At 40.4% G+C, this 144,179-nt stretch overlaps 2 protein-coding genes across 4 annotated transcripts; one reads left to right on the top strand and one right to left on the bottom strand.

The window, feature by feature from the left end:
* The first annotated feature begins 5,292 nt into the window (after positions 1-5,292).
* On the top strand, positions 5,293-46,819 carry ISM1 (isthmin 1). Its single transcript, XM_070738137.1, has 6 exons — positions 5,293-5,588; positions 34,197-34,436; positions 38,441-38,714; positions 39,325-39,468; positions 42,388-42,477; positions 44,718-46,819. Exons 1-6 carry the CDS (start codon positions 5,466-5,468, stop codon positions 45,233-45,235), a joined length of 1,389 nt encoding a protein of 462 aa, XP_070594238.1. The 5' UTR covers positions 5,293-5,465; the 3' UTR covers positions 45,236-46,819.
* A 32,107-nt stretch (positions 46,820-78,926) lies between these two features.
* On the bottom strand, positions 78,927-143,852 carry TASP1 (taspase 1). Of its 3 annotated transcripts, none has more exons than XM_070732629.1 (14): positions 143,766-143,852; positions 141,874-142,087; positions 139,387-139,454; positions 136,567-136,635; positions 128,121-128,241; positions 127,354-127,438; positions 125,445-125,524; positions 117,505-117,611; positions 110,804-110,923; positions 108,724-108,802; positions 103,653-103,763; positions 89,917-90,027; positions 88,890-88,963; positions 78,927-82,113 (listed from the first exon to the last, which is right to left on the bottom strand). In XM_070732629.1, exons 2-14 carry the CDS (start codon positions 142,013-142,015, stop codon positions 82,021-82,023), a joined length of 1,260 nt encoding a protein of 419 aa, XP_070588730.1. In that variant the 5' UTR covers positions 142,016-142,087; positions 143,766-143,852; the 3' UTR covers positions 78,927-82,020. The 3 variants fall into 3 exon arrangements, with proteins under 3 accessions (XP_070588730.1, XP_070588732.1, XP_070588731.1); XM_070732631.1 differs by lacking the exon at positions 143,766-143,852 and adding an exon at positions 143,473-143,681; XM_070732630.1 differs by lacking the exon at positions 143,766-143,852 and adding an exon at positions 143,095-143,260.
* Positions 143,853-144,179: the final 327 nt, after the last annotated feature.

The raw sequence follows: 144,179 nt of genomic DNA, 5'->3' as shown, positions 1-144,179 counted from the left end.
TTTAAGATATTTTACGTTAAAAATTGTAAAATTTGACAATCATAAATTTGGATAGCTCACAAATGCACTCAGTATGTAAGTCTGACTTTTTACACAAATATTTCTTGGAGAAGTTGAGGGTTGACTGATTTCCCAGAAACAAAAACAGAAGGAATATCTTGTAACATTCCAGAGAGCATAGAAAGATTTCATCTGATTCAGTTATAAAGTGTATCCTGTTCTGCTTGACTGTAGTTCATCGTCAACAATACTCACTATTGCTAGTTCACAAACACACATCTGTGGTGTTACATTACATATTAGCCATGAAGTAGATTTTTTAAAAATTATCCATATCACAGCTCTCAAAAGCATTTGTATATGCTGTGATCAGCATGGTTTATAGATTTTAAGCAGCATGGCACATTATACTGTATTTTACTGCTGGGGTAGGATCTTGTTCATATTTTCTCAGAATTAAAATCTGCTGATTTAAATGGTATTTATTTTCAGATAGGTAGGTAGCCTACCCCCATTTCTCAGCAGTACAGCAGGGAAAAATGCAGGGAGATAAACCAGGCAATACTGTAATAAAATTTCCCGGACTCCTTGGTTTTTACATAAATGAATACAACAGGCAGGCAATTAGCACAACACTGCCTATTGCACTAAGACTCCAATTTGGAAATGCAAATATTAGGAGGTCTTTAATTCATGCATACTTCAGCCCCCCAAATGATGTTCAATTCAATTCAATTTATTAGATTTGTATGCCGCCCCTCTCTGAAGACTCGGTGCGGCTCACAACGATAAAAACAATATTACAATGGCACAAATCTAATATTAAAAATAACTAAAAACCCCATCATAATTTATGTATTTATTTATTTATTATTTGGATTTGTATGCCGCCCCTCTCCGAAGACTCGGGGCAGCTCACAACAAGTGTAAAACAAATCATAAATAATTCAATTAATTAAAATATTTAAAGATTTAAAAAACCCCATATACTAACAGACACACACACAGGCATACCATGTATAAATTAAATGTGCCCAGGGGGAGATGTTTAGTTCCCCCATGCCTGACGGCAAAGGTGGGTTTTGAGGAGTTTACGGAAGGCAGGAAGAGTAGGGGCAGTTCTGATCTCCGGGGGGAGTTGGTTCCAGAGAGTCGGTGCCGCCACAGAGAAGGCTCTCCCCCTGGGGCCCGCCAACCGACATTGTTTAGTTGACGGGACCCGGAGGAGGCCCACTCTGTGGGACCTAATCGGTCGCTGGGATTCGTGCGGCAGAAGGCGGTCTCGGAGATATTCTGGTCCGATGCCATGAAGGGCTTTAAAGGTCATAACCAACACTTTGAATTGTGACCGGAAACTGATCGGCAGCCAATGCAGACTGCGGAGTGATGGTAAAACATGGGCATACCTGGGTAAGCCCATGACTGCTCTCGCAGCTGCATTCTGCACGATCTGAGGTTTCCGAACACTTTTCAAAGGTAGCCCCATGTAGAGAGCATTACAGTAGTCGAACCTCGAGGTGATGAGGGCATGAGTGACTGTGAGCAATGAGTCCCGGTCCAAATAGGGCCGCAACTGGTGCACCAGGCGAACCTGGGCAAACGCCCCCCTCGCCACAGCTGAGAGATGGTTTTCTAATGTGAGCTGTGGATCGAGGAGGACGCCCAAGTTGCGGACCCTCTCTGAGGGGGTCAGTAATTCCCCCCCCCCAGGGTAATGGACAGACAGATGGAATTGTCCTTGGGAGGCAGAACCCACAGCCACTCCGTCTTATCCGGGTTGAGTTTGAGTCTGTTGACACCCATCCAGGCCCCAACAGCCTCCAGGCACCGGCACATCACTTCCACCGCTTCGTTGACTGGGCATGGGGTGGAGATGTAAAGCTGGGTATCATCGGCATATTGATGATACCTCACCCCATGTCCTTGGATGATCTCACCCAACGGTTTCATGTAGATGTTAAATAGCAAGGGGGAGAGGACCGACCCCTGAGGCACTCCACAAGGGAGAGACCTTGGAGCCGACCTCTGACCCCCCACTAACACCGACTGCGACTGGCCAGAGAGGTAGGAGGAGAACCATTGAAGCACAGTGCCTCCCACCCCCAACCCCTCCAACCGGTGCAGAAGGATACCATGGTCGATGGTATCGAAAGCCGCTGAGAGATCGAGGAGCACCAGGACAGTGGATAAACCCCTGTCCCGGGCCCGCCAGAGATCATCCATCAACGTGACCAAAGCGGTTTCCGTGCTGTAACCGGGCCTGAAACCCGACTGCTGGGGACCTAGATAATCGGCTTCTTCCAAGGACCGCTGGAGCTGGAGTGCCACCACCTTCTCAACAACCTTCCCCATAAAGGGAAGGTTGGAGACTGGACGATAGTTGTTAAGTACGGCTGGGTCCAGGGAAGGCTTCTTGAGGAGGGGGCGCACAAGCGCTTCTTTATAGAGTGTTGGAAAAACTCCCCTCCCCAAGGAAGCGTTGGTGATCTCCTGGGCCCAGCTCCGTGTCACCTCCCTGCTGGCCGAGACCAACCAGGAGGGACACGGATCCAGTAGACAGGTGGCGGAACTCACAGCTCCAATGACCTTGTCCACTTCATCAGGTGTCACCAGATCAAACTCTTCCCAGACAGGTGGACAAGTACGTGCCCCAATTAAATAATTAAAACCAAACAGCACATACATACCAAACATAAATAATAATGAGCCTGGGGGAAGATGTCTCAAATCCCCCATGCCTGGTGGTATAGGTGGGTCTTAAGTAGTTTACGAAAGGCAAGGAGGGTGGGGGCAGTTCTAATCTCCGGAGGGAGTTGATTCCAGAGGGCCGGGGCCGCCACAGAGAAGGCTCTTCCCCTGGGGCCCGCCAGACGACATTGTTTAGTTGATGGGACCCGGAGAAGGCCAACTCAGTGGGACCTTGTCAGCCGCTGGGATTCGTGCGGTAGCAGGCCGTTCCGGAGGTACTCTGGTCCAATGCCATGTAGGGCTTTAAAGGTAATGACCAACACTTTGAATTGTGACCGGAAACTGATCGGCAGCCAATGCAGGCCACGGAGTGTTGAAGGTACGTGGGCGAATCTGGGAAGCCCCATGATGGCTCTCGCGGCCACATTCTGCACGATCTGGAGTTTCCGAACACTTCAGTATCTAGTGTAGCAGTGGTCAACTATGGTCCATGTACAACTTGTGGATTTCAACTCCCAGAATTCCTGAACCAGCAGTGGGGGGGGAGGCTTAAGAATTCTGGAAGTTGAAGTCCATATGTCAAAAGGGGGGCATAGTTGCCCAGCCCTGATCTAGGGGTTTCAGTTAAAGGTGTGGGAGAAGATCTGGAGAATCAATCCAAGTACCGGTTTTACTTCATAAAGTAACTTTACTGTCTTTGTAATCTACTCATTTCCCAAAAATCTTGTATTATGAAATGAACAGAAAATATAAAAAGCTAAATCAGATGAAAGGTCTATTTAGTTCAAACCTTCTGTTTTCACCAGAAGCCGTTCAGGTGGGAATAAGAAACCTACAGGCAGATTATGGACCCCTGGTTCTTTCACAGAATCTACATACATTGTGTACCTCCTGAATTGTATTTTAAACAATGGACTTTCTGCTGATAATATCATCCATATATAAGATGGAAAGAAACGGTATGGGATGTAGAGTCTGTCTCCAACAGTACTGGGTAAAGTGGATGGAACGCTCAACTAAAGGATTAACTTTGGGGGAAGGAATTGTCTTTTCCTTTGGAGTAGGAAGACGTTGCTTCCCTTATGGAGGAAAAATCTGTTGAGTGTCTAATGGGGAATGTTGGCTGCATTCAAGAGGGACTGCAGGGGCCACAAGTGACTATATTTTAAAAAACTCAAGGGAGGGCTCCTGCTGATCTCCTGGCTTGTAACTCTCCAGGTTGGCAGCGAGGGGCAAACAAGGAGTTAGCCACAGGGAATAAAACGCGAGGGGAGGGGAGAAAAGAGCTGCTGTGATGAGATCAGAAGAAAGGAAACTTTAAAAGGAGGGGAGGGAGAAGGGGGAGACAACAGCTCAGCAGAGAAGGGAAAGGGCCTCGTATAAAAGCATGAGACACACGCAAGAAAGCCAGGCTGGACGGAGAAGAGGAGCCTGCCTTTCAGCGCGGGCACCAACGCTGCCTCCTCTCTTCGTCATCCCAGCACCAGCGGGTCAGGGAATTGGCTGGGCTCGAGTCCCCGTCCCCTCCCAGGCTTCCAGCCAAAGACTTCGACCGTCCCTTCAGGCTGGATATCCCTACTCGGCGGCGGGGGAACGAAGCGGCTGAGAGGAACCGTGGCAGCTCTGCGTGGGAAATAATAGCCGCCTCGGACCGGCCGCGGTCGTAAGAAGAAGCAAGGAAGGGAAGACTCGAGAAGAGACCCGAAGGGGTGAAAGTTGGTCCGGGAGAAAATTAAAAGGAGGCTCGGGATTCGCCCTCGAACACAGGAGCCGAGGCAAGGGCGGGAAAACTTCGCGCGGGGCTTCCAAAACTGACACACGAGCCGAGCCCGCGCTGACAGTCAGCCGCCCTCAGGGCTTTAATGGGCTGAGGAGAAAAGTGCCCTGCGAGACTGCAAGTGCCCCTCTCCTCGCGAGTTTAAGGGCAGCGCCGAGGCTTCCGAAGCCCGCTGTGGGGACGTAGGTCTCCGAAGGACCCGAGCGGCGGGTCTCCTGGGAGACATTGGGGCAAAAGCAATCCTGAGGCGCGGAGAGCGAGCGCTAGGATAGACGTCGCGGGAGGGGGGGGGACCGACTCCTACAAGTGGGGCTCTCCCGCTCGCCGCCAGCAGGGGCGGACGCCGCGGTGCCTCTGTAGACAGGCCGGGCATCTACAACACCAGCGCCCCGAATTCTCCCGAGGCGCCAGCCCATCGGTTTTCTCTCTCTCTCCTGCATATCTCAACACCCCCCCACTTCCAACCCGGGGGCTGCCCGACCACGTCTCTTGGGTCGAGCGGGGCGCGCTCGGAGGCTGGGAGGGGAGCGGGGAAGAGAGACAGAAGTCCGCGGCATTCCCCCACTACCTCCCCCTCCGCGGCGTGCGGCCGCTTTCCACAAGGCGGGCAAAGACCCCCCATGCGAGCGTCGGGCTGCGAGCGCAGCAGCAGCGACCCCTGCAGCCCTCGCCGTCGGACGAGCGCCCCCAGTCGTCCTTCGCCGCCGCCGCCGCCTCCTCCCATCCCGAAGTGGCTCCGTCGTGGTGGTGGCGGTGGCGCGGCGGCGGCGGCTGCAGCAGCGACGGCGCTGCCTGCGACGACGCGTCCTCTCCTGCTGGGCCGGACGACCCCGAGAGCGGCGCTGCTGGCGCGGGAACTCCTGCTCACGACTCCTTAGCGGCAGAGCAAGCGGCGGCGGCGGCGGCTGCTATTCCTTCTTCTCCTCCTCCTCCTGCCGCTGCTGCTCAGTCGCCGCCACCGCCGCCGCCGCGGAGCCCTAAAGCCGTCCTCTGCAGGAGGATGGTGCGTCTGGCGGCCGAGCTGCTGCTGCTGCTGGGGCTCCTCCTGCTTACCTTGCACATCACGGTGCTGCGAAGCAGCGATCCCGAAGCGCCGCCGGGCAACCACAGCCAGCGTCAGCAGGTGAGAGCGAGCGCGAACAAGGCTGTGCTGCGCGCGTAAAAGCCAAAAGGCTCTTTCGGAATAACCCCCCTCTCCCATCCCCCACCGGTCCCTCTTTTCCCATTGGAGCCATTCCCGCCCTTGGCAGAAAACTCCGGGCATCCAGCTGACGGTGTGTGTGTGTGTGTGTGTGTAAACCCAAACATTTGTAAAGCGCGCCTTCTGAGGGAGGAAGCTGCCTTCGACCCGCTCCGTTGCAGTTCCTCAGGCGAGCGCGCCTCGGGAGCGGCTGTCTCGCTTCTGGAAGAGCCTTTTCTCAGCTTGGGCACCTCAGAATTCCCTAAGCAACAAGGGCCGTGTGGGTTGGGAAACTTGGAAGCTTAGACCCAACTGTCTCTCTTTAAGAGGTGTTGTGTTTTTTTACCCGCATTCCCACGTATGGCTCTGTTGAACTGAGGTGTCAAGAATTGAAGGGAAGTCGTCCCCCCCAAAAAAGTTTGTGCTGGTTAGAAAGAATTGTGGTTGAAGTCTTAAGCTAGCTCCCCAGAAATTCCTCTAGAATCTTTTCCCGTCTTTTTTTCTGCCATTTAAACTGCGTTTCTTAAGGATTGTTCCTTACTATTTTTTGTGTGCAAAGCATAGAGGGTGGTCCACCTCTGAATTTCTACGCCAGCCCTGTGCACAAAGACTGAACAATTTTTGCTCCTGTAAGACTTCCCTTTTCTTACATTAATTTGTCACTTATATTTGAGTTGGTTCACCCTAGCATTGGATGCTCGTCGTTCCTTGGTCCTGTATCTGACCTCCACATGCTCATTCCTAAGTCAGGATATGGACCTTTCTTGGGGTAGAGAATTGGCACCTCTGACATGCTGTTGGCCCATATAGAGTGACTAAAAGAGAAATTCTGGGATATTTTGTCTGGCAACAAAACCATCATTTTCTTATTACTGTTCTTGTTGCTGCTGCGTGCTTTGGCTGTCTATGTATACTCTTGCCTCCTTCAAATTTTCCTGATTTTAAAACCTATTTGCCTGAGATTTCTTTTGCCCTTTGAAGGTTCTGTTCACAACTTCTTGAAATCTTCTTGAATGCTTTCACTGTCCTGCTGCCCCATAACCCATCACTGAATGAATGAAAGGGACTGACTGGGTCCGACAGGGTCCTTTTCATTCATTCAGTGACAGGATATTGGGCAGCAGGACAGGGAAAGCATTTACTTCAAGAAGACTAGGAAAGTTGTGAACAGAGCCTTCAGTGGGTGAAAGAAATCTCAGGCAAATAGGTTTCTAAATCAGGAAAATATATATAAAGCCCCTTTTGATTAATGCTTTTTACTCTTTGCAGTATAAACAAATTGCATTCTTTATGAATAGCTGGCATTAGTAATCCAATATAGACCCAAATGACCTAATGAAATAATAGCCAAATTCATATTTAACAATAAGCCAAAAAGAGTATTTATATTAGAACACGAATGAGCATGGAGATTATTTTCACCATCCTTTGTACCATCAGATGAGGAAAGCAGCAGGCAAAACTTTGCTTAATGCACAAACATGAGGTCATGATTTATTATGGTTAGCTATGCTACTATTACTGTATCAAGAATATTCCCTGGTATGAAGCTATGATTGGGGGTTGTTTGGACACATAAGAAACTATAAATTTAGATGTCCTATCATGACATGTCCTACTAATATGTTTACTTGCTCCCTTGTTTATATTAGTGTTCTCAAAGCTTCCAGGTTGTTGGGGTTAAAGGTCACAGAATTCCCAGGAGACCTGTTTTGACCCCTTCTAGTTGGGAATTCTGGCAATTGTAGTTGCAGTCAACCATTCTATTTATTTTATTTTTATGATTGTAAACCACCCAGAGTTATCTTGAGGTGAGATGGGTGGCCAATACATTAAACAAACAAACAAGCAAACAAACAAATAGCAAGCAAACACACACACTCACACACATATATACATACATGCTCAAACAAATCTTGTGGCATCTGGTTGGGGAAAAGTGGGTCTGCAAATTAATTTAATAACATAGAAGTCATGTCATGTCATTATATGTAACTGATGCCAATAAATCCACAAGGTTAAAAGAGAAAATGAACATAAGGTTTTTATTCTATATTATATATATTATTCAAATATCCTCTGCTGTCTTCTGCACTTAGAAGCATTTGAAGAAGTATTAACTAAGAAGAATACATTTTTTATTGCAAAAATATTTCTTCTGAAAGGAATCAACTTCCAATTAGGAATCTGAAGGGAATTAAGTTCAGATACTTTCTGTGTTAGGAACCACTTCCTCTCAAAAATACAATCCCTGGACAAATAACTTTCTATATTCTTTCATCGACTTTTACCCTTGTTATCTCTGCTAAGCAGAGAGCAGGTAGATAGTTGGTATCGGCCTTTTCTCCTAGTTATAACACACTCAAAAAGTTATAACACACTCATTTAATCTGATGATATTAAAAAATTATTTGAGAAGAGAAAAGGTTCTTTTCCAGATTTCATATTGCAGTAGTTCTATGCTTTTGACTTATGGCCAAGAAATGAACCCAGGAGACAATGTCCAAGTTGAGCTATAATATAAAATTAAGAAAAGGAAAAGTGCTAGAAACTCTCCACTGTGCACAGAACATGAGTTCCATCTTAGCTTCTTTAATATCTTTTAGAGCTGTACAGCACTTTGGATTTAAAGTCCAATAGCTACTTCAGAGCATGCAGGAGTTCAGAGGGCAGCTACACAATCAAGGGAAAAGACATAACTCTTGAAAGAGTTGCAAATATGTCAGAATGTCAAGCACTCTGGAACATCTTTGTGCCTTTGACAACAAAGCACAGCATTGCTGGAACATCCATGGATGATAGATGGGCAACAAGCAGTGGAATCGGTGGGTGGGACAAAGTTGAGGGTGTCAAAAAGTCTATAGTTATGACCATTAAATGGTTGATCTCTAGACTAGAGCCTTGTAGATGTGTGTGATGATGATGATGCATATACAAAATGGATGAGGGTTTGGTTATATAGGGGGACCACTAAATTGACTTTTTAAAACCTGTTCCCCGATGCATAGGGCACTGAATGCTTATGGAGTTGACATATCTTCAACCTTCCTGCGTTCATTAGGACATCCATTGAATGCTCTTATGAACATGTTAACAAAACACTTTTTCCCTTGACACGCATTACTTTCTCATTAAGTACTGAAAATTCAACAAGTAATCATCTTTTGTAAATGCAAAAAATATTGTACCAATGTAGCTCAAATTGCATTCTGCGTCAGATTCTCTGGATAGCTGATATTATTAGTGGATAAAATGTATGAGAAACCCATGAGAGTAACTGGGGAACTGAGCTTCAGGAGCCCAACCAACACTTAGAAAATTCCTAGGCTATTGTTGCCTGCCATAATTCAAGCCACGAAAACAAGCTTGCTGGCCTTCATGGAGATTTTAATTTTTATGATGTAAAAGGAATATATGGATGCAGAACTTCTTTCCTCTGTGTAAACTAAGTAGCCAGAAAATGTTATCTGCACATTGAAGACAGATCTTTGGTTATTGAAACACAGAGACAAATTTAGAGCTGCAAATTAACATGAATAAAAATTAGTTACTTTTTTCCCTAGCTTGTTCCAGATAATCTTACAGTATGTTTCCATAACAGAAACAAGGAACAGGTAATGGGAACTGAAAGTGGGGTGCGGTGAGAGTTTATAAGCAAGAGATCCATCTTTTTATTAGCAGGGTTTTTCAACCTGTGACTTTCCAGGTTTAGTGGTTGAAAGCTTCCATAATTTCAAACCACTGACCATGATGGATGAGTGTGTGAAATTGGTAAACCCAAAATTCTAAACAAAAAAACCCCAAAACCAAGATTGAAGAACAAACTCTTTGTTGTGTATAGAAGATAATGGGCAGAGAAAAGGGAATCTAGCAAACAGGTGCATTCATAGAAGGAAAAGAAATATATAAAAATACACTCCCAACAAATTGTTTAGGCAGACTGAAGAAATGTCTATGACGATTCTCAATCATCCAGGTCCCAAAGATGCATTTTCAAGAGACAAATGGACTTTCAGTTTCTTCAGCTCTGGATGAGAAAGAAAATCCAGAAAGTCCAGTTGCCTCTTGAAAATGTATCTTTGGGACAGACTGAAGAAAGTTGCTAGAAAGTTTTTAATTGTTAAATATATTTATATGCACACAAATCAAAAATCTCTCTTAATGACTCATGTTGAAAAATACAATATAAAACAAACCCCATATAAAATAAAAAATAATGGCGAGTATTCTGAGACGAGACAGGTTACAAGCGGTGTGCCACAAGGGTCTGTTCTGGGTCCTATTCTTTTTAATATGTTTGTGAGTGACATAGGGGAAGGTTTGGTAGGGAAGGTTTGCCTATTTACCGATGACTCTAAAGTGTGCAATAGGGTTGATATTCCTGGAGGGGTCTGTAATATGGTAAATGATTTAGCTTTACTAGATAAATGGTCAAAGCAATGGAAACTGCAGTTTAATGTTTCCAAATGTAAAATAATGTACTTGGGGAAAAGGAATCCTCAATCTGAGTATTGCATTGCCAGTTCTGTGTTAGCAAAAACTTCAGAAGAGAAGGATTTAGGGGTAGAGATTTCTGACAGTCTCAAAATGGGTGAGCAGTGCGGTCGGGCGGTAGGAAAAGCAAGTAGGATGCTTGGCTGCATAGCTAGAGGTATAACAAGCAGGAAGAGGGAGATTGTGATCCCCTTATATAGAGCGCTGGTGAGACCACATTTGGAATACTGTGTTCAGTTCTGGAGACCTCGCCTACAAAAAGATATTGACAAAATTGAACGGGTCCAAAGACGGGCTACAAAAATGGTGGAAGGTCTTAAATATAAAACGTATCAGAAAAGACTTAATGAACACAATCTGTATAGTCTGGAGGACAGAAGGAAAAGGGGGACATGATCGAAACATTTAAATATGTTAAAGGGTTAAATAAGGTTCAGGAGGGAAGTGTTTTTAATAGGAAAGTGAACACAAGAACAAGGGGACACAATCTGAAGTTAGTTGGGGGAAAGATCAAAGGCAACATGAGAAAATATTATTTTACTGAAAGAGTAGTAGATCCTTGGAACAAACTTCCAGCAGACGTGGTTGGTAAATCCACAGTAACTGAATTTAAACATGCCTGGGATAAACATATATCCATTGTAAGATAAAATACAAGAAATAGTATAAGGGCAGACTAGATGGACCATGAGGTCTTTTTCTGCCATCAGTCTTCTATGTTTCTATGTTTCTTATTTTTTATTGATTTAAGGGAAATTTTTAATAATACATATATAATTACTGTAATTTTCTTTATGGAGACTAGGCTATTGAACAAAGTTCATTATATTTTTAACACACAAGGTATTTGATTCATATATTATATAAAGAAAGGGCAATTATGGAGAACATCTGCTTTATTTAGTGTGACTTTTTCAGATTTACTTATGGCAAAATCTGGAACTGCCCCATTATGCATGATCTTCTAATTCAGAAATAGAGGATTCTGGCCTCTTAGTATCATTTGCTTTATCCCATGATTGAATTTTAAGATGTATTTACTTCAGGGATAGGAGTTTTGATCAACAACCATTTGAAGGACTTCTTGCCATTATGTAGCACTGTATCATCATTCCCGATTTAAGAATTTTCTATCATTCATTCATTCATTCATTCATTCATTCATTCATTCATTCATTCATTCACTAATCCATTCATTCATATTTATGAATGTTTATAAAAGAGTGAATTAAATATGATTGTGCATTGTTTTAATAAAGCATTTGGGATATTTCTGAAATATTTCTTAAATAGTATTTCTTTCTTACTGGAGAGAAACAGTTGAGCTAATGGAAAGTCCGAGTGAAGTTACTTCCTGAAAAAAATTGCTTATAACTATTAATGAGAAGCTTAGAAAAACAGATTATCTAGTTCTAAAGGCAGATTCTGTATATATACGCAGATTTCTGATTTCATGAAATCACTCCACTTTCTCATAACAGTTTCTATTAAATTGACCTCCTACCCTTAAATAGCTTTGAACATCTGATCCAGCATATATATTTCATATATTCTGCCATGTGTAGCAATTCAGAGTTACAGGCTTCCTAACTTAATTGATTTTACAGCTCTGAATTTTGGAAAAGCTGAAACTTAACGGCAAAAAATAAACATATCATAATAAGCAGTTAAACAGCAGTTAAAGAGGTGGAAATTTAAAATATTTGGTCTATATTTTACAACATAAAATAAATTAACAAGTTTTGGAAACTTTTGTTAGTTTAATTGTTCAGATACAGCCCTAGTGGGTTTTATACTTTCTTAAACCTTTCCTTTTACCTTGTTATTCCATGCCACAACAGTGTGCTCATCTGGAATGTTTCTTTAAAAATGTCTGTAGAAAGAAACATTTTTGATCTTGCAGACAATAAATCAAATGAGTAATGGTTTTAGCTGGCTGGCAAATGTTCTCCACCTGAGATGGTACTCAATTTGATTTACATAGTATTGGGAAATGCAAGTCTCTTGCGGCCTTTACTCAACATGGAGCAAGTATTGGAAAAATGGTAGACTTTTCTCTCCCTTCCTTTTTTAAGTAGATGCATTTGAATGAAGCAGTTTGGGCTTTAATAAAACTTAAAATAAAATTAAAGGATTGTCTAATTCTCAGTACGTATAATTAAAGGAGAAGTTCCAGTGATTGTAATTATAATAGTATCTTCCTGCAGGAATGAGCAAATTTCAAAGGTTATACAGTTACCATTGAAGGTACAATTAGTAATTAGTCAATTACAGTTGAGGCTGTAGATCTCAACCATGTGCTCCCCATTCTATGATTATTTTATTACTATGTTCCAGAAATAATAGATTTTAAATTTGGAGTCCTGGAATGGCTAAATGCTAAAAAATCAGCACTCATTTATTTAATTCAGGAGATAGTAATTATGTTAATATCTATTATTTTCCTCAGATCTTCCAAAATGTATCATTTATGTCGCTATCTGATAAAATATGAATGTCTCCTTCCCTCCCCCTTCTCTCTTTGTAAATATGAGAGAGAAGGAGAGCGAAAGAGAGGAAGAGAGAGAGAGAGAGAGAGAGAGAGAGAGATAAAGACAGATACCATATTTTTCGGAGTATGAGACACACCGGAATATAAGACACACTTTAGTTTTGGGGGAGGAAAATAGGGGGGAAATCTGCCTACCAGCTTAGTCTGGTCAGCTTCAGCACATTATTTTATCCCCTGGTTAAGGCTTAAAAAAAAAACATTATTCAAAGAGAGTAACAATGAAAGAGCTTGCAAGCAGGTAAGACGATCGGTAGCACCTGGTTAGAGCTGGAAAGAAATATTCAGAGCAAGTAAAGCAATGAAAAAAAGCCTGCAAAGATTTAGGGTTTGGAAAACATTATTTGGAGAGAGTAACAATGAAAAGCCTGCAGGGTAAGAGCTAGAAAGATTGTTGGCACCTAGTTAGGGCTGGAAAAAAAGCTTCGAAAAAAGCTACATTCAGAGTATAAGAGGCACTCAAATTTTCAGCCTCTTTTAGGAAGGACAAAGGTCCATCTTACACTCTGAAAAATACGATAGATAGGTAGGCAGGTAGGCAGGTAGGCAGGCAGGCAGGCAGGCAGATAGATAGATAGATAGATAGATAGATAGATAGATAGATAGATAGATAGATAGATAGATAGATAGATTGATTTTGGTGATTGACTGGTCAAGGCACCAGTCTAGAAACACAAAAGGCCACGAGTTCTATCCAACCTGAATCACAAAGGCAGTTGTCTGACCTTGGACCAGTCACTCTCCGTCATTGTCTCCCTCAGGGAGACAATGGCAAGCCACTTCTGAAAAAACTTGCCAAGAAAAATGTAGAAACTTTTCTAGGTCAGGATTCAATACTGATTGAAAGGTACAGGGGGGAAAATAGAAACACAAAATTAGCATTCTTCAAATATTCAAGATACTAGGAAGTTTCTGCCTCTAAGAGGAAAAGAGGAATTCATTTACTAAATTGTCATCACTTTTTCATTACACTGGTTATCTGAGAATACCTGTGCCAACATTCCTATTATTAACCATCTTTGCTAAACACTTGGGAGTTATAATTTGGAAAACACAAGTTCCTGCAATGCTGTATATTCCTTCTATTTTTTCCCCACAGTCACTATTCAACTGTTTTTATTAAAAGGTTTACAATAATCTTAAGATTTATGCTACCCTAAGTCAGTTACATACATCTTTTCCTCAGACAGTACTGAATTTCTCCAGTTCTTATACATTATGTGGAACTTAATGTTAGAATTACCCAGCTGAAATATACTGTATTTAAAGGGTATTTCTGAACAACTTGCATATCTTGATTCTAAACCTAGGTTCTGACCCTTAGTAATAAACTAGGGAAGTAAATATCAACTTTGACCTAGTTCAGTTTGCACCAATAGCCATCAATCTTGAGTGTCTCATCCCATTAGCATTAATTAAGGAAGAGTCATTGAGAGTGGCCATTAAAAATTCATTCATTCATTCATTCATTCATTCATTCATTCATTCATTCATAAATAAATAAATAAATAGATAAATAGATAAATAAATAAATAAATAAATAAGCAAGCTCTTTTAAAAAAATACCTGGTAGACTTCATTTGCATTGGCATAAATTGCAATGAATTGAGTGCATGGTATGCATACATACATGCAGTGAAAGGCTACCAAAAGTTTTACTACCACACTGCGGGTGTGGCTTATGCAGGATGCCCTGCATTTTCTTTCAACATCTTTCAGTGCAAATTGGCTGCTCTGGGATGGAGCTCCATTTTTGCTACCCCACTGAATTCCCCCCCCCGGTCCAGGCAGTAGCCCACCCCTGCATACATGTGCAAGTAAATAGTCTTTTTGGAATTTCTTTTTTTAAAAAACCCTAAAGCTTATATTTTAATCATAGAAGAATTAGGTAGTATGGAGCCTTTTTATTCCTTCTTTTAAAAAAAAAAAATCATTTCACAAGTATAGAGATACAGTAGAACAATTCCAAGTCAAGAATAGACTTTTTCATCTCAATAGAATTCTGATGACATCAATATATATTTAGATACCTAACTGCTTTAGCTTTCCTGAAAATATATAGTAATGGGTCCTTGGTGCTCTCTGAGCTTCGTTGTCATTGTTATTGTTTTTTGCAGATGTTTTATTACACAAACTAAATAACCAATAACATGCTGCCTTTTTTTTGTCACTCCAAACCACCTGCTTGAGATATTTGCCTTATACTCTACTTACACTAATACAGGGGTCGACAAAGTTGTTCAGAATCTAGGAGCCAGCCAAAAAATTTAGGAGCCAGAATTTTTTTTAAGCAAACTTGGTTTTTTGCAGAGTCTCCACCTGACATCGCTTTCACCCCCTCTGTCTCCTCCTTCCTCTCTCATCTCTTTCCTTCCTCTCCCTCCCTTTCTCTCTTTCCTTTCTCTCCCTTTCTGTCTATCCTTTCTATCTCTCACCCCTTCTCCCTCTTTCATTCCCTTTCTCTCCCTCCCTTTCTCTCTCATTCCTTTCTCTCCCTCTTTCCTTCCTATCTCTCTTTCTTTTTCTCCCTCCTTCATATCTTCTTTCTCTCCCCCTTCCTCCCTCTTTCCTTTCTCCCCCTCCCTTTCTCTTACTTTTTCTCTATCCTTTCTACTTCTTACTCTTTCTTTCTCTCCCTCCTTCATTCAATTTTCTCTCCCTCCCTTTCTCTCCCTTTCTCTCTCTTTCCTTTCTCTCCCTCCCTTTCTCTTCCTTTTTCTCTATCCTTTCTACTTCTTACTCTTTCTTTCTCTCCCTCCTTCATTCAATTTTCTCTCCCCCCCTTCCTCCCTCTTTCCTTTCTCCCCCTCCCTTTCTCTTCCTTTTTCTCTATCCTTTCTGCTTCTTACTCTTTCTTTCTCTCCCTCCTTCATTCAATTTTCTCTCCCTCCCTTACTCTCTCTTTCCTTTCTCTCCCTCCCTTGTTCTCCCCTGGGGCTGCCTGTGCCTGCCCTGCACCACCCAACACGGACGGACAGCCCCCGGTCGTCGGTTCGTCGCCCCCCACCCCCCCACGGAGGGAGATCAGGCTGGCGAGGGCGGTAGAACTACGTCACCAGCCACTGGAGGGAGATCGGGCTGGCGGGGGCGGCGAATCCACCTCCCCAGCCGCGCGGAGGGAAATCCGGTAGGCGGGCGGGTGGCCGCGGCTCCCTGCGCGCCCCTGGAAAAGCGTACAGGGAACGGTGCCCGGGGCCGCTTTAGCCGCCCCCCCTCCCCCCGCCATCTCCCCGCGACTGCCTGTGCCGCTGCAGCCGCGGCCCCCCCCCCCGCTCCCACCGCCAGTGCCCTCCCGCCGGGCAACCAAAGGACACTTGCCGATGACGACAGGGAACCTTCAGCTGGGCGGGCGCTGCCGTGCCGGTGCCTCCGACCTCCCGGTTCCTGCTCGATGCCGCGGTTTCTGGCGCTCTCCTGCTGGGCCCCAAAGAAGGAAGGCGGGAAAAAGGCGCGAAGAATGGAGGTCTCCTTCCTGCCTGCCTTCTTTGGGACCCAGCAGGAGAGCGCCAGAAACCGCGGCATCGGGCAGGAGCGGAGAGGTCAGAGGCACCGCAGCGCCCTTCTAGGCGCCAGACAACATTTTCTAGGCGCCACTGGCGACCAGGCGCCTGGGTTTGTCGAACCTTGCACTAATAAAGGGGATAATGATAAGAATTATATTTTTAATCTGTTTGTACAGAGTTGACCATATTAAGAAGTAATAAATATAAACAAAACTATAGCCAGGCTGTGGGATTGTTGGCACTCTCTGTGTTTAGTTTTTCCTGCAAATGTTTCATTACCAAACTAGGCAACACACACACACAAATATATATATACAGTGGTACCTCTACCTAAGAATGCCTCTACTTAAGAACTTTTCTAGATAAGAACCGGGTGCTCAAGATTTTTTGCTTCTTCTTAAGAACCATTTTCTACTTAAGAACCCGAGCCCGGAAAAATTTCCCAGGAAATTTGAGAGAGGCACGAAGGCCCAGCCAATTTCCTGCCATCCCCCCTTTAATCCCGGCCATCTCGGGCTTTTCTGGGCTGCCAGAGGAGCCTTTCGGTGGCGCTTAAGGATGCTTTGGCAGTCCAGAGTGAACAAAGCATTTTCCTTTCTCTGGGTGCTTGGAGAGGGAATAAATCTCTGCCAGTGCCCAGAGAAAAGAAACGCTCCCTTCGCTCTGGGAAGTGACTGTCCTCCTCCTCTTCCTCCTCCTCCTCCCACCCAAATTTCGAGCTTTTATTTATTTCCTAATGGGTTTGCACGCATTATTTGCTTTTACATTGATTCCTATGGGAAAAATTGCTTCTTCTTACAAACTTTTCTACTTAAGAACCTGGTCACGGAATGAATTAATTTCTTAAGTAGAGGCACCACTGTAAAAGGATGTATGTATATATCAGAGGTGGATTCCTCCCAGTTTGGATCTATTCTATGGAACCAATAGTAACTTGGCAGCCTGGGTCGCTAGAACTGGCAGCAACCCAGGCCTACAATGCCCCCAAACTGGCTCTCTTGGCAGCGGCATAGGTACTACCATCTTATTTTTCGCTTCTGCACCCGTGCCCGTGCAGCACATCCAGGAGCAAACTGGCAGTGAAGAAAACCAGAACCCACCCCTGGTATGTATGTTCCAGCATAACTCTGGAATGGCTCAAGCAATTTCAACCAAACTGGATACACAGATGACTTACCCTCTGGAAACTAATACTTTGGGGGTAAGACACCCCTAGCACCCCTCAGTGTGTGTGTGTGTGTCTTTGTGTCTCTGTGTGTGTTCCAGCATAACTCCAGAAGGCCTGGGCTGTTAAGGAGAGCGAGTGCAGCATCCTAGTGCACATGGGAGGGGGAAGGGAAAGGACCGGGATGATGGGTTAGGGTTAGGGTTAGAATAGAATAGAATAGAATAGAATAGAATACCACATCGCAGACATCAACACACTTGAAAATGTCCAAAGATATTTCACCAGAAGAGCCCTTCACTCCTCCACTCGAAACAGAATATCCTATGAAAATAGACTAACAATCCTAGGCCTAGAAAGCCTAGAACTACGACGCCTAAAACATGATCTGAGTATTGCCCACAAGATCATGTCTTACCAGTCAATGACTACTTCAGCTTCAACCGCAATAACACAAGAGCACGCAACAGATTCAAACTTAATACGAACCGCGCCAAACTTGACTGTAAAAAATATGATTTCAACAATTGAGTAATCGAAGCTTGGAACTCACTACCGGACTCAATTGTGTCAACCCCTAACCCCCAACACTTCTCCCTTAGACTCTCCACGATTGACCTCTCCAGGTTCCTAAGAGGCCAGTAAGGGGCGTACATAAGTGCATTGGTGTGCCTTTCATCCCCTGTCCAATTGTCTTTCCTTTCTTTCACCTATCTTATATATTCTCTTCCTTTCATATATCCTCTCCTCTAAGTTCACCTTCACCCTTATTTATATTATCACATGTCTATTTTCTTCCTATGTATTTATGTATTGGACAAATGAATAAATAAATAAATAAATAAATAAATAAAAAATAAGACTAGAATAGAATAGAATAGAATTTTATTGGCCAAGTGTGATTGCACACAAAAGGAATTTGTCTTGGTGCATATGCTTTCAGCGTATGGTTAGGGTTAGGGTTAGTAAAGTAAAGGGGGAAGAAAGGCCCTTCCCAATGGCTCCCTATCAGACGGTGCCCACTGGTGGATTTGGGGCAAAGTGCCAGGATCATAGAAAGGGTAGGAAAGAGGAGTGCATGGGAGGGGGAAGAGAGAGGGCAGGGATCATGGGCATGGGAGTAGGGGGAATAAAGGCCCCTCCCAATGGCTCCCTGTCAGACAAATGCTTCAACATCTATAAATACCCAGGCAATGTTGGGTTATCAGTACTGTATATACAGTACATAGACAGTTATGCACATATATACACACACACACACACATATAAACACACCACACACACACATACATACACACACACATACACACACACAGACACATATCCAGCAGTGGGCTATGAGCTGGAACGCTAAATTGTGCTCGCCGCCGTGGCTCGTAAGTTCTTGCGGGACCAGTGCAGTTTTGTTGCTGCACCTGTGGAGGTAGCAAAATTGCGCCCATGTTTCGGCAAAGTTTTACCTGCGGCTCCATGCACAATTTTGCTACCTCCACAGGTGCAGCAGCAAAATCGTGCTGCTCATATTATTTCACTGAAAGAGTAGTAGATCCTTGGAACAAACTTCCAGCAGACGTGGTTGGTAAATCCACAGTAACTGAATTTAAACATGCCTGGGATAAACATGTATCCATTGTAAGATAAAATACAGGAAATAGTATAAGGGCAGACTAGATAGACCATGAGGTCTTTTTCTGCCGTCAGTCTTCTATGTTTCTATGCAAGAACTTACGAGCTGCAGTGGCGAGCGTAATTTAGCGTTCCGGCTTGTAGCCCACCGCTGTATTTATCATTGCAACATTGTAATTTACAATGTGATATGGGTATTTCTTTGCTTAGAAACACAATTGAGAACATCCACTCTTAAGTGACACAGTTATTAAATGAGTCACACCTGATTTTATGCCATAGGCGTTAAGCAAATAATTCGCTTATTAAGCGAGTCCAGCTTCCCCCATTGACTTGGCTTGTATGAAGCCCCCTGGGGAGATCACAAATGATGCCCCTATGAATATTGCAAACATAGTATATGCGCCCCGTTTGCAAAGCATCAGATTTTTGTCATGTGGCGGCAATGTTATAAATGACAGGTCCAGCCATAATTTATTTTTCTCAGTACTGTTGTAACTTTGAACAGTTTCTAAATGAATGATTGTACATTGAGGACTATCTGTAATCTTAAAACAGTCACAATTATAAAGCCAAAACCAAACTCGCAATACAAACATTAAACTAGAAAATAGAAATAAAGCAAGCTTTAATACCTACCCATCTAAACAAGCTTGAAGAAGAGAGAATAATGCAATAGAGATTTATATTTAAAGATGCTAAAAATGAAGCAGACCTCATGCATTTAAAGTTGTCTGATGGTTGGGAATTCTTGAAATTGTAATCCCAACACACCTGAGTGATACCAGACCTGAGAAGGTTTTTACAAATGAGTAACTTCTTGTTTACTGTTTTTTTCTTTTTATTTATGATGCCCAGATCCAAATAAGTGAACATTCCCAATTCTGTTGTTGTTCTCTGTCATTAGTTTGGAATTCTGCCTTGGGAGTATAAATGGAATTTGAGTTTATCTAATTCCCTTCCCTTACTTTGCTTGCATTATATAAATGTATAAATGAGACTCATGGCTTGTTACATGTTCATACCGTATGATGGCACATGGCTTAGGATATGTTCATACTGTTGCAGAATTCATGCAACCTTACCTAATTGCTTTTTCTTCCAAAGTTGCTCTTTGTATCACCTAACCAAAGATAGAGTACTGGAAAGCATGCACACTTTTTGGTAACATTTTTATTGGTTCAAGTGAAAATAATTCCCAACAATGAATTTGGATTTTGTTTTCAGACCGACGAAGTGCTATGTTTGTTACGTTTCTTGTGTGCGTTTGAGAAAGGAAAGGTTACAAGATTTTCCTGCTTCTGTGAAGACTATCATTTATCCTGTGTGGTAATATGTATATAAGTGTGTTGTTTTAGGCCTATAAGGGAAGCCTAAAGCTCTATTAAAAATATGGTGTTAAATATAGAATAAATAGGAATGTAGAAGTAGTTAGAATGCATTATGGCTGGTACTGAGAAGTCCATAATGTGAGTTGAAGGATAGAGAGAAAAAGAATATCCAGCAACAAGAGGACAAGTGCTTGACTCTACAGGCACTGGAGACATCTAAACAATGTTCTCTTACTCCTCTAGCCTCTTCCCTTTTCTTGCTCTATCAAGGACATATTGGACAAAAATTATTGGTTCGTTTTTTAAAACAGAACTCAGTTCTTTACTGATCCAACCCTGCGGGCTGTGTTTTACCAGAAGGCCCTGATGTTTAATTAAAACTGAAGCATTGAAATAATGTCCGTTTTCATGACAGCATTGATAACTTCTTTAAAAGGAAGTTTACAGAGGGTACATTGCTATGACATAATGACCAATGATATGTGCTCTGGTCTTCTTTGTTTCAGGTATTTAGAGAAAGGGTTAACATTAAGGTCTAAATATTAAATATGTATGAGATATTCCAAGCACCTAGGTATTATGCAATAATTTAAAAAGAAAAAGAAGTCATGGCCAGAGATATATTATCTAATTCCATTTTACAGTTAGCATACATGGATAATCTCAGAAGGTGGTGCTTCTGAAGTCTGACACAATAGCCATTGACGCACTATGGCACCCTTCCGAATTTTACAAAACTCCTGGTAGCATTCATCATGTTTATGAAATTTGCTGCAGGCGCTGCTGGGTTCAGTGGCACCAATATTTTGAGATGAAAGCTCTTCCTTTCATCCCAGTCCCATGGGAGCTAATCAAGCCATAAACAGGTGTTGTAATGGACTGGAGGAAGGCATGGAAAGCTGAATTTATGCAAGAGAGACAACAGAAAATTTAATTCCTGTTAGTGGAAACCACATATCAGATAATAGGAATGCTCCCTTTGTTGAAATGAGCTTACACCTTTGGAATAGGCAGGTTTGCACGGTCGGTATCAGCCTGAATCTAAGATTGAGAATAGTTGCACAGAGTACTATAATGCCCAAATCCACATATTTCTAGGAATGCTGTAGTGATCTTTGCTTTCCCTATATCCCATTTTGGCTGCTATAACAGTCTGTATGCAAATCTGTCTTTCAAAACTATTTGGAATCTTCAATTACCGTAGTTTAAAATGGTATGGCCAGACTATATACCAGGGCTGGTAATAATAAGTTATGTGACTCACTTGTATAGCAACTGCACTACTTGCAGTGTTTTGGGGTTTAATTTCTAATGCAAACTGTTTGTAATAATAATAATAATAATAATAATAATAATAATAATAATAATAATAATAATAATAATAATAATAATAGGAGGAGGAGGAGGAGGAAGAAGAAGAAGAAGAAGAAGAAGAAGAAGAAGAAGAAGAAGAAGAAGAAGAAGAAGAAGAAGAAGAAGAAGAAAGAAAGAAATACAGAAAATTTGTAAAATAGAAACACCAAAATCTGATCAGGCACCAGTAGAAGCTCCAATAAGATCTGGAGTCACTGCACAACTGGAACCTGATGAAAACTTGGAAAGACAGCAAGAAGCTGCAGATGATACACTTGGCACTATAACTCAAAGGCAGCAAGAACTGAAGGACAAAATACTTGCTCATGCAGAGTCCAAGGCAGAGCGAAAGAGACTGCCAGCCTTAAAAAACATAAGCAAGAAACGACTTGTCCCACTGATGGAAGATATTAACTCTGCACTTGCAACTGTCAATGTAACTTCAATTGAACAATTGAATCAGCTTGCCTATAGTACAGCTGTGATAGTAACTGAAGAACTAGGGTTACTGCAACAGAAACCAATCTGAAAATCAACTGGAAAATCCAAATGGAAAATCCAAATAGAACTGAAAATCAAAAGCTTGAGGTCAGATGCAAGGAACTTGAAGAACATTAAGGAGCAGAAACGTAACAATCAGAATATCAAAGACTATTTGACAAAAAAGTACCGGCTTAGTACAAGAAAGATCGAGGAAGCTCCGGAAATTGTAAAGCAGCAAATAACAGTGACGCCAGGAAAATTGAGCGATATGAAGCTAGGATCACCCAGTACAGGCAGAATCAAACATTTCAATCCAACCAGAGGCAGTTCTACCAGAACCTGCATCAGCAAACAGATACGAAAATTGAAAAGCTAGAGGTGAAAATAACAACAAAGTTCTGGAAAGATCTCTGGGAGGTCGAAAAGGACTATAACAAAACTGCTGGGTGGATAAAGGAGTTTGAGAAAAAATTCTCAACGAGCAATATGCAGCAGCTGGAAATAATACCTGAAATGATTGCAAAAAGAGTGAAGAAAGTAAAGAACTGGACATCCCCTGGCACTGATCAGGTGCATGGTTTTTGGCTGAAATACCTGACCAGCCTGCATGCAAAAATGGCCGAATTGTTCAACAAAATGCTGCAGACAGGAAACATCAGTGAATGGCTTACAACTGGCAGAACATATTTAATACAGAAAGATGCAGCGAAATGAGCCTTACCAGGAAACTACAGGCCAATAACATGTTTGCCGACCATACTCAAACTTCTGACAGGTATCATAGCTGACAGAATTCAGGACTACTTAGAAGAAAATGACATCATGGCAGTGGAGCAAAAGGGCAATAAAAGACGAAGCAGAGGTACGAAAGACCAGTTCCTAATTGATAAAATGATTTCAGAGAACTGTAAGAACAGGAAAACAAACCTATACATGACCTGGATTGACTACAAGAAAGCCTTTGACTCATTGCCGCACAGCTGGATCATAAAATGCCTGGAAGTCATTGGAGTCAATGAAAACATCAGGAAATTCATAGAAAAGGCGATGAAATATTGGAAGACTGAGCTTTTTGTTGGGAATGAAAGCTATGGACTGATCAACATCAGAAGGAGCATCTTCCAGGGACTCTTTGTCCCCATTGCTATTCATCATCACTATAATCCCGCTGTCACTCATCCTACAGAAAACAAACCTAGGCTACCAAACTGCTAGGAATTCACCAAAAATTTCACACCTGCTGTATCTGGATGACCTGAAGTTGTACGGAAAATCAGAAACTGAGATACAGTCACTAACCAACACTGTGCGAATTTTCAGCAATGACATCAGCATGGAGTTTGGCCTGGATAAATGTCCCACAGTGGCACTGAAAAAGGGGGAAATCACTGAAAGTGACGGCATTGAAATGCCAAATGGTCAAACCATCAAGTGCCCACCAGCCAGAAACCTACAGATAATAATAATAATAATAATAATAATAATAATAATAATAATAATTTATTAGATTTGTATGCCGCCCCTCTCCAAAGACTCGGGGCGTCTTGCAACTGGATAATATCAAGCATGGTCATGTGAAAACTGTGATCAGCAAAGAGTACATCCAGAGGACCAGAAAAATTTTGAAGAGCAAACTGAATGGTGGCAACACTATCAAGGCTATAAATACTTGGGCCATACCTGTCATTAGATACACAGCTGGCATAGTGAACTGGACTCAAGCAGAGCTGGACAACTTGGACAGGAAAACCAGAAAATTAATGACAATCCATCATGCACTACACCCTCGCAGTGACATTGACAGGCTGTATTTACCAAGGAAAATAGGCAGCAGAGGACTTTTGCAAGTGAAGCAGACAGTGGAAGAAGAGAAACATGCATTAGCTGACTATGTGAAGGAGAGCAAAGAGTCACCGTTGATGGAGGTCAACAATAGGAAGCTTCTCAAGGTGAAGCAAACCAAGGACCAGTATAGAAAAACTGTAACTCAATGTTGTATGGACAGTTGGCGGAACAAAACATTGCATGGCCAGTTCTTGGAGAAGATTGAAGGCAAAGTGGATAAAGAAAAGACCTGGTCATGGCTTACATAGAAACATAGAAACATAGAAGACTGACGGCAGAAAAAGACCCCATGGTCCATCTAGTCTGCCCTTTTACTATTTCCTGTATTTTATCTTACAATGGATATATGTTTATCCCAGGCATGTTTAAATTCGGTTACTGTGGATTTACCAACCACGTCTGCTGGAAGTTTGTTCCAAGGATCTACTACTCTTTCAGTAAAATAATACTTTCTCATGTTGCCTTTGATCTTTCCCCCAACTAACTTCAGATTGTGTCCCCTTGTTCTTGTGCTCACTTTCCTGTTAAAAACACTTCCCTCCTGAACCCTATTTAACCCTTTAACATATTTAAATGTTTCGATCATGTCCCCCCTTTTCCTTCTGTCTTCCAGACTATACAGATTGAGTTCATTAAGTCTTTCCTGATACGTTTTATACTTCAGACCTTCCACCATTCTTGTAGCCCGTCTTTGGACCCGTTCAATTTTGTCAATATCTTTTTGTAGGTGAGGTCTCCAGAACTGAACACAGTACTCCAAATGTGGTCTCACCAGCGCTCTATATAAGGGGATCACAATCTCCCTCTTCCTGCTTGTTATACCTCTAGCTATGCAGCCAAGCATCCTACTTGCCTTTCCTACTGCCCGACCACACTGCTCACCCATTTTGAGACTGTCAGAAATCACTACCCCTAAATCCTTCTCTTCTGAAGTTTTTGCTAACACAGAACTGCCAATGCAATACTCAGATTTAGGATTCCTTTTCCCCAAGTGCATTATTTTACATTTGGAAACATTAAACTGCAGTTTCCATTGCTTTGACCATTTATCTAGTAACGCTAAATCATTTACCATATTACAGACCCCTCCAGGAATATCAACCCTATTGCACACTTTAGAGTCATCGGCAAATAGGCAAACCTTCCCTACCAAACCTTCCCCTATGTCACTCACAAACATATTAAAAAGAATAGGACCCAGAACAGACCCTTGTGGCACACCGCTTGTAACCTGTCTCTGCTCAGAATACTCGCCATTAACAATAACTCTCTGATGTCTATGCTTCAGCCAGCTTGAAATCCACTGAACTATCCAGGGATTAAGTCCAATCTTCACTAATTTATCTATCAGCTCTTTATGTGGAACCGTATCAAAGGCTTTGCTGAAGTCCAGATAGGCAATATCCACGGCACCACCTTGATCCAACACCTTTGTGACATAGTCAAAGAACACTCAAAAAGGAGACAGAAGGACTAATACTGGGGGTACAAGAACAGGCCATTAGAACAAATGCTGTCAAAGCCAGAATTGAAAAATCAACAGACGATCCAAAGTGCAGACTCTGTAAAAAAACAGATGAAACAATCGATCAGATACTCAGCTGCTGCAAAAAGATCGCACAGACTGACTACAAGCAGAGACATGATGCTGTGGCACAGATGATCCACTGGAACCTGTGCCGGAACTACCATTTACCAGTGGCAAAGAACTGGTGGGATCATAAGCCCAAAAAAGTGGTCAAAAATGAGCAAGCAAAACTACTGTGGGACTTCCGACTTCAGACTGACCGAATTCTGAAGCATAACACACCAGACATCCTGATTGTGGAGAAAAAGAATGTATGGATCATCGACATCGCAATCCCAGGGGACAGCAGAATTGAGGAGAAACAGCTAGAGAAATTAGTTAAATACGAAGATCTAAAAATCGAGCTGCAACGACTCTGGCATAAGCAGTGCCAAAGGATCTCAGCAGACATTTGAAAACCATTGGAATTGACAAAATCTCCATCTGTCAATTGCAAAAGGCCGTTTTACTGGGATCGACAAACATAATTCGCCGCTACATCACACAGTCCTAGGTGCTTGAGAAGCGCCCGACTGGTGATGAAATACGAAATCCAGCATAGTGATCTCGTTTGCTGTGTTGTATTGACATCATCATCATCATCATCATCATAACAACAACAACAATAATAATAATTACAACAACAACAATAATAATAATTACAACAATAATAATAATAATTACAACAACAACAACAACAAACAACAACAGAGTTGGAAAGGACCTTGCAGGTCTTCTAGTCCAACCCCCTACTTAGGCGGGAAACCCTACACTACTTCAAACTTCCAGTGTTGGTGCATTCACAACTTCTGGAGGCAAGCTGTTCCACTGATCAACTTTCCTGGCTGTCAGGAAATTTCCTCCTTAATTCTAAATTATTTCTCTCCTTGTTTAATTTCCATGGATTGCTTTTGGATTACAGGAAAAAAGAAAATGAGAATTTCTGCCAATAGGAAGCTTACTTACAAATCCAGAGGAATTGTTGCAAAAATAATGCATTTTCTCTGGGAAGTAGAAACTGAGTCAGGTGCTTTGGTTGATGTACCAGGCAAGTTTCATATTATTAATGGGGGACATAAGGACAAGCTGTGCAAAAGACTCCAGAGGTTTGCCAGCTCCTTGCAAAGTTAATTCAAGTCATGCCATATGGAAAATTTAATTCAGGTTCATCTAAAGAGATAGTCTGAGATCTTTTAGTTTTTCTTTACTTTTTCTATTACTGCAGTCCTCACATTCTCAGAATATTAGTGCTATGTGAGACAACCTTTTCTCTGCATTTATAAGCTTCTACATTTATAAGCTTCTAAATATTGCATGGTGAGAAGGTAATGAAGTTATTTCATAGGCTAAAAGAAATGTCAGCATCATTTATTGTATTTAAAGCTGTTTATCCAAAGCAAGCAGTCTATACCCAAACTATTTTGGATGCCTTTTAACTCTTCAAATTTTACACTTGTCTTCCCATTTGTATCATATCCATTCAGTGTTCCACAGGTTTTGCTTGACATCCTAAATATTGTACATACTTTCTGGAAAACATGAAGATGTTTTCACTATTGATTGGTATTTTAGTTGATCTTGAACTTAATCAATTGCTTTATTGTGATTTTAAAGAAAGATCAAGTACAGCAAGACTATTGTGCCCTTTCTGACTCTATGGATGTGGTTTTCATCCGTCTGTATTGTGCCTCCTATCTGGAGCTACAGTTCCATTTTTAACATAGCTGTAGCATCTGCAAACATTAAAATAGCTCAGTAACAAGGATGGATTAAATTTCTTGTAGTGAATGAAAAAGTAGACTCTGAAGGCATTATGTGTAATCTATCTTAAGCTTTATTTGGACCAAGTAGTTTTCAAAACACTCATTGCTCAGGTTGGAAACAAAACAGTTTAATAGGGGGGTAAGCTTTTTTCCCACAGCAAAGCTTTTTATCCTACTTTATAAGTCAGATATATATATGTGATGATTAAAATTATTTAAAGGGAAAACAATATTAGGGGCGGCGATTTTTAAATACAATGCCTTTCCATAAGTTTTAAATATTGCAAAGCTGTCTAGTGTTTAAAAAAACAGTTCAGAATATCAAACATGTAGATGCAAACTCAGCTAAATTATAATTCAGGTTTTTTTAAAAGGATATAAAATGGTTAAATAATGTCACTGATAAGCTTTCAGTGATGGACGGAATACACCAAAGACTTTACAAACTGGTAGCCACAGTGATATTAAAAAAAAATAAAAATTGGAATGTTTACCTCATGGGGGATCTTTAAAGATGTTTCACACTGTTGTTGGGTTGGGTTGTTGGTTTTTCTGGGTTTTGTAAAGTTACGGCTTTGTTTTATTGTACATGATGTCCTATAAAGATGATCTATGTCTGGGATACCACCTTTGAAGGAGGACCACGGTGCTATCCATTTAAAGAGAACGCAGTCAAGCAGTAAATTTAGGGGGCCTTCTTCTCTTTTCATATTGACTGTATCTGAGCCAGCAGTTGGTCTTTGATGTTGTAACAATAGAGCATCGGCAGAGAGGAGAGTTAGGGCTTGAACAATGTTGAAACGAGGCTGCATTCATTAATTTTCATGCCAGAGGCTTCTATGCTTTGTTGCTTGCAGGAAGGGACTGTGTACTGTGGGTATTACAGTTCTTACAGACTTTCATCTGAAGCCCTTGTGTTAAATATTTTTAATTATAAACCAGGTGTTCTGGAAACCCAGACTATCACTTAGAGTCCATTATTAGCTTCAAAAAGGCTTCAAGTCTACTGTTTCTCCTCTCAATGGTCCAATAGTCTGCAATATGTAGCATAGGAGTAATCCAGGTGTGCTTGTAGCAAAATTTATTTGTTTCACTAGCCAGTTACTTTGGGAGTTTAAATTAATTGATATCGTATTAAAGATAATATAGGTTCAACCTCAAAAATAATGCTTAGGACCCACTAAGCATTCTTGATGGTTCTTTTATATATTCCAAAAAGCAAGGTAGTTAACATTCTTATGACATTTATTGAATGTAGAAAATTCCCTATCTTAATGTATTTTGAATTTGTAGCATAAACTGTTGCATTTAGTTTGATGCAGAAGTCTGAAAAGTTAAAAAGCTTTTTTTAATATATATTTTTAATGTTTATATATAAATATATCAAATACAGTGTAATTGTCCTGACATTCCACTTGCCTTAAAACAAAAGAAAAACAAAATGATGTAAATACTATTTTAAACAGTGCTAGTATTGTACAGTACTTTCTGACCATCGTATTCTAGCATGACATCTACAGTATCTATCATTCTAATACCTACATTCTAATACATACATAATATCTTTTTCCATGTCCACCTAACCTGGTTCTTTTGCATTCCAACTTCTACCTCATGTTTCTAACCATTGATAGAATCTATTCCATGTCGCATAGTATTCTGTATCTCTTAGCATTAGTCTCTCCATTTCTGCATAGACTAGTATCTTCCGTATCATTTCCTCCTCTGAAGATGTGTTTTCATACTTCCGTTGCTGTGCATATACAATTCTTGCTGCAGTCACGGTGTATAATACACATTGTCCCTTTTTCATAACCAGTTGATACAATGCCTAATAAAAACAATTCTGGCTTAAAATTATATGTTGTTTGGTTGTTTTTCCAAACATGTGTGGATGTGTCCAAAATTTTCTTGACTTTATGCAGGTCCACCACATGTGGCAATATGTGCCAGGTATTTGTTTGCACTTCCGACAATTTGGGGACATATTGCTAAACATTTTAGCTAATCTTTCCAGGAGCAGATGCCATCTATAGAACATTTTATAGAGATTTTCCTTATATGCCATGGCCATTGTCAGTAACAGGTTAAAAGCTTTGACCAGCAAGAAGAGAGACGACTTTATGAAAATTCTGCTAACATATTTATTTTTATTTATTAGTTTTGTCAAGTATGTATTGGTAATATACAAAGATATAACTATGATTATATACTTATATTAGTAAGAGAGAAACATTAGGACAGGGGACGGAAGGGGTGCACTTATGCATGCCTCTTACTGACCTCTTAGGAATCGGGAGAGGTCAACAGTGGATAGTCTAAGGGTAAAGTTTTGGGGGTTAGTTGATGATACTACAGAGTCAGGTAGTAAGTTCCATGCATCAACTGCTCGGTTACTAAAGTTGTATTTCCTGCAGTCAAGTTTGGAACGGTTTATTTTAAGTTTGTACCTGTTGTGTGCTCGTGTGTTGTTGTGGTTGAAGCTGAAGTAGTCATTGACAGGAAGGATGTTGTAGCAGATGATTTTATGGGCTCTGCTTAGGTCATGTTTAAGGCGACGTAGTTCTAAGCTTCTTAAACCTAGGATTGTAAGTCTAGTAGCGCAGGATATTCTGTTGCGAGTGGAGGAGTGGAGGGCTCTTCTAATAAAGTACAGTATCTCTGAACATTATCTATCTATCTATCTATCTTTCTATCTTTCTATCATCTATCATCTATCTATCTATCTCTACCTCTACATTTCTAAATAGCCATTTCACTCCAACACTGTGATGGGTTGTTGTTTTCTCTTAATGTTTTCTCTTTGGAGCCTAAACATGAAAAGTGGAAGATTTTCTCTGACTTAGATCTTAATTAGAGGATTTGGAAACAAACTTTATTTCACTTCATTTGCTTCCAAGCTCAACTATGTCAAACTATAAATGAAGAATAACACCAATGAAACAACCTTGTCAGGCAAACTATCTTTTGCTTAAACAGGTTGTTCCAGGATCTTTCTGTTTCCTTTTCTTTCCTTTTTGTAAATGTAACATTTTTCTTACTGCATACTTAATGTTATTTTTAGCTTCTAAATTAATAGTGAACTCTTCTTGTTTTTTGTAAACCATATAAACAATATTTTTGTTTTTGCAAAATATTATTTGGCACATGAGAATTCCAGAAATAAATTTGGAACAAGATGTTGAATATTTTAAGAGATAAGCAGGAAAAATAAAAACGTTTACAGAACATCTGTCTGCTGGAAACCTGAAACAGCTGGGCAAAATCTTTGAAATAGGCCACATGGATTTAAAGCAAATTGTTAACTTTCATGGCCATCATTAAAACCAAATCAACCTGAAGAAGAACCTTCTAGATCAGGGCTGTCAAACTCCCGGCCCGTGGGCCAGATACATCACATGCTGGCCACGCCCATGCCCAGTTTAGTGAAGGGAGGGGGAAAGTCCCAATATGTCATGTGATGCTGCCATGACGACATGAGTTTGACACCCTGTTCTAAATTTTCCAAAAACTAACTTCCTCATTAATTAAATTATAACTCTCATCCCCTCAAATCAGAGTAGCGAACAAGGATTGTAGTGCTACATATTTGGAGAACTCTGAATTGGGAAAGACAGATCTAAACAGTGACAGTATACTTGAGCAGCAAAAACTCATAGAGGACAAAGTGCCACATTGCTACATGACTGATAATTTATTTTATTATTTTATTTTATTTATTAGATTTGTATGCCGCCCCTCTCCGTAGACTCGGGGCGGCTCACAACAATAACAAGAACAATGTAAGAACAAATCTAATAATTTAAAAAACACTAAAAACCCCATTATTAAAAGCAAACACACACACAAACATTCCATGTATAAACTGTATAGGCCCGGGGGAGATGTGTCAGTTCCCCCATGCCTGACGGCAGAGATGGGTCTTAAGAACTTTGCGAAAGGCAAGGAGGGTGGAGGCAGTTCTAATCTCCGGGGGGAGCTGGTTCCAGAGGGTCGGGGCTGCCACAGAGAAGGCTCTTCTCCTGGGTCCCGCCTGCAGGACACAAAGCAATAGCTGGCGTGGCAATCAGCTGTTGGGTGGCTAGCAGTGCTGGCAGCAATAGAGCTGGCATTGTCGATGAGGCCTGGAGATGGGACAAGTGTTCAGTAGCATGCCTTTCAGGGGAAAGGTGGCAATGAAAAATGAAGTAGCAGCAGATCCGTCCTGGCAGGAGCAATGTTTAGTCTCAGTTTAAAAACAAAAACAAAAAAAACACACCAGTAGGCTGAATAAGGACACATGGTGGTGTGACATGTAGTTTCTATAGCCAATGACCGGGAGTTTTAGTCCAAAATACATAAGAGATTTAGAGATACTGCATGGCTGAGATTAAATTATACTAGTACGTGTGAGTTCCAAGTTCAACTCTATTTAATCAAAAAGACCTTCACAGATCTTGAGCCAGCCCTCTTTTCATTAGACAACTCATTTTATGATGTTTGTCTGTGGGTATCTAGGGGAAAGAACCTTGCCGTTCTGAGACCTCTAGAAATGTGAAGATGTAAACATATGAATAGAGACTTTGATAGTGAGCCAAAATTTATCACTAAGACCGTGTCTATCATATAACAATGTATGGTGGTACTTCTACCTAAGAACCCTCTAGATAAGAACTGGGTGTTCAAGATTTTTTTGCCTCTTCTCAAGAACCATTTTCCACTTACAAACCCGACCCTCCGAAACTGTAACTGGAAAAGGCAGGGAGAAGCCTCTGTGGGGCCTCTCTAGGAATCTCCTGGAAGGAAACAGGGCCAGAAAAAGCATGGAGAAGACTCTGCGTGGCCTCTCTAGGAATCTCCTGGGAGGAAACAGGGCCAGAAAAAGCGGGGAGAAGCCTCCGTGGGGCCTCTCTAGGAATCTTCTGGGAGGAAACAGGGCCTCCACCCTCCTTGTGGTTTTCCCAACCAAACGCATTTGCTTTTACATTGATTCCTATGGGAAAAATTGCTTCTTCTTACAAACTTTTCTACTTAAGAACCTGGTCACGGAACGAATTAAGTTCGTAAGTAGAGGTACCATTGTATATGGATTTTTTGTTCATTCCTGTTCATCTGTTGCTCTTTAGTGTTATTATAAATATCTTTAAAATGCAGAAAAACTATATAACTTTCCTCCTTCTAGATTTAGGTCCATCTCTGTAATTGTACTGGTGGTTTCAGATTTCTGATTTATGTTTAAAGTCCCAGCTTTTACCCAAACACAGATTTTAGAAGAAGGCAATTGTTCCCACTTCCCTACTTCTTCAAGACACTTTATAGAGCATGGAGAGTGTTCCCTTGCCTGATTTTTAGCTCCAAATTGTGGAGAAGGGGAATCATGCAACATGTTTATTAGAAATAATGGCACACTCCCCACTGTGATTGTTATGTTTGCGCCCATGAAATAAGTTTCAAAAATGAATATTGACATAGAGTATGAAACTTTGGATCATTCTTGTTTCCTCTTCTGCACCCCATTCTAGTTGTGTTCATCTCAAATGAGCAACCCATAGCTTCTTATACAAGCACTAAGGTTTCTTAATAATGCCTGGCGCTCTATTCCCCTTTCTGCATCTATCTCATTTTAACCTTCATATTTTCAAGAATATAGCTGTCATATTAGATGGCAGCTGAAAACATCTGGGTCTAGCTGTTAAAAATTCCAGCTTTTACACCAGCTAGCCAGCAAGGGTAAAACTTCCACTTCCATCTTCTATTAATTCCTTGCCCTGCCAGTGCAAAAGTCATATAGATGTACTGCCAATTTCTTTATTGTATTGCTAAACATCAAGTGATGGGACATGACTAGGATACACTGAGGAGCAGTAAAGTCTATGTAATATTGATACGCAAAGTATCTGCAGAGATTTCATCAAAATAATATGTGTGTTGTGATGCCACAAGACAGCAAGCTTGGCAAACTATAATAGGAGGTTGTTCCATCAACATCACAATGCACATTTTATTTCCCCTCTCTTGCCTCCTCCAGACCATGTATGTGATAGGGAAGCTTGTTACACTATTTGAAATGTAGTTTGTACCTTTATTTTTCCATCAGTACCGGAGTTTGTAATACCTTTGAGCATATATTGTAAATGTTATGGACTTGTTTTCTTGATTGTAGGCATGTGATTGCAAAGGCCATGAGGTTGGTTCTTTTCTGCTTGTGCCTTTTTCATTTCACCAGCACAAAGGTTTTTAATAGATTTAATGTAAGCCACTCTGGAGGATGGATCCACTGGTACCCTACTTTGATTGAAGGATTCTTTTGCACTCAGAAAGATCTTTTCCAACTTACCAGAATTTTGTATCCTAAAAGAGCTGAAACTCATATGAAGTCTCATGTTCAAGGTCACAAAACATTCCATAGGGCATGAGATCTTTGATTGTACAACATCTCACCAGTTTTTGCAGAACAGTAACGCAACAAAGCACCTCTGCCAGAATCAGTAGGGCATATAGGAAGCCGCAGTGAATTCCAGATATACAAACGGTACAATGCTCCTTCATATTATGTCATTTCAGTAGTGGGTTTCACTTACCTTCGCCACCTGCAATTGTGAATCTGCGCATGCACAGATTGTCCGTGATGACATCCTGGTGGGTGGGCGGAGCTTCCTGCCGCTGCTGCTATTGGTTCACTGACCCAAGGCAAACCAGTAGCAACCCACCACTGTGTCATTTGTGTTAAAAACCATCACACACAAGTTGTTATTTTCCCTTTTATCTTCCTCTACTCATAGAATTCTGTCCACAAGAGAATTACTTCTGCTATACCTTCTAGTATCCAGCCTAATATCTTTCTTGGATCTACCAAAATTGAAATTCTTTTCTTTTTTTTGTTTGTCTTCCTAGGAAATCCTCCACACAGAGAGCCTTTCATCTCTTGAAAGCAGCTTCACGTTAGACCCAGAAGATCGACAGAATTATCCTGGTCACCAGGCAGCACACCGGTCATTGGCCAAGCAGCGCTTCAGACAGCAGAATGGGCATACATCCTTGCAAAGAGATGGACCCAGATCTTTCCTGTTCGATCTTCCAAATTTTCCTGACTTCTCAAAAGCAGATATCAATGGGCAAAACCCTAACATCCAGGTAAAGGTCTTCTATTTTATTGTTTGAATTTGATTTTAAAGCAGTCGTGGACTTAATGTGTACCTTTTTTAAAAAGCACTTTCAAATATTAGGAACAAGGGGGGAAGCAAGATAATAATTGAGCATTTCATACTATAAAGGAATTAAATAATATTGTATGAATGCTATTAAATATTTCTGCACTCTGTGAAAAAATATGAAAATAGGTGTAAGAAGAGTGTGCTTTGTTAAATTCCTGTATTTTTGCTCTATGATAGAGATCACTATTAAATTAAGTAGTGCACCTGATTGATTGATTGATTGATTGATTGATTGATTGATTGATTGACTTGAATCCCATTATTTGTCTTGGTGTGATATCACACTACAGACTTATCTCCTAATCTGAACAGCAGAAAAGGAGACATTAATGTGAGAATGATTGACTTTCCCTTGGAAGATATTTTTAAAAATCACTAGCAGGGTCTCACCACAGCATCTGTAGTGGTAAAATGTATACAGCTAAAGGCATAGTTTCTTTCAGTTTTAATTCAAATTGGCTGATTTCGCCTGAGGATTTTGGACCACAACTAAATCAGAACAAATCTGGAATCTTTTAGACCAGTGGTTCTCAATCTGGGGGTCAGGACCCCTTTGGGGATTGAACGACCATTTCACAGAGGTCGCCTAAGACCATGGGAAAAGACAAATTTCCCATGGTGTTAGGAACTAAAGCTTCTATTCTGGCACCTTGGAATATATTTTTACAATCTGACCAATCGGGTGTTTACAATGGGATTGTCCCTCTAATCTTCCTGCCACTCAGTTTAAAGCTCTGTTGGGAGAATTGGCACTAAACTTATGGTTGGGGGTCACCACAACATGAGGAACTGTATTAAGGAGTCACAGCATTAGAAAGGTTGAGAACTACTGTCCAATGTTACTTTGGAAACCAGCTTTGTATCTTTATTGTGGAGTATCATAACTGGACTGAAAAAAGAATGGGATAACCAATGAGTGGCAGCAAACATAGATTTATTTATCCTTTGCCGCTGTCTCATGTTCATCTGAATGTCTGTAGGCCAGATCAGGGATCTTAAATTTAGAATCACCATAGATCACAAGCAAATTCATCTTGGGTCACCTCTTAGAATATTTCCAGTATTCTAAAATAGAATGTTTGCCTGTGAATAGAACTTAATACTGTATGCAATGTTCTCTTTCGTGGTCCAACACATGCATTCAAGTAGATTCAGTGGTACCTCTACTTATGAACTTAATTCGTTCCGTGACCAGGTTCTTAAGTAGAAAGGTTTGTAAGAAGCAATTTTTTCCCATAAGAATCAATGTAAAAGCAAATAATGTGTGTAATTGGGGAAACCACAAGCAGGGTGAAAGCCCTGTGTGCTCCCAGGAGTTTCCTAGAGAGGCCCCATGAAGGCTTCTCCCCACCTTTTCTGATCCTGTTTCCTCCCAGGAGATTCTTAGAAAGGCCCCATAGAGACTTCTCCCTGCCTTTTCCGACCCTGTTTCCACCCAGAAGATTCCTAGAGAGGCCTCACAAAGGCTTCTCCCTGCCTTTTCTGGCCCTGTTTCCTCCCAGGAGATTCCTAAACAGGCCCCACATATTCTCCCTGCCTTTTCTGGCCCTGTTTCCTCCCAGGAGAGTCCTAGAGAGGCCCTAAGGAGGCTTCTCCCTGCCATTTCCGGTTACAGTTTCGGAGGCTCAGGTTTTTAAGTGGAAAATGGTTCTTGAGAAGAGGCAAAAAAATCTTGAACACCCGGTTCTTATCTAGAAAAGTTTGTAAGTAAAGGCGTTTGTAGGTAGAGGTACCACTGTACATGTAAAGTAGTCAATTTCTTCCTATTTTGTCTTATCTCTACCCATTTTAGGCTTAATATGAATAAATATTTATTTACGCCTGCCTTACCCATTGGTCATTCCAGCTGGGAATTCTGGAAGCTGTCACTCTAAATACATCTGGAGACTGGGGAAGAGCAGCTTCAATATTTCCACTTTAAAGTAACAATCATCCACCGCTGAGAAAGGATTTCTAGGATTGCATTAACCTAATGCCAGTGGAAATGAGTACAGAGTCTATCTGTTTACTGATTGTTTGCCTCCATCTGTTTTAGTAACAAAATATTTTATTCAGCTCCTCGGAATCATTTGAAAGGGTAAACCGAGCAGCTGTTACTTTTGTGCTACAGCTGCTTTTTTAATTTGATTGCCAAATCAGCAGCCAAATGCACCACTGCACTCAAGTAAACGAATTCCCAGGAAGTTCTTGAAAATGAGGTACTTTTAAAGATATTTCCTTGGGGAGCATTGATTCCCCCCCCCTTCTCTTTGAGAAGCTCTTTTGTTAATGGGCACTGATTTGACACATGCCAACTCATGCAGTCAGGCTGGCATAGCAGGGCTATTCACCGGGCAACAGGTTCACTTTCTTCTCCCTCGAAAGAAAAGGAAGTCATGTGTAAGCAAAAAGACTTGGCTGCCAAGCCATTTTATGTGTGATGTACATTTTTGCTTTTCAAGCCTATTTACATAGCGCCTGAGTTCTAGGAGGTCTTGAAATTAGGTCTGATATTTCATTTCTTGACCTAAATGTTCCCTTTCCTCCAGTTTTTCAGTTAACTATTTCCCATGCTTTCATAGAGGGAGCCCTAATAACCATTTGCCACAAAATCAAATATGACCTGTTACACCTTGAAGGCCAACCAAATCACAGTATGAGGTAGGATTTCGTGAATTAAGGTCCCCTTCTTCAATTAAGTTTGAGGTGTTTCCTTTTTAGGCAGGGATACATCTCACTGTATGGTATAACTTCTCCACCAAATGTCTGTGAATGTTTAAATATACTGTAAATTTCTTTATTCCATGTAAAAACATGCATAGACATACACAGTGTTGCACTGAAATAGAGTTGAACTAAAAATGTATAGGGTATTACTGCAAATTAGAAAGGTACTGTTAATACAAGCAATTTATCCAATATGATGCCTTCTGGATTGGTGGGCCTGCAATTCCCAAACTTTGACCAGACTGGGGAAGTGTCACTTCTAGTACTGATAATAGAAACATAGAAACATAGAAGACTGACGGCAGAAAAAGACCTCATGATCCATCTAGTCTGCCCTTATACTATTTCCTGTGTTTTATCTTAGGATGTATGTTTATCCCAGGCATGTTTAAATTCAGTTACTGTGGATTTACCAACCACGTCTGCTGGAAGTTTGTTCCAAGGATCTACTACTCTTTCAGTGAAATAATATTTCCTCACGTTGCTTTTGATCTTTCCCCCAACTAACTTCAGATTGTGTCCCCTTGTTCTGTTGGAGTTGGATCAGTAGTTTGATAATGTTGGAGTAAATGGATCAGTAGTTTGATTGTACAGATACAATTCTAAGGCTAATATAAGTTGTTTGTTTGTTTGTTTAACTTGTATGCTGTTATTCATCTTGTCAGAATCATGTCTCTAATACAGAGATTTCATTACCAACAGAAGGAACTGGCTTTCCTTTAGTTTATATAGCTCTCGTAGGTTAGGGAGAGTCCTAGAATCACCTCCCCAAATCCTCCATATAGCAACCATGTTTTAAAATAGATGGGGAGGAAGTATTTTTTCCCTTTAAAGAATCAAACAACTGAGTGAATTTTATTAATATAAATGGTGATAGTTTATAAAGATTATTAATTGCAAATAGAAATATATATTATTTCCACAGTAAGGGAAAAAGCAGGAATGGTTAATGAATTGCTTTTTTCAATGTGTGTGTGTGTGTATGTGTGTGTGTGTGTGTATACCTGTATGTATGTATATATGTATGTATATACGTCACAGCATCTATAACTTTTCACCCAATTTGTATTGAGTCTCCCCCCCCCCCTCTAATGTATTCCTTGGAGATTGCAGCTGTCTTTTAGGCTTTATAAGATTTTTTTAATATAGTTTTTTCTGATCTGAGGGAAGAAAGACAGCCTTTGAGGTCTGAATGCTGTTTCCTCTTGAATTCTCCAGGTGACTATAGAGGTTGTGGATGGAACAGAGTCTGAATCAGAGAAAGGTCTTCAAAGAGAAAGCAGCAAAACCAGCTGGCCTGTCCCATCCCCAAACTGGAGAAACTGGTGGCAAAGATCTGCACCTTCCATCACTCGCATGAGTAGTGGTGACCAGGATTACAAATACGATAGCACAACTGAAGATAGCAACTTCCTAAATCCCTTGAATGGCGGGTGGGAGAGGCATCCATCAAGTCATCGGGTGTTTGAATCAAAGGAGCAGCCCGAATATGGTGAGTGAGCAAGAACCTCAGTGGCAAATGTGTGGACAAAAATGGTATCCATAACAAGGGCAGAATGTTTGTGTATGTGGATAGTGAACAGAAGGGACAGTCAGGTAGAAATCAGACTCAAAAGAAAGGCAAATGGATGTAATTCTATTCATAAGCATCAAGGGTTCTATACTGACTGTGAACTTGTTTAGAAGCAGTGGAACTTTACAGATTCAAAATGGTACTACCCAGGCAGAAGAAGGATGTGTTAAGTGGGGTTGTTGGGATTTCTTCTGGAAGAAAAAGACGGGACCATGCTCCAAAATAAAACAAAACATATTAAACTCACAAATTATTAGAAAGGTTTGAAAAACAACACAAAGTGGGTAGGAAAGGGTATAGCTGACTAGAATGCGTTTAGTAGAAATCTGCATTGCAATATTTTGCTGCAGGGCTGACCACAACATACATAAGTCTCCATCTAGCATGCAGATAGGAACCCAGGTTGGGTCTACTTTCAACAGATAGGTTTTCGTGGTGTCCACTTCTGTTTTCCTATTTTATTTATTTTATTTATTTATTTATTGGATTTGTATGCCGCCCCTCTTATTTTTGCTCTCCTCCCTTTCAGATTACATAGAGGGAGAAGGAGACTGGAGTCTGTGGTCAGTTTGTAGTACAACCTGCGGAAGTGGCAATCAAAAACGCACCAGGACCTGTGGATATGCCTGCACAGCCACTGAATCAAGGACATGTGACCGACCAAACTGTCCAGGTAGGAAATAGAGAATAGAATTGTTCATAGCCATGGGCTGTGAGAGTGTGTGTGTGTGTAGATCTAGACCAAATCATTTATAGTACAAACAGGATCTGCTCAGGTATCTGCAACTATTACCTTGCTTGCACCTTTCTAAAGCACGGAATGACATAATGTGTTTCCCTGCCTCAAAAGGCTCCTCAATCATACTTTTTATTTAAATATCTTCCATTTTTCAGTATGTTCTACAGACAATTGGCAAGGAAAAAAATGCATTTCTTGCAAAATGCACTAGATGGAGTAGTATTGGAATTAAGAATCTCATGCCTCTTGTAATTGTTCCTCCTCTTATTGAGCTTTTATTAATATTAAGCTAATAGGAAATATTGAAGGTTAAATCAGGTTTCAGAGCACTAAAAAAAAGTTATACTCTGCAGCTTTTGAAGGAATTGTGGCTGAGATCAAGATAGCACTTGCCTCCTTTGTGCTATCTTAGGCTCCTAACTCTGAAAGAAGCATTCTGGTTACTTCAACCCCTGGAATGCTCCGTTTCTAATACTTTCTCCTCATGCCTCTATCATACTGTTTGAAATGGAATTAAAGAACCTCCTGTGTTATTCAGACTGTAACACTTGCTGTACTGAACAATAGCTTCCCAGAAAGTAGCACTCTCTCATTTAACAATTGCAATCTTTCAGCAATTCACAAAGGAGAATGCTGCCTACTTATTAATAGCAGGATGGGCCAACTTTTGAAGGTAGGGTAGGGACTCCAGCTCTGGTAGATTTGCTGTCTTCTTTCCACTAAGAGTGCAGGACTTTTCCCCACTGCGTATTTAACTGCAATACAAATGCAAATTTTCAGATGGCCCCTTTAATTGCCATTCAAAATTTTGAAATATCCTATGACTATTTTACGATTTAATACAAGCCATAGAATTCTAATCTCTTGTTGGGCAGAAAGTACGATGTTCACACATTTCTGTATTTCTGTATGTGAAAATGCAGGTTGCTGATATTATTTATAATTTGGCTGCTCCAAAAAGCTTCAATAGGCTTTCATGAGACAGACTCAAGGAGGACAATACAGAAAATGGTATATTGAAATGATAAGAAATCATGTTGGTGGTTTCTTCAAATTTATCAATGCAGCGTGAAGGATCTAAACTGCAGAACATTGAATAGAAACATAGAAACATAGAAGACTGACGGCAGAAAAAGACCACATGGTCCATCTAGTCTGCCCTTATACTATTTCCTGTATTTTATCTTACAATGGATATATGTTTTGAAATATCCTGGGTAAATAGGAGCAGGGTTTGACTGCTTTAAAAGTTACATACTTATTGGGAGTACTGGGACTTTAATCCCTATACCAGTGATGGCAAACCTTTTTTCCCTTGGGTGCCCAAAAAGTATGCATGTGTGCTATTGCATATGTGTGACTGCCCACACCCATAATTCAATGCCTGTGGAGGGCGAAAATAGCTCCCCCCCCCAAGGCCCTTTGGAAGCTGTAAACGGCCTGTTTCCCAACTTCTTGTGGGCCTTGCAGCATGTACGCTCATGTTTCGACCTCCCCAGGCTCCAAAGGCTTCCCTGGAGCCGCGGAAGGGTAAAAATACCCTTCCCCATCCCCCTGGAGGCTCTCTGGAAGCCAAAAATGCCCTCCCAGAGCCTCTGTGTGAGCCAAAAACACCATTTTTTGGGGGGGGAAGGGCAAAAAAAGGGGCAATTTTTTGCAAAAATTGGGGTGTTTTTGCCTTCCCTCAGCCCCCAGGAAGCTTCCTAAACCCTCTGCATGCCCTGTTTTTCGCAAAAAATATATATGGTGAAATAAGGGCCATTATTCAGAAAAATGGGGGCATTTTGCCTCCCCTCAGCTCCCAGGATCACTCTACAGACTTCCCAAACCCTCTGTGTCCCCTCTTTTCACAAAAACGGGAGAAAAATAGGTTAATTTTTGTAAAAAAAGAAATTGGGTGTGCAAAGGGTTTGGGAGGTCTGCAGAGTGCTCCTGGGGCTAGATGGAGGCAAAAACGCTCCTGTTTTTGTGAAAAATGGGCCCATTTTTGCAAAATAGTGGGTGCAGTGGGTTTGGGAGGCTTTTAGAGTGCTCCTCGGAGTCGGAGAGGACAATTTTTTTTTTTACTTACCTCTTTAAAATCTTCTTGTGTCTTATACATGGTGCAGTTTATAGTCCGAAAAAGATGGTAAGCTCCTGCTAGACTTTAACCCTATATGGCTACAGTTGTTGTGAAGTCTGGCAGTGAGGGTAGTCTGGATCCTCCGTGTGTGTGGATTCCAAGGTGGCCTCCTTCACCTCTTTCTTTATTTGTACATCCTTGGGAGGAGGCCTCTCATCCGATGGTTTCTTTAAAGCTGAATATCCCCAATATTTTCCCTGCCAAACATCTCAGTCACATTGTTTTAATAAGCTGTAACATCAAGAGCACATCCTGTTTTTAAAATAATGATTTGCTAATAATGCAGTTGAGAGGCTCAGCGTTTATCCGCTCGCACTTCAAGCATGTAATAATGAAAAACTTTACTACTTTGTAGTTTTTGTATTTATCCAAATCGTTGTAATCTTTAATGATGCCTGAAAATATGGCCTTCAAAATACCGAAAAGAAACGTGTTTCAAAACCCTGTATTCATTTCAAGACAATTCTGAAAATCAGAGTACACAAGCACTGAGTTTATAACTGATTTATGGTGCTCTGGCAAGCAATAATTGTTCATGGGTTTATTACATACGCCTGATTTTTAATGTGCTGGCTTTCTTTTGACTTTGTTGTACCCTTCCCAGAGGTTGTAAATAATGTTAAATAAATACTTTCTTTTTTGCAAAATAAATGCTGCTCTTACTCTCTCCAAGTACAACAGAGCTATTTGAAACAACCCTGTGTTTTCCTTCTTCCAAATAATTTGCATAGGTCTCGAGGACACATTCAGAACAGCAGCCACAGAAGTGAGCTTACTTGCAGGAAGTGAAGAATTCAATGCCACAAAGCTCTTTGAAGTTGGTAAGCAGATAATAGCAAAAAGGGTTGGGTTTTCCCCCTCTTAAACTCAGCCTAGGTGAAAGGTAGGCCAAAGTTCACTCCCTCAGGAATCTTTTGACTGTCATTATACCAGTGATGGCGAACCTTTTTTTCCTCAGGTGCCGAAAGAGCGTGCAAGCACACTATTGTGCATACACGAGTGGCCACACTCATGTTTCAATGCCTGGAGAGGATGAAAACAGTTTCCCCCTCTCCCTGGAGGCCAGAAACGGTCTATTTCCCAACTTCTGGTGGACCCAGTAGGCTTGTGTTTCGTCCTCCCCAGGCTCCAAAGGCTTCCCTGTAGCTGGGGGAAGGTAAAAACACCCTCCCCCATCCCCCTGGAGGCTCTCTGGAAGCCAAAAACCCCCTCCCAGAGCCGCTGTTTGAGCCAAAAATCAGCTGGCTGGCCCACACATGCATGTTGGACCTGAACTAGGGTAATGGCTCGCGTGACAGCAGATATGGCTCCGCGTGCCACCTGTGGCACCTGTTAAGTATGAGCAGAGCTGATACAATTTCGGCGCCAAAATCCAATACCCAATAGGAACATACTATGCAAATTTCAACTTTGTTTAATCGACCCAGTAACTCTGCTCATACTTAACAGCACTTGTGCCATATGTTCGCCATCACTGATCCATACTATCACATATCGGCTAAGGCTGAAGGGGACAGAAGTTGTGGTTGAAAACATCCAGGCAATGCTACATTTAAGACAGCTACCTCATATTGTATGTTAGAGACTCAATTGTATAGGCCAACAAGAAGTGGCTCTGTATAAAAAAGGGTCCCTAGTATGAAGTGTGCTCTCAAGTCTCACTCGGCCAACATTTTCTGGGTTTTGAAGGTAGCCTCCATCAACCTTTTCCAGGAGATCTGTGATTTCCAATGCGGAAATTCTAACAAAAGTGAGTATTTCCAGCTGTATTGTGGGCATTCCAAGTTAAATAACCCGATGAAGACAAAAGGCAAGAGCTGAATAATACAGCTGAATATAATAAGTTTAGGAAGTCTTCTTGAACAATAAATAGCTTTATAAGATCTATCCACAGCAATTAAAACATCATTAAGTCAAAGGATCGCTTAGGAATGCAAACGAAAGCCAAGGATTTCCCTGAAATTTGCAAAATATTTGGACTTTAAATACATATTCACCACCTCATCACTCATGACCATTCCACTAATGGCACATCCTGACTTGGCCAGATTTCTTGCTATCTTACCAAATATTATAAGAGGAATGCGAGTCATTTCTGGCTTCAGTTATAAGAGGCTATTTTAATATCACCAGTTAAAAGAGAATAATAATTGGGATTTAATGCAGCTACTTTTAAAAGTGTGTAATAGACAAAGACAAATGTAACTTTTATTTTGCACATTAAGAAGAAGGCACATGAAACTATATGTTCTGGTATCTGTGCCTTATAGTATTCCTGCTTCAATTCCAGTACAGCTCAAGAATGTTTTTTTTAAACCAACTACTTCTCTTCTAGTGGTATTGCAGCAGCAACAAGAACTTGGGAATATAAGCATTCAAGGAGAAAGGATAGCAAACATACAAATTGTCACTGACATTGATTCTAAGAAATTTGCTTTGAGGCTCAAGAATGTGTTCTTTGAAAATAATATTGAAAGCATCTGGATTTATATATTACTTTATTGGATTACTTTTAAATATTTTAAATAGCCTTAGGGGGCCAAGTCCTTACAAGGCAGCTTATCAATCAATCAATAGAATTATTTCTGCAATAAAGAATACTTGTATAAAATAATTTAATTCAGCTTATGACTTTTTAAAAACAGAAACATTAAAGATCAATTAATATAAAAACAAACCCTCTGCCATAACTCTTGACTAAAAACATTGCTTTATGCTGATTTAAAGCTTGTGCTAAGGGGAAAAACATCCAGCCCTTGTGAAAAAATTGGGGAAAATATTACTTTACTAAAAAGTGAAGCAACTTTTTGTTAAAATGTGACAATGTTAATCGTAATCAACCCTTCCTTTTGACACTTGAGTGATATACTACGACAAAGTTGGAGGCCCTGTGGTCTTCCAGATGTTGTTGCATAACCCTAGCACCTCCAATCACCACATCCAGTGGGTGCTGGGAGTTGTAGTTTAGTTACATCTACAGGGCCACAGATTCCAAACCAATCAGTAAATGTTTGATGTCGTTTCCCCCTCCCCCTTTTGCATTCTCCTTTCTCTTCTTCAGATACGGATAGCTGTGAAAGGTGGATGAGTTGCAAAAGTGAATTCTTAAAGAAGTACATGCACAAAGTAGTCAATGATCTTCCCGCTTGTCCTTGCACATACCCCACCGAAGTAGCTTACAGCACTGCAGAGATCTACGACCGCCTGAAAAGGAAGAACTTTCGCTGGAAAGATGCAAGTGGGCCAAAAGAAAAACTGGAGATCTATAAGCCCAGTGCCCGCTACTGCATCCGGTCCATGCTCTCCTTGCAGAGTACCACCTTGGCAGCACAGCACTGCTGCTATGATGACAGCATGCAGCTGATTACCCGAGGGAAAGGGGCTGGCACCCCCAACCTGATCAGCATCGAATTCTCTGCAGAACTTCATTACAAGGTGGATGTTTTGCCTTGGATCATTTGCAAAGGGGACTGGAGTAGGTACAATGAAGCCCGGCCACCTAACAATGGTCAGAAATGTACAGAAAATCCTTCAGATGAGGACTATTACAAACAATTTCAGGAAGCAAGAGAGTACTGAAGACAAGCCTGGGAGGAGCTGATTTCTTTGAAAACTTCCAAAAGATGGGTGGTGGTGAACAGGACACTCCAGTGAATGAACTTTTGAAAATGGGATTTATCTCCCCACTCGCTGTATATAGTTGTACAAAATATACAATTTTTCTAAAGTATTTTATTTATGTTTGCAGGTAGATACAGCATATAATCCCCATCGCCTTTGCACACATGAAAGTGTCTCAACACTTTATACAGTGATAGACATTCTGCTTCCACTAAAATGACCTTACACTCATATATTCCCACAGAAACGACATTACCTGTAATTAAAAGAGTATCATTGGATTTCCACATGGGCAGAAAATAGCTTCAGCCATTCAGAATAAATGTTTGCTATTAGAAAGATCTACATATATTGAAATTACTTCTTAGTATTGAAATGTGGTTTTCAGGAATGCATTTTGAAGGTAACATTTTGGCTCACTAAGAAAGTAGTTACCAGATTCATTGCAGTTGTGATGAAAGTTAAATTCAAATCAAATTGTTCCTTTGCTTTGCATCAAAAGGACGACTTGTGGCTGACTTCCAGAGAAATTCTGGGCTGGAGCACCTTGACATTGGAGGCTATGACTATTCCAAAATCCTCCCACCATCAGCATGAGATTAGCAGGACCAAAATCTGAAAGGAGTAACTGTTATTGCTACTGGCATTATTATTGTTGTTGTTCCTATCTATTGGAGGAAAACTTGTAGAGCTGTGCAATTTTTCCTTATGATTGTAAAGAGGCAGGATGAGGACCGAAAGCATTTTGGACCCTTTGTATTCTCACCCCCAACTAGCCTGCTGCCACACACACCCTTATGAATCTTTTCCCATGTGGTTTTTCTGACATCGGAAACAACAGAGAGAGGTTGGTGGGAGTGATGGAAAGAAGGATCCTGTGTCAAACTACCCACTCTGACAAAGAAAAAAACAAACAAACTCTCCCCATTCTGCTCAGTCCAGTTCAAACAATTGCAGTTTCCCATTAATAAACCCCTATAGCTTACCTCTGACCCAGGGCTCCCTTATTCTGCCAAAAGCATATGCGTGTCTTCCAAGTCAAAGCTAAGAAGCAGCATAATTTTTTTTTTTAGAAAAACCCATAAATTATTTAATACAAATGTGTTTTCATTAAATGATCTCTTTAGAGATAGCTATGGATAAATGAACACAATGCACACAAATATATTTAGACATATTTAAGGGAAGAAGAAAAGGGCAGAAGGCATGGACAATTATTTGTGAAGCAGGTAGATTGCATTCATGAGCAAAGATTGCATTCATGAGCAGTGATGGTGAACCCATGGCATGGGTGCCACAGGTGGCACGCGGAGCCATATCTGCTGGCACGGAGCCGTTGCCCTAGCTCAGCTCCAACATGCATGTGTGTGCTGGCCAGCTGATTTATCTAACTAATCTAACTAGCCAATTGGGAAAGCATTGAATGTGTTTCAGCCTCCAAAAGCAGGTTTGCGTATTTGATGAAAAAATATGTCATTTTATGGCTGATAGGGCTTATTTCCTCTATCCTACTTGCTCATAAATAAACAGTTTCTGTATTCATCCTCTGGTTTGGGATCTGTGCACATGATACTTATCCTCTCAATTACAGGTGCTTTAAAATTCCTCTTTGCTAGCGGTGCAGAGAAGTGTTCTCTATACCACTGCAATGTAATCCAGCAAAGCAGAGTTCAATAGATGCAAATGTACCACTGGCAATGGGATTTCAATGGCATAAAGTGTTAAGAAAAATAAGACCCCTTCCACTGCAGAACTTGCTGTACATATACTGCTTGGGGTTTAGAGAGATCTATTACAAGGAACAATTTAAAGGAGAATCCTTGTGAGGGTTTAATTGTATGTATAAGTACATCTGGAAGGACATCTTTCTGGAAGAGAATTGCTTTTAAACATCTTGCTCCCTCTCACTTTTCTATTCTATTGCAAATACATGCAGTGTGTTACTTTTAAAAAAGAAATTTATCGCTTGAAAAGATTCTGGGTGGGAATTGTCAGTTCCTTAATTTAAGCATATTAAGCGTACATATTTATTCATCTTTAGTTAATAAGTTAAATTTGAAAGGTTAGAAACTTCCTGGTAACCCAAAATCGTTCCACAAGGAAATTACATAACAATCCAAAGCAAACTTACATTGTTTCATTTTAAATGCTCCACTGAAGAAAGCCAGCAGAATTGGTGAGAACCAACCCACTGACTGTCTTGATAGAATAACTTAATGGCCATGTTTTATCTATGCAAGGATAGCTTCCTTATTAATATTACACATACACTCTGTGTGTGTGTGTGCGTGTATGTGTGTGTATGTGTGTGTATGTGTGTGTTAAAAGCAAACTGCTAAAGAAGGAAAAATAAAAAGTATTCTGTAACATACTATTAATGCTACCTATTGTAACAAGATTCATTAAGGACAAACAGAGGACATTATTTTAATGTATATCTTTCACCTCATTTATTGGCATTTAATCTGCCAAGACAGAAATCCTTTGGCAGTCTTTAAGCAATGTGTTTTCAAAGTCATTGCAGCTTTTTCCACACCACTTCTGGATCGTTTTAAAAAGAAAACTATTTCTCCATCTGTGGTCCTTGGTGATTACATTTCAAAATAATATCATAGTTTGCTTGATTTTGCTTGGAAAAAATATTTTAGCTTGCTAGCTTTTTATTTTTTAATATCTCATTGACTAATGTAACAAAATATAGTCTGCTTAACTCCAACTTGCATGATTAAATTCATATCCAAAACTCCGGGGGGTTTAGGTAATGAAGTGTGAGCCTGTCTATAAATTTAATGTGATCTTTTGCTACATAAATGCATCAGAAAATCCATATCATCAAATAGTATTCAATTCATGGAGATTTACCTGTGATAATATCCTTCACTCCTCTCTGCAGTTATAAACTGCAGTTATAGTGATGTGCCATTGAGTTAGGTCCAGGCCTCTGCCTGGCAAATATTTGACAATTGCCTTACAACTTGCTCTGTTCTGACTAATACAGTAATATAGGGTTTTTCCAAAAGGTATTATTGCGATCTCATCAATTCTATCCACCTTTGCTTATGCATTGTCTTCCTCTTTGACTTCTCTCAAACTTTTAATTTTTTTCCAGTCCCTTAACAAAAAGCCAGGGTGGTGCAGTGGTTAGAATGCAGCACTGCAGGCTACTTCAGCTAACTGCTAGCTGTAATTCAGCAGTTCAAATCTGACCACCGGCTCAAGGTTGACTCAGCCTTCCATCCTTCCAAGGTGGGTAAAATGAGGACTCATATTGTTGAGGGCAATATGCTGACTCTATAAACCTCTTAGAGAGTGCTGTAAAAGTGCTATGAAGCAGTATACAAGTCTAAATGCTATCCAAATGCTATAAAAATACGTGAACCCCTGCTTGCTGTTCACCTGAACAGCCAACAGTCTGTGCTAACTTCATTACGGATTCAGAGATACATTTAGGAATTACCTTCAAATCCACAATTCAAAAGCATCTTTTTTTGAACCCTTCTCAAAATTCCAGCCTCCATAACTATATATTAACAGTAAAAAAAAACCTGTCATTCTTTAGGTTGTTTTAAAAGTATCCTGGTCTTTCATGATTTTATTTATGATTGTCACTATTCCTCTCTTGCATTATCTCCTTTATTTCTCCAATATATTGTCTAACTTTATTCTTGAGCATTCAAAGGAAAAGAAAAAAAGTAGCTATATCCACACACACATACACACCCTCTGCTTTCCTGTCAGTGGTGAGTTTATTCTATATGCTGGATTTTGTTTTCATATTTGTCATTAACTCAAAATTTTCATGTGCCATTTTTATGCTCAGAATAAATTCTTCTACTGTATGTCTCCTTGTGTTTAATTGTCTATGCCATGATTGAGTTTATATGCTTGACTATTTTAAACCAAGTGTGGATTTCCTTTATAAACACTCCGCAACAAAATGCATACTCTTGCTATGCCACTTGTCATAAATATCTGCCTTTCAGTGTATCAATCTTCCAGTCACCATCATGGGAAGCAGAAAGGTCAAGATGCACGCAGGAATTTGAACAGCCCATTACCAAAACAGGCAATGATACAGTGAGAAGAAAAGAGGAGGAAGAGTTGAAGTTTGGAGAAAAGTAAGGGGAGTTCCAGCATTACCGTACTTGGCATGTAAACTATATACTAGGTTGGGCAGCTGACAGTCCTAAAGCTATATACAGCCCTTGGACTGATTCCAAGAGTTCTCCACAAACAATCTGCTTCAAACACTGGCAAGCACAAACTCAGAGAGAAGGAGGCCTGAAAAGGAATGTCAGAAAGAGGGAATCAGGAAAGGAAAGAGAAAAATTACTTGCTTTCATGCCTGCCAACCCCCACTCTCCACTCAACTCATCCCCACAGGTCAGACCAGTGTATTAGGCTGTTATAAGCTCCTTAGATAAATGGGTTAGATCCAGATGTAGGTACAGTGGTACCTCTACCTAAGAACACCTCTACTTAAGAACTTTTCTAGATAAGAACTGGGTGTTCAAGATTTTTTTGCCTCTTCTTAAGAACCATTTTCTACTTAAGAACCCGAGCCCGGAAAAATTTCCCAGGAAATTTGAGAGCAGCATGAAGGTCCGGCCAGTTTCCTGCCATTCCCCCTGGGTTTCTTTCTCTGGCGCAGTGTATGGGAGGCAGCCTTGCGCTGGATGTATGGGAGGCGTGCGCTCCTCCTCGCAACCTCAGAGTTCCTCTTTTTTTTTAAGCCTTAGAGTTTTGAATTTTTTTGATTCCCCTCACCTCACTTTCTTCCTTCAGCAGCGACTGTCCTCCGCTTCTTCCTCCTCTTCCTCCCACCCACATTCCGAGCTTTTATTTCTTTCCTAATGGGTTTGCACGCATTATTTGCTTTTACATTGATTCCTATGAGAAAAATTTCTTCTACTCACAAACTTTTCTACTTAAGAACCTGGTCATGGAATGAATTAAGTTTTTAAGTAGAGGTACCACTGTATATGCAAACGTTACGGCAAAATGTCTCCTCCCTTACTCCTTTTTCTAAAAAAGACAACCAGAATGTTCTAGATCAGTGATGGCAAATCTATGTCACGGGTGCCACAGGTGGCATCTGGAGCCATATCTGCTGGCACACGAGCCATTGTCCTAGCTCAGCTCTAATGTGCATGTATGTGCCAGCGAGCTGATTTTTGGCTTGCAGAGGCTCTGGGTGGGCATTTTTTGCTTCCAGAGAGCCTCGGGGAGGGGGGGGCCAATTCCACCCCCACGGCTCCAGATCTGATAGAACTCCATCAGACTCTATCTCGAAGACTGTGGAGCCCGTGGAGGGTGACACATGAGCCTACTGGGCCCACCAGAAGTTGGAAAACAGGCCGTTTCAGACCTCCAGAAGACCTTCGGGGGGAAGGGGAAGCTGTTTTCACCCTCCTCAGGCATTGAGTTATGCGTATGGGCACGCACACATGTGCGATAGCACGTGCACATGCTCTTTCAGCACCTGGGGAGGAGGTTCGCCATCACTGTTCTAAATCAATGATGGTGAATCTTTTTTTGCTTGGGTGCCAAAAGAGCACACATGTTCATGATAGCAAATGCATGTGTGCCCACACCCAAAGTGCAATTCCCTCCCCCTGTGTGTGTGCACACACACACCGCAGCTCTCCCTGAAGCCTCCAGATTTCCAATAGGCTGGTTGGGCCTTTTCCTGAAGCCTGTGTGGAGGGTGAAAAACGGCCCAACAGGCCTACCGGGAGTTTGTTTCTGAACTTCTGGTAGGCCCTTTGGGTCCATTTTTCGCCATCCAGAGACTCTGGAGGCTTTCTTGAAGCCTGAGGAAGGTGAAAACGGCCTCCTCTACCCTCTGGAAGGCCAAAAATCAACTGGCCAGTGTACACATGAACACTGGAGCTGACACAGGGCAAAGCTTCGTGTGCCCTCAGATATGTCTCTGCGAGCTGCCTGTGGCACTCATGCCATAGGTTTGCCATCATCGTTCTAGATTATGGGGATTCTGCTATGTATGGAATGAGCCACCTGCCAGGGAAATCTGACAGAGCCTGCAGATTATTGGTGTGGGGCAGGGGTTAGGGAGATTCCCTTAACTCAATTGGGAAAATCAGGATGCAGCCTAATAAGATTGTTTGCTTGAGTGATGGCCCAAAACAAAACAAGTCAATAAGATAATGACAAAACCAAATTGAAGACATAAATCACTGTAGAGCAGGTAACCTTAGACAAGCTCTGTTGCCTTAATGCTGAAGATAAAGGTAGGATAAGGAAGGGCTGATTAAATGACCCTCTATCTAGCCAAAAGTCGTAAGCAGAAGGTATTTTTCAATATGGAGAAAAAAGGATATACTCACTCACTACCCATCTCCAAAAGAGGAGGAGAAATAAGGAGGTTTATTTAAGTGAATTTGTATCTGGTTATAATTCTTGATTTTTTTTCCCTCAGTGGAAAGTTGCTGAGGCAGTTTCCATTCTACTATTCCCACACAGTAAAAGGAAAATTAAGGGGCTGACATAGTAATTACTTGTCCATGTCTGTGCCTACACATTTGTAAATAAAGACAGGAAATCTTTTCAGTCATTCACTCTTCAGTTCTCTCACAGACATCAATACTGTTAGCAGCACTTGGAGAATCCACAAGGTAGACACAGTTTTTTAAAAAAATATTCTCCAAGGAATAGCAAAAGCAATAGCATTTAGACTTATATACCACTTCATAGTGCTTTTACAGCCCTCTCTAAGCGGTTTTACAGAATCAGCATATTGCCCCCAAAATCTGGGTCCTCATATAACAGTTCCACTCTTTTGACAAAACTGCGTGAATGTCAGGCTAACATGGAACTGGAAAAATCTCCCTTTGAATCTGAAAGTTGTTTTAAAAATTCATATACTTTAGAAGTCAAACCAGCTTTGTACTCCATCACAGGAGGGTGGAAAGAAGGTATTGTGGTTACTGTGAATGGGGTAACTTGAACAAACATACCAATCAATGCTACTGACACTGGTTTTGCATCTTCAAAGGAGAACTAATGGCTTGCTTTTGAAATCCCCAAGCCATTGGGAAAAACCTTTAAAGTCTATCCATCCTTCTCGGTACATATTTATGATTAAGCTGAATGGGATTTAACCAAATAAAGGTCTGTATTCCTAGTCAAATGATCCTCTATATTCCAAACAGTCTCAGTTTAATGTGTCATCTTGAAAGTCTTTGCTAGAATAAAACAAATACACTGCGCTATAGCTCAACTGTAATTTAGGTCAAAGCAAAACTCTTGGTGGTGCCAAAAAATCTTCCTTAAGGGGATTAAATTTTAAATTTTTCTTTGATCATGCTTGAAATTAATATGCTTGAGCTGGAAAATGCTGTTAAAATGTCTAGGAGGCTAAACAGATCACAGCTCTCTATGGTAGACAGCCTTTTAGCAAAAAAACCAAAAAACCCCAAGTACAGAGACATGATCTCCGCCACTTTGTATAGTTCACAACTATTTTCATGAGGCAAGACACTTGTTTTTGTTCCTTTGTTTCCCTGAACTGAACTCTGTGTCCCTGGAAATAATTTACAAGCACTAGGACTAGAAAGGGGAAACAATGGAAAATGGTTGCTTCTTTCTTTTTTTAACCTGCCAGTTCTTTTGCAAACAATTTGGGCTCAGGCTCCCATTTCCTAAGCGCGGGAGGGCCTGATAGAGAAGGACTCTTCACTTCCCATCCTGATCAAAGCCATGTTTCCTGGGTCAAAGTATTAATAGATGCCATCTGCTGCTATATATAAATTGTATTGGTCATATGCCTTAATTTTCATTTATGAGTAATGTTGCTTCCAAACAAATGAAAACACAAATAACAATCGTTCCCAAAGGCTGTATCAACAAGGGCTGTGTACTACACTTCAGGATGTTTTTAGAATAACTATAGAAGGGAGAAGGGGAAGGGGAGGGAAAGAATGAATGGACGACTGAACAGAATTGATGAAATTTGAATTGCAACGGACAAGTTTAACCCAACGGATGGAAACCCTAGCCAGACTAGAAAACTGAAATCCCTTCTCTTGCATCTACTTTCTTGGTAAAAACCTACTTCTCAACAGCTTAGAGCTTCCACAGCCCAAAACCATGTGCACTCTCCTGCTTAAGGTCCATGAGGTCTATTCTTGGTAGAGGGTTTTGAACCGCACAAAAGTAGTTCTAGCTATGTATGACAAATCCCAGTAATGATAAAACCAATCACTTGCTGATCAATATTCTTCTTTGAAGATATGTGGGTTTTACTGGTAGAATTTTTGCAGGAGACCCCCTCTGACGACTCCACTCCTCTGGTTATCTTTTTATCTGGTGCATCCCCTCCTCCTCCCAAAATCCTAGAGTTTTGTTTCTTCCTGTTGCTTGGGTTAGAAGTGAAAATTGGAAAACTTTTGGTCAATTTTATGGAACCCACCATTTTGCTGACACACCAGTGTGTGAGGGAAGTCAAATGATTCACCAGTTTCTTTGATCAGCTACTGGTTGGCTTAACCTGAGGTTGCTAGGAGAAGGGCGGCCTATAAATTTGAAAACTAAAATAAAAATAATAAACCTTGGTACTGATGAACTTGATCAAGGGTGTCAGACTTGATTTCATTGAGGGCTGCATCAGGGTTGTGTTTGACCTTGGGGTGCTGGGGGGGGGGGCATGGTGAGCTTAATGTCATTCGTGTTTGGGATGCCCAGGGTGGCCTGAGTGTCTGCCAGCGAAGCTCCCAAGTTCCCTCCTGCAATCCCCTGCCAGTGAAAAATAGAGCTCAGTAGGGCTGTGTGCAGCCCTCCCGAGCTCCATTTTCACTGACAGAGGGTGGCAAGATACTGTTGCAGCTGAAACGGAGCTTGAGAGCCCATTTTTGCTGGCAGAAGTAGTGCTTCCATTTCCATGGTGGTCCCCGTGGACCAGATCTTAGCACACTGTGGCCCGGATCTGGCCTTCAGGCCTTGAGTTTGATACCCTGGCTTTAGATCATCAGTTATCAGAGTTATAGGAGTCCACATAATACCTGCCTTACAATGCACAGGTGGGATTCATATTGTACTTTGACTTGTTTTCCTTAAATTCTTACAATGGCCATGGAAAGCTACAAGCAGAGACAAGTGGACATGCCAGCAGCCCTGATTGCTAATTCCGGGGAGTGTAAATGTTCTCCAGACTGAATTAAGGCACAGAACCAAAAAAAAGTGCACAGATTTGTGACAATAAAATTCAGATAATATTTGAAGCAAAGCAGGAAATCAGGACTGTAAACCATTGATGTTATCTATAGAAATCCACCTGCGTTTATGAGGTTAAGTGGAAGAATACTGAATTGTTTAGCCTTAGCTGCCCCGAGTCTATGGAGAGGGGCGGCATACAAATCTAATAAATTATTATTATTATTCTGGCTATATTCAGTGTTCCTTTCTGGCCCTAGTTGGTTGTATTTCATTTTGTTGTTTTTGTAGCAAATGGTTGGTGTATATGCAGTTTAGTTCTAACCAAACAGGTTGCCCTAGCCAGGATTGATGGGAGTATGGTTCTGAGACATCTGGAAGGCCACAGGAACATCATCCTTTTTCTAAGCAAACAAGCCCAAGAATTTATTCCACAACATTTTCTGGATCTCCTGAAATTTCATCCGACCCCCTTCATTAGCAAGTAAGAAGATTCTCATTTATCCATGAACTAAATTATTCCTTTCAAAGGTTTGCACATACTACACGTATAATTTTCCTAACTCCACTCTCCCAAAATCTGAAAAACAAAGTTAAACTAAACTGCACTTCTTGTTTGAAATATATACATAAGCAAATGTAAGCAAAACAGTTTGGGTCCCCATAATTCAAGTTTTTCTTTCAATTGTAACTTTAAAAGTGTTAAGACCATTATTGTTGTTAGAGAACAAACAACATGATAACCATTCTAGTATTTATACTCAGTAAGTGTTATAAAAATCACATGGTCTGCTTTGATAACATTTGAGGCCCATTAAGTTGCAGAAATATCTGAGTATTTATGACAATAATCTGGCCCTGCATTTATTTGCTTGAAGCAAGCCTATTTCACAAGAGACATGAAAGGCTTTGGAGTGGCTGGAAAGTCACTTTTGATGAAATCATTCCTGGACCCAGGGCTACATTCTTAAAAATTTGGCATTCTGAGGATCAGTATCTTCTGATGATTTTTTGGCAACCTTACGCTAATGTGCAGAATCCCATCTGGAACAAAAGAGTGGAATATATACAGAAGAACGTGAGGAGAACAAAGCTGGCACAGCTACCGGATGGAACCTCCTTTAAAGGAAAGAAAATAACTACTCCATTCATAGTCCTGGCTGAAATGCTAGTAATAACATTGGAGGCTCTTCCAAAAGAAAGTTGCACACTTGCGAAACTTTCCAGACAACATAACATCAGAAGCAAAAGCCCGTGCTAAAGTCCTGCATAGTTCTTTCCCAAAAAGGCACTGCTTGGTACTACCTTTCAACACACAGATTCCAGCTATGTCCATACGAAACAGCCATATATGAAGCTAATACTGAACTGATGAAAAGAATCAGAGAGGGATTGGGCTGCTGGATCAGAAAGGCTACTGGAGGTGATCTTAGAGATGTTCCCAACTACAGCTCCAAAGAAGCAATGCTGAAAGATGCTGGCAATTTAGAACCTAGAGAGCCATTTACGTCCATATATAATAGAATACTTTATTTCCAAAGTGTGATTAGGCACATAAGGAATTCATCTCTGATGCAAAAGCTCTCATTGTACATGCAAAGCAATGGAAATAATAATAATAATAATAATAATAATAATAATAATAATAATAATAACAACAACAACAACAACAACAACAATACATCAACAGGTTGTACCTGTCAAGAAAAATAGGAGTCACAGGGCTATTGCAAATCCACCAAACTGTAGAAGAAGTAAAACGAAGTTTGATTATGTGAACCAAAGTACAGAAAAATTGCTGCAGGCTGTGAAAAGCCTTTCTGATCCAGCAGCCCAATCCCTCTCTGATTCTTTTCATCAGTTCAGTATTAGCTTCATATATGGCTGTTTCGTATGGACATAGCTAGAATCTGTGTGTTGAAAGGTAGTACCATTATAAAAAAAGGCAGAATATGAGTAAAAACAGCTGGATGACAGATTAAATAGATGGAAAAGCGAAGCTTTGCATGGACAACACTTGAAAAACATTGAAGGAAATGTGATGACAACCTTACATGGGCGTGGCTTAAAATAGGGAACCATCAAAAAAGAAAGGGGAGGTTTAATACTCACTGCTCAAGAACAAGCACTACAAACTAATGCCATGAAAGCGAAGATACAAAAATCCACTGACAATCCAAATTGCTGACAAAGTTGAAACTGTTTCACACTTAATATGTGAGTGCAGAAAAATCACGCAAATTGATTACAAAGCTAGACATCACCCACAAAAAGATATTGACAAAATTGAACGGGTCCAAAGATGGGCTACAAGAATGGTGGAAGGTCTTAAGCATAAAGTGTATCAGGAAAGACTTAATGAACTCAATCTGTATAGTCTGGAGGACAGAAGGGAAAGTGGGGACATGATCAAAACATTTAAATGTTAAAGGGTTAAATAAGGTCCAGGAGGGAAGTGTTTTTAATAGGAAAGTGTACACAAGAACAAGGGGGCACAATCTGAAGTTAGTTGGGGGAAAGATCAAAAGCAACATGAGAAAATATTATTTTACTAAAAGAGTAGTAGATCCTTGGAACAAACTTCCAGCAGACGTGGTTGGTAAATCCACAGTAACTGAATTTAAACATGCCTGGGATAAACATATCTCCATCCTAAGATAAAATACAGGAAATAATATAAGGGCAGACTAGATGGATCATGAGGTCTTTTTCTGCCATCAGTCTTCTATGTTTCTATGACATGATCGAATTGCCAAATTAGTCCATTGGTCATTATGTAAAAAATATGACATATCTATACCGAAAGGTCGTGGAAGCACAAAGTGGAAAAGGTTACTGAAAATGAGATGGTGAAGATCTTGTGGGACTTTCAAATACAGATTGTCATTTGGAACACAACATGCCAGATGTCATGGTTGTCGAAGAGTACAATGTATTGATACCGCTGTACCAGGAGATTACAAAATTACAAAAATTGGAAAAAATTACAAAATATCACGACCTGGCGATTGAAACTGCCCGACTATGGTTGAAACATGTAACAGTGATACCCACTGTCATTGGGGCACTTGGTACCATGTCCAAGAATGTCACAAAACACATCAAGAAATTGTAGCTTCCTGTGATTACACCAATGGAACTGCAAAAAACTGTACTATTTTGAACATCATATATTTTAAGAAGATACTTGATTGATACCTAGGATGCTGGCAGCAACCCATATTAGCACCAGTTAGCAGCCTTTGTGACACTTTTTTAAATGTTAAGTTGACTGAGTGTCATGTTTACTGGATAAAACAGATTATAATAGCAATGATACCAATAAGAGGGGTAGTAAAGAAGCTGGGAAGGATATTAGTAATACTACAGCTATACAATGTGAGTAACTGTACAGAGACATTAGGCAGTACTGTTAGGTGTTCAGTAGAGTGATGACCCAAGAGAAAAAACTGTCCCCATATCTAATTGTCTTGGCATGCAATGACCTATAACAGCAACCCAAAAAGAGGAGTTTATGTCCAGAATGAGATATATTTGGGTCTGTAGATATTTTCTGAACCCTTCCTTCTGACTTGCACAATATACAGGTCTTCTATGGAAGGAAAGCTGGTTGCAACTGACATTTTGTTTTGGGTTTTTTTGCAGGAAAAAAAATCATGATACAGAAAACAGATGGGTGTGGGGAAAATTTGTCAAGGACTCTACTCCCTACTATCTTTTCCCAATCTTCTGCTTCTTTATAACTTGGAATCTTGGAAACTTTGGAATAATCCTAGAAACATAGAAACATAGAAGACTGACGGCAGAAAAAGACCTCCTGGTCCATCTAGTCTGCCCTTATACTATTTTCTGTATTTTATCTTAGGATGGATATATGTTTATCCCAGGCATGTTTAAATTCAGTTACTGTGGATTTACCAACCACGTCTGCTGGAAGTTTGTTCCAAGGATCTACTACTCTTTCTCATGTTGTATTAATATTTATATGTATTAATAATATTTTTTCATGTTGCTTTTGATCTTTCCCACAACTAACTTCAGTTTGTGTCCCCTTGTTCTTGTGTTCGCTTTCCTTTTAAAAACACTTCCCTCCTGGACCTTATTTAACCCTTTAATATATTTAAATGTTTCGATCATGTCCTCCCTTTTCCTTCTGTCCTCCAGACTATACAGATTGAGTTCATTAAGTCTTTCCTGATACGTTTTATGCTTAAGACCTTCCACCATTCTTGTAGCCCGTCTTTGGACCCGTTCAATTTTGTCAATATCTTTTTGTAGGTGAGGTCTCCAGAACTGAACACAGTATTCCAAATGTGGTCTCACCAGCATTCTATATAGCGGGATCATAATCTCCCTCTTCCTGCTTGTTATACCTCTAGCTATGCAGCCAAGCATCCTACTTGCTTTCCCTACCGCCTGACTGCACTGTTCACCCACTTTGAGACTGTCAGAAATCACTACCCCTAAATCCTTTCCTTCTGTAGTATTTGCTAACACAGAAATGGCAATACAATACTCAGATTGAGGATTCCTTTTTCCCAAGTGCATTATTTTACATTTGGAAACATTAAACTGCAGTTTCCATTGCTTTGACCATTTATCTAGTAAAGCTAAATCATTTACCATATTACAGACGCCTCCAGGAATATCAACCCTATTGCACACTTTAGAGTCATCGGCAAATAGGCAAACCTTCCCTACCAAACCTTCCCCTATGTCACTCACAAACATATTAAAAAGAATAGGACCCAGAACAGATCCTTGTGGCACACCGCTTGTAACCTGACTCTGTTCAGAATACTCGCCATTAACAATAACTCTCTGATGCCTACGCTTCAGCCAGCTGCAAATCCATTGAACTATCCAGGGATTAAGTCCAATCTTCACTAATTTATCTATCAGCTCTTTATGTGGAACCGTATCAAAGGCTTTGCTGAAGTCCAGGTAGGCAATATCCACGGCACGACAATATCCACGGCACTAATCCTAACATGTTTACTAGCCATGTTCCTGAAATACATAAATCCTGTATCAGAAATGATGTAGGGTCATCTGCTTGGGCAGGGGTGTTGGACTAGATGACTTACAAAGTCCCTTCCAACTCTGTTGATCGATATCTTAATCCTCGGTTCATTATTTCATTGTTTCTACTTTTTCAACGTTCTCTCTTTGCTCTTTATACATGAGATTTATTTCAATGCATTCTGTGTGAACAAAAAAATGGAGACTCAAAAGAACACTTTTATAATGGTATATGGTCAAAGTGCTGACACCTCATCCTCTGCTACATACTCAGTTTATTCAATTTGTATTTGAAGTTTGGAATTCTTTTTGCCGATGTGTAGGACAGAGCATTTGCTGGTTGAGATTTGGAGTTGCCATGTATTGGACCAGTCGGAAACTGAGTCTAGGTCTTTTTGTAGAGTAGTTGTGTTTTCAGTGCATGAAACAATAGTTACTTGCTTCAGGCACTCTGATTCAATCAATTCCAGTCAATTCCATTGTCATGATTATACATGACTTTAACTTGTAATTATCTGCTCGTCTTTCCAACATTCCCAGTGGAGCATGCCAGTAACCATTGCAAATTTAAAAGTATTAAAGTACTTTTTCAACACCTTAGGTTGAAAGGGCATCTCCTAACACTTTAGAGCAGTGGTTGTCAACCTCTATAATGCTGTGACCCCTTAGTACAGTCCCTCATGTTGTGGTGACCACCCAACCATAAGTCTAGCACCAATTCTTCCAACAGAGCTTTAAGCTGATTGGCAGGAAGGTCAGAGGACAACCCCACCGTAAACACCTGATTGGTTGGATTGTAAAAATATGTTCCAAGGGGCCAGAATAGAAGCTTTAGTTCCTAACACCATGGGAAATTTGTCTTTTCCCATGGTCTTAGGCGACCCCTGTAAAACAGTTGTTCGAATCACTGCTATACAGGTTTCTATCTATACAGGAAAGGGACATTCCTACACTTGCAATGTGAGTAGTGTTTTCTGGTAAAAGCATACAAAAAATGGCAGGGAGAAAGATTAATAATTCTAGTCATTAAAACACCATTCAATTGGAATACAGTGTTCCCTTGATTTTCATGGTGGATTTGTTCCGAGACCACCCGCAAAAGTTGAATTTCCGCGAAGTCGAGATGCGGAAGTAAATACACTATTTTTGGCTATGAACAGTATCACAAGCCTTCCCTTAACACTTTAAACCCCTAAATTACAATTTCCCATTTCCTTAGCAACCATTTAGATTATTACTCACCATGTTTATTTATTAAAGTTTATTTTAAAAAATGTTTTTTAAAGGCAGACGAAAGTTTGGCAATGACATCTGACATCATCTTGCGGGAAAAACCGTGGTATAGGGGAAAAACCCGCAAAGTATTTTTTAATTAATATTTTTGAAAAACTGTGGTATAGACGTTTTGCAAAGTTCGAACCCGTGAAAATCGAGGGAACACTGTATTTATAATACCCACATGTACAGGAAATTAAAATTGTAAGGGGAGATTACAAGATTTATTTGGCAGTACTGACTGATCAACTGAGTAACTAACTGAATAACACCATGGAAAAATATGGTGAATGTACCATAGAATGGATTCAGAAATCTCAGTATTGGGCTAAAACTCTAGTACAGCTTGACCCTAGTGCTTACAATATTTGTCTTCTTTGTTTCTAGACATGTGCCAAATATTGCTGTGTCCCTTCCCCTCCAGGAAAACTGTTTTCCTAAGCTACTCATCAGTTAATCATTAAAGAGCACAGCACCTTTTAAGTCTCCTAGTCTAAGTTCTGGCAACCCCAAAGGTACATCACCCATCAGAAAGGGCTTGGAGAGCAGAATCATCAGGAGAGCTGAAGACGTTGGAAAACTAAGTTGAAACCATACAACACAAAGTACACTTGTGTAATCAGATGAAGTACATCAGTCCTACTGTTTCTAAACCTTTCTGTGTGTTCACTCTGCACATCCTCCTCCTTCCCTACCCCATGTAGCAGTGAACACTGCATTCAACACAGATCTAAATAGTAAAACCTGAGGTATTCCGGTCTTTCCATGTAAAAACATTCAGTGGCCCCACAGCCATTACATGAATGAACAAGCAAAGACCATTCGCAGGAACATCCAGCCAAAAGAAACTTCAAGGGCCGCACAGAGGCTACTGCTTCATATAGTGTAGGTCATGTTTCCCAAGTGCAAATATTACTTTTGGCACAGGCAAGCCTTTACTTCATGAGTTATATGGCATTTTCTTGTTGCTCTATTTGAGTGCATGCAAAGTAGAGGGGGCATAAATAGCTTTGGATTTTTCCCTGAGCCAACAGAAAAACCTAGGACACATCCTACGCTAGAAAATTTCATTTTCTTAGAAATTTCTGAAAATTACCATTGCAGATGTTGAGTCTATAGGGAATAAAAATCACGCCAGCCAAAGATCAGTCAAGAAATAACATCCAACTGAAAGCTGTAAGTCTTATCAAGCCAAAATAAACTGGTTTTTTTCCCTTCTGTCAGAGTTCTGTATAATTATCTCCTCCCAATTTAATTTCTTCTCAGCATTCCCTAATCCATTTATTTCAGACATATTGGGATTATAGAGGCTAGATTTACATTTCCAACACATTTGGAATAACCCAGATTGTGGAAGACTGCCCTAATTTGAAATCAACATCAAATTACTGTAAATCATACTAAGAGATATATTGGATCCTAGTCTTTGAGCTACACTGTATTAGTATACAATCTGAAAGAGCTTGTGAGGGCAAACCTTTAGATTATTTTTGTAATCTGAGAGGAAATAATGGTAGCAGTGGTGATGTAGTCACTCAATATTTATGTATTCTATGGTGGTGATGTATTCGCCCTTGTCAGATACTAAAGCTGACTGGACCAATTATTGAAATTTAACTGGAAATCCACAGTGGGGTAATATCCTTTCCAGAACATCATGCAACTTTAGAGGAGAATCAGATGTTGTGATGTAATCCTTTTGACAGAGTTCCTCAGTAGCTTGCTACTAGGGCAGTCTTTCCCAACCTTGGCAACTTGAAGAGATCTGGACTTCAACTCCCAGAATTCCCCAGCGAGCATTCGCTGGCTGGGTAATGCTGGGAGTTGAAGTCCAAATATCTTCAAGTTGCCAAGGTTGGGAAACACTGCACTAGGGGGTGTTGCATTGATCTAGATTCCAAGAGGAAGAGGTGATTCACAGCATGTGTGGGCACACATATTGGCACTTCCTTAAATCAAACGCATGCCAGGAAAAGACTACTTTAAGGAGCTGCCAAATGTGTGACACACATGACCACCTACACAATGATTCACCACTAAACTTTGGAATTTGGATCGTTGCACATTTCTTGCGCCATTTCCCATCCTCAGGATCTGCAAGCTATTCCACTTTGCCTCATGACTGTCAGCCCTGTAGCTAGTTTACTGGTTGCATTCGTACTCTTGATTGCCAATAGGATTAGCTTCATGAACTCAGTCATTTGCTTAGATAAACTGACATTTAACCAACAGATCTAATTGAATTTGCTTACTACAGGCAAATATTTCTACTTTATATTAACCTGCAGGTCAGACACGTCCCTAAAACTTCGACTACTGCAATGATCTCTACATGGAGCTACCTTTGAAATGTGTTCAGAAACTACAAATCGTACAAAACGCAGCCGCGCGAGCTGTCATGGGCCTTCCCAAGTAGGCCCATGTTTCTCCAACACTCTGTGGACTGCATTGGCTGCCAATTTGTTTCCGGACACAATTCAAAATGTTGGTTATGACCTATAAGGCCCTACATGGCATCGGACCAGATTACTTGTGGGACTGCCTTCTGCCACATGAGTCCCAGCAACCAGTTAGGTCCCACAGAGTCGGCCTTCTCCAGGGCCTGTCAACTAGACAATGTCACTTGGTGGGACCTAGGGGAAGAACCTTCTCTGTGGAGGCTCTGGCCCCCTGGAATCAGCCTCTCCCCAGAGATTTGTACTATCCCCACCCTCCTCACCTTCTGTAAGAGTCTAAAAACTCATCTATGCCGCCAGGCTTGGGGCCATTAGACTCTAGCCTCCTGGCTGGCAAATGATATGTATGTTGTTATTTAGTGGGAATGACTGATTTTTCATATAATGGGGATTTTAAATTAGATAGTGGATTAATTAGATAGTGGATTAATTGGATCCACTAATATATTAATTGGATTTAAGATTTGTATTCTATTGTTCTTTTTATATGTTGTAAGAAGCCCCAAGTTTCCGGAGAGGGGTGACGTATAAATCCAATAAACCCAATAAATCAAATCGAATAAATGAATGAATGAATGAATGAATGAATGAATGAATGAATGAATGAATGAATGAATGAATCTACCATTCGGCTACTTCTTACAGGATAATAGTAGGCTTCTGTGGAAGCATTAAGTTCCATAAATATGGAGTCTCTACTGAATGATTTTGGTTTCCCCAGAATCACACACCTATTATCACACCACATTTCAAGCAAGGCACAGTCAGATCATTGGGAGGTGGAAGAGTAATGTAACAATGAAGCATCCAGTAAGATTAGAACAACTTGAATTAAATTCCACATTCAGCGTTGAACTCACTGGGAGGTATTTGGGGAAAAGATGGGCAAGAAGTATGGAACATGAAATACAACTGCACTTGGGAGAGTCCCATTCTTAATGTACCCTGAAAATATTGGCCTTAATATAAAAAGTTTTCAAATTAGATTTGTTTCTATAAGCAGCTGATCTCTGACAGTTTAAACAGCTTTTGTAGACTTGGCCATTACACTTTCAGTATGACTTTGGCACAAGTATATATTGTTTTCCCCCAAGACTCTTACCAATATTTTTTTAAAAATACTATACTTTCCCATTTCAGCACAGTGAATACAAGCAACTGGGGGCCTGAAACAGTAAAATGAGAATGAGACTGTAGAAGAGAGGCAGGTTTAAAATTTATTCCCATTAAGAGGTAAAGGCAGGGGAAGTTATTATATATTATGTCATTTAATCATGTACTGAACTCTCCTTCCAAATATATTTTAAGAGAACTAGAACTTTGGATGAGTGCCATTGCATGGGGCTTGCTGGAGATTAACATCTCAACAAACAAAACAAATACAGTCTCTATATCCATTTAATACTGACGAATGGACCAAGAAATCCAGTGTTTCCATGCCATGCTTTTGAAAATATGGGGCTAGTGAAATAATGCAGACCAATATACTTTTTGGGACAAGTCTCCACACATTGAAAAGGCGATGTCTGCTGTTCCAATGAAATTTTTATAATGAACTCATTGCTCCAAGCATATAGCTGATTTAATCATTGAGCAACACTACACAGCCCTTCTGCCTACAGACGCAGGGTGAGCAATATTTTGAAGAGGTGGAAATGGGTTTCTTAAATACTGGAAATGGGCAAGCTCCAGCTTGGAACATGAAAGGCCTGAAACATCTGTTGGAGCCCAAATGTTTGTGGTGGCTGAGAGGTTTGGAGGGACACAGGTTTGCTACTCTGTAGTGATTTGAAATATCCAATTTCTAACAAGAGAGATCAGGTGAAAGAAACATTAGATTAGGCTCAATGTCAACTACCAATCACAGTGCAAGAGGATGAGAACGGCTTATTATTATTATTATTATTATTAATTAGATTTGTATGCCACCCCTCTCCGTAGACTCAGGGCGGCTATGGTTAACTCATATGGTTAAGATCAGCGGTGGGTTGCTACCAGTATGGCCTGGATCCACGAACCCGTAGCAATAGGATTTGCAACACATTACTGGTTAGGATGCTGAGTTGCTGAGTTGGATGCTAGTAAGCTCTCTTTTGAGACCTGAATGCTGCTATGAGGTAAGGTGAGCTTCCATCTTCGTCCAGCCCATTGATGGGACATGAAAAGAGCCCCCACGGACATCTCTTGGGTAACATTAATGTCACTGTCTAATCCTTTCGATTTGGAAGCACCTTAACCAGTGCCTCGAATGCAAACAGAGGTGACATTTTCTGATTTTTTTGCTGTCAATCTTCTCTGTCTCTATGAAATGTGAATGGAAGGAAAGCAAGGACACTGGCAAATTTGATCCCTAAAAAAGAGAGGTGGGCCATCAAACTGATCCATATTATACTATTAACACCTTAGTATACAGTGATCCCTTGATTTTCGCTGGTTCAAACTTTGCGAAACGGCTATACCACGGTTTTTCAAAAATATTAAAAAATACTCTGCAGTTTTTTTTCTATACCACGGTTTTTCCCACCCGATGACGTCATACGTCATCACCAAGAGTCACTTCTCTCTCTCTTTCTCTCTCTTTCCTGTCATTCTCTGCTTCAATCATTTTCTCATTTCTTTTTTCTATCATTTCTCCCTCTCTCTACCTTCCACTCTCCCCCCTCTTGCTCTCTCTCCTTTCTATCTCGCTCTGTCTATTGCTCTCTCTCTGTGAGAACACCTGCCCCGCCTCTCCTGCAGCCCCCTCGTTGACAGCTGGGACGAAAGCGCTCTCAGCTAAGGGACTGCGAGAGGGGCGGGGCAGGCATTCTCAAAGCGCTCAGAGCGGCTAGCGGCCGAATGAGGAGGCCGAGAAGCCGTAGCCGCCAGCGCTGCTGCAGGAGGACCCGTGCCCCAAGAAAGCCGGTGAGAGGGGCGGATCGGGCGGGTGGGGGTAGCAGCGAGGGGGCCGGAGGCGCTGGGGGGGGTGGGGGGTCATTCAAAACAATCTTTGCCAGCCTCCGCACTTTTGTCGCTCCCCGCCCCCAACTTCCAGCCCGGCTTCTTGTGCGGCTTTGGAAAAAGGTGTGCAGGGGTAGTTTTTGGCTATCCATAGCCAAAAATGGTGTTTTTACTTCCGCATCTCTACTTTGCAGAAATTCGACTTTCGCGGGCAGTCTGGGAACGCAACCCCCGTGAAAATCGAGGGATCACTGTAATATCAAAGGTTTTAGTCTTTCAGAAAGCATCTACTTACTATTGACAAGCACCTAGTTACTATTTCTTCAGTTGATAAAGAAAACAAGTCTTCGGTAAACAGGGCACCTTGAGTTAATTGAAAACCAAAATGGGAAGGATGTTTTGTTAGCTCCCAGAGACTTGTCCTTTTGCATAGAAATCCGACAACTGTTTGAAACTGCCCTGTGAGAAATAAACCCACCCTGCAGTATTGTTCTCCCATACGCTACCCACATCTTACCCATTTCCTTCAGTTAAGAGAGAGCTGCTACTTATGTCTTAGAGCTTCCAGCTGTTAATCATTTGGGAATGTTTACATTTCCAATAAGAGTGATTCTGTACTAAGAGGCTGGCTTTAAGCCACCATGAACCATTGCCAAATGATCTAAACTGTTCTTTAAAGTCAGTAAACAGAGGTATTAGCATGGGGATTAGCATACAGTATAAAAACAGGCAGAGATTGTGATGGGTCAGACTCCAGAAAGATGCTGGTCAACGGAGTGAAGATGAATGGATTCATTCAATGGCATTTGGTCCCATCGGCTGACTTTTGCAGGGGAAAGGAGGGACGTCACTTTGTAGTGAAGAAATCCAACATCCTGATCTCAGCATGTGCTGAAAGATTTGGTAAGCATGGCTGCTTTGCAAAAAGGAGTTTCCGAAGACCGAAAAAGGGGACAGGAGGGCTGCCTGCATTTAGGCATCTTGCTTTTGTATAAACACATGAAGCCATAGAGCAGAGTTTTTTTTTTTAAATCTAGCCTGAAGGATCTGTCAAGCATGACCCTGTTTCCAGCCGGAGATGATTAAGATCATGAGGTGATGGCAGTCATCTGTCCTCCACACATGACTTGCCATGGCTTCAACAAAGATCTTTCCTTGACTGTTCTCTGATCCTGCAAGCTCCAGCCCACGTGGCAACAATGAAGGGAGACACCTGGTGTTTAAATCCAGGCTTGCTACAACTCCTCAGCATTCAGTATATCGGAACACACGTTGCATATAATCAGCCAGACTCTGGCCCTCTCCCACCTAGTCAACTGCGATGCATCATATGCAGGAAAGGCCTCTGAAAACCCTCTCAGGACCTTATCAAGGACATCTACTAATAGGTTTTCTCACTGGCTGTCCATTCATTCCCAGGCTCAGCTGAAAGTACCGGCAATTACTTTGGAAACGCTAAATCAGGGGTGGGGAAAACCTGTAGCCTCTAGATACAATTGGACTACAATCTCACTATCAGGCATCGGACCAGAATATCTCCGGGACCGCCTTCTGCTGCACGAATCCCAGCAACCGATTAGGTCCCACAGAGTTGGCCTTCTCCGGGTCCGGTCAACTAAACAATGCCGTTTGGCGGGACCCAGGGGAAGAGCCTTCTCTGTGGTGGCCCCGACCCTCTGGAACCAGCTCCCCCCAGAGATTAGAACTGCCCCCACCAGTGTTCCCTCTAATTTTTTTTGGGGGGGGGCGGAAAAGTATAGTGTCTGAGCGGCAGTCCCTTCGGGACTGTGCGGCACAGAAATAATAAACAAATAAACAAATAAACAAACAAACAAACAAACAAATAAATAAAAAACCCACCCTGTTTTGCCTCAGAGAATTTCAAAATAAAATACTGTACTATGTGTCTATAACAGTGAGCTCATAATAGGGCAACTCTATCAATATCAAAATGCCACTTAAATAGTTGAGCTAGTTTCAAACTAGATTTTGATTTTCTTTCTCTCTTCCTTACTCCCATTCTTTTTCTTTCTCTTTTTCTTCCTCTCTTTTTTCTATCTGTTTCTCTCTCTTCCTCTCTCCCTCCTTCCCTCTCACTCTTTCCCTCTCGGCTTCTGGGCAGGTTTGGAAAACTCTGAGTTGATGATGATTTTTAAGTGAGCGATTGCTCACTGCTCAGCTTAGAGGGAACTATGGCCCCCACCCTCCTCGCCTTTCATAAACTCCTTAAAACCCACCTTTGCTGTCAGGCATGGGGGAATTGAAACATCTCCCCCGGGCCTATACAGTTATGTATGGTATGTTTGTGTGCATGTTTGCTTTTAATAATGGGGCTTTTAGTGTTTCTTTTAAATTATTAGATTTGTTATATATTGTTTATTATTACTGTGAGCTGCCCCGAGTCTACGGAGAGGGGCGGCATACAAATCTAATAAATAAATAAATAAATAAATAAATAACAGCATATATCTGAAATGAAATAAAATGTAATAAATTAGCTGGGTTAGGGTTAGTGGCAAGAACCCCCCTACAACAGTGATGGTGAACCTTTTCAGCACAGAGGGCCCAAACCAGAAGGCATGTGCATGTATTTGCATGCATCAGAATGCCGGAAATCTGAAGACAAGGTGGCTGCATGCCCATGTGCACTGGTCAGCTGGTCTTCAGTTTTCTGGTGCTCTAGCACACATAAATGCCAACCAGCTGCTCTTCACGTGCACCAGAAACTAGAAGAGCAACTTGTGATGGCGTGCATGCCCATGGAGAGGGCTTTGTGTGCCACCTCTGGCATGCATGCCATATGGACATCATGGCCCTAGGACAGTGATGGCGAACCTATGCCACGGGTGCCAGAGGTGGCACGTGGAGCCACATCTGCTGGCACGCGAGCCATTGCTATAGCTCAGCTCCAACGTGCATATATGTACTGGCAAGCTGATTTGAGGTTCTGGGTGGATGTTTTTGGCTTCCAGAGAGCCTCCGGGGGTGATGGTGAGAGAGGGCATTTTTTTCCTTCCCCTGGTTCCAGATCTGATAGAACTCCATCACACTCTATATGTGGAGACTGTGGAAGGTGAAACATGAACCTACCAAGCCCACCAGAAGTTGGAAAACAGGCCCTTTCAGACCTCTAGAGCAGTGATTTTCAACCTTTTTTGAGTCGCGCACATTTTTTACATTTTAAAATCCTGGGGCACACCACCAACCAAAATGACACAAAATGACACCCTAAGACACTTTCCTCTTTTCCCATCCCTGTCTCCTCCCCATGCTTGCGTGTGTGTGTGTGTGTCCAAAAACAGGTGAGGGCTGGGGTTTTTTTCTATCTTATTCTTTGGGTGCTTTTTATCATATGCTTTAAATCAAGAGTCACTTCTCTCTCTCTCGTTTCTCTCTCTTTCCTCTCATTCTCTGTCTCAATCATTTTCTCATTTCTTTTTTTTTCTTCCCCTTTTTGCTCATTTATCTCTCTCTCTCTCTCTCTTGCTTTCTTTCTCTTTGACACACTTGCTTTCTCTCTCTCTTTTCTTTCTCTTGCTTTCTCTCTCTCACTTTCTCTCTCTCTCTCTCTCTTTCTCTCTCTCACTCTCTCTCTCACTCAGCAAAAAGTTGCGAGACTGGAACCTGAGCTTCCTTTTTCGCGGCACACCTGACCATGTCTCGCAGCACACTAGTGTGCCACGGCACACTGGTTGAAAAACACTGCTCTAGAGGGCCTTCGGGGGATAGGGGAAGCTGTTTTCACCCTCCCCAGGCATTGAGTTATGGGTGTGGGCATGCACACGCTCTTTTGGCACCCGGGGGGGGGGAGGTTCACCATCACAGCCCTAGGATGATGGGTTCTTTTCCCACTTGCTTCTAATTGGGCTTTTCCTTCATTTTGGTTCATTTTCTACCTGAATCAAGGCAGATTTTTTTTAATGGTCCTTTCTTTTGCCTGATTGAAACATTGCTAAAACCATTATTCCATTCACAAATAGGAAACAGCAGCAGTTTCCTAAATAAATTTACAATCAGCTGGACAGCTATACTAATACAGCTAAGTAGCATTTAAATTGAACATAAAATATTAAAGTTTTTGGGGGGGGGGCTCAAAGCCAAATATGACACAATTCACTAATGATGAGAAGAATGCATCCTTCCAAAAAAGAATCTAGCTACTTTTTCATTAGCTAGGTTAAGATCAGAACATATCAAGAAAACTGGTGGATTTGTTTTGTTTTACCATCAAATATAATATTGTATAATTCAGAATTTTATATTTTCTTTCACATTTATAGGGTGTAAATATTTTCTCCCTTGAGGTTTACAAGTGACGGCATGGAGCATCAACAGGTATATATATAGGTCTTGGCATATTTGTGTCTTTTCCCGTGTAAGGTTCATAGAATCCTGGCAACATTAAAATCCCAGTAGGCAAAGAGAAATGTAATTTGAAGAATCATCCACAAAGGCAAACACACTCTAAAGGACTCTTCCTTTGCCTAAATTTTGCTTGTGTATGGTTAGCTGCCACATATTTTTGTTATTTGGTGGTTTGTTTGTTTTTCTGCCAAGCATCTTCCCATTCCATTTAAAACAAGAGTGTCTTCAATCAAGAAGTAGCTCCAACCTCAATGCAGAACTTACATTCTGAATGGCTCCTGAATTCCAGAGGTGAGAAGGTTCAGCTTTTATCAGTATGAGCTACCTTGATCACCACCCCATCCAGATTTCCCTATGCACAAGGATAAGCAAAACAAGCCATTTGGGCATCATCTTTAGCCTTTGTGTCTTTAGCATTGGTTCAAATGAGCCAAAATAAATAAATGAGCCAAAAGCACTCAGTTCATGTAACACACACCCCTGACATTATCAAAACTTTTTATTGACTACTTTCTAACTCAGTTTCTCAACTTTTATCTGATTCCACTTTTGGTCTCGCAACTAAATACTGATCCACAATAAGACTTTATTTCAAGACCATGGAATTTCAGGGAGAGAGAATGTATGAGAAAATGTTTCAATGGCCAAAAATACAATGTTTACCAGATTGCTGCTAATTACATATTGGCTGATAATGTCAAAGTATTTAAGTGACTGATGAAAACTTACTAGAGGCCATGGGTGATTTTGCTTGGCCAATTATTATTTAAAGTGAATCAAATCAAACCAATTGTTGTTAAAAGTATCCCTGTAACTAATTATCTTAAAAGACATCAAATATATTTTGTTTCTTCTTTGGGGCCTTCCCCAAGAGAAAAATAAACAAAATATGATGGTAAGAATCCAGGTCAACAGCTGGCTTCATCACCCAGCCCACCTAGGATTGTTGACTCCAGTTGAAATCAGTCCAGGAGATCCTTCCCCCCCCCCCAAACCATATCATGACCCTCACAATCATTCCTTCTGGGACTGCCAGCAGCTGTGTTTTCATTCCAGTTGCAGATTGCAGGGGGCAGCCTTTGAACCAGTCACCTGGGACGTTTTAAAAGTTGATTTTAATATTTTGAGGAAAAGGGCTTTGTTTGCACCAATTGAGTTTTGGACAGCACCAGTATATGTGCTTGTTAAAGCTCTACTCCTAACAAAAAGTGAGGGATACGATGACCATCTGCCCTTACAGGTTGTTGTTGTTGTTTTTTAAAAAATCATTCAGTAATAATCCATTTTGCCTGTGAAATAAGGTGTGCCTTTTATAAAAATAATTCATCCACCTGTTTCTCATGTTTGCCAGAATACTGCATGGATATTCTGTAATTTATAGGATGCAGGAAATAGCATGCTGGCTTGCAAAATGTTTAATCTATTTTAGTATCCTGCCTTTATTATTTTTGTAAACAACTCAAGATGGTGAACATATTTAATACTCCATCCTCCTCCCTTTTCCCCTCACAATCACCACCAGGGGAGATAGGATGAGAGGGACTGGCCCTTTCATGGCTAAGGTGGGATTAGAACTCATAGTTTCTAGCCTTGGCCACTGGATCAAACTGATATTAGATTCAAGAGTTTACTTGTCGAAAATGGCAAAAATATATTAGGGTTAAAACTGGGCATTGAGCTTGTGGAGCTTGTAGCATACCAGTCAAAATGAAATTGATCAGTAATGTGTCCTTAACATAGCAAGGATGGTCACTTAGCTGCTGTTCCACAAAGCTACAATGGCTAGTGAAATTCAGTATTAATGATCATTGATAACCAATAGCATACTGAAGACTCTGAATGTAAGAAATACGTAGTTAAAAACAAGGAAGGAAGGAAGGAAGGAAGGAAGGAAGGAAGGAAGGAAGGAAGGAAGGGAAAACAAGTACAAGATATGTTCGTGAAATTAAAATAAACAGAAGAAGCATTAGAGGGAGTGTTAATGCTTTTGAAGTTTGACATTGGAGAAAAATGCTGAGACTTCTATGGGAAAAACAACAACAAATCAATCATGAAATAATTTTAAGCCGGTTTTCACTCAAGGCACTAATGATCAGGCTCAAATGATCCTGTTTTAGACACACTATATAAAAGACCTAATTTTCCGAAAAAGGTTCTAATGCTCAGAAAAGTGAAAAGAGAAGAGGATGATCAGCAATCAGGTGGATTGACTCAAATATAGTGGTGATAGGTGCACCGGCAGGAAGATCTGAAGGACCCGATTATCATGGAGAAAATTTATATGTTCATCAAGAATCATTCCCTCCACCGCTCTCTAGTGAAGGGGTCTAATTTTTTTCTTCTGCTTCAAACCAACCAAGTGTTGATTCATTGGTTGCAATAGGAATCGACTGGCTGGCTTATCGCCCAAGGCTAACGTCATGGGCTGAGACAGTGTGGCTAGCCCAAAGTCATTAAGCTAGCTTTCATGCCTAATGCAGGACTAGAAAACAGTCTCGTTTCTAGCTTAGTGCCTTAACCACTAGACAAAACTGGCTGCCCATGAGGACATCAGCTTAATGGTGTTTAATTAAATCGGGAAGAATATTAGTTAAAAGAGGAAGGGAGGGATTTCAGGGCCCTAGCCAGTCCCACAACTCCATAATCCCTTGGGCTCCCCACACGCGGCCACACAGTCAGGTTTTGACTTCTTTTCAGAAGGCCAGAGGAGTAAGCGTCTGCCTCGCCTCTGGAGTAACAATATTTCACAGGGCAGGGGCAATGGCAGAAAAGGTTCTCTTCCTAAATTCCACCAGCTGAAGTTATTTAACTGAGGGGGTCCACAATATCTTGAGTCACCTCAAGAAGGGCAGCATAGAAATCTAATAAATACCTTCCTTGCCTGCCATAGTGGGATGGGGCAATGTAATGCTATGATGGAAGCCTGAAGGAAAATTAAATTATAATGGTGGTGGGAAATTCTGGTACAGGCCACTATTTGGTAGCATCAAGGATTAATTGTGGGAGAGAACAGGACAGAATAGGGCAGTGTTTCCCAACCATGGCAACTTGAAGATATTTGGACTTCAACTCCCAGAATTCCCCAGCCAGCAAATGCTGGCTGGGGAATTCTGGGAGTTGAAGTCCAAATATCTTCAAGTTGCCAAGGTTGGGAAACACTGGAATAGCGAATAAGAACAAAACAGTTTAAGAACTGAATGAAGAGGTAATACAAACCTTGTGTGTAAAAGTGGAAAACTACTGAAACAGATTCTCTCAACAGAACAAGTAGAAAGTGCTGGTAAGATGATGTGGAAGTCATCTACAACCAAGCAGGATAAGAGAGTTGGAAGGGACTTTGGCAGTCTTCTAGTCCAATACCTTGCTCAAGCAGGAGACCTTATATACCAGTGATGACGGAACTATAGCACGCATACCACAGAGCCATATTGTGGGACATATAAGATGTTGCCCTGTGTCAGCTCCAGTGTGCATGCACGCTCAGATCAGCTGATTTTCGGCCTTGGGGAAGGCCGTTTTGCCCTCCGGATGCTTCAAGGAAATATTATTTTGGAATTGGATCTATAAAGCTCTATAAACGTAGCTACCTGCAGAGTTAATTAAAGAATAAAAATGATGAGTTTTGTTTTATTAACTTATACATTAACTTATACATTGCTGAAGGTGATATGTGCCAAGATATTAAGCATTAAAATCAGTGCACTTACAAAAAATCCTAGTAGATTATAAGTAGCCATAAAAATATTAACAATCATCTATAGATAGTCCTTGACCATGACCAAAGTTGAGCCTGCAATTTTTGGTCATAAATCACTATAGTCACTAAGTTGGTCACCATGCAACCTGACTCAATTTTACAAATGTACAAAATTTTACCCAATTTTAGTTTTTACAGTGGCCTTTAGAAAAGTCACTATGGTTATTAGCAAATGATGATCATTAAGCAAACCACATTCTCATTAGTCAAATTCAGCATATCCAATGGGCATTTTTTTAATCGTCTTCTTGTGACCACGGGATATTACAATCAGTAACCAAGGCCCCCAAATGTGATTATCATGATCATGTGTAATCGCAACTCTAAGAACAGGTCGTAACTTTTGAGTCTTATCATAACTTTGGTGATTGAGCAACTGGTCATTAAGCAAGGAGTGTCTCTATCTATAGATTTATAGATTTATATAAGGTAGTTCTGAAATTATTTGCCATTGTCTCAGTCCCAAGATTGAGTGAGTGGGCACCAGGAAACCCAGGCCAGCTGGTGAGAGATGTGGGTAGATGTGGAGCTGCATTCTGTGGATATGCACTATGGAATAAAGGTGGGTGGAGGTGTTTTGGACAGGTGCACGTTATAAAAAGTGGGCAGACTCTACTCAAAAAGAGGATAAATCAGCACCTAAAAAACAATAACTTATTGGACCCAAATCAGCATGGCTTTACTGAAGGCAAATCATGTCAGACTAATCTCATTGATTTCTTTGACTATGTCACAAAGGTGTTGGATCAAGGTGGTGCCGTGGATATTGCCTATCTGGACTTCAGCAAAGCCTTTGATACGGTTCCACATAAAGAGCTGATAGATAAATTAGTGAAGATTGGACTTAATCCCTGGATAGTTCAGTGGATTTCAAGCTGGCTGAAGCATAGACATCAGAGAGTTATTGTTAATGGCGAGTATTCTGAGCAGAGACAGGTTACAAGCGGTGTGCCACAAGGGTCTGTTCTGGGTCCTATTCTTTTTAATATGTTTGTGAGTGACATAGGGGAAGGTTTGGTAGGGAAGGTTTGCCTATTTGCCGATGACTCTAAAGTGTGCAATAGGGTTGATATTCCTGGAGGGGTCTGTAATATGATAAATGATTTAGCTTTACTAGATAAATGGTCAAAGCAATGGAAACTGCAGTTTAATGTTTCCAAATGTAAAATAATGCACTTGGGGAAAGGGAATCCTCAATCTGAGTATTGCATTGGCAGTTCTGTGTTAGCAAAAACTTCAGAAGAGAAGGATTTAGGGGTAGTGATTTCTGATAGTCTCAAAGTGGGTGAGCAGTGTGGTCGGGCGGTAGGAAAAGCAAGTAGGATGCTTGGCTGCATAGCTAGAGGTATAACAAGCAGGAAGAGGGAGATTGTGATCCCCTTATATAGAGCGCTGGTGAGACCACATTTGGAGTACTGTGTTCAGTTCTGAAGACCTCACCTACAAAAAGATATTGACAAAATTGAACGGGTTCAAAGACGGGCTACAAGAATGGTGGAAGGTCTTAAGCATAAAACGTGTCAGGAAAGACTTAATGAACTCAATCTGTATAGTCTGGAGGACAGAAGGAAAAGGGGGGACATGATCGAAACATTTAAATATGTTAAAGGGTTAAATAAGATTCAGGAGGGAAGTGTTTTTAATAGGAAAGTGAACACAAGAACAAGGGGACACAATCTGAAGTTAGTTGGGGGAATGATCAAAGGCAGCATGAGAAAATGTTATTTTACTGAAAGAGTAGTAGATCCTTGGAACAAACTTCCAGCAGACGTGGTTGGTAAATCCACAGTAACTGAATTTAAACATGCCTGGGATAAACATACATCCTAAGATAAAACACAGGAAATAGTATAAGGGCAGACTAGATGGACCATGAGGTCTTTTTCTGCCGTCAGTCTTCTATGTTTCTAGGGTAATGGTGTTATGGGACAGGCACCTATTAGAGTACCAGTGAACAAGGGGTACTACAGAGTAGGAGACCCCGGGGTAGCTATTTAATGGAGTGATTTACAACCTTCACTGCTCTCTCTCCAAGATTTACTTCTAGAAAACTGCCTGAATTGGTACAATCTGGAGGAAGAATGGAATTCTCTGCAATGTTCCGTGTCTGGGGAGGGAATGTTGTTCACCTGCTTAGTTGACCGGTTTGCCAACACAAAGGTTGCAAATACATGTTATCTTTAAATAATATTAAATAATGGGTGAAAAATATGCAGGGATCATACTCAACAATGTCCTAGAAAGGGGCAAAGAAGGAACTGCTACTATGTTTAACTTGTTGCAACTAGACAAGTCTGATGATAGAGCAAAAAAGAGGCAATTTACATCCTAAACATTGCTATTTCTAGATACCATCAACACCAAAACTATATTTAGAATCTATGTGTTTCATGTTGTGCAGACTCAGGAGAATTAGATAGCTTTTATTTAACTTCATTAGAAGTTATGCGCCTGCCTTAAAATTTAGTGAATCCGCCCACAGAATCAGGATGATTCAGACCTCCAATCCTACACAGATTGTTGTAGTTAAATGCAGTTTGAGACTAAATTAATTTTGTCAAACTTAATGCTTTCCAGAAAAAAAAAGGTAAAGCTAGTATTTCAATTTGGCTAAACTTTGTAAACCACTTTTAATATCTGCACACAGAAGATGCTGTGTAGAAGTTGAAAATGTGTAATTGGCTTATTTTATTATATTAAAGCTGGTGCCTCTGCTTTTATAAAGAAATGAGGAAAATGTCTTTCAAATACATCTGACTCCAGATGTGATTGCATTATGCAACCATCCCTATTAAGGGAATATGATGTTCTCAAGGGGAAAGTTCAATTGAGGACAGGCAAATGCGTTTTAACAGGTTTCCCCCACTCCATTCCATTAATCTTTATTTTTTAGGATTTAGCCAGAGTGGAATCATCTGGTATGTAGTTACTCTCTCCCCCACCCCCCACCCTCTTTACTTCTAAGCAAAACTGCTTCTAAATGAAAATATGGCTCTTGTTAATACAAAATGAATACTGGAAGTGACCCAAGTTTGAAGAATGTTTTCCCCTTCACTAAAAAGTATTTGCCAAACTGCCCATCCTGGTAGATTTAATGGATTAAAAATTTGGCCACACTGGCTGGTAATTTTGGAAGTTACAAACCAAGCACGTCTAGAGATGGCAATCTATCACTGGTGTTAATCAACACAACTGATCACTAATGCATCCACACTATCATCAATACCTACTCCACAGATTATAAATATTAATCTTTTTGACACTTCTAAATCCATGGACTGACCACAGTCGCCCACCAGCCTCCATGCTTTTAATTCTTACTCGTCATGCAGTGAATGCCACAAACTGCAGCAAGACAAGGTGTTATTTTAAAGTGACAAGTATACAACTACACTCTCTTAGGAGTGCAGCACACAATTTCCAAACATCTTAACATTGAAATATCAAAAACATTTCAGAGGTAATTGTATACTGTCAGAGCTCTTAGCAGTTGTGGATGTCAGGAAGATTATACACTTTTGCTGTCTCTCCAGGGTCTTGTCAAATACTCGTTAATTATAATTCTGAGAGACTACCTTTTCTTGAAGAGATACAGTAGTATATGGTTAGCCTACATTCAACTGGCTTTCTTCCCTGTGTTTTCAGCAACTGCACTTGCTTCCCCTTCCATTGTGGTCATCTTCTTTTCATAGTCATTACTTTCTGGCCATAGTGAAGCACCCTCAGGTTGGTTATTGGTTTTCTAAACGGCTGTAAAGACTGACGTTTTAATCATTCTGTGTGTTCCTTTGCCAGTTTTATATTTATTCCTTCCTAGAGCCAGCATGGGTTTTTTTGTTTTTTTTCTGGCTGGGTGTAAATAATCAAGCAGATCCTGGTTTGTTTTGTTCCCCCTCGTACAATTGGTTTCCTCAGCAAAGATGCAAACTGTTTTTGCCCAGACAAAAAGTGAGAATAATGTATCTTTCGAACTGGGACAGACTAAGGCCAACTTTTTAGATGAAATTTTGAAAAGATGGTGTGAAAATAAAAATGTCATTTCTCCAACCTCCAGATGTGCTTCCAACTTCCAGAACTCCCTATGGAAGTTCAGCTTCCAGCTAGACACAATTCATAGAAAATGCTAATTTAGCAAATTGCAGCTAACCAAACTGCATTCTAATGGCATATATCAAATCAATAAATGTTATGATCCAATGAAATTTTAAAACTGCATTGGCTTATTATGATAATATGTGCTGGATTGGGTAACTTGATAGTTCTGTTGCAGATTATGGTTGTGATACTAATGGAATTCCAGGCTACAAATTATATGCAGAGGAGAATATAGCATTTTAGAGTAACATGAGATAACTGTTTTGCTTTAAAAGTTTACCAGAGCAATATAATGATAGTACAGAATAGGTAATATTCAGAATTGGTCTGCTTTGTTGTTAACATTCTCTGAGCTAAATTTACGTGTTGCAAATATTTCATTACCATATTAGATATTTTCATCAGGGCAGGACATTTGGCATGTGAGATTCATTGGTTGGAAAGATTTATATAATATAATCTCAAAAGCATGCAGAAAATATAACATCTTTTTCTGTGCATCAACATCCCCAAAGTTATACTCACAGTTACAAATAGCAAACATATTTTACAACACTAGCATCCGTCATTTACATTTTAAAAACTTTAATATACATTCCATGAGATATCCTTAGAATTCCATGTTATTTTCTTTTAATGTTTACATACATTTTTACTGTAGATGAAATATCATAGATTATATTCTTGTTTTAAAAAAGGTAATAGAACATGACAGCTCCAACCTGTCCACTGCTTCTACCATTGTAATTGTTTGATTAACCTAGAACAACAGTTGACAACAACAGTTTATGTATTTACATGCAACTTCACACACTGTGATTCCTTTAGCATTTCAATTTTCATGTATATTTTTTCATTGAATTACATATTATTTTTTTAGAGTAAAAACCCCCCGACATGCTATTAGAGATTATGTAGCTCCCTTCTGTTGGAATTCATTCATCTTTGATATTTCTATCTTGTTCTTAAAATTAAAAAAACAATCCCTGGGGGTCAATGACAATTTGCCATGGCCAACTCGCTATAAGACAAGAGTTACTCTAATATCAAAGAAATGGTAGAGTAGAATATAGAATAGAATAGGATAGAATAGAATAGAACAGAATAGAATAATGCAAAAGGGGGGACAGAATGAAATGGTAGTAGCATAAACTATTTTTTATTTTATTTTAAATACTGGTAATTAAACCATATTGTTACATTATCCTGCAACAAACTGTCCCGCAGTGAGTTGGCCATGGGGAGATGGGTGTGGCAAGTTGTCCCACTTCCCAATCCCTGGATCCTTTTAACTTAAGAAAACAAGGCTAGCAATTACTAATTTTCTGGTTGAAGCTCTATGTATCACAGCACCAGGGCTATTCTTCAGGCTTACCTTACCTAAATTCATTCTGAAGGAGGGTCTAAAATTAATAGTTGCATTTCTTCATTAACATAAATTGAACTTTTACAACCTTTATAACGATTTAGTTTACATTTTTTGCCAAATGTTTCAAGACCAAATATTTTAGCTCAGTGCTGAATAATCTGTTTACTAATAAACAGAGGGGGATAGGACCCTACCACCTACAGTTGGTAACTTTTTCTGTTATGCAGCCATTCATTGTTCATGGATATTTTTCATGATACTACAAACATATCAGATTATTCTAACTTGAAGTGTAATCTAATGATATACATACCAAAGTGCTCAAAACAGATGACTATACCATCCTAGTAGCACCATGTACATTTTCAATATTTTGAACAATACTGAATTTTTAAAAAAATATTTCCTATTATCAGAGTAGAAATATTATCATCAAAGAGTTTGTAGTTGGATCAGTTTTCCTATGGTGAGTTGTCTTCATATAATGCTATTGGACAAGGGATAAAGTCATGATGCGAGAAACTGATCAAATACAGTATGCATCATAGTTTTGAATCTGGAGGTAAGGGGTACTATTAGGAAAATCCAAACTATGTGCATAGTACATTTAGTAGCATAGCATATAATTCTCTCCCTGTTTGCCACTATATTATATAAGGGTGTGTTAAAGTATTGATCAAAAATAAATACTTTATTTTTGATCAATATTAAAATAGACCAAATAGAAGATCTCTCCCCTCCCCCTCCCCCCAACCCCCCCCCGGCTTTTCTCAAATGATAAATAACTACTTCCTCTGAGGAATGAATGATTGAAAGAATGAATGGAATGCTGCAATGTACACTTTCAAATGAGCCTAGTGATAAAATGTTGAATTTATGGACATACTGTATCTCAAGACAGCTATTTGTGGCGACAGTTTGCAGCCATCTGTATCTCTGGGGAAATGATTAGAAATCATAGTGAATTGTATTGCTTAAAAAAACCCCTCCAGAAATCAACAAATAAGATAACTTGGCATTAGTCCATCTTTTTCATGAAATCAGAAACAGTTGTAAACAGTATTTTCTTCTAATTACAATATTAAATTGATTGAGGACACTTCAGTTAGAGAAAATAAGTACAATGCATATATAATTTGCAGGTCGTGGAGCAAGGATTTCTAAAGAATGCCTATATCTTCTCCTGGCACTATACAAATAGTTCATTTGCTAGCCTTTTTTAAAGGGATTGTCTTACAGCCATTACACCCAAGTATTTATCAAAAGAAACCTGAACTATTATTTGGGGGGGGGGGGGGGGAAGAATCTAACCATATTTACAACATACAGTATAAGAAAATATGTACCATTCATAAATTCTGGCTGCATAAAATCATTTCAAAGGGCACTTGTAACACCACATACATTACATGTAAATTTAATTGCACACATGCATACCCATTTACTTTAACTTTGGAATTTAAGGAACAGAAGAAAGCTAGAATTATTTCCTCTACATCACCACTTTAATACACTTTGCATTGTCCAGTAATAGTTTATTTCTATATTATTCTCTCAAAATATATTTAAACCAAAGAATAGTACTAACTCTTTCAATAAATGTTGTTCTTCTGTACATCCCAATATGCAGTTATACACAAAGTAAAGACTTATGACTCTACGTTATCTTTACAGAGCCTTTCATAATACATAAACGCTTTAAGCTATGTAACATTTAAGCCAAAGTAAGTACCACAATTGAATAACTGAACATAAAAAGTCTGGCTGTAACCCTGTCCTAGACTGTTTCACTGGAATCAATCCCTCTTTGCTAGAAAGAAATTATTATATCCCATTGGGAAAATCAGGGTATGCTTAAGCAATCATAGGACTATCCTGAGACTATCAAATAGTATTGAGCATATTCTGACTCTTGTTTACTTCAAGTCAGTTTGCATGTTCTCAATATAACATTTGTGATCAGCATTTCTTCTATTTTTAAAATCATTTCTTTCTGGCAATTTCAGGATGTTATTATCTTACAGACTGATCAAGTAACTCATAAAATCTTTTCTAACGTTAAAATATTTCACGCAAATGAGAACAGATTTTTTTTCCTCCTGGGAGATGTGTTCCCATATACTGTACATTCAAACAAAATTTTAGAATCTAAAGCTACAGCAGCACTTGTTTCAAGTTCGGGTGCATGTGGTTGCAATAAAAGTATATAAAATAATAGAAATCTCACTCTCTCTTAAAACACAAAGGATCTTATTATACAAATAGCATTTGTGCTGACCCATTACATAGTGGTTCAGTTCGCTGGGCTTTCCAGTCGACAAACTCCTCCTTCAATTGCTACCGACTGTCCTGCCACAGCTCCATGTGGAAGCCTTGAAATGTGAGTCTGTAAAGAAATATGTGAAAATTTGAGAGCTTAAGAAGTAAAGGTGGACCAAAAAATACCAACAACCACTGACTAACAAGAATTAAATAAGCCCACATTCTTATATATGCTACAAATAATTTCCACTATTTCACTCAAAGTGGCCAAGATGAGGCTGCCTTACAACTCTAAATGCACCTGAAGGGCAATTGATTATTTGGAGGAATAGGGGACTGGATCACCTTATGAGTAACTTCTACCGATAAATGAACTAGCCAGACCATCTCTGCCTGTTGTAAAAAAACACAAACCATCTTCTGATATCATAGTGAAGGAATGCCTAAAAGGAGATACATAGGAGGCACCCTGATAGTTAAGGGAGAACAGGGTAATTATGGAAGTGCCTCTTGAGTCCAGAGGATGGAGAAGCATGAGATAGTCAGCATAACCCCACTTAATTACACTAGATGTAAGTTGTGCAGAATTATTCTGCTACGTCACCCTACTAGAAAAAAATAAGAGACTTGTCCAGAAATCCAAATGGTACTAGTTTTCTAAGTTTGCCAATCCTTTGCCAGGGCTTGACAATTCTTCTGAATTGTGTTCCCAATTTTCCAATGGTTTCAGTCCTGATATCAAAAGTAATGTGAAGAAATTGACGCTGGGTGACTATTCTTTAGCATCTAGGTCATTGGCTTACAAAGTCTTATAAAATTCCAACCTCACTCTCCAAGTTTTGAAGTCAGTGCCATCTAATTCCCAAGAAATATTGAATACCTTTTAACATTGCCTAAATTCAGTGGTGGATTAGATGAGGAAAAATAAGATGAAATTTAATCCAAACAGAATGAAGATTCCTTTGGTCAATAGGAAACTAGGTTAAGGGATTGGAGTTCAGCTTGTTCTGAATAGGTTGGCATTTTCCCCTGCAAAAAGAAGGCTACAGCCAGGGATGCAATTTGATCCTCAACCCTAACTTGATAGATAGCAAAGGAATTGTGACAAGGAGAATAATTGCATCTGGCATACAAACCATAACTATTCCTGAGCTGGAAATGATTGCATAGCAGTTACCCATGACCAAGCTGCTTTCTGTCTTGAGTGCTGCAATGCATTCTCTATGCTCTATTCCTGAAAAGTATTCAGAACTTGGAATTAATGAAAAATATAGAAACAAGACAGTGAGATTGCAGGGTGACCAAAATATCAGCACTGGTTGTGAGATACAAGTGCAATTTAAAATGTTAAACTTTACAGCCCTAAATGATTCCCTGTTGCATCACCTATAGACTATGGAATAGTCACGAGGGACAAAAGGAAGAGCCATTACCTAAGCCTTACGGTCAGATAAAAGCAGCCCGAGTCTTGGGCAAGAATGTCATGTGATTAAATCTTTTTGACAGGTCTCTTCCTAGTTCACATTGTGAAGAGAAGGAAAACTGGGGTCTGATTATATACATCTCAGAAGGATAGTAGGCCCTAAAAGTTACATGAACCAAAGTTTTAGACAGAAATATTGCAAAGTGCACCAGAACTATTTGTGATTTTGCTGAGCTATTGCTGTGAAGTGTGTTTTTGCAAATTATGTAGTTTTGAGATATATTTGGAATTAGAATGTTGAAACTGTGAGAAATAGGGAACTGAAACTAGACAAAGGATAGAGCTTTGAGATGTACACAGGTATATATGGAGACTGTCTGTCACTAAGACCAGAACAAGGAAATAAGTTGTGAAATGTGTGCAGAAAAGTACAAAAAGAATGTCTTGGGATGAAATCAGGGTCTCTGGCCATAGCTAATCCTTGCTGGATTTAGCTATGACAGTGGACCTCATTGCAATGGGATGTTGATGTAAGTTGTGTTATTATATGAAAGCTTTTATCCATGTTCTCAATTGCTCATGAAAATAAACTCTGAATCTCAAAGTTTCCAATAAATCCAATAAATCCAAATCCAATCCAAAAGTAAGATTTATTGTTAGTGGTTTGTGTGTGTTCCTTGTTTTGATGGAATATTTTTCTCACAACATGAAGATGAAGAGAGAAGGGGTGGAAACACATTTAGACTTAGATTATTTTGTTTTACTTTACAATATAAGTTGTATTCGCCTACATAGCAATGGATTTCTAGTTTGCTCTACCTTGAAAGGAAGACACTTCTCATGTTACAAATCTGTGTGGACATTAAAATGTCTAGAGAGTCCTTCTACCCTAGAAAGGAGAAGTTGATCCAGACATGTACTATATATAAATAATGGTCCCCTTCCATCCCGTTCGTTGCAGGCTGTGCAATGCATTCTCCCTAGAACCAACTTTCTCTGCTTCCTAAAAATCTGAAGAAAAACAATTCAACAGATTTCTTTATAGGTGAATGCTTTCATTGTCTGCATTTTGCTCATTTCATTACATTTGCTTGTTGTACTTTTTGTAAATTTGTGTGCAATTATAACTGCAATCCTTTTAAGGGGTCATTGCAAACATAAAGGTAGCAAATAAATAAGAAATATACATGATTTAAAATCAAAAGGATACATTTAAGGTACTGAACTATATTTCCTATTCATTAATACAGAATCTTAAGATTTTAGAATTGAACAATAATTCTTAAAAGAACTATGTAATATGACAGCTGATTGAAAAAAAGCTGAACACACAAGTATAAGTTATAAACAATACCCATTTAGAAATGACTTCCATTAGAATTAGTGAAGTCATTACTGAATAAATACAGTTAAGATTGAAACTCGAAGAAAGTATTAAAGCAGAGATAAAACTGAGTTAGCTGAATTATAATGAGCAATTCTCCTTCTGGCAACCACTTACAGCATTTGAGAAACAGAAGTGTGTGTACCCCACAATAATAAGTACTTCCATTCCTGCCACCCATACATAAACCCACAATGAAATTATACCACAAATTCTTCCCTCAAGTGCTCACTTAAGTCTCTCTATAATCTCCAAGAAGATCTGAATACAGATTTTTTTCTACATTACTTTTTCAATATGGTTTCAAAGAAACACACTGCTAATTTTAGGAGGCATCACATTGAAAGACAGAAATTGTACAAATGAGTTAAACTGAACTATGGCCCAAAATAACATTTCTACAAGCAAATGAATTCTTTCCTTCCAACCAGCCATTTCCCATCTTCCTCCTCAAAAGTGTATTTTAGGCCTGCCTAAATATGGTTGATGAAAAAGATACAATAGTTACACTTACAAACTATGTGAGTTATTATTTTAAGTGAAACCATGATTATGAACCATTTATAAATTAAGCAACTCTTGATGTTGTCTTCACTTACACTTTTCTGGAAAACAATTATTGTCAAAGGATAAACTACCAGCTATGATGGTTAGTCAAAGATAAAGAAAGCAGGTACTTGACAATAAAGTGACAATATAGTAAGTAAGCATTCAAGAAAAAGAAAATCAATAAACATGTTAAGTGCAGTTTGTTATTTAACACATACAAAAATTCCTAGATTTTTCTCCTAAAATTCCCCCATCAAATCCAGAATAAAATATAAATTCTTCTAAAATAGATAGACGAAAAAATAGTTTGGTTAATAACTCCCAAGACATGTTGGTACAATACCTAAATATCACTTTAAAAATAAAAATTCCATCTGCTGAATTTTCAGAAGTCCAACAAGTACTTGTCTAAAAAATGTGAGAGATGTTAAAAAGTACAATAGATGTACCACTTATATGGATGGTAGAATCAAATAGATACCTATTCAAATAGGAAAGTTTATTCCAACATAAATCACACACACTAAATACGGAACAGCGAGAAATACAAGTTTGTCATCTGTTTCACAGTTATGTGTTAGTTGCAATGGGAATTAATGTTCTAAAAACAATGATTGAGCATTATTAGGGCAGGCGGCATAACGCTTCTGACTTATCTTGATGTACTCACTTTATGTTTTTGTTCAGGGTTTTTAAAATAGTACAGTGTAAGTTGAACCTTCTCTGTTATTACTAAGTTTTCACACCTTCCAAGATCACAGAATTCTACCTTTTCCAAGAGCATCTTATTTGTTGATCTTCATAGGGACTAAGCATAGCATTTGTGGTTCAAGAAAACATTTTCAACCATAGGTTCAAAGAAAGGGAAGAGAGAGGGGGATTAACACTGCTGAGGGAAGGTCACAAACATAATTTAAAAGTGAACCAAGAAGAGCAGCTGCATCTTTCAGCCCAATCAACTTGACCAGCTGGAGAATTTGCCAGCAGTATGAAAACAATGCACACCAGATGTCCAATGAAAGATCTTCAAGTAAAAAAATAAAAGATCCCTGGGCATAACCCTGAGCTATCAGTCTTTTTAGCATCTAGGTCACAGTGGGCATCATCAAAACAGATACAAATATAACCCAAACTTTAGGGGGATTGCATTACTTCTAATATTTAATTTGGTTATGTGCCAGTAAAATACAAATGCTTTTCTCTCACAGCATATAAAATCCCTAAAATGCTTTGAAATTAATGGTTTTTAAAATATAGATGTTATGCCATTAAATACCAAAAGAAATTATAATGGGAAAGAATGTGAAATGCAAACTTTGCTGCTGTGGCCTGTTCACGGCCTGTGCAAGTAGCAATGGATCCAGAGGACCCAGAGGCAGTGGTGGCGCAGTACACAAATCCTGTGTTCCTGGTACCCAACCTGAGAGCGAAGAGGACATTGTGTCAGAGGCTGAAGAACAACCAGGGCCTTCTGCACTTCCTGAGATGAGTGACTTAGGAGAAAAGAAGGAGGTTCTTCTTGATGCTAGGACTCGAAGGGCCTCTAGGAGGCAAGAGTGGTTACTCAGGAGGAGGCTTACTCGTGAATAGTGCTGCTGGCTACTGGGCCACGTCCTATTTAAGGCGGAGTCATGCAATGCTTCGGTGCAGAAGACAGCGCTGTTTCATTCCAGACTGTTGCTGCACCTATTGTCTCCGGCTTGTGATTTTAAAAGAATCACATTCTTGTCTGCATTGATTAGCTCTGGGCTTCCAGCCAACCTCTGCAAGTCTATGATAAGGAACTATGCTACAATCTAGTAACTACTGTTGTGTTTATCTATTCTTGGGACTCTGGCCAGCTGCTAAAACATTATTAGCATCGTGATGAAGACTTTGTAGATTTTACTTTCTTTTAGAAGAGACTCAAAACTGCTAAGGCTTTTATTAGTAGTAAACTTTTAATACTAAATCCGGTGGTGTGCATCTTTTTTTGAGGGGGGGGGGCTCTATGCTGGGACAGAACATTTGTTTTCTGAGAAACAAAGAGTATGAGAAATTATGTTTTAAAAAAACCAGCTAAAAATATCAAAAGTGGCAGGTGCCTGCATAAGAAACCCTATACAGGTAGACCTTGATTTACAACAGTTTGTTTAGTGATCCTTTAAATGTACAACAGCGCTGAAAAAAAGTGACTTATGACCATTTTTCCACACCACTGCAGCATCTCCATGATCATGTGATCAAAATTCAGATGCTTGACAACTAACTCGCATTTATGACATCTGCCCTACCCGGGGTCATGTGATTACTTTTTTTGACCTTCTGACAAGCAAAGCCAACATTTGGGGAAGTCAGATTCACACCTTAACAACTGCATAATTCACTGAACAACTGTGGCAAGAAAGGTTGTAACATGGGGTAAAACTCACTTAACAATCATCTTTCTTACCAACAGAAAATTTCCACTCAATTCTGGTCATAAGCTGAAGACTAACATGCATCATAAGTTGAAGATTAACATACAAACAAACAAGACAATTAGAAATGACCAAATTGAACAAATGGAAACTAAAATGACTCTAGTTTGAAGCTTTAGCTATTTAAATAACAGCTTGCAAATACAAAACTGTGCTTTAAGCATGCCCAAATCTGATGATGCTGAACTACATTTTCAGCATCCACAGTATTACCATGTTTCCCCGAAAATAAGACCCTGTCTTATTTGCTTTTTGAACCCTGAAATAAGCCCTTGGCCTCGATTGGGCTTATTATCACGGGATGTCTTATTTTGGGGGGAACTGAGTAGTTATGCAGGGAGCTGTGGTTGGCAACATCTGGAAGCCACATATTGTGCACCCATGCTGTAAGGAACCTGCCCACAATGGCCTGATTAATGGGCCATTCAGTGGACAAGTTTATTTTCCTTAGCCATTCTGAAAGTCTACTTTTTTTTTCTCCACCAATCCACTCTTCTGTCCAGCTCATTAAAACTTCCTGACCTCAATTTCACTTCAGTTAGGCATCTAACTTTTGATAGCACTTCCTCCCTTTCATGCAAAGCACAGTTTGCGGTCAAAGTTCTGGAGCAGTTTGAACTTGAGCAAGTAGTAATGCCAAAAAAAAAAAAAGAGTTTTCTTCAGAACCCTTTTAGTGCAACCATTTTAGCTATTCATTTCCCATTTGTTTATTCTAGCTATTTCAATTATGCTATCGAAAACAAGCCAGTTCAAACATCATGGTTTGGCAACTTGGAGCATTCTGTGGGCACAACCATGAAAGAGAATAGAAACAGCATGAGCCACTTGGCATCTCACCGACATAAACTATGGCACTTGGCATCGCACCGACATAAACCATAGTTTGGCCATGCTACCTGAGTTGCACAAGAGTTTCTGTGGCCATGGGAAGCCACATGACAAATGAAACAATGGAATTAACTTTTCTTCAGCTACTTTATTTTTACTTCGGTATAGGAATAACTTAAAACCAGCCTGCTGAATAAAGTAAGGAATTCATTTTTAAGCGGCAACTAGTTTTCACAAGTTACTCTCTGTGGCTTACCTTAGCTTTGCCATCCTGTGCTGACATATATCCCACACACATGCTTTCTGTTGTATGACTCCACAGGAACTCTACTATAAGGAGGGGGAAAAAGTGTTTATTTACTAACTGAAGTACCTTATCTATTTTCCCAGCAAAGTACTGAAAGATAAGAAGTAAGTCTCTTGTTCTTTGAAATAAAACTGGATGTTGTTTGAAAGGCATCAAAATAATTAGAGGGAGAAATATGTAAACTGGCCTATTGACTAAAGAAAACCTCTCAGGTTCCATGTTCCAGTGCTTGAATGTTAGAAACACCAAAGCTATGTTTGCTTCCCTGTGCCATCCAAAGCAATTTTTAGACAGCTAGGAAATGTTTCTGCTGTCTGCATTACCAGCTGGGTGGCAGGGGGGCAAGTACTTATTTGCTGGAAGGAAAAGATCCCATGGCTCCTTTTTTAATGAGAAGTTGCTCAAAATCATCATATTGCCCCTCATTCTATTTTTACCCTATAAAGAAAGAGGGAATGATTTTTATCCTAGAAAAGTAACTCACAATTACAGTCTGCCCCAGACAATTTCATAATTGTAGGTGCACCTCCTCCTTTATACCTATTTCAGAAACCTAGATGTAATTAAAATGTAGTAAAATTCCTTCAAAAAAGAAATTAATCGATTATGGATTGGTGAGTATTTTTTTAAAATTTTCGTTATTCATGTCATAGAGATATAATCTACTTACCTCTTGCATCCAGTGCGCATTGTGATTGTGCTTGCTACATGCGCATCCTCTCGAGTCCTCTTGGGCGATTTCAGCTCTCTATGCATGCGCAGAGGGACAATTTAACTTCTGCGTATGCACAAAGAGCCAAAAAAACATGCAATTTATTTTTTAAAAGATGGTGGCGCCCATGGCCCGGCAAAGCCATTGCATGTGCAATTATGCAATTGGCTGGTTCTTACCAGAATGGAGCACCACTGGTATAATTTCATTATTACATTTAATGACAACTGGATAACCTATTTGAAGCCCACTTCTGGTACTTACCTAATAGAGATTGTTTATCCTGTGAAGAGTTGGGCTCTGCAGAACACCTACAAGAGCGGAGAACTATCACTCCTCCCAGAACACCATCTTCATTGGCTAAAAAAGGTGAGCCTATGGAGAAATGGAAAGGAAGGAAAGAATCACAGAAAATTTATCTTTAAAAAAAAAAAGGATTCTGGCTTTCTTCCATAAATGCATACAATGTAAGAAACATAACCACCTGCCTTACTTAACCTGCCATGGATCAGACTGAAAGATTCCCTTCCATTCACTGAATGTTTTTCTTTTAAATATCAGATAACTGTAAAAATGAAATTATTGCTAACTAACCATACATTTTTGTTATGCAGTAGTTCTAAGAGAAGCAAGATATTTCAATATGGCATAAAATTCAACTTGTCATAATAATGATATGATAAAAATATCACAACAATATTTTGTCTTTTGTTTTCCTCTATGGATTTAATTTGGCTATTTCAAAGGTATGAATCAACTACTGTCAGGATACTATCAGTATAATTTGATAGTATCAAAAAAGGCAAGCATCTCCTGTCAAGATGTACTAAAGCAGGGGTCCCCAAACGCCAGGCTGCGGACCAGTACCGGGCCGCGGGGCATGTTACACCGGTTCGCGGAGTCAGCAGCTGCTGTGGAGCCGGCGAGTGCCAACCTGTTTCCAATCTCTTTCCCCTCCTATTCACTCGGGACCGCCGTTTAACTTGGACCGAGAAAACTTTTGCTTGCTTGCTTGCTTCCTTTCCTGTCTTTCTTCCCTCATTGAAAGTGGTCTATTTCCTCCTCGTGAAGCCCTCGCTCTGCCTGCAGCTCAGACGGAAAGGCTTTGGCATTGTGCAGCTCTTTTTTTACTAGGCTCCCTCACCCTATTCCCGGAGGCCTGGGTGGGAGCGAAGCCAGGGGTGTGCGTGTGACCATGAACCCCCCTCCCCAGCTCCAGCAATTTTCTTTTGGAAGGATTCCTTGCTACAAGAAAATTACCGGACCTGGCAATGGTGGGCGCTCCAAGCAGGCAGCGATCGCAAAGGAAGGCGACTGTGTCCGTGGAGGCACCTCCCCCCCTTCTGGGATTCCTTGCTGCAATCCCAGCCGGAGCAGGCGGTGGGGGGAGTGTCCTCTGAAACTGCTGGAAGGAAGGAAGCAATCAAGCAAGCAAAAGTTTTCTTCCTCAGGTGGACCGCCTCGACCCGAGGCAAGTGGCGCTCCTGAGTGAATGGGAGGGGAAAGAGACAGGAAACTCCTAACCTTCCTCCCTCTGTCACCTTGGCTCCCCCGCAAAATTAAAAAGGGAGGGAGGAAAGAGAGGCAACCGAACGATAAGCTACACCTCCATGCTTAATCCTGCCCCCAAACACACCCCTTTCCGCCCCCAGCGGGCCATAGAAAAATTGTCTTGCTGAAACTGGACCCTGGTGGAAAAAAGGTTGGGGACCACTGTACTAAAGGATGATGGATCACATAAAAATTTAAAGTGAAGAATATCAACTACTTTCAAACATTATGGTCTTCAGGGGAAGACAATAGCTGCTATGCCCACAAAAAGGACAATTCATCTGAAATTAAACAATATGCTGTAATATATTGGGGCTACAATGAGAACTTTAAAGAAACCTGCCCAAAGCCACTGCTATTTATATTACCCTGCCCATTTTGCTGAGAAATTCCTTTGAAACATTGGAAAAATGAGCAAAACACAACTGCTTCACAAATGTTATTTTCAAATTTGAAACATACTTTTAAAAGGTGCTACATCAGAAGTTGTAATTAATTTTAAATTAGCCAACTAAAACTTATGCATACCATTTTTTAATTTTTGGTTCAGTTTCAAATTAATGTCATAAATTTTAAAATGTGGAAAGAATTTTATGGTTACACCACAAGATTAAATGCAAATATAACAAGTCAGTTAAGGGCAGAGAATCTTTGATCACACATTTGTTAAATATTCATTGTACACATATCAAGCAACAATAGTGGAAGACTATATGTATTTCACTGATTCCACTATATATCCCACTTTTAAATCACAACCAACTTCAGCTGCATCAACTAATTTTACCTGCAGTAGTTAGATTGAAAGATGCCTGCTCTCTCACAGAATGCTTTCTTTCACATCAGATAACTGCAACAATGAAATTATTGCTAACTAGCCATACATTTTGGTCAGGTTGTACTCATAGTTTTGAGTACATTTCAATATGGTCTAGAATTCAACTTGTGTTGAAATTATATATTTTTTCTTGTGTTTGGGTTTTCTCCTTATGTTTAATTTGCTTTAATCACTGTAATGTAAGTACAGTGATACCTTGTCTTACAAACTTAATTGGTTCCGGGATGAGGTTCTTAAGGTGAAAAGTTTGTAACACAAAACAATGTTTCCCATAGAAATCAATGGAAAAGCGATTAATGCGTGCAAGTCCTCCAGACTTCTGGGCTTCGCTGGCAACGGAAGTCCAGAGGTGGGGTTTCCCAGAGAAGGGAGCATCAGTGAAATTGCAGCATCTCAAAAACACTGAAGTCCTTGAAACCCCACCTCCGGACCTCTGTGTTTTTGTGATGCTGCGATTTCACTGAGGCTCCCCTCGCTGGGAAACCCCACATCCAGACTTCCGTTGCCAGTGAAGCGCCCTTTTTTGCGCTGCTGGGATTCCAATGCAGCATCACAGAAACATGGAAGTCCAGAGGTGGGATTTCCCATGGAGGGGAGCCTCAGGGGAATCCCAGCAGCGCAAAAACGGGTGCTTCATTGGCAACAGAAGTCCGGAGGCGGGGCATCCCAGTGGCGGCGGTGGGTTTGTAAGAAGAGGCAAAAAAATCTTAAATTCTGGGTTTGTATCTCGAAAAGTTTGTATGACAAGGCGTTTGTAAGATGAGGTATCACTGTACTTTAAAAAAAAAAATACCAGTGTATCAGTGATGTATTTTATTCTCTGCTAAACAAACAAAACAGTCCAATATATGTTATTTACTTAAAACAATAGTAGAAAGGTGTGCTAAACACTTGACTTTCATCTCATGCTGCTGAGGAAGGAAATATTTCATCGTTTTACAACCGTAAAATGTGCATTAAGAGGCTACCAGAAGGCCATGTTGGAACATGAGAGAAGGAGGACCAAAACAACAGTGATGTTTTATGTAGCTTAGTGAAACCCAGCAGAAATTCAAAAGTATTTTGTTAACCCAGGTTTTCAACTATACTCAGTTTCTAGTAAAAGCAGCATTTAAACATTTGAAAAGTTGTAAGAATTATTTCATCTATCTTTGCAAAAAGTTCCATGTTTTGGAACAACTAAGTTTCCTCAAAGTCTAACTAGGCAATTCTTTCCCCACTATGTCTAATTAACTAGCTTATGAACCGAGTCAGCAGTGGGTTCTAAAACCCTTTGCTATCAGTTTGCACAGGAGCAGATCGCTCCGACCACAGCTACCAGTGCGCTGCGTGTGCAACTTCGGGTGTCTTGCTTGCGAACATCTCAGTGTTTTTTTGCTTCTGTGCATGCACAGGAAGCAAAATCTTGGGAGGGGACACATATGTGTGTGAGGTTTCACCATTTGTTTTGTTTCTGCGCATGCACAGAAGTAAAAAAATTGCTGAAATATCATGTGCACACGTCCCCTCATGAGATTTTACTTCCTGCGCATGTGCAGAAGCAAAAACACATTGGGACGCACATGCGGGCACAGAAGACACCCAAAGTTGAGCACACAGTCCAACTTTTGCTACCAGTGCGGCATCCTTTACTGTTCTTGTAGCAACCCACTACTGGGTTCGCATGCGCAGAAGCATCCCGGGTGAGTAGGCCAAGTCTCCTGCCGCCGGCGCAACCGGCTCTTAGAATTGGGCCGAACCAGGAGCAACCCACCACTGAACTGAGTACAGTAAGCTATAACTATTACCCAAATGATATTTTCTTTCTGTTCCTCTGAAGAAATACAAGTAGTCTCCAATGTACAAAGGTAATTGGGACTGGAATTTCCATTGCTAAACAACAGGGTTGAAAAGCTCAACGTCACATGATTGCTTAGCGACAGAAATCCAGCAATCCCCACTGTGGTCATTAACCAATTTCCACTGATCATTAAGCAAGATCCCATCCTAATCCAGGTCATTCCTAGCTTGGTTCCCCACTCCCCCAGCCCCGAGCCTCAAAATGTAACAGGCTACCTCCTGCCTATCTCCCGATCTCCATCTGTGCTCTTCTGGCCATCCTGTGATCAGCAGGCCATAGTGGTGATGGCAGTGCCAATGATGTTGGAGCTGAAGTTGAGGCTTAAGGCCTTTAGCAGCCTCGGCCAGCACTCGCTGCTATCTAAAGAGGTTATAAAATGCTATTTTGGAAGTCAAGCTATTAAACATTTCTGGACTGCACTATAAATTATCACACACATGAAAAAAGGCACTCAGATTCCCATAGCAATGTAAGGATATTTAGTATTTACATAAGTAAATGTACAATCTTTGACAACCAGTTTGGCACAGTGATTAAGGCATCAAGCTAAAAAACAGAAGATTCCATAAATTTAGGCCTGCATCGCAATCTGCAAGAACTGGTCCAGTAGTAATCAAGAATCAACATTCACCTGAAAAATGAATATACTGTATATAAATACATATAATTTATCTACCCCTAAACTCTATAGTACTTCACCTTTTCAAAGCTTCTAGCCATACAGAAATCTATTATCAAGAAACCTGAAGCATGAATATTTTTTTCATCATGCATGCAAATGTTCCACCCTCTAATTCATATTCAAGAGATTATCAAAGATGTATTTTTGCAAAACAGTGCAAGCATTATTAAAGAAAAATAGCTGAGATTTTTTTAAAAGTTTGAAAATACTTTACATGCAGTCTAAAGAATTATGCATGTTTCAATTGTTAAGCCCCCAAATCAGCCTGCAAAAAGAATAAACATTTACTGAGAAGCTTGCATTCCACAAACTTGGCTAACTTTGAAAGAAATAGATGATGTATAAAATCCTCTGTTCTCCGCAGTGAGTGGAGGTAACCTCCAAGAATGCAATGACACCATCCTTTCAGCCAATGAGGACTGAGTCTGACAAATTGATATCTTTGTCCTCCTGCTCAATTCCCCCTCTTTTGACTCAGTCTTCAGGCTGAATAGGAAGCGTGTTCTTCAAATGCTCCCATTCTTCTGAAGTCTTTCTCCAACCAATTATCACTGACAGATTAACCATGAGTTTCTTCCCAGCTGACCGACAACATTGAAGTTGCTGGGTAGAGCAAGTGTAAGCTTCGTCTCGTCCTGGGTGCCTGCCCTCCAACTGAGGGTCGTTGATTCTAAGTGGTTCTCCTCTTGTCTTGCCCTCAAGAGATCACCCTCTGGACTCCTTATCTTAGCATTCTCTGTTACACAGGTTCCTGAAAGGGGTTGCAAATTTGTGTCCCCGTAATCCATTGGTACCCAATCTGGGATTTCTCAAAAGTTCCCCTGTTGCTGCTGGGTGCCTTCTATGAACCCTTAAGGACCACTTCGCTTTGCCACCTTACCTGCAATGTGGCATTCCCTGTGGTGATCATCTCCGCCTGGAGGACCTCAGAGCTTGCCACCATGTCCATTATTTCATTCTGATTGAGTGGTCCTTCGACTGGACCTCACGTTTGTCCTCAAAATAAATTCTTATTTTCACAGGGCTCAGAAAATTGTCTTGCCCAATCTTTGCCCCAACTACTCACATTCGTTAGAGAGACAGTAGCACAAGCTTGATGTTAAGAGAGCAAGGAAGATCTACCTCAAGCACAACTCATTACTGCACAGAATGGAGGCACTGTTTGTCTCTTTTCAACCCACTTCTTCGGGACAGAAGGCGTCCTCCTCCACTGTGGGGCACTGGCTGCGCAGTGTGATTGCGAAGGCTTATGATATACAGTCCTTGCCATGATTTACTAGGGTGACTGCACACTCAACATGTAGCAGTGCAACAACAGCTACATGGTCTACTCAAGCATCCATCAAGGAGGTCTGCCGGGCAACCACTTGGGCCTCATCAACTCCCTTTATCCACCACTACAAATATGATGACTTTGAGTCGGCAGAGATGGTGTTTGGTTGCAGGGTCCTGCAACGTGCGGTGCCGCAGAATGGAGAAAGTAGCCAGACTTAGCCGTCCCAACAGACAGACTGCTTTGGTATGTCCCATTCTTGAAGGTTAGCTCCATCCACTATGGAGAAAGGGCACTGGTGTTACCTGATATGCCTCTTCTCATAGGGTGGAGCTAACCTCCAATTCCACCCCAAGTTAGTCTGGTCTGGGCTTCGGGACATCAAATTGTTATCTTCTGGTTTTTTGACTTTGGGAGCTACACACCGAGTCTGACGATCATCCTTCATCAAAAGAGAAGAAATTGAGGCAGGAGGATGAATCAATTTGTCAGATTCAGTCCTCATTGACTGAAGGGATGGTGTCATTCCATTCTTGGAGGTATATCAGGTAACACCAACACCAGTGTTCCCTCTAATTTTTTTTCGGGGTGAGCGGAAAAGTATAGTGTCTGAGCGGCAGTCCCTTTGGCACTGGACAGCATATAAGTATAAATAAATAAATAAATAAATAAATAAATAAATAAATAAATAAATAAATAAATAAAGTAAGTAAGTGTGGGTGTGCGCTATCACACATGAGCAAGTTCTTGCATCCATAATTCTATCCTTTCTATGTCTTCCTCCCTCTTTCCTCCCTCCCACTTTCCTTTCTATCTCTCCCTCCCTCTTTTCTTTCTATCTTTCCCTCCCTCTTTCCTTTCTATCTCTCCCTCCCTCTTTCCTTTCTATCTCTCCCTCCCTCTTTCCTCCCTCCCCTTTTCCTTTCTATCTCTCCCTCCCTCTTTCCTCCCTCCCTTTTTCCTTTCTATCACTCCCTCCCTCTTTCCTTTCTATCTTTCTTTCCCCCTGCCTTTCTCCAAGCCCTTCCTTTTCCCTCTCCCTAACTACCCCCTTCTCCCTCCTTTCTATCTCTCCCTCCCCCTTTCTCTCTCCCTTCCTTCATCTTTCATTCCCTCTCTCTCCACCCCTCTTCCTTTCTCTCTTCCTTCCTCCCTCTCTTTTTTGTTCTTTCTCTCTCCCTCCTTCCCTCCCTCTATGTCTTTCCCTCCCCCTTCTTCCCCCCTCTCTTTCTCTCTCTCTTGCTTTCTTTCCCTGTCTTTCTCTCTTGCTTACTTTCTCGCTTTCTTTCTCATTCTCTCTCCCCTCCTTTCTCTCTCTCTCTCTTTCTCTCTCGTTCACCACGCCGGCAACAGAGAGAAAAAAAAAGAGAGAGAGAGAGATGGAGAGAGAGTGGAGGGCGCCGTTGTCTTCGCCTCTGCCCGGCGGCTCTGCAGCGAAGAGGAAACAGTCGCGCACCGCCTCCCGGGAGCCCGGCCGACTTTTGGAGCCGTTTTGTTTTCGGCCGGGCGGAGGCAGCGCACGGAGGCGAAGATACGGTGCCCGGCCACGCTCCGCCTCCCGGGAGCCCAGCTGAAAACAAAACGGCTCCAAAAATTGGCTGGGCTCCCGGGAGGCGGAGCGTGGCCGGGCACCATGTCTTCGCCTCCGTGCGGCTCTGCACCGAAGAGGAAACAGTAGCGCACTGCCTCCCGGGAGCCCGGCCGACTTTTGGAGCCGTTTTGTTTTCGGCCGGGTGGAGGCGGCGCGCGGAGGCGAAGACACGGTGCCCGGCCACGCTCCGCCTCCCGGGAGCCCAGCTGAAAACAAAACGGCTCCAAAAATCGGCTGGGCTCCCGGGAGGCGGAGCGTGGCCGGGCACCGTGTCTTCGCCTCCGTGCGGCTCTGCAGCGAAGAGGAAACAATCGCGCACCGCCTCCCGGGAGCCCGGCCGACTTTTGGAGCCGTTTTGTTTTCAGCCGGGCGGACTGCAGTGCAAAACAAGAAGAAAAGATCAGCTGTGAGGCGCGCCTCCCCCCCCCCACGCCTTTCCGCGGGATCTTTTCTTCTTATTTTGCGGTGCGCTCCGTCCGGCTGGAGCTTCCCTTGTGGCGGCCGCGTGTGAGCTTTGGGGCCCGGAGGGAGGAAGGGTGGATGGCGGCAGCGGGAGGACGGTGGCGGCGGCGGCACCGGGCAGTAGCGGCGGCCAGAACAGAGGCACCGCCGCGGCGTCTGGACGTGTTAGACAGCGTACATGCTGGCGTTGCGTTGGGCATGGGGCTGGAGCCTCTGTCCCGGCCCAGCCAGGAGGCAAGTGCCAGCCAGGCAACGCCAGCATGTACGGCGTGTAGCAACACGTCCAAACGCCGCATCGGTGCCTCTGTCCTGGAGTTCGCAGCCGACCACCGTGCCGCCACCCTCCCGCTGCCGCCCTCCTCCGGGCCCCAAAGCTCACACGCGGCCGCCGCAAGGGAAGCTCGAGCCGGGCGGAGTGCAGCGCAAAACAAGAAGAAAAGGTCAGCTGTGAGGCGCGCCTTCCCCCCCGCCTTTCCGCGGGACCTTTTCTTCTTATTTTGCGGTGCGCTCCGCCAGGCTGGAGCTTCCCTTGCGGCGGGTGTGTATGAGCTTTGGGGCCCGGAGGGAGGAAGGGTGGCCGGCGGCAGCAGCGGCACTGTGACTAGCTGTGGGGCAGCGGCAAGGTGGTCAGCTGTGAGGCGGCTACTCCCGGTGCCGCTGCTGCTGGCCAGCCACCCTTCCTCCCTCCGGGCCCCAAAGCTCATACGCGGTCCCCGCAAGGGAAACTCCAGCCAGGCGGAGCGCTGCAGCTGCCGGAAAAGTCGGAAGGCGCAAGTAAGAGGGCCCCGCGGAAAGGTAACACGCCCGGTCGTCGGCACCCCCCAGGCTTAGAGGCCTAGAACACCCACACACACACACCGAGGCACCTGGTCGGCGGCAACCTCCCCCCTCCACACACACACCGAGGCTTAGAGGCTAGCAGTGGGCTGCGCCACCTGCCCTCTTACTTTGCTGCGTCACTCTCGGCAGTCGGTGGGTGGCGGCAACCCCACACACGCACACAGACGAGGCACCCGGGCGGCGGCAACCAACCCATCCACCCACACACACCGAGGCTTAGAGGCCTTGCGCCACCAGACCTCTTACTTTGCTGCGTCACTCTCGGCAGTCAGCGGCAACCCCACACACGCACACCGATGAGGCACCCGGTCGGCAACAACCCCCCCCCACACACACACACACCGAGGCTTAGAGGCCTAGCGGTGGGCTGCGCCACCAGCCCTGCCTCACCCGTCTCGGCAGTCCGGCGGCAACCCCCACCCCACCGAGGCTTAGAGGCCCGATTTTCTTACCTTACCCGACATCAGCTAAACAACCGTTTGGCTGCCGGAGGGCGGGGAGGAGAAAATCCAGGATTTAAGGGGCGGGGAAGAAAGCGGGCCTGCTGTGATTGGCCACTTTGCACTTTGTTTCCCGCCTTTGCTTAAGGAACTGTTGCTGCCCTATGTTGTAGAGCAGCAACCGTTCTGATTTCAAATTCCAGCACGGAGGTCGGTCCTCCGCGCTAAATTTGAAATTCCCGGGCCGACGAGTAGAAACCTCTGCGCTATAGCGCACTGCGCAGCTTACAGGGAACTATGACCAACACCCCTTCTGTCCGAAAGATGCATAAGTTTACAGAACACTATTTTCATTCTACATCAGAGTTGTGTACTCATTTGTTATCAAACCAAAGATAATCTACACAAAAACAGCGCCATTCATGTATTCCACTTCTAATCCAACCATTAAGTCAAATGTCATGTTAGCTATAAAAATAGGATGAAGAAAACACAGCAGCTACTAGGGTAGTCTTCCATGCACTTTTTAATAAAATTCTGAATATCCACTCAGGTACTCCTAGGTAAGGAGGAATATTTGTATGCCTCACTGGGAAGTTTTATATTTGTGATAATAAGAGATAGATAAACCTCTGATGGTAAAGAGAACAAAAGTCATAATGTTATGAGCAGGCTACTAATCTATGGTAGGTTATTCATGGTTATTTGTCAGAGATGAAAAATTTACATTATAAATTGCAATTCAAGAATCTACTCTTATCAGTAAAAATTAAAATATGCCCAGAATTTTTGCATTACCATTTAGGTGTACTTTTGCAAAATGTGGTATAGCTTTTGAGATCTGACAGCTTTTAATAAACTCCATGCTTTAAAGAAAAATCAGATGACATGTCTTTAAAAACATTGATACTGAATGATGTTCTGCATAAAACAATCTTTTTTAACATTTCAGTTGCTTTAACTATTTACCAATTTCTATAATCCAGCATACTAAAAAGGCACTGCTGTATCTATATATTTTTAATTATGTTTCTTCAATTACTTTTAAAGGTAGTTCTAAACTATCCAAAATGTGATCACATGACCATGGGGCCACTGCAGTGATTCTAAATCCCAGGTGGGTTTGTATGTCACTTTTTCAGTGCCATCATAACTGAGTGGTAGTTATACAAATGGTGATAGGTTGAAGACTACCTGCATTAAAAACATGTTAATACTTTGTAATTAGGATAGAGAACAGCTATTTTATCTATAGCCCTATAAATTAATTACAATTGATAGTAGATAAAATAGAGATTATAGACAAGAGTTGATATTTCATAGATTTTAAATTATTAGAACAAAAAAGGGGAACCAAAACCACATTTAAAAAGCATATTTAGATAAAATAAGACACACATTTATATTATATCTTTTGACTGCTCTTAGCTCTTCTGCCTAGAAAACTGTTACCTCTTTTTACAGAATATTTTCTTTTGACAAACTTTTTACAGAAAATGGAAGTAAAGCATCTGACAGTAGTAAATTATTCTTACTGTACTAACCTGTTTATGAAAATATGAGAAATGTTAATACATTTCACTGTAAGAAAAGTAGTATATCTTATGCAGTCTGTCGTGTAGAAATTGATATGTAGGAGAAACATTAAAGTAAGTTGAATGCAATGGGAGTAGGGAATTTAGATATATTGCATACCAAAAATGAATAGATGTTGTGAACTGAAAACAAAAGTGCATTCCGTTCATAACAATAAAAAAAAAATACTGATTTTGATTTTGTTCGTATCAAGAAAATTTTAAACAATCAAATTGCAAAACATGCAAGGGAGAGGAAGACTGAGAAAGGCATGGTTATGGTTATAGATGTAATGAGATTTTCAAAAAGAGACAGATGTCTTTTAAAAAAAAAACCAACATATGAATTGATATGTCAACTGTAGTAAAAGCAGGGGTAATTTGCAAGGATAGAAAATTATGGAGCAATATATGAATAGTGTTGATGTAAACAAGATTTAGTTCTATTTCATTTTCTTTTATCTATTGCCTACTTTTTTTCCTGCAGTTTCCTTCTGAGACTGAATAAGATAACAGATGTCTATGTATGCATATACATTGTAGTAAAAATGCATTTGAATGTTTAGATTTTTCACCTCTACTAATTCAAATATTTTTCTAAGACTTTGATATAAACAATGTAATACATACAGTTCAATCCCCCAGTCTTCCATTTTCTTCCAACACTGCCCTTATAATTTCATCCTTTGTAGTGAATTTTTCATTCATTTAAACACTTATCTGGCTGCTACTTGTGTACCAGCCCTGTGATTCTGAGCTGACTAACTTATATTCAGCAAATGTGAACAGAGGAATCTGAAGGTTCAATTCTTCATTTCACTACCTTTCAGATAATCTATAGTCATAAAGTCCTTACTGAGAAAAGGATTTGTAGGCAGAGACCCTTCTAGGAATGATGCCTGCCAGGTTTTCATACAAAAAGAACATTATCTTGAATCATGGGTAAGCAACACAGAAATAATGTGGTAGCTTCACATTGCAATGAACAAGGATATGCATTCAATTTTGCACCTACTACTATTGTTTGGGCAAGCAGGGACAAAAATAACCAGAAAAATGATTGAAGCCTGGGAAATGGGTCCCTTGTCAATCAATAGTAGTACTCATTTACCACCAGCCTATTAGGTTCTTAGGATCTAAGAGTGCGGTGATACAAGGAAACAACAACTAACAACTTAATAGCCAGCCATGAGCATCCTAATTAACAAAAAAAATCTACACACAACCAGGAGCCATATATGTAGAATGGACCGCAGCATATATTCTGGAAGGAGGGAAGCTCCTTGATGATGGGCTCCAGGATGAGATGAAAGCTTGCAAGAATAAACCACTGGGTGTTTTTAAAAATTGGATGGAAATAATTTGCCTCAGGGAGGGCCTACCTCTGTCATGCCCACACTTATATTGCTATGACTTAATTTGATATTACCATATATTGTCTATCGAGCATATGAACGTGAGTATTATAGTCAATGAGTACAACAATAAAACTGAATAGCTTTGGGTGTATAAAAGGAATTATAAGGAATTTTCTCCATACAAAGCAATCCATCTTGTGATGTACAGAAATCAATAGCCTATATTTAATTTTGCATGACATTATCAGAGGCAGCAGCCATATTCCAAAAATGAAAAAATGTTAAGTTGACTTCTAAATGAAGGAATGAGTTGCAAAGCAGTGGATTACAGCAGGATTTAGGGAAAGGATTTTGAATGTTAAAATAAGGATCAGAAGAAAGGTTTTTCTGAAGCAATACCGGAATCAGGAAGGATTAAAACACAGGCTCTCTCTTCAAAGGCTTGAAAACATTCCTGCTCAGTTGAGTCAGAACTAACATAGAACAGACCGGCAAAGACACAACATCCATTCACTCTGTGACTGGAGAGCTCTAGCAAATTGTTTTACTTCATTAAAAAGCAAGTTTATCAATCACCTCATTCTCTTCTGGGTTTTGGTGTTGTTGTTTTTTGCAGTCTGTCTGTCTGTCTGTCTGTCTGTCTGTCTGTCTGTCTGTCTGTCTATCTATCTATCTATCTATCTATCTATCTATCTAAAAGCAAAATTAAAAACCATTTAAAATAGTGTACATGGAAGAGACTAGATATGTATAATACCAGCTGTTTTGGAAACAATCCTCCTTTGCTTTAAGAATTAAAGAATACTTCTGAAATGATCTGTCTAAAATAAGATTCATTTTTAAGCATAAAGCTTAAATTTACTTATTAAGTTTCTATAACAAAAGAACCAGTTTAGAAAACAAAAAGGAGGGCAGAAATAACTGAATGAAAAATAATGAAAGTTTCAATTATACGGAAGGTTTCTCCTTTAACAACCTGCACTTTTTAAAAACAAAATCTCATCGGAAAACACATTCTACCAATATTTTAAGAAAATGGAAAAACACCCTCTTTTCCCAAGTTTTTAATTGTTAAATCAATTTATAATAATTTTGAATTTAAGCCTAATAATATTACTTTATTTTATTTTCTAAGCTATCAATAAAATAAGTAAAACAGCAGGGTATTAATTCAGTTAGCAGAGCAAAGCTTACATTATCAAAGAACAGGGGAAGAAATAGTACATGATGAAATATCATACAAGTATTATCAAGTCATTTGTTTCTTAGTACCAAAGCATTTCATATATATGAATATTATTCAGGCTGAAGATGGTGCCACATGACTCTTAAGATACAAAAAGTATTAATCTGCAACAGAATTAAGTTTTGTGTTAAAAGAAATCGAGTTCAGTCTAAAGACCAGCAAAAATATTAGGGAACAATCCTTTTTAGATTATTTTTTTAAAAATCATGTCCTGCCCTACAAAGTGGCACAGAACTTTTGTTTTCACTGCCTTAACATGGCTAGAAACAATTAGAAGCCAGCTCTCAATTAAATTTTGTACTCACTAATAAACTTGTTTTGCATAGTTTCTAGCAGAGCTTGATGTGCATCTTCGTTCTGCAAAGCACATGAACATTCTCTGGCCAGTAATGTCCGTACAAGATGCTCTCCACAACCTACATAAAGAACATATACATATGAGGATTACCAATATACATGTGCAAAACAGAAAAATATATTTATCTTAACTAATAGTTTGTATGGAACCACTATAGTACTTTTCTCCAAGTACAAATCTCAAAAGATTCCAATGAACTAGAAAGAACCTGAAAACAAAACCATCAGAATCCATAATTTCAGAGTATTAATTCACCTTTTAGTCTCCCAGGATGAGTAAAAGTAATTGTTTGAAGCATGATCCATTGGTTTTAAATTTTAAAAAAGAGTATGTTTATTTAAGATTTAGTTAGCAACACTTAGGAGCCTTCACAATGTTTTCTCACTCATGCTTATTTAAATTTCAAGCCACTTGTCTTATATTATAAATCAATAATGAAGAACAATGTTAAGACATATACAGTGATCCCCCGCTCGTTGCGAGGGTTCCGTTCCAGGACCCCCCGCAACGAGCGGGTTTTCGCGAAGTAGCGCTGCGGAAGTAAAAACACCATCTGCACATGTGCAGATGGTGTTTTAAACTTCCGCAGCGCTAGCGAGGAGCCGAAGATTGGGGGGCGGCGCGGCTCTTTTAAAACATCGCCGCCGACATGGGGGGCTCGCTAGCACCCCCCCGAACCCCCAACCCGGGTTTGGGGGGGTGCTAGCAAGCCCCCCATGTCGGCGGCGATGTTTTAAAAGAGCCGCGCCGCCCCCAATCTTCGGCTCCTCAGCGGCGAGCGAGCGAGCGAAGCCAAGCCGGCAGCAATGTCGCCGCCGCTGCAGCCAACGCGCGCTACGATCTTCCGGGCCAGCCAGGCTCAGTCACGGAAGGCAGCCGCTTGGCCCGGGATGCTGGGCCGAGAGGAGCCGGGCTTGATCCGCTGAGCCTGGCTGGCCCGGAAGATCGTAGCGCGCGTTGGCTGCAGCGGCGGCGACATTGCTGCCGGCTTGGCTTCGCTCGCTCGCCGCTGAGGAGCCGAAGATTGGGGGGCGGCGCGGCGAGCGAGCGAAGCCAAGCCGGCAGCAATGTCACCGCCGCTGCAGCCAACGCGCGCTACGATCTTCCGGGCCAGCCAGGCTCAGTCACGGAAGGCAGCTGCTTGGCCCGGGATGCTGGGCCGAAAGGAGCCGGGCTTGAAGATCGCAGCGCGCGTTGGCTGCGGTGGCGAGGGCTTGCGATGGAGGGTGGAGGAAGCGGCCATGGGAGGGCGAGCTGCCTCAGGGAGGAGGATCGGGCGGGACCAGGTGGGGGCTGGAATTTCTCCGCCAGGGCGAAGGGCGGGCGAGCGGCGAAGGGCGGGCGAGCGGGTGCTGGGGAGGGCTTCTCGCCCTCCCGCCAGCAAGAGGGGGAGCGAACGGCGTGGGCAGGCGAAGGGCGGCCGAGCGGCAGCGAGGAGTTTGCGTGGGCGGTGGGGAAACTCCTCGCTGATGCCAGCAAGAGGGGGAAGACCCAGGGAAGCCGCCCAGCAGCTGATCTCCCGGTTGCCATCTACACATGCGTGCCCATAGAAAAAAAAGGGCACGCATGCGTAGATGGTATTTTGACTTCCGGGTTGAAAAATCGCAAATTACCCTGTTCGCAATGGTCGGGGACGCAATAACCGGGGGATCACTGTAAACACAAAGCCAAACTTATAAACATATCTTTTTTTAACCTTTGAGACTGAACTTAACAACTTTAACATGTTTGGTAATTAACAAAACTAAATAGTTTATTCCTGCTGCATATCTACATAAAATAATATTGTAATTAATACTTTTATTTTTCATTTTTTCCTCTTAACAGAAATTCAACTATAGAGTCAGGACAGAGTATATGTCTAATACTCTGTCCTGACTCTTCAGTGTAGTCTTGTTTTGGTGAATATTTTTAGATTTCCAGAGTCCTGTCAATTTTTTCCATCACACTTAGGGAAAACTCTCTGATCAACCGTAACTTACTTCTCTACGTTCCCTAAAAGAAAGCACCAATGTTAACTACTACAGACATCATGTCAAGCTATTTTACTGTAGAGATTTACACAAAGATCCTACTTTATTATAAACAGATGCTAACCCAACAGTGTAGTACTTAACAAAGGATCACACTTGCCCCAGACATCTTTTCAAAGTGCTAAAAGGTCACTCCAGAATATATCTTGCTGAAAACAGCTAACACCTGTATAGTGACAGTCCCCAACTCCTACACAATAAAGAGTTTAAATTTTTCATTCTGGAATAGTTTACAGTACTACTACAAGATGCTGTTGACTAAGATCTGTAAATATTTCCACTATTTTTGTTCCAATGCTTTTTAAAAACAGGGCAAGGAGGCCGATACCTTCCATATGAATAGACCCATGGGGAGCTATATAACACAGACTCCAGCTGCTTTATTAAAGCCCACCCTCATAGAAAAAGTGTTACTCAAACTATATATACAAAAAAGGAAAAATTGCAGAAATTTAACCAATTCTAAACTTCAAGGTGTCAGGTGAATGTTCTTTGCCTCTAGGTTTGTTGGGATTGTTTAGGAGACAGCTTGTCAAAAAGGCTATACTGATTTCACTGGCAGCTCACTGGGTGATGGAAGCATCTTTATGCTCTTTTGTTGACCTAAAATGTAAAGTTAAAGGATAAAGGAGCCTCTGTGGATTTTACTCTGTAGTTGTTATCAACTATAGCCTGCAGTTCTCAGCTCCATTTCAAGAGCTGTTGAGCCAGCACTATCTGAAAACACTTCCATGGTCATTTGGCCAACATAACACCAGTGAGTGATGATAACTTCCCACTGAAGTGGTACCTATTTTTTTACTCACATCTGCATGCTTCCAAACATCTAGATTGGTAGGAGCTAGGGTGAGGACAGAAGCTCACCCCGTCTCAGATCTCTGAGGTCTCAAACCTCCTGGAGTGTTGGCTTTGCAGCCAACAAGCCCAGTGTGTTAACTGCTGAATCATCATGCCGCCCTCCATAAAGACTGATTTTAAAAAGTGTTTAAAAGTGCTATAGGTAAATCCATATAATAGTAACTCTTTAAATATTCCGATAGTTTCTCTCTAGCCCTCAGCAGGATTATCAACAAGATTAAATCTTTCTGACTGATGTATAACATCTGTACCATTTTAGGTAAAAGCTTGAACATTTTCCAGTACAAAAAAATCTCCATGCACAAATTTAGTATTTTAGCCTCATCCATCTCTAGCAGCATAGTTTATTACATAAGTAGAACTTTCCTATTTCCCCCACTGAGTTCACCTACTAGCTAGGGGCTCCTGACCAGTTTTTCTAACAAACATGTCCTGACTGGGAAGAGAAGAGAGGAGAGGAGATTAGAGGGAGGGAGGGAGGGAGGGAGGGAGGGAGGGAGGGAAGGAAGGAAGGAAGGAAGGAAGGAAGGAAGGAAGGAAGGAAGGAAGGAAGGAAGGAAGGAAGGAAGGAAGGAAGGAAGGATTCAGAATATCTCCGGGACCGCCTTCTGCCGCACGAATCCCAGCGACCAGTTAGGTCCCACAGAGTTGGCCTTCTCCGGGTCCCGTCAACTAAACAATGTCATTTGGCGGGACCCAGGGGAAGAGCCTTCTCTGTGGCGGCCCCGACCCTTTGGAATCAACTCCCCCCAGATATCAGAGTTGCCCCCACCCTCCTAGCCTTTCGTAAGCTCCTTAAAACCCACCTCTGTCGTCAGGCATGGGGGAATTGACATGTTCCTTCCCCCAGGCTTATAAAATTTATGTGTGGTATGCTAGTGTGTATGACTGGTTTTTAACTTGTGGTGTTCTTAAAATTAATTTAATATTGGATTTGTCTTGTATTGCTGTTGCTGTGAGCCGCCCCGAGTCTGCGGAGAGGGGCGGCATACAAATCTGATTAAACTGAAACTGAAACTGAAACTGATCACCTGTATCACACATCACTGGGGCCCTCATATTTTCATTGTACAATTATTTCTAAAGTTAAGAAACATTTTTTAAAGCACCTATATGCATCACAGTAGTACTCCAAGGTTAGGAGGACTTTTAGGAGGTTCATGATTTTGTGCTGGCAATCTTCCTGGAATGTTAGAATTAAACATGAAAAGCCCGAAAACTTCAAGGGCTCTGAGTGTTAACATTCTTATCACTTAACATGACCTTTGGTTACTATACATGCAATGTTTTTCATTTCGTCTTATCACAAAGCCAAGCACCTACCCAAATCCCCTTTAAGCAGATTTCTTAAAAAGTTTAAAATAACCTCAAAAAAGTCTTTTTCCCCCCCTCCTTAAAAAAAAACCCAACAACCCACAAAAAACAACCCACAGCATTGGGCTAAGTAAAACACGACTTATTATTCAAGCCCAGCATCTTAAGAGTCATCTACCAATGGAACCAAGATGGCATTGCAAAGAACTTCTGTAAAGCGAGGCATTTCGGAGCAGTGTGTCAAAGAAATTGTTTCTGCTTCTTTTGATGAGCTTTCCTTTCAAGTCAGGAAATTAGAAGCAGGTGTGACAGAGGGCATCTGCATTCATACACCACACTGAAAAACACACGTTTTCAATTTTCAGACATGAAAGCAACTCCTATTGAGTGAAGAAATGAAAAGCCAGGCTTCTTTCTGCAAGCCACATGCAAAAAAGAAGGGAGCTAGGCGGGAAGTTTACAGCGCATGAACTATTGTTAAATGATCAGCCACAGCAGCAAAGTTGCTGGAGGATGCAGGGAAATTCATAACTCCAGATTAGAACCATTATCTACTCTGCAGCAGTATTTTGAGCTTTTACTCCAAAGTAGCACCCATCAATATTTCAAAACGTGGTAGTAATTATTTTGAAAAATCAATTCAGTCACATACGAGGAAATGATAATTGTGATTGGGATGAACTGAAGATCTGGATTCAGAACAGACAAATGCAGAGGTTTTTGAACAGAAATATTTAGACATTTCAAGATATGCGGCATCAATGTATTTCAAGAATTAGCATTCAGACAAATATTTATAAGAATAGTAAATACCTGAGGTACTCACAGCTGTAGAGTAAGGATTCTGAAACCCCATATTTTCAGCCCAGCAGCCGCATCCATAAAGAGCTGCCTGATAAGAAGATTTTATGTAAAAACAAAGTTTAATCAAATGTTAGAAAATAGATTTCAATACAAACTCTAGGATTGTGCATATTATCTGACAAGGTCCCTTATTACTAAGCAAACCCTTTGTATTCCCCTAAACCACAAACTCTAAGATTCACTGAAGACAAGCTGAATCTTTTTTTAAAATAGAAAAATCCACAATAAAATGACTCATAAAAACAATACTCAACAAATAAAATAACGATATAAAATACTATAAGCTATAATATTGGATAAGAATACATTATATTGATGAGAAATTTAACTTTTTAGGATCTTTACTAATAAAATTCATAAAAGGATGCTACATGTCATAAAAACCTCTTGGTTCTGCATAACCTTTAATATGCTCTTTTATATTAAACTTTCCATTGATACCATACACTTTTATTTTATAATGACACATTTTTAATATAATTTACAACATTTGTATATTATCAACAGGTAATTAACATGTAACATTCTTAAACTGTTCTTAGAAAAGATTATCCACAAACATAATTCTACTTCTACAAATTGTTTGGAATTAATATTGGTAATTACCCCAAATATTCCAAACGATGTTTCTCTAAAGCACTTCCACCAAAGATCTATAAAAGACCTCTTTTTCACTGCCTTCCCCTGTTTTTCCAACCATTTTGGGAGTATATTCTGTACATTTATTATGTATACAACAGTACAGTGCCATTTATAAATTAACTTCAAAGAACTCTAACAAATGTAGGAATGACTCAGAAGGATTATTTCTGCCAAATTCTTTCCCACATTGGTAGATCCATGGGGGTTTTTTTAGTCTGCCTCCAAAAGTTATTTAAGGAATTGTTTAGGATGGTTAGACAATTATTTTAAGAATGATGTAAATTTTAGAGCAAATTTGCTGAAACACTGGAAAGAAAATGGGAGAGTATCCCATATCTTTATAGTGAATTTCAATTCAAATATATATGTAGGAAGAGGGCAAAAGGCAATATGAATGTCATGCCACATGTTCTGCCATTTTTATATAGTCATTGTATATTACAATCATGTATAAAAGGGACAGACCTTGTGTTGCTGCTCCAGGGCTCGCATCATCATTTTGCCAAATTATCAGTTTTTCCCAACATTGAGTTGTTTAGACTGTGTCCCAAAACCTTTTCCATAAATCATGAAAACTCAGAAAATTAACAGTATCAATCTGTAGGTTTATATAATGTATATAAACCATGTAATTGTTTATTGTTTCATATCTTGCCATATCTTCCAGAGCACAAAGTGGCTTACATGGAGATTTTATCTCATTTTATCTCCAAAATTTTCACCATGTAATCTATGTTGGACTGAGAGAATGACCATTTCAACATCATCCAGTGAGTTTTCATGGTTGAGATGGAACTGAACCTGAGGTACCTGGTCTTGCATCTTAGTCATTATGCAACACTGATAAGGGGAAGCCATGAGGTTACCCTTGAGAAGAATCTGATGGGAAAAAAACCCTGCCTTGCATAATAACCTCATTAGTATTTCAGAAAGCAATGAAATAGTTGTGGCTAGAAACCAGGAATCTATGGGGTGACCTTAGGGCAGCCAGTCTCCCTCTACGCCACCCTATGGCAACACAGGGTGCCCTAGGCAATGGCAAATCACTTTCAAAATGTTTGCTAATAAAACTGAAGAAACCCATTTAGACAATTGCCAGAAGTCAATACTGACTAGAAGGCATTTGAAAAACACAGAATAGGAAACATAATTTCCAAGTGAAATTTTAAGAAGCAAGCAAGACCACACAATAACAGATCTTCAAATATCCAAGGCCCCAATCTAAAATGTATTTTATTAAGTGCTTGGTAGTTCCTACTGAGAATGGATTATCATATAAATGTCTAGCTTGAACCAGCATCATTTTCATCAAGTTGAAGAATGTGCTCTCTATGGGACAAGAGGTTTGGTTCAAAAAAGTGAAGTTGAACCATCAGATTAAACCCACCTGACCAACTCTCCCAGGATGTTTCAAAGCTAAGCCTCCACTGGACACGGCAGCAGCAACATTTCCTTCTTGATCAATAACAACTGCTCCAACAGTGTCCAATGTTTCTGACTCATTTTCCTATACAACAGGAAAACAGAGACATTGAAAAGATAATCTTAAGTAGTGAGATATTTTCCCAGTTGAAGACATATGGGTGCTTAGAGCCAAATAACTATCAATGGAAGATAGGACTGTTTATTTTTCTTGACCGGATTGTTTCATGCTGTACATCCAATTGTTGAGATCACCCACTAAGGTCAGTTTTTGTATCTAAGATAAGTTTATTTACAAGACAGAAGGCTGTCTCACCAACAATAGCTCTAGTCAGGGAAACTTTTTTACCAACTTGTTCCAAATAAAACTTCATTAATAACTAAACACTGCTAATGAAGCATTTTCTTCCCCTAAATAAGCAAAATAATACAGGTCTTTACTCAAAATATATACAAGTCCCCAGGTTCAAAATGTCCCACTTCAAGGACATTTTATATAGCATAATTGTATGTAGGAAAATTCCAGATAAATGCACAATGATTGAAATTAAATTCACAATGCTACTTCTCCAGCCTACATACAAATTCAATTTACAGGAAAGATAAGGGGAATGGAACTTATTCTTAAACTGGGGGTTACTTGTGGTGTGAAGATAACTTATATACACCGGTAAGTAAGAAAAAGAGTTTTTGTTGTCCCCAGCCCCAGGACCACTCTGCAACCTTTCCAAACCCTCTTGCGCACCCTGATTTTTGTGGAAAACAGCCTGTTTTTCACCCAGTTTTTGTTTAAAAAAAAGTGGGGGGTGGACAGAGGGTTTGGGAGACCTGCAGAGAGCTCCCGGGAGCTGAGGGAAGGCAAAAACACCCTCATGTTTGTGAAAAATGGCCCGTTTTTCACCCTTTTTCCTGCAAAAATTGGAGTTTTTGCCTTCTCCCCAGCCCCTCAGGAGCTCTCTGCGGGCCTCCCAAACCCTCTATGCACTCACTTTTGTAAAAAACAGGCGCAAGGGGAAGGCTTCAGGAGGCCAAAAATGGCTGTATTCAGTGTATAAGACACACCAACATTTTCACCCTTTTTTATGGGGGAAAAGATGTGTCTTATATTTGGAAAGATTTGGTACATTACAGTGGCATTTCAAGAGTATTTTTTTAAAAAATACAACAAAAATGAACAACAAATTATAATAGTGGCTAGGATTGAAATAAGTGAGGTTGTTATTCTCTTTCTAATGCCCATTTTTCTTTTTCTCTTTTGGATACTGTTTGCTTCCTTTTATTTTTTACATAGCAGGGTACCAGGGATGACATAGGTAGAAGTGATGTGGATTAACCATTACCCAAATGCTTGTATAATGAGGCTCAAGATCAAATGAAATTACCATATTTTTAGAGTATAAGACACACCTAGATTTTAGAGGTGGAAAACAAGGAAAAATGTATTCTGAACCAAATGGTATAGTAATATATTATTTAATAAAATACCAGTGTGGCAGAATACTTTTTACAAACATGTATGCTTTTTACAAACTTCAAACTTGACAGCTTTAAAACTTGTGGACTTCAACTCCAGAATTCCTCCTCCAGTCATGCTAGCTCAGGAATGGGAGTTGGAATCAACAAGTCTTAAACAGCTGTTTTTTCACCAAAAATTGTGTCATTTTTGCCTTCCCCCAGCACCCAGGAGCTCCCTGCAGGCTTCCCCAACCCTCTGTCCATCCCATTTTTGCGAAAAATGGAACCATTTTTCACAGAAATGAGATGTGGGGGCAAGGCTTTGGGACAGCAAAAATGGCTGTATTCAGTGTATAAGATGCACCAACACTTCCACCCTTTTTTAGGAGGGATAAAGGTGCATCTTATTCTCCGAAAAATATGGTAAGTCATGGGTTACAAATTACCCAGTCCTGTTGGACTCAAATGAAACTTACTGCTCAATGTAGATCCAGACAGGACAGCAGTGAAAGGGGTGTATTTTTCACCCCTAAATATCCTTACTTAAGACTAGGTTGTTCTGAATATACATTCACTGATAACTGAACAAGATTTAATATATTCCTAAGTTTGTATCTTGTTTTATCCTTGTTTTAAGATTACTCCGTGATCTGATATAATCAAATACACAATACATTTGTTTTTAAAGCAATTACTTCTAGAGGCTACAGCTTTTTGGCAAAAACAAAGATTAGAGTTCCAACCATCATTTTACTAATTATTTATCAGCTGGACTTTCAAAGGATCTTCTGCCAGATCTTCCCATTACAAGCAAGTGCTGCACATGAGTTTCCCATCCAAATTAATATAGTGGAGTTTATGTAAGCTTCCTTCTAATGAAGATTAAAGCCCTTAGAACAAAGGCACTCCAAGAAGGCCATCATAAATCTTCTTTAATTTGAATGATTTCGTTTCCAAGAAAGAATAAAAGTTGTAAATCCCAATCCTCCCATTTTGCCACGCAGAAGCTCAAATAAGTTATGGAAAACAAAGTGTTAATTATGAAAACATATGAGAAGCAATGATAGACCATTTTGGACAACCGAAGCCCCTATGGCACTTGTGGCCTTCAAATTCTTGCTTTGCAAGTGTTTTTCTTATGCATTTGTCCTAGATGCTTGTTGGCCTGTTTGTTTTTACATGGAATTTATCTAGATTTTATTGATTGATAAAGTCATTGATAAAGTCATTGATAAAGTTATCAATGTGTGATGCCTCAAACTGTTTATCAGCCATCTTGCTTGGAGACGGATGCAGATTTGGGCTAAAGACAGAGGTGGGATTCAGCAAGTTCCGACCAGGTCTGGGGAACCAGTAGCAGAAATTTTGAGTAGTTAGGAAAACAGGTAAATACAACCTCTGACTGGCCACGTCCCCATTTATTCTCTGGCTCCCAAATCCCAGTCAGGAGATTATGCAGTATCCTTTCCCTGGAGTGGGATGGGAATGGAGATTTTATAGTATCCTCCCCCTGCCAAGCCATACCCACAGAACTGGTACTAAAACAAATTTGAATCCCACTACTGACTGAAGAATGACTGACCTTAGATCACCCAGCTGCTTTCCATATTGAAGGGAGGACTAGAACCTGTACCTTTCCACTTCTAAACTAGCTCTATAACCACTCTATCATGGTGGTTTTCATTTCCAAGTGATATCTTTTTTTCAAAATCATTTTCATTATTGAATTCTAAAAAAAAAATCCATATTAAAAATCACCCCATAGACACCAAGGTTATTGTACACAAATGGAAACTAAAAATAAATGGATCTAATACTAAAGAACTATAAAGGAGATGTGGTTTATATTTCTAATAATCGAACATATCAAAAGGAACCATAGTTTATACATTCCTAAGATCCTCAAACTTCAGGAGCTGAAACAAGTGGGGCAATTAGAATACACACACACAAAATGCTCACAGCTGTAAAACTGCAGTCTACGGAGAGGGGCGGCATACAAATCTAATAAATAATAATAATAATAATAATAATAATAATAATAATAATAATAATCACTAGCCATGTCACTTGCAGTTCTTATACATCGTTCTAACCCTTTATACAAAAATACAATGATCTCAAGAATAGAAAGTACCATAACCCATTCTAAAATTAGCTGTCAGAAATATTGTCTGCAAAATAACATTTAAAAGCTACATATTTTTATACAGATGCCCATCATGTATTTTCCATGTCAACCTCTAAATAAGGGAGGCCAACCTGATGGTTTAGATCCAGAATCCTCATGATTGGAACTCATGGGGATCCTGGCAAGCTGGACACATTCAATAGCACAAAGGAAATTTTGTTCATTCCTTTCTCCCACAGTAACTCTACAGTGACTAAAAAAAATGCTCTGGAGATATTAAAGATTCCAAAAGGAACAGAGACACAAGGTATGTTTGGAAGCCGTTGATTTCAATGCCTGGACTAGTCTCTTTGGTTTTTGGAAATGGTTTCCCATTGCTTGCTTCCTAGACCTGAGAGAAAATGACTGGTCCGTCACAGAGCTATTTTAGTGCATAAAGACGGACTTAAAAGTTATAGTCTCCTGATTTCTACTCTAGTGTTCCCACCACTATGGTATCTGTCTCTCATCGGAATCTCATTTCTTTCAACAGTACACTGCAACTTCCTCAATGGTAGCGGAAACTAAACTACATTTTCCTAAAGGGAAGCAATTATTCCTTTTACAGAATAACAATTCTGTTCCTTCTTCATATCAATTAAAGGAGGGAGGGGGAAAAGTTATTTTTTTGGCTAAGAAATCAGTTGTATTTCAGGAGCCATAAAACTTAACCCACTCACCATAAAACTCACTGTATATTACTTGTTATGAACTGCTCAAATAAAACAATCCAGATTTTCATTTAGTTATGCAGCATAGCGATATGGCTAGAGTGTTGTTCTATGTCAACTTCAACATCTGGCATCAAAACCATAAAAGAGGTGAAAATGTTATCACGTATATTTTCTTGGCAAAGTTACAGAAGGGGCTTGTATTGCTCTCTGGAATGGCTTCTCAACTCTCTCCATCTATGACTCCAGAAATAATAATATCATAAAACAAAGAGGTGGCATATACAAAGCATTTTTGGAAGTACTGTATAAAACAGCTGTCTCAAACACCTGACCTGTAGCTCATATCTGGACCACGGAGGTCTTTTGGTCTTTAGGGCACTACCAGAACCATCCTGCCTTATTGTCTTGCCACATGTGCAAGTGCAATGCAAGCCCATGATGACTATGCTGGTGAACAGAAGGAACACTGTGATGTCACAATCTGCCTGTGCTAGCTGCCAATAGCTTTGAAAGCAGAACAAAACAGCAATGAGATAAGGGAGAACAAACAAGTGGGAGATTGCAACCAGGGCAATGCAGCATTTATGGTATTATTCTAAGCAACATAGTTTTGATTTTAGCAACAATTACTGTCCTTTAGTTTTAGTACTGATTGTAAAAATAATTATTAATAAAAATAAGATTTATTGTATTTTGCATATGTTCGAATACTGCTCACTAATTAGCTTATTTTATGCAATATTATCCTCCGATTCATTTGAATCGCAAACTCTTGGTATAAGGTATCAGACCAGAATCTTGAGACATGTCAAGTATATTGATTCCGCAGCCCTACATAGAAGTCAAATTTTATAGCATTTCTCAATTTGGTTGTGAAAGTGGCAGTCTCCCATTCAATGTTATAACCAGATACTTGAAATCTCAAATAACAGGTTGATAAGCTCATGTTCTGGCATATTGGAAGCATTGACTTGCCCTTCATAATATGAAATGATACCATTATCAACCTTCCTGTAATATTTTTAAGGATCTTTGTTTTCTTTAAGATATTTTTTTTAAAAACACCCAAAACAAATACCTGAATAATATGTAAACTTTTTTCTGAATCAACTTCCCCACAAAAGGAGATAACAAAGCAATGTGTTTTACAGATGTTCTCCGCACATCTTTAATTCTTCCTGGCAAAATGCGTTCAATATATATTAAAAAGCTATGTTCAGCAACAAGAAAACTGGCTGCTGAAATTAATCTTAGTAAACAAATGTCAACCTGCCTTTTGATTAGAAGACTATTCTGGATCAGTCAATGCTAATTAAATGCCCAGACATGTTTACCTACCTGATATTTAAGGTTTCAGCCCTTTCCAGATCCACAGAATATGCTTTAAACTGAGAAATTTTCATCAAAATCTTAAACTGGAGAAAATGTCTCAACAGATATTTATCTTTTCATTTTGCATTTGTCATGCACATTCTGAAAAAGTGAAAATAGTAAAATATATCATCAAGCTATAATGGTGCAACAGACTTGCTCTCAAATAAAATAGTGTTTTGGATTCAAGTGTGTGTGTAATGGCAGCTCAGTAAATCAATGATAAAATTAATCACAATGGCTTTTAAATCAGTTGTGGTCGAAGTGCACGTGCTTTAATGGATCTAATCACACGCAAGATATTTTTAAACCTGGAATATTATATTTTCTTCATTTTCTTTCCACTTCTCTATCTCTTACTGAGGTTTAGGCATGCGCACGCACACACACGCACATCACAATGCTCACTTGTATTAGGCAGAATGCAAAGGGTTGACAAGAAAAAATATAGTTAAATTTAAATACTGATATAGACTTTCACAGCTGGTATCTGTTGGGCAGTGTTGGACTTCAGGATTTAGTGACTGTGGATTAGACAATAGGTTTCATGATGTTTCCTACTGAGTAAAAAGAGTACTGTTCAGTACTGACCCATTTTGGTTAATATGTTACAAGCATAACTAAAGTTCTGTGTAATCCTAAACTAGGTATCTAATATAGGAACTATTTTGGAAATCAACATATTGCTGTTTTTTACCAGTTGTAAACAGGAAACATACTGACACAGGTATAAGAATATAGGGAAGTTTATTCGACATATTAGTGTCTAGGCCTTTGTCCAGGGATGCAAGGACTTTTCATAAATACAATCTGACTGATTGTTCTTCAAATAAGCACTCCAAAGAAACATTAATCAGAAGACTCTAGTACATGAAAAAGCCACATACGTAAGTACATACACGCATTACAACATTGGTTTCAGTTTATTGAGCTGTTAATGTTTGAACTTTGCTAAAGTATTAAGAATGACTAACATCTTTCTCCACAGATACTGACCTTTTCACTTGTTTGTCGTCTTTTCTTCAGCTGAAAAAGATTTGTTTCTACTTTTTCAGCCAGTTCTAGTTTTCTCTTGTTCCTTTTAAAAGCCGCTAAGCTAAGTCCTGTAAAATATTTAATAGCATTTACATTTCTGAAGAACTAAAGCCCAGTTGATCTTTAATCAATTCTTCTGTCTTTTATCCAACAAACTCAATTTATTTATTTGTTTATTTATTTAATTTATTTATTTATTTAATTTATTTATTTATTAGATTTGTATGCCGCCCCTCTCCGAAGACTCAGAGCGGCTCACAAAGTGTGTGAGTATGCTCAAGCATACATCCAGCATCTGTCTGTTGATCTAAATATTCCTTAACTAGCAATACAATCTTATTCAATTTTAACCAAGAGATATCACCTTCAGACAATCAGAAAAGAGGAAGAAACATGTGATCCTGATATAATTTCATAAAATTAGAACATGAGCAGTGCTGTAGTTGATACACTTAGGAAAATAAAAGTTAATTGAGCAGCTAATCACCACAATCTCAAATGCAATGAAATGAACTGGTTAGCAAGACTCTAAATTCTTCTTCTCCAACCTTCATGCATTGAAATGGTATATGGATGCTCTCAAAGACAATCTCTAATAACCCTTTCAGCTCTAATTATGGACATTTATCTGAGTGTTGTAATTTTAATAAGGCCATTAAGAAATTGTTACTTCTACTAGACACAAGATTACCTGTCAATTTTCAAGGATCTGAATTGCTACATTGCCCTCTTTAGAGAAACCATTCCCAGACTAAAATTATCATGTGCATATGCCATTACAACTGTTTCTCTTTTCTCAAGTATCAAAAGCCAAAGAAATTCAGCTAGGCACCATAAGCAGTCTACTATTTAAACACTGAAGAGTTTCCTCTTTGCCAGGTTCTTAGCATATGCCATCATGCATCATTAGGTACTGCCTTGAGATTAGTGGAGATTTCCAAAGTCTTTATTATTGAATAAGAGAGTCTTGCTCTTTTCTCTCTACACCTCCAGTTTTCTCTCATAAATATCTAGATCAGTGATGGCAAACCTTTTTTTGTTCAGGTGCTAAAAGAATGTGTGATAGCATGCGCCCACACCCATAATGTAATGCCCTTCCCCAGGCATGTGCAGGCAACCTCACACACACACACTGCCCCCCCCATGCGTGCACGCAGGTCTCACTGAATATTATTAGGAACAGATGAGAAATAAATTAAATTTTTTATCAATATTTATTAAATTATAAAATGGAACAAGTTAAAAGATACTATGATTAAATGAGCTCAGAATTTTGGCTACAATATTAATTTAGCTGAATGGCAACTACTGTATAGAGCGCTGGTGAGACCACATTTGGAATACAGTACTGTGTTCCGTTCTGGAGACCTCACCTACAAAAAGATACTGATTAAATTGAACCGGTCCAAAGACGGGCTGCAAGAATGGTGGAAGGTCTTAAGCATAAAACTTATCAGGAAAGACTTAATGAACTCAATCTGTAGAGTCTGGAGTACAGAAGGGAAAGGGGGGACATGATCAAAACATTTAAATATGTTAAAGGGTTAAATAAGGTGCAGGAGGGAAGTGTTTTTAATAGGAAAGTGAAAACAAGAACACAGAGGCACAATCTGAGGTTAGTTGGGGGAAAGATCAGAAGCAATGTGAGAAAATATTATTTTATTGAAAGAGTAGTAGATGCTTGGAACAAACTTCCAGCAGATGTGGTTGGTAAATCCACGGTGACTGAATTTAAACATGTCTGGGATAAACATATATCCACCCTAAGATAAAATACAGGAAATAATATAAGGGCCAACTACATGGACCATGAGGTCTTTTTCTGCCGTCAATCTTCTATCTTTCTATGTATAAAGAGAACTGGTATCAAATGTTCTATATATGGCAAATAACACCAACACAATTAGCGAAGATAGACAAGAAATATTTACCTAGATGTTGGAAGTATAGGAAAGAGAATGGTTCTTATTGTCAAATGTGGTGGCATTGTGATAAAACAAAGAAATATTGGGACAGAGTCCAAACATGGCTGGAAGGTATATTGGAAAGGAAAAATGAAAAAAAAAGCCCGATTTTTTCTTATTGGGAATAACATATGAAAAATGACAAATTTATTTAATTTTACATATAACAGCGGCAAGAATTATCTTTGCACAACAATGGAAAAGTGAAAGTATACCAACAGAAGAAGACTTAATAGAAAAGATAATATCTTGTGCAGAAATTGATAAATTAACAATGGAGATAAGAGATAAAGATGAGTCAGATCATTACAAATGTCAAAAATAAGTTTTATTGTTGGTTGGGGGGAAAATACATATACATATAGTCAACTAAATTAAATATTAAAAAGAGGGTCAGTTAAAAGAGTAACAAAAGAGATACCTATGTAAGATCTATCTATAATAAAATGTATTTAATGTATAAAATAATAGTAATAATGGTAATATAGAAATATCACAATAGGAAATAAAAAACAGGACTATCACACATTGTCCAATGTTTGTAAACGTTTGTCTATATATGTTTATATTGAAATAAAGAAAACTTTTTAATTAAAAAAAGTTTAAAAAAAAGAAACTTGCTGTTTAAACTCAGGTATTTGTTGACTGCTTTATTGATATAAACAAGTCAAACTTTTTATTTTATAATGAATAGAACAATTTGGAAAACTGCCTTTTCCTTTGGTGAAAAATAAAAACAACCACACAAAATCTTAATTGAGATAAAAGCCTACTATTTCACTACAGAATATGGAACTTTATGTTTTAATTAATTCAACAGAATCATGCTGTAATCTTTTTCCAAGATCAAGCCCAATTAACATCAGCTTGAGTATGTCCTTAAATGATACGTTTTCTTTTAATTTTTGAATGTTGCAATTTCTGGTGTCAATTCATATTAATCTATCCTTTTGCACACTATTTTTGCTATATAAAGGAAGAAGTCCATTGCTAGAAAATGCTAGTGCTTATATCAGTAATTGATGAGAAAGGGAATAAGTTCTTGATGTTCTCAGCAGAGTTACTAAGTGGTCCTGCAAGAATATTGCCTAGGTACATATACAGATTTGACATCAGGGCCAATTGTAACTTTGAATCTATATACACCTATATATAGATTGAATCTATATCTATAGAAGCTATACCTAGTGGGAACACGTTTTAAGTCAAGGAGTAAACAATTGCTTTGCCTCTGGAAATTGATCAAGATATTCCCTGAACAGATTTCCATCTTATTTCAGTTGCTTTTGTTGCATCCCTACCAAGGCTGGCTGTCTTGTGATATTGCTCCCAGCCCCATATGCCAATACACAGAGCTTAATTCATTTTAAGAGGAGGTGTCACCTTCTCTGCACTCAAAGGAAAATTGGCTATCTGCTAGGGTACCATTTCTATTTTTCTAGAGGCCACTATATTGGGATTTCTCATTGTTTACCCACCCAGCAGCCAGGAGAACTTTGATAGCAGGAAAAAAGGTGAGATGAACCATATCATCAGTACTAGCTCCCTTGTCCAGATCATCACCAGGGGCAGGTTCCTCTTACCTTTTCCTTCCCGTGTGCTGAGTGCACATCGCAACATTTTGTGCGCACACACCTGCTATGCTCACGCATGCACATGCATTCCCTAGGGAAATTTTGCTTCTGCACATACGCAGAGGGACGATTTTCCTTCTGCACATGTTTAGAGAGTTGACAGCAACATGACGCTGCAAGTTTGACACCCATAGTTTAAAGGAAGACAGTGACTTCTAATTTTGTCCCAGACTGAGTTTAAAGGTTCTGCCAATGTAGTCTGCAACTATTTCTTCTATATACTTGATTTTTCTTAGTGCTATTTTCCAAAATTCTACTTGAAACAATATATACTTCTCTGCACCTTCAATGCACTCAACTGAATAAATGTTAAGAAATGAGATTCAGATTTACTTTATCCTCAGTATGCTGAAATCTAACAGAAGAAATTTAATTATAAATTTAATAACATTAGAAATCATGATCACCCTTGCCTACTTTATTAACAGCATTAAAACAATTATACTTCTAGAGTTGTAAAATATAACTATTTAAAGTATTTTAGAAAATTAAGTGTAACCACAAAAAATATTTAATAAATCTAATCCTCAGTAAAGCAATCCAATTCTGATCAATCATAGAGCACCCCCTGGCAGTCATTTTTGGTGTATGCTGAAAAGGCTCTAAAGATGAAATAATATGAAATTCTCTTTCAAAAGGAAATGGGGATCAATTAATGCCTTTGTACATTTAAGACATTGAGACATTTAAATATTTTAAGGTAATATAATGGTACTTTCTTGTTGCTAACATTTCAGTAGACTGGCTCCAAAATGGCCAGATTACAATCTCAAAACTCTTGATGCAGCAAACCAGAAAATGATTCTTGACTAAGTATTTGAGTAATATCATCTTCACTTCAAAGTGGAAAGTCAGGGAATATATAATCTAATGCAAGAAACACTTTAAAACAAGACCCTATTTTTCTTTTCTCTTATATAATTACCATGATGCAAGGAGATAAAGTAAGGAGAGCAAACGTAATAAAATAAAGTTATAAATAAAGTTATTAGAGAAAATTAACAGCTAATATACATTTATGGGGAATGCTGTGGGTATAGTTACATACTTTTGAGATGGGACATTCTATAATGAAAAGATTTTTAAGTACTCAGAAAAGATGCAGTTCAAAATTAGAAATATATTCTATAGCAACTTAAAATGGTTTTATATATGGTTCAAATAAATTATACAAATTATATTATATTTTATTTATTTTTATTTATTTATTCAATTTTTTAATGCTGCCCAACTCCCTAGAACAGTGATGGCGAACCTTTTTTTCCTCGGGTGCCAAAAGAGCATGCACGCGTGCTATCACGCATGCGCAAGTGCCCACACCAATAATTCAATGCCTGGGGAAGGTGAAAACAGCTTTCCCTGTCCTCCCAGAGGCCCTCTGGTGTTCAGAAATGGCCTGTTTCCCACTTTCTGGTGGGCACAGTATGCTCGTGTTTCACCCTCCCCAGGCTCCAAAGGCTTCCCTGACACAGGGGGAGAGTAAAAATGCCCTCCCCCATCCCCCTGGAGGCTCTCTGAAAGCCAAAAAAACCCTCCCAGAGCCTCTATGCAAGTCAAAAATCAGCTGGCCAGCACACACATGCATGTTGGAGCTGAGCTGCAGCAATGGCTCATGTGCCAGCAGATATGGCACCGCGTGCCACCTGTAGCACCTGTGCCATAGGTTCGCTATCACTGCCCTAGGGCTTCTGGGTGGCTTATCACCAAAAATACCCTGTTTCCCCGATAGTAAGACAACCCCGATTGTAAGACGTATCGGGGGTTTCAGGGGGGTCGGCTAATATAAGCCGTACCCCGAAAGTAAGACATATGTCTTACTTTCGGGGAAACACGGGGGTATTGCCGCTTCCCTCTCATCTAGCTGCGCGCCGCCTCCTGCCCACATCCGCACCGTCCCCCTCTCCATACGTCACCGCATCTGCCACCTCCCTCTGATCTTAATGAGCGCCGCCTCCTGCCCACTTCCGCACCGCCCCCCCTCTCCATACGTCACCGCGCCATCCCCTGCACTTGTCACTGCCGCCTCCTGCTTAAAATACGGTAATGCACACAGTATTAATCATACATCAGTAAAACATACACACTGGCATACTGGGGTATCATCTGCTGTTTGGTGGTGAATACAATACTGTTCAGGTTGTTAATAAATGTTAATTTTATAGTTAAAACAAAAAAATTGACAATTTTTTTTCCAATATAAGACATACCCCGAAAGTAAGACATAGTGGGGTTTTTGGGGATACTGTAAAAAGAAACACGGTATAACATCCATGTAATACTAATACTAAAAATCTATAAAACAGTTTAAGAAAGATATATAAAAACATTAACATATAAAAATAAATCATTATTATCGTTGTTGAGTTAAAATTTCCCAAACAGAAAAGGCCACAGCACTTTCAATAAAATCAAACAAAATATTTACTGTATTTCTCATCCCAAAAGGCTCTAAATGGTGTATAATATCAAACAGGTTTAATGAACACAAGATATTTAATCTTCATACTTCCAGTGTTTTAAAGATCTATAACATACCACTACAAAGCTTAAATGTTTTCCTTTCTATTCTTCAAACATTCTCTTGACAGTAATTGAAAAGTATGCTCTATATTATCCATAATTTAACCTCAAGCTGAATAAATCACTACTTCTGCTCAAATGCCATTAGTGATAACTGTAATAATTAATTATTCATTGAATATATGTGCCACCCAAACTCTCAAAGACTCTGGGCAGTTAACCATCATTAAAAACATGAAAAACAATAAATAAGAATAAGAATGCAGAAAAACGGCATTGTTTATTTGAAAGAACCTAGAGCACAAATCAACTCTGCCAGATCAAATTGGCCATACTATCAGGTAGATACTCTGGCAGACAAGCAGTCCATCAAGGAACCAGATTCTATGTCATGTAGGCCTTTATATTTATTTATTTATTTATCTTTTTGCTTACTGAGATTTCTATGCCGCCCTTCTCGAGGCGACTCTTGTCCTAGGCCAGACCAGTTGACATTGTCTGGCCGACAGGACCAGGAGAAGACCGACTCTGTGTGTTGTGGTTGGCTCTGGCCCAGCTCCTGCCCCAAGGAATGTAGAGATGGATGCAGGGGAAGCATCAACATGTCATAGGCCTGTTTTATTGCCGACAGAGACAGGGAGTGAAGTTTCCTCGGAAGAAGAAGAAGGTGGGGGTGACTTGAAAGAGGGGAGTTTGGCAGACAGCCCAGGAGGAGATCAATCATCCTTATCATCCCTGAATTCTGAACAAGAATGTATGACACATCCACGCATGCGTAGATTGATGCATAGGAGACAACAACTGAAGGATTATTACAGGAGATAAATGAGGCCACCTGTGGTTGGGTGGGGCTGCTGTAATTAATGCTACAGATAAAAGAGCAGTCTGCTGTTTTAGCCTCATGGCAATTTATCTGATTCATAGTTTTGTCAAGATAGTGGTTTTTTGCTGTTCAAGATTGTGTGTGGGCTTTCTGGACTTTAGAATTGGACTCAATTTCCCAGTTATTGGATGAGCATTTGGATTGCATTTAACCTGGGCCTTGTGTGTACCAGAAAATCCCTTTGACATTTAAAAAGGGAGCTGTTTCTGTTTTTCTGTTGATAAAGACTGTTGGGTTTTCCTTCTATCGTGTGGTGTGTGTCTTTCTGGACTAATTACCCTGTAATTGAGGGCGGCTGAGACATGCCGGCAGAACACTGTGGGACCTAACTGGCTGCTGGGATACATGAGGCAGAAGATTGTCCTGAAGATAATCTGGTTCTAAGCCATGTTGGGCTTTGTAGGTCATAACCAGCACTTTGAATTGGGCCTGGAGACCAATTGGCAACCAGTGCAGCTCACGGAGCGATGTTGAAATGTGGGCAGATCGTGGTAGTTGTTTAGTATAGCTCACGCAGCTGCATTTTGCACAATTTGTAGTCTCCAAACAATCTTCAAAGGCAGCCCCATGTAGAGAGCATTGCAGTAATCGAAACCTCGAGGTGATAAGGACATGAGTGACTGTGAGAATCTCTGTCCAGATAAGGCTGCAACTGGCGCACAAGGCATACCCATGCAAACGCCCCTCTTGCCACAGCCGAGAGATGGTCTTCTAAGGTAGCTACCAGCAGTTTGAACTTTAATATTCAAAAAATTCCTTATGAATATCACTATAATGGCTTTGAAATAATAGTTATGATGCAATTTCCCTATAGGGTCCATTGGTATGAACAGTACTTAAACAAATCCATTTCACTGGTTTCTGAGTTTCAGTAATAATTTCTAATAAAAAGATACTCACTTGTTGCCATGACGCCTGGAGGACAGGCTGATATCCCATGATCCACCGCCCATCTGAAGGCTCCCTCAGCAACTAAGAAACTACAAAATAGGAGAGAACAAACAAGTGGCTAGGAGAAGACAGTGACAGGAAATATTTTCATCACTTTCCTTATAATAGCAAACTATTTAGTAGAATTGTTCTAATTAAGTCAAAGCAGGAAATAACAAAAAACATGATATTCTTTACAGTGTTAAATGATGCACAAACGTATACTAAACAGGATTGTTTCAGAAGTAATCTGATCATCAATGGCATCTACTCTTTTTAATAATAATCCTACAATCTAAGCTGCATTTTTGAATCTGTGAAGAAATACTACAGGTCCAAAATATTTAATTGAGATGCAAATTAAATTTTATTAATGTTGAAAGGAGCAGCTTTCACATGCCTTGGCTTTCCGGCTTTCCAAAAACCTTTAAATAACATCTTTACTGAAGTTCCCAGAAAATCTAGGAACTACCAAGAAATTTCAAGGCATTGACAAAGCACATGGATTTCAGGTTTTTCATATGTTACAATAAAATAGCTGGGATTTTTTTTAGATTTTCTGTAATGTAGTCTCATTAGAATTGGATATTCAGGAAAAAAAATTCCTCATACTTTGAATACCTCTGTAGAAAATACGCATAGTTATAGTTTATGTTCAATTGTTTATAAAAATTAAATCAGTTTAAAAATGTTATTTCCAGAATAAAAATTATCATGACCATATCCACTTCAATTTCAAACTAGCCAATTCTTGAAATATGTGTTTTGCTTTGAACTTGGAACATTCAAAGAGCCTTTTTGAGTGTTCCAAGCTCAAAACAACATATTCATTCCAAGAGTTTTGTTCCAAGATAAAATATACTAATTTAACATTTTTAAATCTGCCAAATTTGTTGCTTGTAAGGCAATCTATGCTGACTTTCTAAACTTACAGAGAAAATGACCAATGAATTAAGTTTTTTTTTTAAATGTTACAGGAAGGAACAGATAATACTATTTCTGTTTGCCCATATAGCTGTGTTTATTTCCAAACCAAAATTTGTTACCTAAACAGAAAATAGCTGAAATTGTAGCTATTTCACATTGTTAAAATGTTGAGTGAACACCATAAGTTGAGAAAAGATTCTGGGGTATGGATTGATATATATTTTTGTTTCCAGAAAGGAATTGTTAATGTTTATCCCCCCCTCCCCCCACATCTCAATTTAAATAGGTTACTTTGATCAAGTTTGGGAAACTCTCATCCACTTGGTTTTGGGCTCTAGAGTGTGAAAGGTTTAAGTTTGTTCTGGTATCCATTATTTTTATGCGAATATATTGTGATGTTCAAATTTGGTTGTTGGAATACTTGAACCTTTTCATTATTGTGTCAAAACACAGCCAATAGAGAATGTTCTGATGAAATGTTTAGCACAGCTATTTTGTTCTGCATTCAAAATGAAATATATTTTCCATTTTGTCTATACTCTTAAATGGAAGCATATGTTAAATTTTATAAATCTGGAAGCAAGAGTAGATGAAGAAATCCATGTTTTTAAATCAATATTCAATTTTGACATTTACTGGACTCAAAGCTTAAACATCAGAAAAGAAGCTTTTCAATTTTGTGTGTATGTATGTGTGTATGTGTGTATAAAACCACAATGAAAGAAATTATAAGTAGAAATATTATCCTTAATTCTCAATTCTATTTACAGCCATAGTGAAAATATAAGATGTTCCAAGACCAATAAATTAATCCAGACCTCATGTAAATAGCATGTTATTGCTTTTTTAAAAAAACAACAAGCTTCTGTCAATAAGAGTAACTTTCAAAAATTGCACTACAATGAAGGAAGAGGAAGAAACAATAAAAAGAAAAGCAGAATAAAGTAATTACCAAGGTGGAATTCTGCCAGCGGATAGTTTTCCCTTCTGCCCTTCACATAATAATTTATTTGCTACGGAGACAGGATTTTTGATTCCTGAAAAACACAATTCATCTAAGAGACCTGCAACATTGTATTACAGACAAATTTAGAATGTTTGTCATGTTAACTTACACTATAAAAGAACGTTTTACCTATATTCACTACTAAAGTGATACATATTCAAGAACTCTACTTTTGCTATAGTATTCGTTTTCAAAGATATACAGAAATAAGTGTAATATGATCCTTTACAGTATTAGTATGCTCCAAAAATAGGTGCATTGAGCCAAAACAAAGAAAAACCAATTTCCATCCTGATTATCTAACGTCACACTTATTTCAATTGGAAACTTTCCACTGATTTAGTATTTCTTCCCTGTTCTAGATTCAGATTACTATATTTTTCTACTTGTCTCTATCATAATAGTATACCTACTTCAGGAAATTTCAAGTACAATGAATTATTGCCAAGAACATTTCAAATGCATTTATTTGTTTTAAAAAATGGCCAACGAACATGAACCATGTGATTTTAGGCAGTGTACAATAATCCAAAATTAAGCAACAGCTGGCAATAACAGTAATAATCACTAGTATGTGACTTGGCTCATATTTCTATCCTTTATCAACTTACTTATCTTGGCCTCAACATGAGATTGGTTGTGACATGACTAAACATATAGTCAAATATCACTCTGGTATCAATGTTACATCTTTGAGAGTGTAATCTACATACCACTGAGAGCTCCCACTGCTCCAAAATTGAGTGATTTTCCATCCATAATACTGGCATCACATTCAATTTCACCTAAGAGATTTAGATTAGATCCCATTCCTGCATTTGTAAAGGGTGAATCCTATAAAGACATTTAAAGAAAAAACACATAAACAAACATCTATATTATCACAACAAACAACTTGAGTCAAATTATTGTTACTGAGCCAATGCGTTCCCAATCCTCAGCCCATTAATTTTAATTCAGGATTCCCTAAAGGAAACAAGGGGAAGGAAAAGAGAAAAAATAGAGTGCAAGTGAAAGCAAAATTGTAAAGGGGGTAAAAAAAGGCAGAGGATGTTTTGAATTGATTCCCATTTATTCATCTGAGAAACAGATTCTACAGTTGCATGCTCTGGGTTTTCTTTAAAAATCCATTTATACAATTCTGTTTTCATCTAAGCAATATAGATAGTGAGATCCCTATTGCTATCACACACTGCAGTTAAGGGAGAGGATATCAAATGAAGAGTCTCCCAGATGACAGCAGCAACTGCCAAACAACTACATAAAAGCAAGAGCAGGAATGAGGATCGGTAAGGAGGTATGAAAAATTCAGTATTTTACCCTATGAAATCCACTATGCGGCTACAGTGGTACCTCTACTTAAGAACTTAATTTGTTTCGTGACCAGTAGAAATGCTCTTAATTTTTCCCATAGGAATCAATGTGAAAGCAAATAATGCGTGCAAACCCATTAGGAAAGAAATAAAAGCTCAGAATTTGGGTGAGAGGAGGAGGACAACAGCTGAAGGAAGGCGAGGTGAGCGCCCTCTTTTGCCTTTCCGCGCCCAGATGCTCTGGGAGGCTACCTCATGCCGGGTGTATGGGAGGCAGCGCGAGGGAGTGGTTAATTCCCTGTCCAAGTGCCCAGAGAAAGGAAAACTCTCCGTTCGCTCTGGGCTGCTAAAGCCTCCTTAAGCGCCACCGAAAGGCTCCTTTGGCAGCCCAGAAAAGCCCGAGATGGACAGGATTAAAAGGGGAATGGCAGGAAACTGGCTGGGCCCTTGTGCTGCTCTCAAATTTCCTGGGAAATTTTTCCGGGCTCGGGTTCTTAAGTAGAAAATGGTTCTTAAGTAGAGGCAAAAAAATCTTGAGCACCTGGTTCTTATGTAGAAAAGTTCTTAAGTAGAGACATTCTTAAGTAGAGATACCACTGTATAATGAGAAATTGTATATAAGCACTGCATATAGAGAAAGTAGTTCCGAGACCTGTGTGTGCATGCACACACAGTCATTTTTCTCCTTCCTAAATGAGACACACATCTACAATATATAGAAAGTCCCTGTGAAGAGAAAGAAAAGGAAACTCTGCTGCTGATTGAAATTTCAAAATCAAAAAATGGCTTTTGCTAAATGAAATCTATCCCCAATTTCTTCGTAGTCAGCAAGAAACAGAATTATTCAAGCAATCCCCCTTGGATCTATATGGGTATGAAAACAATTTTCAGATATGCATATAAAATAATTTATGTACATAAATTTGCTGAAGTCTACAGATTTGTTCTGAAATGCATGTTTGATACTACAGTGTATGAAAAGCTGTCAAAATTTAGAGTCAAGTGTAAATTGGCCTGAGAGGATTGTGCAAAATAAATGTCATTATTTTTTAAGATGCAAATATTGCTTAGACTCTTCATTGCTTTATACACACAAACGCATATGTATGCTTGCTCAATTTACAATTTATTCTTCCACCTCCAATGTCAGTATCAAGGATTTTAATTCTATAATATGTCAAATCCGGGAGGAAGAAAATGGAGTTTTGTAAAAGCACAATGGGCTTCACAAGTGCAGATACAGCTGAAATTGCTTTTTCCTTAGTGGTCTATAACCCTTCAGAAGAATAAGAGAGATGTGAACAGCTGCTTCCAGAAGAAAACATTCTTCCACCCTGATTCATAAGTAGTGCATGCAGATGAAGTTGGGCCCATCCTATTTAATTCTGTTGTGCTCTTCTCCATTTTATGTTGAATTAAGACAGGGTTTTCAAAATTCTTGTTAACAACTGCTGAAACCAAAAGACAGAACACTGGAAAGCAGAAAGCCCTCAAATTCTTTGGAAAAAAGAAACTTCTTTGTTTACTGAGTTCATTCAGGTATACAGTGATCCCTCTATTATCGCGAGGGTTCCGTTCCCAGACCCCTCGCGATAATCGATTTTTCGCAATGTGGGTTCCGGAAGTAAAAACACCATCTGCGCATGCGCGCCCTTTTTTCCCCATGGCCGCGCATGCGCAGATGACGAAGACCCAGGGAAGGTTCCTTCGGCCGCCCAGCAGCTGATCTGCTCGGCAGCGCGGCAGCAGCGAGGAGCCAAAGATCCGGGTTTCCCCTTTCCGTGGGCAGCGATCTTCGGCTCCTCGCTGCTAGGCGGCCGAAGGAACCTTCCCTGGGTCTTCCCCGCTGCCCACGGAAAGGGGAAACCCAGATCTTCAGCTCCTCGCTGCAGCCGCGCGCCCCTCGCCTTCGCCTCGCCCAGCGGGCGAAGGAGGGCGTAGCTCCGGCCGCTCGCCTCGGAGCCGGTCGGCCTCGCTGGCCGCTTGCAGCCGAGCCTCGGCAGGGGAAGAGGCGGGTGGCGCCGCGGCGAAGCGAAGGCGAGGGGCGCGCGGGGAGCTGCCGGAAAGGAGGCGGGCGACGGAGGGCGCAGCTCCGGCCGCTCGCCTGAGCCGGTCGGCCTCGCTGGCTGCTTGCAGCCGAGCCTCGGCAGGGGAAGAGGCGGTGGCGCCGTGGCGAGCGAAGGCGAGGGGCGCGCGGGGAGCTGCCGGAAAGGAGGTGGGCGAAGGAGGGCGCAGCTCCAGCCGCTCGCCTTGGAGCCGGTCGGCCGTGCGCCCCTTGCCTTCGCCTCGCCGCTGCACCCTCCTTCACCCGCCCTTTTTGACTGCCCATCCGCCCCACGGCCTCTCCCCCCCTTCAAAACAACCCCCCCCCCGCTGAGCCGGAGGGAACTCCTGACGTTCGGGCAGCAAAAGGAAGCGCAGGGCAGCCCCCGCTGAAAGTGCGCAGAGCCGGCGACACACAGGAGCGGGAGAACCGCATGCGCGCACACACACCGGAGAGCCACGTGAGAGAGCCCCGTTTCCTCAGAGCGGCGTTGCCTTCAGCGCCGCATCACCCGGCAAGGTTCTTCCCAAAGCCGCCGAAAGGGGAAAAAAAACAGCCCCAAAAAAACCCCGGGCCGCCTTGGCATCGCCACCCAGCCGGCCGCGCATGGACCCTCCCTTCAGTCCTCGCCTGAGAGAGCCACGAACGGCACTCCCGGCGAAGGGTGGCGGTTTTTCCAGTCCGCGGCAATTCCCCTCAGCACGCTGCCGGATCCAGCGGGGGAGGGGGGGAAGCGAAGGCGCGGCGATGGGCAAGGGCTGCCAGTGAGCCTTCTCCGTCCCTTTCCTGCTTCACCGGACCGGCTCCGACTTTTCTCAGCTGCTGCCCACGCCCGGCTCTCTTGGCAGGCAGAAGCAACAAGTCCGGCGCGGAGGCCTCTTTCTCGCTGGGCGTCTTTGGCTGGGGCTGCTTTCTTTTTTCCGGGAGGGGAGAGGAGGGAGAGAGAGCTTCTCCCCACCACCTCTCCCCACCGCCTCACGGGGGGTCGCGTGAACGTGCTACATATTGCATCCCTTCATAAAAGCTATAGGTGTTTAAAATTATACATGCAGGCTGTCAGCGGAAGGTGATAGCTTCAATGCTTAAACAGCTTTCCTCCCCAACTATAAACCGGAGTTCTGAGCTCCAAACACCCACCCACACAAAGAGAGAGACGTGTCGCCACGGAGTTGGCCTCCCCTGCCGAGAAACATTGCCGGGAGCATCCCCTAGCACGTTCACGCGACCCCCGTGAGGCGGTGGGGAGAGGTGGTGGGGAGAAGCTCTATCCCCCTCCTCCCCCCCCCCCGGAAAAAAGAAAGCAGCCCCAGCCAAAGACGCCCAGCGAGAAAGAGGCCTCCGCGCCGGACTTGTTGCTTCTGCCTGCCAAGAGAGCCGGGCGTGGGGGGAGAGGCCGTGGGGCGGATGGGCAGTCAAAAAGGGCGGGTGAAGGAGGGTGGCCACCGCCTCTTCCCCTGCCGAGGCTCGGCTGCAAGCGGCCAGCGAGGCCGACCGGCTCCGAGGCGAGCGGCCGGAGCTGCGCCTTCCGTCGCCCGCCTCCTTTCCGGCAGCTCCCCGCACGCCCCTCGCCTTTGCCTCGCCGCGGCGCCACCGCCTCTTCCCCTGCCGAGGCTCGGCTGCAAGCAGCCAGCGAGGCCGACCGGCTCCGAGGCGAGCGGCCAGAGCTGCGCCCTCCTTCGCCCGCCAGGCGAGGCTAAGGCGAGGGGCGCGCGGCTGCAGCGAGGAGCCGAAGATCTGGGTTTCCCCTTTCCGTGGGCAGCGGGGAAGACCCAGGGAAGGTTCCTTCGGCCGCCTAGCAGCGAGGAGCCGAAGATCGCTGCCCACGGAAAGGGGAAACCCGGATCTTCGGCTCCTCGCTGCTGCTGCGCTGCCGAGCAGATCAGCTGCTAGGCGGCCGCTCGAGAGCAAGAGGGGGAGAGATAGAGAAAGAGAGAGAAGGAAAGAAAGAGATGAGAGAGGGAGGAAGAGAGTGTGAGAGAGGAAGAAGCAACATAGAGAAAGAGAGAGAGAAAGAAAGATGAGAAAGGAAGGAAGAGAGTGACGTCATCGGGTGGGAAAAATCACGATATAGCATTTCGCGAAGATCGAGATCGCGAAAATCGAGGGATCACTGTACAGTAAAAGATGAGGCATTCATATTTGTCTCTCTTATTCTTACATTTAACTTCGAAAAAACCCTAAAATTGAAATAAACTCAAGTCAAAGATTTGGCAGAAACTGATTCTGGAAATAAAAATTACATTTTGCAATCTGTATTATCAGCAGGCAGAGGAAATGTCCAGATCAGGGGTCCTCAAACTTGACAACTTCAAGACTTGTGGACTTCAACTCCCAGAATTCTCAAAGCCAACTATGCTGGCTAGATAATTTTTGGAGTTGAAGTTCACAAGTCTTAAAACTTCCAAGTTTGAAGAGCTTTGGTCTAGATTGTTATTAATATATACCCTCAATTAAAGAAAGATTTACTCCACTGTCCTAAATTCTTTTTTTCATTCAAAGTTTGACCTGTGGTTAAATATTATTAAAAGAATTTAATATGAGCTATTAAGTATTCAACTGAATGTTAGAACCTAATCAGAATATTTGCTCTTTTCCTAAACATTATCTGTACATAAACAAAAGCTCCTATTCTAGGTACAGTGATCCCTCGATTAGCACGGTCTCGATTAGCGCGAAACGCTGCAACGCGGTTTTTCAAAAAAGATTAATTAAAAAATAAGTCCGCGCTAGTTCTCTCTCTCTTTCTCTCCCTGTTGCCGGCGTGGTATATGAGAGAGAAAGAGAGAGGCAGAGGTCAGGCGCATTACCGGGAGGTGGAGGCGGCGTGGGGACGCTGGGTGCCGGGGACACCGAGGAGGGGGTGGACGTGGCCTCTCAGCTGCAGAGCCGAACAAGGGCGGAGGCAACGGCGGAGTCCGGCGCTGGGGCCATGCGGGGCCGCTCATCCAGGGGGGCGTGGACTGGCAAGTCACCCTCCTTTTTCTTTCTTTCTCTCTCTTATACCACACCGGTAACAGGGAGAGAAAGAGAGAGAGCGGAGGGCACCTTGCCGGTCCACGCCCCCCTGGATGAGCGGCTCCGCATGGCCCCAGCGCCGCCCAGGCAAAGGGGAAACCCCAAGATCGCTTGCCGCTTGCCGTATTGCAGTGAAGGAGGCGAAGCAAGGCTCCAAGCTGCAATACGGCAAGCGGCAAGCGATCTTGGGGTTTCCCCTTTGCCTGGGCGGCGGGAAGACCAAGGGAAGGTTCCTTCAGCCGCCCAACACCTGATCCGCTCCGCAGCGCGGCAGCAGCGAGGAGCCGAAGATGGGGTTTCCCCTTTGCCTTTACCCCATCTTCGGCTCCTCGCTGCTTCCGCGCTGCGGAGCAGATCAGCTGTTGGGCGGCTTCCCCACCGCCCACACGCAAACTCCACCATCTGCGCATGTGCGGCCATGAAAAAAATGGTGCGCATGCGTAGATGGTGTTTTTTTACTTCCACACCACTATAACGCGGAAATCGATTAGCGCGGGAGGTCTTGGAACGTAACCCCCGCGCTAATCGAGAGATCACTGTATTTACATCAAGGATGCATTCAATAAAAGAAAACACCTTAAATCAACATGCTATAAATCCATAATTCATTGCATACAAGTAGAATTAAGGCCCCTAATTACTGATAGATATTGATCTCAATGAAGAAAAAAACCCACATTCAAATTACATGAAGCAAGTCTTTGGAGAGGGGCGGCATACAAATCTAATAAATTATCATTACTAATAATTATTATTATTTCCACAGTCTAGGTCAATTGTCCCTAGGAATATGCTATGGTAGAAAATACATCCTGGGGTATTTATAATCACCAAAAAATCCTTGCCAGGATTATTTATTTATTGGATTTGTATGCCGCCCCTCTCTGTGGATTCGGGGCGGCTCACAACAAACATAGCATACATAATAAAACAATTTGATCTAATTAATGACAGTTAAAAGACTTTTAAAAACATCCTAAAAACGTTAAAACATTCAATTCTTTCACTCAATCCATAGATTATTCTAAACACATTTGTTGGTCGGGGGGGGGGAGATCTAATGGCCCCAGGCCTGGTGGCAAAATGAATCTTCAAACTTTTTCAGAAAGCAAGGGGGGTGGGGGCAGTGCGAATCTCTGGAGGGAGCTGGTTCCAGAAGGCCGGAGCCCCCACTGAGAAAGTTCTTCCCCTAGGCCCCACCAGCCGACATTGTCTGGTTGACAAGACCCTGAGAAGACCAACTCTGTGGGACCTCACCTGTTGCTGGTATTCGTGCAGGAGAAGACGGAGATAATCTCGGAGATAATCTGGTCCTATGCCATGTAGGGTCATAACCAACACTTTGAATTGTGTCCGGAAACCAATCAGCAGCCAGTGCAGTCTGCTCGCGTGGCTGCATTTTGGACGATGTGAAGTTTCCGAACACTCTTCAAAGGTAGCCCCATATAGAGTGCATTGAAGTAGTCGAACCGCGAGGTGATAAGGGCATGAGTGACCGTGAGCAAAGACTCCCTGGCCAAATAGGGCCACAACTGATGCACCAGGCAAACGTGGGCACAGCCGAAAGATGGTGTTCTAAGGTCAGCTGTGGATCAAGAAGGACGCCCAAGTTGCAGTCCCCCTCTGAGGGGGGTAATAATTTCTCTCCCCCCCCCCCCGGGTAATAAGACGGACAGATGGAAATGTCCTTGGGAGGCAGTACCCACAGTCACTCCATCTTGTCTGGATTGATCTTGAGCCTGTTGGCACCCATACAGACCCTGACACCTTCCAGACACCGTCACATCACTTCCACTGCTTCACTGAGTGGACACGAGGTGGAGATGTACAGCTGAGTATCATCAGCGTACTGATGGTAACTCATCCCATGCCATTGGATGATCTCACCCAGCGGTTTCATGTAGATATTAAATGGCAGGGAAAGAGGACTGACCCCTGATGAACCCCACAAGGTAGGAACCTAGGAGTCGACCTCTGACCCCCCACTAACACCGACTGCGACCGACCAGAGAGGTAGGAGGAGAACCACCGTAAAACGGTGCCTTCCACTCCCAACCCCTCCAGTCGGCGCATTTTTGCCCATGTTTCCTTAACTACTGGTATTTGAATATATTATCTTTTCCCATGGAATAAATGTAAAATATTTTAATTGTGCTTCCTTTTGGTCAATTTATTATTTTAGCATCAACTGTTTTCACAGTAAGAGATAGAGCAGCCATTCAAATTAACTGGAACATATTAACTGCTGTCCCTGCCTCAATGACATAGCAACTGACAGACACTGATTTGTGAAAAAGTATTTCACTCTAAAAAATTACACACGGATACTTTATATTAGAATATCATGAACAAATAAAAGAGGAATAGCAAATTCTACCTTTTGTCCAGTCTTTTATTTTCTAGAATATTATATAACATCTGAAGGAGGATTAGGTTACAAGATACAAGTGCCTAGAAAAGTTAATTCTTCTCTTCCTTTTCCTTTATCCATCCAATAAATGTGGACAATCTTTAAGAAAAAGCTTTATAAGGCCCAAGTAGTCAGAAACATTTTTTCAAGTATGTTTGTAATTTACTGTACAAAACCCTTTTAAAGGACACTTTCTTCCAGATTCAATTCCACTGAAAAGTCAGAATATTTCACCCTGATCAGACCCCCTGTAATATGTAATTCTTACATATTACAAATGTACATGTTGTCAATTAATGCATTTAATATAAGACGAGGTGAATAGAAAAATATAGTCAAACTGCCACCAAAAGGACACCTGAATAAATGTTAAGTACCTCTAATTCAACTAGCGCTGCAGTCACTGCATCTGTTACAAGAGCCCCAGCCTGTAGCTTTTCAATTGCCTAGAAGACAGAATTTTAGGTATAAAGTATCGCCTCTTAAATATTTTACATACTTTTTTTCTACACAATAAAGCCCAGTGAGTCATTTGGTCCCAAAACAGAATTGTTCTATGTTTCAAACAGTGGGATAATGGCTATTCTTAGGTGAAACAAAGGAACCACACTTTAATTAGATGTGTGATGTCACTTAAAATTTCTGACTACATTGTGAACATCCTTGTTTAAAAGAAGAAATGGTGTTAGGATATGAATATCAAACTGAATTTAATTTAATTAAAGTTGATGGAACTGCCTAAGATGGCAAAAGTGGCTACCTTGATTAAAGGAAAAGCGTTGTCTGTTCCGTATTTGGTTGTTTTTTTAATGTGGCAATCACTTTTGGACTTTTTGCTGAAATATTAATTTTGGGAACTGATTATTTGAATGATGATTAGAATTGTTTATTATTACAATATTGTGTATTATTAAATGTCAGATCAAAAGCGTATTTTAATTTGTAACTATACTGAAGAAAGTTATCTTTTTTCTTATTTTTCTTTCTTTATTCCCTTAACACTTTCCATATTTTTCCTTAATTCCTTTTACCTTTTATAGAAATTTAATAAACTATTTTTGTAAAAGGATATGACTAACAATCATATCCTGTATCTGCGCCAAATAAGTACAAGTATTTTCTACTATGTAACAGGAAGCAAAGCAGAAAATTACTAATCGATTACATATGTTTTTAAAATAAATTTCTGTTCAGAAACTGAATAGAACTGATTGGTTTACTAAACTCACTGCATTAACCTAGGACCACATTCAACAGGAGTCTTCTTTAGTTTGACATTTGTTTATTCTATCTTCTGAGCATGCAACTTTGTATTCAAAGAATAGAAGATGAAAATTATCAAGGCAGTTGACAGAAAGGAGAAAGAGATATTTCTGGGAACATTTTACTTAAACCTCCGGGTATGGAAAATACAACTAAAGATACTACTTCTATCCTAAAATGTTGATATTGACTTGGAATTCATTTTCTATTCCATATTCAGTTGGATATCTATAGGTCTGTTAAGTGTAGCCTCCTAATTATGTAATCCTCCCTTTTTTATGTAAGCATCTCCCTTATGAAACCAGGTTGCAACGCCTTGGTCTCTCAGCCTTGGAACATGGCGTTTAAGGGGTGACTTGATCGAAGTGTATAAAATCATGCATGGGATAGAAAAGGTGGATAGAGAAAAATTCTTTTCTCTATCACACAATACTAGGACGAGGGGGCACTCCCTAAAGTTCATAGGTAAGAAAGGGAGGACAAATAAAGGGAAATATTTCTTCACCCAGAGGGTTGTTGATTTATGGAATTCACTTTCAGAAGAGGTCATGACAGCTGTCAGCCTTGATAGCTTCAAGGCAGGATTAAACAGATTCATGGACGCCAAGTGTATCAGTGGTTATTGAAACGGATGTCTAAGTGTCGCCTCTATGTTGATTGAGGCAGGCAGGATTCCCTTGAGTACCATTTATTGGGGATCAGGGGAAAGGAGGGTTTTGCCTTCTCTTTCTACTCAACATCCCCATGTACAATTGGTGGGCCACTGTGTGACACAGAATGCAGGACTAAATGGGCTTTGGCCTGATTCAGCATGGCCCTTCTTATGTTCTTAATCAAGCAGCACATTTTCAAATGCTACTTATCATTTTGGGAATTATTTCATTCATTGTGCTGGCTTGCAACAGAAGCAATACAAGATTGTTAATTATTAAGGAAAGCACTTTTACAGCTAAGTCAAAGTTATTTCTAAGTCAAGAATAAGTAACCAACCACCAGCAAGAATTTGTTGAACTAAATAGTTCTTCTTTTCAGACTACAAGCCACGAGAGCTTCTGTCTGGTACAATCTGGAAGACCATAGACTTTAGACAAATACTATATACTGAGATGAAATCATCATGACAGAGAATCTTACAAAATCTAAAGTTATATACACATAAAACTGAAGCTCACACTTTAAGGCAAGCAGATTATAAATTTATTTATTAATTGGATTTGTATGCAATTAATGTATAAATCCATGGTGAAAAACATAAATCAAAACCATTAATAGTGCAACTCTCCTTACTGTATATTCTTATACCTGAGTATAGATCTCATTATATTCAACAGGACTTACAGTCATATAATTTTGCATAAAATTTTGTATATAGGACTATTAAAGTGTAAACATATTAAACTTGCAGATTGGAAAAATTAAACATCTGAAAGATCAAGGCATTGTTAGATGTTTCAACAATTAAACAAACAAACAAATGGTAATCTATGGCAAGAACAGGCACTTTACTGCCCTCTGAACGTCTGTATTGAACTTCCACAGACCCAAAAGTAGGGTCAATGGCAAGAGATTGGGGATGGGGCTCCAACATAAAGCAGCTGGAGGACATTAGTTTGCTCAATCATGGTCTAAACTTTCAACACAATGAAACTGTACTGCACTAATAAAAGTTTTTCTTCCATAAGTGTTAAGTGTCTCTTGAAGTCTACAGGAAAGTGTTGATTAACAAGTTCAAACTTGCTACTGTACTGTTTCATGATATATAGATTCAAATACTTTTTCTCAGTTACAATTTGTTAATTATTCAATTTCTGTATTTTATGAATATATATATCCTAATTATTTTTTAAATAGTGCAATTAGAAATTGTTTAAGAATTACTGAGAAGTAGAAGTAAAAAAATAAGATTGCTAACAATTATCTTCTAACAATCTTACCTTTCGACATGCTCTTTTGCACACATGTTTATATTCTTTGGCTTTGGATTCAGAATGATAACCTGCACCTGTTAGCAAGGAATATGTAAGAGGAGAGGGGTAAAAGCGATCAAGTACTGGAAGCAGAATATTTTGGTTTAAAGCTTTTCTAAAATAAAATATTTCCATATCAAAATTGTATCTGCCTTGTAAGGGGACTACAAACCAGCATGGGCATTTTCAACAGGTTGGATGCATTTGTCTTTCCAAAGAGTAATCTTGAAATATTGGATATTGGAATCTCATTGTGAATCATGCAGCCTGATGATCATCAGCTTATTAAGGGAATATTAACTAACATTTCACACATTAGACATCTACATAGCGAGCACGCTTGGTTCAAATATATAGCCTTGAAGCAAGGAACTGCCCATGTAAATGGGAACTGAAGTAGCATGAAACAAAGAAAACAATGCTGTCCCTTTCTATATGCAGACCCACATCTTTGTCATTTACAATTACAATCTCCTTTTTTATGACCCTACAATCACTTAATTTGAGGTAGAGTTGGGGTGACTGGATGGCATTGAGAGTTTACTGGCCAGCTGACCTTCCTAGTGCCGTGTGGAGTTTGCAGCAGATATTTTTTTCTTTGCGCTCTAACAGAAAAATATCTGCAATTACCTAGTATGGAACTCTCAACCTTCCAAGTGGGAGGTGAGCATCACTAGACCACTGTGCCATTCATTATCACATCAATCACAATAAAACATCAAAATATAAAGAGAAATTAATTAACTATGCATCTCTTATGAACCACAGATATATGAAGTTGATTCTAACATGATGATATATGATCCTTTTAAATTCTATTACCCTTTGAGAAAAGCTAAAAGAATTAAGACGTATTAGCAGGCCCATAGCATAGAAATACAAAGTTGCTTACTCTTCTGCAAGGCATACCTACAGAAGTCCTTGATTACCTTGCAAACTATTTGGTTAAACTCAGTCTCAATTCATAGACTGCTCAAATGTGTATGTGTTTGTGTATGCAACATATTTTTTACTGACACTGAAAAGGAAGGGAGACTACTCAAATGTGCATGCATGTATGTATGTATGTATGTATGTATGTATGTATGTATGTATGTATGAATATAGGGAGGTAGGTCTTGGCGTATAGGGTCTTTTCCTGTGTAAGATAAAATTTTGGTAATGTTTTGACAAGGTCCCACTCATCATCTTCAGGCTGGTGTTTTTGGCTTCATGCTAGGGCGAGCAAAGCGTGGTCAGAGCTGCCGTCTTTCTATAAATATTGTGGGGGTGTATGGAGTTCTGGCTTAATTGCTATAAGCTGTGTTGGCTGTGTTGTAGCATCTTGATTAGTTGATGGGGTAACACCTTGAGTAGTTGATGGAGTTGATGTTTTGCAGATTAGTTCATGTTTGAGGATTAGGGGTGTCATCCTGAGTAGTTGTTGGAGTTGATGTTTACATATTAGTTGGCTGAACACTTCAACAAGAGAATAATTATGGAAGCCACTGAAATAGAGAAACACCCACACAACATGAACAAACATGATGATATCTCCCTCCTATTAGACATCTGGAAACTATCCCTACTCAATAAATGAATCCCAGCCACGAAAACTGACACCGGACCCAGAACAGCAGAGGACGCCACCACCAATCACCCTCACTAGACCCAAACCCATACCCACCCCACAGACAAAATACAACTACCACCCAGAAGGCAAACCATGGTGGAACCTCCAACTGCTGCACCCCCCTCCAACACCCACACAAAGCAAACTGACATATGCCATAAATATATAGCCAGACTACAAACCTGGAACCAAACCAAAACCTGGGATGTTACACCATAGACAAATATTACAAAACAGCTGACTAATCTGTAAACATCAACTCCATAAACTATTCAAGGTGTTACCCCATCAACTAATCAAGATGTTAAAACACAGCCAACCAACAGTTCAGAATGCAAAAGCAATATCTTTATGCTGCTCAGGCAAAGGGAGAGGAAGAAAATGTTAAAGATTAGCCCTATCAATAACACACACTCTTCAGAAAGTAGCACCTCTGTTTTCTATTGAAGGGATTATAGCTTTCAATTTAAATGCCTGGTAAGTCTTTTTTTCTAAAAGCATGCTTTTGTGCATCATGCTACATATCTATCCATTAAAAAAATCAAATTTAAAAAGGAGGCATCCTTCTGATTAGCTATTTCCTGCCAAATGAGAGTAAGCATAGACACTATACTCCCTAATTTAAATAAAAAAGAGAGCTGGATTACCATAACTGAAAGGAAATAAGATTATAGTTATCTTAACTGACCTAAGAAACATGTCATGAAATATAAACTTATATTTACCATTCTTTCCCCAATTTACCTGTGTGTCACGTTTCCCACCTCTCCCAAAAGTACCATATATAATACTAAAACATTAACAACACAGCCCATCTACTGTTGTGATATTATGACATGTACCTGCATGTACAAGTACAAATCCCACTCGTCTCACTTTTTGAGTCGGTTTGGCTTCATGTTCTTTTACCATCATCCTTACTGTAGTTGCATGAGCTGTCACAAGAGGAACTTCTACTGAGCTTATTCCTTTTTCCATGATCATACTTCAAGGCTATCGTTTTCTGTGGAACAGAGCATGCTTCCATCCAAGGGAAAACATGGGGGGAGAGTCTTCCTGAAAATAAAATCAAGCAAAACTATTTCATTATTTCTTTTTAATTTTTTTAAAATAATCTTTATTAAGTTTCTACATATAAAAAATAATCTAAACAAACAAAACTTACAAAACACACAAACAAAACAAAGAAAAAGGAAGGAAAGTAGATAGATAAATCAGTTTATAAAGCTATAGAAAATATAGAGCAATTTCAGTGATGTTCGATATATGCACAGTTATTATTTCATAACCATTTCATTATTTCATTTACTTTTGACTAAGGAGGATTCTATTCAGGAAACACATTCTGTTCAGAGCACCTGCATTAGAACAAAACACTACTCAGGTGCAAGATTTTTTTCCACATCCATGACATGACTATGAGAATAGTAAAAGGGCAGACTAGATGGACCAAGAGGTCTTTTTCTGCCGTCAGTCTTCTATGTTTCTATGAGTAACATCCTGACAAAAGTCCATATATTCAGCAAAATTATACAATGTAGTAATTGTATTATATTAATTTGCTACTTATTAAACTGTATAGCCAATTTTTAACTTTAAAATGAACTTGTGATAAATTTTTATAAGCCTCCAAAGATTTATTAGGAGGCTTTCACACTGGCAGAAATTAGGAAAACAATTTCAGAAAGAATGGTATGATTCCTTTAACAACTAAAATAAGGCTATTTCAAACTGTGTCTTTCCCCCCTACTCTCTCTTAATTTCTATTCTTTCACAAGATTTTAAGCATAATTTCTATACTAGTATTTAATTTATTAAATTAAACTTATTAAATCTATAAGTCGCCCAACTCCTTATGAACTCTAGAGTATTACTGGAATCCCTAATATTACTAGAATCCCAAATATGAGCAATCATTTAAAAGCTGCAGTAGGGAAGTTCAAGCAGACTATTATTTCATATTTGCGCTGAAATTGATCCTAACATTAGGCTTTTAACCCTATGCCCTTGATAAGAATGTATATATTGTCTGTTGAGACAGTGTTCAAAGTGTATCTCAAAACCTGGTTTTGTAGCCACAGAATATGGCCATGAAAAGTTCACGCCCAAGAGATCTTAAATACGATGTGCTGGTTCTCTACTGGTTCCCATCAAGCATCTTACTCGAGACTTAACAGGGTGAAGCTCCCTTCTAATAAGAAAACACAAGAAAATGGTGGATGTTTTGCATTCCTGTCTCCATAAAGCTTTTTTTAGACACACGGGAGAAGCAAAAGGACTCGTTCCCCCAATATTGTCATAGCAACAGGAAACATGGATGACCCAGAGCTGCAAAATCCCCAGTTTGGGTTTGGAAATTAACAGCTGAACAAGAATGCACGTTAAGAAGAAAGGCTCCTTCTCTCCCGCTTTAGGTGGAAAGCTTTGCCCATCAGTTCTACCTCCATTTCCGTGAGGCTTCGCTCACAGCCAGGTTAGACCCTCCTCGACTAGGCAAATAAGTCCCCCGAGACGAGACTCATCCTTCAGCTTCCCCCTCCCACAACCCTCATGCTTCGCCTCCACCCCGCATGGCTGCAGGCTCAGGTATCCTGCAGGAGAGTCCCGCTCCACCACCACCCCTCCACCTCCCTCCGACCGGGCAAAGGGCAGGAGTCGCACTCTGATCACATCACCAACACGCCCTTTGCTTCGGAGCGTGACGTCATCCCCCCCCAGGAGAGTGGGGAAATACCCTGCTGCGTTGCCGGCGGGAGACGTTCCTTCGTTCATCAGTTCTAGCCAGGTGTCGTTCCAAGGCTCGTCTCCTCCTGGATGTGGGCGGGCGGGCGGGCGCGCACACCCATGCATTTATAATCCGCCTCTCAGCGACTTTTTGTATCGGGGAGGGGAGGGGGGTTGAAGCCAACCAAATTCTGTTTTCTGATCACTTCCGGTTCCGAATTGAACGTTCTTTTGCGTCATGTGCTGCGAGGGCTAGAGTGGCGGAAGCCGAAACAATCTCAGCCCGATTTCGTCTTGGTCAAAGAAAAGGCGGGGGATTTAAAATAATACAGTATATTAAAATAAACCCTACCTCTTTTCCAAAGGCGAAGAAAAGGAAGTGGGAAAGAGTAATTTTTCAGCTCTGGAGTTCTTGTTCTCTGCA

This window comes from Erythrolamprus reginae, chromosome 1 (genome assembly GCF_031021105.1).
Source record: "Erythrolamprus reginae isolate rEryReg1 chromosome 1, rEryReg1.hap1, whole genome shotgun sequence".
NCBI classification, from domain to species: Eukaryota; Metazoa; Chordata; class Lepidosauria; order Squamata; family Dipsadidae; genus Erythrolamprus; species Erythrolamprus reginae.
Note: the sequence above shows the minus strand (reverse complement) of the source record. Positions and strands in the feature narration are given on the sequence as shown.

What these genes read in the sequence shown, in the direction of transcription:
- TASP1 (XM_070732629.1), bottom strand. Translation starts at nt 142,015, where the DNA reads ATGATCATGGAAAAAGGAATAAGCTCAGTAGAAGTTCCTCTTGTGACA. An exon ending in AGCAGTGGGAGCTCTCAGTG is followed by an intron (nt 127,439 to 128,120) that starts GTATGTAGATTA and finishes TGTGTTTTTCAG; the next exon opens with GAATCAAAAATCCTGTCTCC. An exon ending in GACGACAAACAAGTGAAAAG is followed by an intron (nt 110,924 to 117,504) that starts GTCAGTATCTGT and finishes CCTGTTGTATAG; the next exon opens with GAAAATGAGTCAGAAACATT.
- ISM1 (XM_070738137.1), top strand. Translation starts at nt 5,466, where the DNA reads ATGGTGCGTCTGGCGGCCGAGCTGCTGCTGCTGCTGGGGCTCCTCCTG. An exon ending in ACCACAGCCAGCGTCAGCAG is followed by an intron (nt 5,589 to 34,196) that starts GTGAGAGCGAGC and finishes TTGTCTTCCTAG; the next exon opens with GAAATCCTCCACACAGAGAG. An exon ending in TGACCGACCAAACTGTCCAG is followed by an intron (nt 39,469 to 42,387) that starts GTAGGAAATAGA and finishes TAATTTGCATAG; the next exon opens with GTCTCGAGGACACATTCAGA.